At 40.4% G+C, this 144179-nt stretch overlaps 2 protein-coding genes, 1 long non-coding RNA gene and 1 other non-coding gene across 6 annotated transcripts; 2 read left to right on the top strand and 2 right to left on the bottom strand.

Moving 5' to 3' along the window:
* The first annotated feature begins 2168 nt into the window (after positions 1-2168).
* On the top strand, positions 2169-118497 carry LOC146361240 (inactive dipeptidyl peptidase 10-like). 2 transcript variants are annotated; one of them, XM_084922686.1, is made up of 27 exons: positions 2169-2635; positions 54478-54592; positions 54766-54861; positions 76353-76447; positions 81798-81872; positions 86310-86362; positions 86454-86535; positions 87828-87948; positions 89730-89884; positions 91042-91139; positions 91226-91349; positions 93661-93699; positions 94490-94597; positions 97677-97768; positions 98292-98339; positions 98430-98548; positions 100879-100926; positions 104379-104468; positions 104660-104729; positions 105235-105363; positions 105453-105509; positions 106886-106940; positions 108024-108123; positions 108737-108795; positions 113713-113782; positions 114022-114095; positions 115701-118497. In XM_084922686.1, exons 1-27 carry the CDS (start codon positions 2576-2578, stop codon positions 115827-115829), a joined length of 2361 nt encoding a protein of 786 aa, XP_084778812.1. In that variant the 5' UTR covers positions 2169-2575; the 3' UTR covers positions 115830-118497. The 2 variants fall into 2 exon arrangements, with proteins under 2 accessions (XP_084778812.1, XP_084778813.1); XM_084922687.1 differs by lacking the exon at positions 2169-2635 and adding an exon at positions 41881-42013.
* Positions 46563-46635, top strand: trnar-ccu (transfer RNA arginine (anticodon CCU)). The gene has a single exon. It is a non-coding gene; the product is annotated as a tRNA-Arg (tRNA).
* LOC146361242 (uncharacterized) lies at positions 57891-59118 on the bottom strand. Its single transcript, XR_014799533.1, has 2 exons — positions 58971-59118; positions 57891-58888 (listed from the first exon to the last, which is right to left on the bottom strand). It is a non-coding gene; the product is annotated as an uncharacterized LOC146361242 (long non-coding RNA).
* A 5486-nt stretch (positions 118498-123983) lies between the features above and the next one.
* On the bottom strand, positions 123984-138389 carry LOC146361243 (tubulin alpha-1C chain-like). 2 transcript variants are annotated; one of them, XM_084922690.1, is made up of 5 exons: positions 138071-138389; positions 135628-135787; positions 126534-126756; positions 125292-125440; positions 123984-125179 (listed from the first exon to the last, which is right to left on the bottom strand). In XM_084922690.1, the coding sequence occupies exons 2-5, from the start codon at positions 135658-135660 to the stop codon at positions 124205-124207; spliced, it is 1380 nt and encodes a 459-aa protein (XP_084778816.1). In that variant the 5' UTR covers positions 135661-135787; positions 138071-138389; the 3' UTR covers positions 123984-124204. The 2 variants fall into 2 exon arrangements, with proteins under 2 accessions (XP_084778816.1, XP_084778817.1); XM_084922691.1 differs by lacking the exons at positions 135628-135787; positions 138071-138389 and adding an exon at positions 130497-132303.
* Between the last annotated feature and the right edge of the window lie 5790 nt (positions 138390-144179).

The following is a 144179-nucleotide window of genomic DNA, read 5'->3' on the forward strand; positions in this document are numbered from 1 at the left end:
AGTGCTCAGTTACAAAAGAAGAGTGCCATGCAAGTATCACTCCAGCTCTGCTTGAAAGCTTCTACAGCAGTAAATCTTGCTATTTGAGCTCTGTTAGGCATTAGTGACTTCAAAACATCAGAAAGTACAATAAAATTAAAGTGTTCAGATACATCAATATATTTTTACACTTTCCATTATCTTTGTCACAACAAAGAAAGAATAATGGACAAATTCATGGTAGGTGACATTTTTATGGTTAAAAACAACCCCAAACCAGCTGAGGTCATAAATGTCCTAACTCAAGATGACTCTCCTTGTGGCAGGGTCACTTGGCGTGGATAAGATTCGCCATAAGCTCCTGTAGGGCTGTTCTGGTTGACATGCCTCTCCAATGTTACGTGGAGACCTGGGGTGGTGCTTCCGGACTGGCATACTGGGGTCGTGATTTGCGTTTGTTAACCTTAGATTCTGGAGGAAAAATGTGGTTTTCATCCTGGTTGTGGAATACTGGACCAGCTCTTTATCCTCTTGAGGATACTCGACTGTGGGTGGAAGTTTGTGTGTAAAGTATACAAGTGTTTTGATGATCTGGAGACAGCATTCAACTGCATCCCTCAGGACAGCCTGTGGGAGGTGCTTTGGGAGGATGCGGTGTCTGGCCCACATCGATGGGTGTCTGGCTCACTGCTACTGCTACGAGCCATTCGATTCCGGTATGACTGCAATGAGAGCTTGGTCCACATAGTGTTTGAGTTCACCAGGCCTGCCTTTTGTCACCAATTCTGCTCATAATTTCAAGGACAGAATTTCTAGGCAAAGCCAAGTAGAGAAAGGTTTTCACTTTGGTGGCCTCAGAATTTCGTCTATGTTTTTTGCAGACGACATGGTTCTGTTGGCTTCATCAGGTGGTGGCCTCCAGCTCATGCTGGAACAATTCTGAGCCAAGTGTGACAGCTTGAAAAGGGCAGAGTGCCCAGGTATGTAGTATCTGAGGGTCTTGTTCACAAGTGAGGGGAGCAGAGAACAAATTGGACCCACTTTTTTCGGTAATAACCAAAAGAATGAGATTGCTTATTTGGTAGGGACTCAAAGTAGAGACAGTACTTCTCCATATCGAAAGGAGCAAGGTAAGGTGGTTCAGGCTTGTCCTACTGTAAGGAGACCGAGAGTTAGACCCAGGACATGCTGGAGAGATTCAGAGAGACTCAGTGTTCCCCCGGATGATGAAAGGAGGTCTGGGCTTCTTTGCGTACGCTGCTGGCCTGCGTCTGGATTCTGGGAGAGAATAAGTGGGAGAAAATGGATGGAATTCCCATTTTCCTTTTAACTTTTTTATACTAGCTAAGCTAAAGAAAAGTTAACTTTTAAAAGTTTTTTTAATTGCTTTTCAAATGTTAAAGTGAAGTGCTGCTGGGTCTAAGAAGGGAAGTCAATGTTGAAGTGTTTTAAACCAGCATTTTTTCTAATGGCCAGCAGGGGGCGAATCATTTCTGACTGTTTCTAATTCTATGGGAAAATGAGCCTGCTTCTGTCTTGAACTGGTGAGTTTGTCATCCCAATCATTACATTTAAGTTGTAAGATTGTCCCTTTGACTTCTCAGTTAAATCCACCCAGTGGGACATCTCAAGGCCTCAAGATGGGGCTTCACAAACCAATTTGTGACTTCACATTGGCAATGCCCATTTTTTATATACAGTCTGTGGCTCTAATAAAGTCCTAATGCCTCTTAATAAAAAAATGGCTAAACACATTCACCAAAATATGCATATGCATGTAATAAAATGTGGCCTCTGTTTTTTCTTCTCTAACTACCTCCTCACAGACCTCCTATAAATGGCATTTGGGTGGGAGGATTTGTTGAATTATTTTCCATTGTGCTTTTTGTAGATCCATCAAGAGTCTTTCTTTGCGTTGCTTTTAAAGTGAAGTGTATTCTTTTTGTGTGTTCACTGAAAACAAACCGTCACCCAACTTTCAGCTGAAATAAACGCTCAAACAGCGGCGGGTTCTCACTGGGTCAAATCTGAACATGAATTCATCAATGCGAGTCCTCCAAGAAAAGAAAAGAAACACTGAAAGAAGCTTTGATGTGTGAGAAACACTTTAACCAAACGCCTGCAAAATCTTTGCCTGAAGCAAATTTGCATTCTGATGAAGGAACATCTTCGCATGTGGGAGGCACTGGCAAACATCCTGGTTTATGAACTGTCTGTCAGCCGAAGCAGCTCGTAGTTGCCATAGAGGGAAAGAGAAGAAGAAAAAGAAGAAACGAGAGGGAGGGAGGAACTGCTTTCAAATGCACTGAGAGCATTTACTGCCAGAGAGAGAGCAACAAAGGAGGGAAAACAGATTGTGTGCTTAAATGTGTTGTCTCTAGTGGAGCTAGAGACGAGGAAGAGCGTTTCCAACGAAGAAGCTCTGCAGCCTCTTAGTATTTGATATCAGCACCAGATTGGTGGCGTGGTCAGCTCGGAGCTGAGAAGCAGCTGAAGGGGGAGACGAAGGAAACTTGGCCAGGAATTTTATTTAATCTTTTTTTTTGTGATCCTGTTTTTAGATAAAGGAGCATTTGGTGGAATTTGTGGAACAACAATGAACCAAACTGCATCAGTCTCCCATCAGATTGAGTGTCAGCCTGTCAAGGATATCAAGGTAGGGCTGATTTTCCTTTCTTTTCATTGTGTTAAGGTTGTTTCTAATCTTTATCAGCTCTTACTTCTCATCCTCAAAGAGCTTTCACACTTTTAATTACCACTGCACCGCACTAACACCTCTAAAATGCATCTGAACCAGCTTATAAATGAAGCTGCCAGAGTTACTTTTAGCTTTCAGGCTCATCCTAACAACTGCTGCTTATTTATTTATTTTTACAAAGCTTCATAGTAATGCTCCATAATTCTTCAAAATGACAAATCTTAGTTTTTGCTTGCTAAAATGACGCACCCACTCCCTCAGTCTTAAACTTCACTGTGACCCCAACCTTTATACACGTATACACTAACATGAATAAAATATATAAAATAAATAAAAAACAGCAGAAGATAGCCATTTCATTATGAAACACACTCGCCTTGTTGATCTCGACTGTGCTTTTTTTAGTTCTTTACTGACTCGATACTACACTGTTGTCAGGAAACTAAATAAATGAAGTACTCTACACAGAGTGGTTCTTGAATGGTTTATTAGATTTGCTTTGCTTTGTTACATTTAAAAGTATTAGGGCTGTAAATTTAACTGTTGTTGGAACAATCCAGAAGATTTGACCCTGTAATGCCAAGTGTAAAATATTTGATGCATGAGTTTTTGTGAGTTTTTGAGATCACTACATCATCAGTGTCACTTTTTCTCCGCAAAATGCATTTTAAGCATTTTTGAATTGCACAAAATTGCCAAATGTAGCACAAACTATACAAATTAAAACGTATGTATCCGCATTTATAAATAATTATTTTTTTAAAAAGTGTCAGAAGGTTAAATAAACACTGAATTTTCAAAACAAAAAATTAATTTTCTTGCAATTATTTCATGGTTCAGATTTTACAGAGCTGATGCCCCAAAGGCCTAGAGTCCAGCTAGCAACCACTTGGCAACCACCTGTTGCTAGGGATAAAATGTCTTCACTGATCAATTGGCAACTGGTTGCTGGGGGGGTTGCTGTGAAGTTGACTGCTAAAGCCCCAGTCACACAGGCCTAGAGACCGGTTGGTCATTGTCATATGGTAGACACTCATTGATAAGGAACAATGTGTGTTTCCCAAACAGTTGTGAAGCAGTTGCTGGATGCTGGGGGTTGCTAGAAGTTTGCATGGGAGATGCCAACTAGTCTGCAAACACTTGCTAACTACTTGCTGAGTGACAATTTTTTTGTTGATGGTGAAAGGTCTATTCTTCAATGACCAAGCCAGTCACGTGATGTTAACCCAAAAGAGGAGTATTTCAGTTATTAAATAGGAAAGTAAAAGGCAGAGAGACCCACAAACAAGCAGCAACTAAAGGTGTCTGCAGTAAAGACCCAGCAGGGCATGAGCATCAGAGGAGGAAACACTATATGGTGATGTCTGTGGGTTCTTGAATGCAAAGTATTTTCATCCAAGTTTGGAAACGATCCTTTTATTTAAAATTAGTCTTCAGTTGCTGAAAATGGGGCGGTGTGTATAAAAATGACTGTAATTCCTAAAAAGCTACTGCAGAATATTTGTGAAACCCCTGGACACCCTTGATTTAAAGCTGAAAGCCTCCACTTCAATCACATCTTGGTTGCTTGACTTAAAATCCTCTGTAGTGGCAAAACTGCAAAATAAAATTATACAAGAAAATATTGACCAAATACTGGAGATGAGCTGATGGTGTCACACTAAGTAGGAATGTCTGGTCTCTTATCAGTGTTCACACCTTAGTCTTATACAGATATATATGATAGCTAAGTGTAGTTTTGCAGAAAGAAAATTTCTCCTACATGAAAATGCTCACAGATGGAAAGAGACATGTCTGCAGAGTTTTTCAAATGAATTTCTGTGGCACTTTGAGCACTTCAAGCCACCCTTCTTCTTCTTTTTCTTCTGTACAACTCACAGCAAAGCAATTCAAGTATTGTTTGCACTACAGTCCAGAAGGAAAACGCTTTGATTCTGGGGTGAGCTCTCCCTTTAAGTGATCACCCATGTAATTTAAAGGCAGAATTGGAGCATTACTATGACAGCTCCAAGGACATGAAGTGACCCCAGATACATAAAGTCTGAAAAGAGTCACATTCTTTCCTTTATTATTAGAAATGAAAGTAAACAGTCTGGCTCAAAGTCTGTGTGGCTGACTTTATTTGTGGGTTTTTTTTGTTTGGGGCTGACTGACACCTTAAAGACCCCAAAGTGCTGTCAGCCAATAAAAACATGCACTAATATTGGCTCTGGTTGTCAGCAAAGTCTGATACCGTTTTTTTTTTTTTTGTTTTTTTTTAAATCCAAGGTAAAGCGTTGTTGTCATCTTGAGGGACAGAAATCCCCCCCCCTTTTCAGTGTTTGATCTTTTTTCTTATTGTATTTTAACCAGCTAACAAACCGGTTTTATTTCCTTGATATTGTAAGACTGTTTGGCAACCTCACCGATCACTCAAGACCTCAGAGATTATTTTGTTCTATTTCTTTGTTCTAACGTGTGTAACGGTGTATGCATGTAGAGTGGGGATGGATAACACAGATTCACTGGATATCTTACCAATGGGCCTGTCTCCTTCGATCTCAATTACAAGTAGAAATTTACGTAATATATAGTATGCAAAAGTCTGTTCATCAGCTCAAGATAGTATTTTATCTTCTTTTGTCCTTTACTTGTCCTGTTTCCTCAAATGCTGGGGGACACACTGCACACCATGCTGAGATATGCACAATTTTCAGCAAATAGCTCTTTTGGAATTATCTTTTTGGTGCAATAAGACCATTTTATGTCCTTAGAACCGTGTTATCTTTGGTATTTTTCACAGATTCAACTAAATGAGAACAAACAACATGTTTTTGTGACAGGCTACTAATAACATAGTGCCTAAAGATAAAGATAACCAGAAAAGAAACCATACGTGCAGCACGGTCTACCTGACCTTAAAGTTAAGATGCCGCACAAAACAACGCGCTGCACGCTTTTCCGTGAATGAGTTGTATCAAATAAATCTCCATGTGGAGCCAGTAGTAGAAATTTTGTTTTAATATAAAATATAAAATATTTCCCTTTTTACATCTTGGATTCAAGATGGCTGCTAGGGTGCAGACACACAGCTTGGCAGGTCCTGTGCTTTTGCCAAAAAAAAACCCACCTAAAAAAACATCTAAAAATCCCTGGATCTTGACATCAACTTGTCTTTTTGTTTTTATACATTTTTATCTTCTGTGGAGTTCGACAGGTCTAAGAAAGCTGGATAATTATACCATTTTCTCAGCCAAATGGAGTCAACATCTTTTGTTCACAAGATTCTTGGATTTTGGTCATGCTAGACCACCCCCAGGTAAACATGAACAATTAAATACACCACAATTGTCCCTGGAGATTCTGAAACTTGTTCTGATGCTACTTTTGGCTGGTGATATAGAACTAAATCCTGGACCTAATTCAAACATCAGTGATTTGGACTGGCTACAACTAATTAGCCTAGTTAGCCTATGGGCACAGCTATCTCTGCATTGCTTTCCACCTCAACTAACTGTGCTCCAACCACCGTCCCAGTTAGTAAGGCTACATCTACAACTAATAGTGTTTATGCCCCTGTTGTCCGGGCCTCCGCTTCTGCTGTTTGGGTTACCACCTCAGCTGCCTGAGCCTCTGCCTCAGTTGCATGGGTTTCTTCCTCGGCTGCCTGGGACTCCATTTCAGCTGCCTGGGCCGCCATCTCGGCTGCCTGGGTTTCCACCTCAGCTGCCCGGGCCTCCACCTCGGCTGCCTTGGCCCCCACCTGCTGTACCCCAACTACAGTCTCCGGTAAAGGGTTTCTCATCATTAAATGCTCATAGCATTGTCAAGAAAAGGACAAGAAATCCTGCTATTAAAAGTTACAGAGGAACAAAGATCTGCAAGACATTTAATCAGGCTAAAGTAATCTAGGACACTAAAAATAAACCAAAGGGGCTTCTATGTGGACACATTAACATTCGCAGTATGTTACCAAAGCATGAGCAACTGGAACATATTCTAAGCAATTCCATTATTTCTATTTTGGGTATCTCTGAATCTTGGCTCACAAGTTCTTCTCCTGAGTCTGTGGTTGTCTTTCCAGAGTACACAGTATTCAGAAGGGATAGAATTGGAACAAGAGGAGGAGGAATACTTGTGTATGTAAAAAAACACCTGGATTGCTCTTTACTTAGTTCACCAATAGATGTTGAAATAGAACATATTTCTGTTAAAATCACTCTTTCCCCAGAAATGTCATTTACGTTGATCTGTTTATATCGCCCTCCTTCTGCAAAGAATATTTTTTTATGAACAACTACAGATATTACTTAAATATCATACTATAAATAATAAGTCTAATGAAATACTTGTAATGGGAGATTTTAATGTCAACTGGGACTGTTAAAAGGACAGAAAAACACTCAAGGACATAATGGAGACTTTAAACTTTACTCAACACATTGAACAACCCACAAGAATAACGAGACACTCTAGAACTAAAATAGATCTGGTTTTCAGTAATAAGCCCGAGTGAATTATTAAATCTTATAATTTTATCACTGGTATTTCAGACCACAATTTTATATTATTTTCTAGAAAACTTATAAAATCACGGGTTAAGAATCACTTTCATAGTTCATCTAATAGGAGAACCTTTTATGAATTTATACCAAGAAGTCAGCGACAAAATGTAGCAGAAGCATTAGCATCAGCTAACTGGGAGCGTTTATTGTGTAGTGATGATCCACAATTCTGCAGCAGTCACTTCACTGACATTGTCAAGGATGTTATATCAACATACTCCATTAGAGGTCAACAAAAAATAAAGACAACATCTAATTTGCCCTGGTTAAACAAAGAGTGCAAGAATCTAATGAAAACGAGAGATCAATTACTAAAACAGTTCCTGAAAACAGGTCTAACTCTGGATAGACAGAGATTTACTTCAATGCGGAACAAAGTAACAAGAAGTTTGAGACAGGCCAAAGCAAATTTTTTTATAAATATAATTGAAAGAGCCAAAGGTAATGGTAAAATTATCTGGCAACACCTAAATAAATTACTTGGCCGTCATTCAAACAAAAGCAAAAATACAATTGAACTTTATGTAAATAACTCTATTGTTAGAGAGCCTCTATCTATTGCCAGTAACTTAAACACTTTCTTTATTTCATCTGTTAAGGAGATCAGTCAGAGCTTTGACTCAGTCGTATGCTCTGATAATGTGAATGATGCTGGTCAAAATTTGTTTACCATTACTCATATTTCAGACACTGAAGTTGCTAAACTAATTACAGGTTTAAAACAATCTAAAGCACTTGATGTATATGGTATTAACACAAATTTCCTAAAGGAACATATGGATTTGCTTGTACGTCCAACAACTCATGTTTTCAATATGTCTTTCCAACACTCCATTGTTCCAACAGATTGGAAAATTGCTGCAGTTACACCAATTTTCAAAGCAGGTGTGAAGACTGACATGGCTAATTATCGCCGCATACGCATACTCCCGGTCGTATCTAAAATAGCTGAGAAGTGGGTGGTTAAACTCCTCACTGCTCACCTAGAAAACACCCAACCCTCATTACATCCATTGCAGTTTGGCTTTCGGGCACATCACTCCACAGATACTGCCCTGTGTATGTTAGTGGAGAACTTGAAGAGCTTGCTGGACAAGAGTTCCTGTGTTGGAGCTGTATTTTTAGATCTGAAGAAGGCTTTCGACTCTGTAAACCATCAGATATTGTTGTCCAGATTGACTCAGTTTAATATCTCCAGTCAAGCTCTTCAGTGGTTTGCCTCATATCTCTCACACAGGAAACAGTGTGTGGTGTTGGACGGGGTTAAATCTCCATATTTAGACTGTGATACAGGGGTTCCTCAAGGATCTGTTCTTGGGCCCTTATTGTTCTCTCTTTTTATCAATAACTTGCCTGAAGTCTGTCCAAATATATTTACTCAAATGTATGCGGATGATGCAGTTACATATACGCAAGCAAATAGTGTCCAGCAGGTGGCAAAAGATCTTGCAGCTGCTTTAGCATTAATGCATAGCTGGCTGGAGGACTCATGCCTAATGTTGAACACCTCAAAAACTGTCTGTATGTATTTTTCAAAACGCCCCTTAAACTTGAAGCAGTCAAACATATTCCTGGATGAAGTAGAGCTTGAATTAGCTCCAGAATTTAAATATCTTGGGGTCATTCTAGACCCAACATTATCCTTCAAGAGTCACATAAATAAAGTGTCCCAGGTACTTAAATGTAATAATCGAAATTTTAACCATATACGTAATAATTTAAATATGACTGTTGCAAAAACTTATTTTTACTCAATGATCATCTCTCATATGGACTATTGTTTGACGTCCTGGTCACTTGCTTGTCCAACAACACTTAAAACTATTGAAAACATTTATAAAAGAAGTTTAAAACTACTTGACAAAAAACTGACTTCCCACCACCACTGTCATGTGTTAAAAAAAACATAAATTACTGAACTTCAATAACTTAGTGAAACTTAAAAGAGTGTGTTTAATATATAAAGTCTTACACTCCCTTGCTCCACCACCACTAAAGCAGTTCATTAGGCATAAAGAAAGCTCAGACAGGACCACTCGAGCTACAACCCGAGGAGACTTGTTTATACCCCACAGACGGACATCATTTGGGCAGAACGTCCTCTCTGTCCAGGGTGGCCATCTGTGGAACAGTCTTCCTCAATCCATTAGAGAGTGCTCGACATTCAACTTGTTTAAGGCACAGGTTAAAAACTGGTTATGGACAAATCAAGTGTGTGATCATGTATAAGTTGTATAGTTTTAATGTTTTATTTGGGAATAGAATGATGTGTATGTGTGAGTTTGGTGATGGAGTTTTTATTATGAATGAATTTTGAATTTTTTATGAATTATTATGTCTATTTTTTTATGTTTTATGGACAACAGATGGAAATTAGCACTTGGCTATAATCTGGTATGTTTACATTCATGTAATTCTTTTTACATGTATGTTCATTAACATGCACTGTCCTAAATAAATAAATAAATTAAATTAAATACTCCTAAAAAAAGGAAATATTTAAGGTAAAAAGCTTCAAATTGTTACTATAGGCGGATCTACTATAAATCTTGGACGAGTTCAAATCTCAATGACCTGGACCTCAACGTAAGAGTTCAAATTTTCTGAAAGTTGTAGATGTGATAACTTTAGAATGCAGTGATGTAGAATTTTAAAACTGATACCACAGATATTGATGCATGCTAAATCATCCAGGTAAGTAAATCTCCAAAGATTGATTCTGTTCATCTGGACGTAGTGTTTTCAGTGGGAGAAACGGTTCGTCACTCATCCAAGTGACTTCTTCAGTCTCAGCTGACTTCAGGTTCCCCCAATCTTATAAACAGTACATTTGCACAATGACTGAAACTAGCACCACTGAAGGAATAATGGGCTGGGAGGTCAGTTCCTCAATCAAAGCCCCCAGCATCCAACATCACCATGGAGGAGAGGAAGGCACTCACATCACTTAGTAATGACAACAACATTATCATCCTTCCGGCAGACAAGATTAGGTGCACAGTATTGCTAAACCAGAAAGACTATCATGAGAAAATGCTCAGTGATGAAAATACTTATGAGCCCCTGAAACGAGACCCAGGAAGTGGTTACAGGAAGAGGATGATAGACTGTCTGAAGCAGTTAGAACAAGACAATGCTATCGACCGGACCTCATACCACAGGCTGTACCCAGGGGAATCTACACCAAGTATGTATGGTTTACCGAAGACACATAAACAGGGTGCACCTTTAAGACCGATTGTCCGTATGATCAACTCGGTCACCTATAACACCTCCAAGTCTCTGACTTTGATCCTCAACCCGTTGGTAGGCAGCTCTGAGCACCACATCCAGAACACTTTGGATTTTGTTGAGAAGGTGAGAGATGTCATGATGGAGGCAGATGAAACCATGGTCTCGTACGTTGTTACATCTCTCTTCACTTGCATCCCAGTCACGGAAACGTTGGAGGTAGTTCGTAAGAGATTACAGGATGACCCCAACCTCAGCAACAGGACCACTCTCAGCATCGACCAAGTGTGTTTGCTTTTGGAACTGTGTCTTAATTCCACCTATTTCACATACAAAGGCCAGTTCTACAGGCAGAAACATGGGTGTGCCATAGGCTCCCCAGTTTCACCCATCGTAGCCAATTTGTACATGGAAGAAGTGGAAAAGAGGGCTTTGCTATCCTACCCTGGAACACCACCAAGCCATTGGTTCAGATATGTGGATAACACCTGGGTAAAAATCAAATCTCAGGACGTACCACAATTCACGGATCACATTAACTCGGTGGACCAACACATCAAATTCACCAGGGAGGATATGAAAAGTGGCAGGTTAGCCTTCTTAGACTGTGAGATTTCCATCAGTAATGGGGGACATCTAAAAGCTGATGTGTACCGTAAACCTACGCATACGGATCAGTATTTAAGGTTTGACTCTCATCATCCACTGGAGCACAAACTGGGCGTCATCAGGACGCTACAACACAGAGCGAACACCATCCCCACAGACACAGCGGCCAGGGAGGCAGAAGAACGGCACATCAAGAAGGCCCTGAGTAAATGTGGTTATCCCAGCTGGACTTTTGGAAAGGCACCTAAGGAAAGCTCCAGCCCATCCAGGAGAGAAGGACGACCGCTGCCCAAGTGATCAAACTGTAGTGATCCCATATGTGTCAGGAGTATCGGAGCAGTTGAGACGCATTTTTTCCTCTGTGGCTTTTAAACCCAAAAACATGCTGCACCAAAAACTGGTCCACCCCAAGGATCGGGTCCCCCAACACAAACAGAGTAACATAGTGTACGCTGTTAAGTGCCAGGAGGATTGCCAGGATTTATACATCGGGGAAACCAAACAACCTCTGGCGAAGCGGATGGCACTACACAGAAGAGCTAACTCATCAGCATAAATAGGCAGTCTATTTACACCTACAGGCCAGTGGACACTCTTTGAATGATGAGGATGTACACATCTTGGACAGGGAGGAACGCTGGTTTGAGCGCGGAGTCAAGGAGGCCATTTACGTGAAAAGGGAAAGACCATCTCTGAATCGAGGAGGGGGCCTAAGGGTACATCTTTCGCCATCTTACAATGCTGTGATTGCAGCCATTCCCCAACTCTCTGTGAATGGTACTCATGGCCATTGATCAGTGGTCTTTGATCAGTGGGTTTTGGTCAGTGGTTGTCGATCAATGGTCATGAGAATTTGCATAATTATGATTAAGGAACTGACCTCCCAGCCCATTGTTCCTTCAGTGGGATGGTTTGAGTCATTACGCAAATGTACTGTTTATACGATTGGGGAAACCTGCAGTCAGCTGAGACTGAAGAAGTCACTTGGATGAGTGACGAAACATTTCTCCCATTGAAAACGCTACGTCCAGATGAACAGAATCAATTTTTGGTGATACCACAGGTGTGTCTACTAGGAGGCTCAGAGGTAGCACTGACAGTTTCCAGTAATTTTATAAAGTTAAGTTTTTGTTGAGGAGATACTTAGACTTTGTAGTAAAATCTTGACCTGACAGTGGATTTATGCTTCTGCGTAATCCACTGCAAACCCTTCTGAAACCTTAAGCTGTAGCTTGAAATGCACTTCCCTTGAAGTGTAATTACATTTCGCATCAGTGCAGCTTACAGTCACTATGACTGGCCTGCTCAGTACTGATGTTTATTTCCACCCACTTCAGCTTCTGCTGCCATTTTATTGAATCAACTTGAAGAGAATGGATCAAGCTGAAGGGAAAAAATCCACCGCCCCATAATGAGGGCTTCCCATAATGCACTGAGTATTTCTCCTTCACTCACCATGTGTTTATACACCACTCTGCTTTTAATCATTAGTCCCACCCTGAGCCTTGTTCTTCCAGAGGTTTCTTCCTGTTAAAAGGGAGTTTTTCGTTCACACTGTCGCCAAAGCGCTTGCTCATAGGTGCTCATATGATTCTTGGGGTTTTCTCTGTATTATTTTAGCGTCTTTACCTTACGATATAAAGTGCGCTGAGGTGAATGTTGTTGTGATTTGGCACCATATAAATAAAACTGATTTGAATTAAACTGAATGAACTCTCTGGAACTTTGGTAATGATGATGAGCGTTTCTGTAGTCTCTAGATGGAGTCAACAAACAATTAAAATGCAGTAATTGAGAACAGACAGTATATAAGAGACAGATATAGCCACCATGACACTTTAACTGTGAATAATAACATTTCAGGATTTTAATTGCAGCAAGTGCTTAAATAATATATACAAGTTTAAAGTAAAGATTATTGTGCTTTGGTCTGTATTATTTCCACATATACATTCATGTGGTGCTAGTCTTTTACACCTCTGCTTACACCTCTTTTTCCAGTGCTACAACACACAATAAGACACCTACTGTTACTATATAAACATGGGAATTAATTTCTTCACACTATAGAATACATTTTCTGACAAAATAACTTAGATTATGAGGTTAAACATCAGACAAAGCCAGTTTCTGTATTTGTCAGTAATATGAAGTGATCACAGCGGTGATCATTTTTTTGTGACCTCTTTATATTTTTTTCATTAATTTTCTCAGTTAAATGCAGAGACAGAGACACAACACTAAAGAGCTTCATTGTTGCTCGCAGTTTATGCAAAGCACTTCTAGGCTGCTGGCAGATCCCTCAGACAGGCAGAGGAACAGCCAGCCGAAGTATAATCCCGTATTGCTGCAGTCCCACATCAGCAGGATGGGGCTAATCTGGCAGGAGGTAGCTTCGATAAGAGAAGGAACTTATGCAAAGAAATATGTGGAGTGTTTCCTCAGATACATGAGGAAAAAATGGTGGAAAAAGTTCTTCTTGCATCAATATCTCTTTTTCTACCCCTACAACACTCTGCTATGTGGTGCCAAACCTCCCAGAAAAATAAAGGCTTGATGGGTCACGGTAGCTGAAATTGTGGAAGGCAAAACCACAAGTTTAAATGTAGAAACTTTACCCTGCAACGAATAAAAGGCCAAAACTTGGGAATAAAAATTTCTGCTTGATTAACATTGCCACTTCACATCTTTATGTCTCATAAAAGTCTGAAATAACATACAGGTTGTAGTGTGAGTGTGGATTTGTGTCTTTTTTGTATTTTGTAGAAAAAACACCAGAATTGGGCATAAATCTCATTTTAGATCAGAGTAAATGTTATTTTAAGTCAGAAATGGCATGAAATGAAAACCTGCGGTGAAGGTGGGTTGCAAAGTGGAATGCAGATTCAGAACAACCCAAGGCACGCTAATACTACCGTCACACAAGAGAAAACAGTGTTAGTATGAACTGAATTCCTGTGTGCAATGAACTTGTAATATTGTTGGCTTAGAAATGGCTGCTTTGAAGCAAGGGACCAGGTCAGCAGCAACTCGTAGTCAGTTGCCTGATCAGTCAGAAATGCATATTTCTGTAAGAAAAATTCAGACATTTCTCTTCAAATAGTGACGTCACTGCAGAATGACATGTGTTCAGCAACTTTGCTCATAACCTGAATGCAACCAGTTGGAAACCAGTTGAGTGGAGCTGTGCGCATCGGCGCCAAAATGTTGGCAATGAGCCCAGCAGGTAGCATAAGCCAGCGGTCCCCAACCCCCGGGCCTCGGACCGGTACCGGTCCGTGAGTCGTTTGGTACCGGGCCGCGAGAGTTGAGGCTCAGGTGTGAAATGTATAGTTTTCAGGGTTTTTAATCGGTTTTCAGCGTTATTTTGTTATCGTTTTTATCGTTTACTCGGTTTTCCTTGGTCTTTTCACGTGCGTTATGAATAAATCTTCTTTTTTTCGGTACCGGTACTAGTTTTATTTTGTTGTATTTATCCGCGACACCTTAAAGGCCGGTCCATGAAAATATTGTCGGGCATAAACCGGTCCGTGGCGCAAAAAAGGTTGGAGACCGCTGGCATAAGCAACTTAAAAATTAAAATCACACCTTGCTTTATTTATTTTGACTCTAACTTACAACTTAAATGTCACACTGCAATCAATCAGACTTCAACAGTTGTGATCGAGCTCATGAGCTTCTCGTCAGAAAGTGTTTACTGAGGTTGTGGATAGGATTTCCTTTTGCACCCAGGGTTTTCTGCACTGGAAGCTAGGTCCGTGTTTTCAATAAGAACAACAGTACAGTCACTGGTTAGGTTGTGTGTCACACGGGCTCTATTGAGATGTAGTCAACCAAGTCCAACAAAGCAGCTATGGCGACCTTTGATTCATGAGCTGTAGCTAAACAGTTTTACAGCATGGCATTCATTCTGGAGGAGTGAAATGTAAATCACTAAAATCAGGAATATGAGCTCTAGTAGATTAAGCTGTAAACATTAAAGATGCATCATCAACACTGTTAATCAGTGTTACGATCCTTTTCCTGTTTTCCAGCCTTGCCTACCATCTTTCTAATGGCTTTATTGGTACTTTGCCACATAATCAGTATTTCTGAGGAGGTGTAGCTAGCAGATATTTGAAGCAGCTGATTAAAAGGGCTTGCATTGTTGCCATTCACTGGATGTCAGCTTTGACCTGCTTTGAGTTCATATATGGTGTATTTTAGTTGAATCTGATTGGATTTCCAGCTGTGGGATAAATATCCCATAACAAGTTGAAATCAGCATGCACTTACTGTAAATGCCGACTTGCTTTACTCCTGTTCATTATCTCTCCCTCTCTGTTCTCTCATTTTCAGTTGCTGCCATGATCATTCTGGTTGTTGCTAAGTAACTTGTTATTTCAGGACATTTTTATCATATATATATGTATCAGTCAAATCCCATTTGCACGGGGTCAGAAGAGTGGGAGCGCAGTCGTACACTGGTGTTTGCAGTGAGTCAGTTGTAAGAGCAACGAGCATCACTGTAAAAATGACAGGACACTGAAAGTTTTCTTTCATCTAAAAAACGATCGAGCTGGCACCATGAAAATTTGCTGACATCGGAAAGAAAGCTTCTTTTTCTCTTTTTTTATGCTCCTCGTACAGAATTCAATACACCAGAAATGGTCTTTTTAAAAAGCATAACCTTGAAGTCAAAGACTGAATCATAACCAAGCAAACAGACAGAAAGGCTTTGGTGTGTAGGAATTTTCAGATCTGCCACAGGAAAATCTAAAACACTCAGCTTTGTATGCCCGCTTGCTAAAATGCCCTTCAGCAAAATGCTACATTATTACCTGCTTATTCAGCCTTTATTTCACTTCAAAGAGTGGCGTTTACTACAGCAAATGCACATAACAAATTCAGAGTTTGTGAAAATGAAAGCAAAATCACTGGTAGGCCACAGTGTATGGGTTTCTATTATACTAAAGTGGTCGTATAATACCAACTTGTAGCAAAGTAAATGTGACCTACACGTCACCAGACTGTGTTGTTTCAGATTTCTTCCTCAGGACACCAAACAAACCGTCCATGAACTGCTGTTTCTAAGTGCGGAAATAAACGCAGCACACGTTCAGCTGATAGCGTGGCAGCAGACATAGACACAAAAGACATTGCGACGCCTCTAAATGTGATCATTTTATATATAAAAATAGGTGAAATCAGAGTCTAGATGTTGTCGACATACATGTATTTTGATTTTGAGACCTGACACCATAGTTTTGGGATCTAGATTTTAATGGTGCAGAGCAGCCTGAAAATGGCTGACACATAGTTAATCCTCTACGTTTCAGTTACTGTTTCATAAATCGAGTAAATGCAAGAAAATGCAAATTTTTAATGATGATTTCATTTATTAGGGGAATAAAAAAGCTATCCAAACGTACCTGGCACTGTGTGAGAAGTAATTGCCCCATCTTGTGAATCATAAATGAACTGTAATTAAGCACAGTTTTTGGAAGCTGATTTCAGTTTCACTTGTCACACTCAGGCCTGATTACTGTCAGACCTGCTGAATCAATAAACCACATAAACAGACCCTGCCTGACAAAATGAAGCAGGTTAAAAGATCTCACACAGCAACACATCACACAACAATCTAAAGAAACGGCTGAGAAACATCTATCACTCTGGAAAAAGTTACAAAGCCATTTCTGAGTCTTTGGGACTCCAGTGAATCACAGTGAGAGACATTATCCACACATGGAGAAGACTTCCCAGGAGTAACCGGCCTACCAAAATTACTCCAAGATGGCATCGATGGCTCATCCAGGAGGTCACAAAAAAACCAAAACAACATCTAAAGAACTGCAGGCTTCATTTCACTGATTTAACAATATGACAGAGACTGGGCAAAAATGGCATCCATTGGAGAGCTCAAGGAGAAAACCACTGCTGACCAAAAAGATCACAAAGGCTCATCTCACATTTACCAAAAACATCTCGATGATCCCAAAAAAATATTCTGTGGACTGACGAGACAAAAGCTGAACCTTGTGGAAGGTTTGAGTCCCGTTACATCTGACATAAAACTAACAGCATTTCATAAAAAGATCATCACAGCAACAGTCAAACATGGTGGTGGTAGTGTGATGGTCTGGAGTTGCTTTGCTGCTTCAGGACGACATGATGGAACCATGAATTCTGCTCTCTACCAGAAAATCCTGAAGGAGGATTTCCGACCATCAATTCATGCCCTGAAGCTCAAGAGCACTTGGGTTATACAGCAGGACAATGAGCAGAAACACACCAACAAACTGCACCAACCAAAAACGTAATCACTCTTAAAATAATAGGTTATATATAATAAGGTTTTGGAGTGGAATAGTTGGAAGTGTGGACTTAAATCCAACTGAGATGCTTTGACATGACCTTAACCAGTGATGTGGCAACCAGAACTACATCTATGGGTGAATTAACTGCTGCCAATGCAGTTTAGTAAATGAGTTTAGACTCAACAACTTTTACCGAATGAAACACCAAAGACGCTGACTGCCAATGAACAGAACCAAGGTGCCTGTTTCCACTCTGTGTGCTAAGGTTCAAACTGGCCTTCTGCTGATACAAAAGTGGTAAAAAATGAATATATTTTCTAAACTCAGTTTGTTAAAGACTGAAAACAAAGACATTTAGCAAGCTTTATTCTGTTTGAAGCAACCAGCTCAGAACTCCCTGTGAACATGAACAGATTGGCATCATAACAGAGTTTGGCGGCCTGCGCGGTGCCGAATAACAGTCACAATCACTGAATATTAACATTAGTCCCATGCCGTCACTGCCATCTGTTACTTTGGACATGGATGTGAAATAAAGAAGCTCATTTACGTGTAAGCAGTGAAGATGACTAACCCAGTCTCAGCTGCCATCATCATCACCATCACTGGCTTTACTGCTATGAAGACGCTGATAATGTTTGTCTTTGACATACTACAGCAGCTAATTTTAAACCCACCCACTCCCTCACTGGAAGGCTGATCATGATTTTAATGACTCCATTTCATGTACATTAAAGGTGGACGAGGAGGAGGAGGAGGAGGAGCGCCTGCTTGACTAGTTTGATACAAGGATATGAGGATTTGTAGTTTTTAATTCCCAAATGCCGAGCTGAGCTGTTGGCATTTGCACAGCCTACACTGTTATCACGTGGAAGCTGGGACGTGTGAGTCTCACTCAAGTTCCTGACTGTGTGATGCTCAATAATATTAACAGTGCATTAAGGCAGAGTGGCAGAATGGAAATCTGTGAACAGCTCAGAGCACAGAGTTAATATTCACTGTTGCCTGCAAACAGTTCAGTTTTTGATGCACACTCTCAGAGCTGTTTGTACTACTACACAATTGCTGCAGCTGTTACACTTATAGAAGAGGACCACGCACTCATCTGCACTCTTACATTTATTTATTACACCAATTCACCAATCTTCTATGTGACAAATTGGAAATCCTGATATTTTTTAGTTCAAAAGCTGTCAGGATTTATCCAGAGGTAAACCCAAGAAAACTCTTTTTTTAAAAGCCGATAAACCAAAATCCAGTAATGACGTTGCTACAGCTCTGTAGCATTTATAGCAGCACTAAGGGCATAAAGCACCACCCAACAGGTCCCCTACACCAAGAGGTTCAAACTACTTTGGTGGTTCAAGCTGAACTAAACATAGGCAGCTAATCGGTGTCATACAGTTGCTTAATGTGATTCATATATCTATATGTTGGGAACATTATGTAAATATTGTACTGGGGAGCAACACTGTAGCTATGGCTGGACTGAATTAGTTAAAAAAAAAAACCCATAAAGCTCTCTCTTTTGTAAACGACAGGATAGCGGAGACCTGACAGGGTTTGCCTGGATTGACTTCATGCAGGATTAAATCAGTGATTGCATGTCTGTCTTCTGTCAATAGAGGGCAATCTTACACAAGTCTCCTCTACACTATACTGTCACCACTCTGGCTGGATTTATACTGACATCCCGTGAACGTAACGGGATATCAGAGTTGCTGCTGACCTCTAGTCATGTCAAAAACATAAATATACTAACAAAAATGAGAAAATCATCAGGAAAAACAACATACAAAGAGATAAAAATAGTGAATCTTCCCTTGAAATACAGCTTCATGCATAGCATTTCATATAAAAAAGTGGTGCTTAAATGCATCCAAATTAAACTTAGCTCTGAGGAAAATATCCTTGTTGCATGCACCAGTGTTTAGTTTGTGTTTTATTTTTGGGTCACACGGGGCCAAATACCACCTCAGGATTCATCTCAAGTTAGAGCATTTCAAACTATAATTGCCCAAACCAAGGTCACTGCTGCACAGGCAGCAGTACAGAGGCCTCACAGTGCTCGCATCACCAGATTGGATTTCTCTTTTTTCAGCTCACATATGGCCAAACACTACGTCTAGAGACTGTGCAGTGTATAAACTGATAACTCAAGGCCAGAATCGAGCAGCCAGGTCTGCTGCCATTGTCTGCATGCTCAAGTGCATATGTATTGTGAAGTGAGATCTGAGATATCCACTGATAACGTCAACAGAGAATATCTATAAACCTAAGCTCATGTATTTACAGAAAAAGTCCCAATTCATCTTAGAAAAAAAACTGTGAGAGAGCTCAGGGCTTCTTTTGTAGGAAGGTTGAAAATATAATAAATATTTAAAATTCTGGAGCTAATCCCTTTGTTTATCAGCTTGTTATTGTCATTTTGGGCGATTTTGAACTTGTTTTCATCTCCCAGTCTCCCAGGTTAGACTTGTGTTCCACTTCTATGACAGGTGTTGGTTTTTTAAGGAACCTTTGGATATAATCTGATATCTGATATTTTCTGAATTATAAATGTGAGCCTGGCTTCTTAAACAGCTAACTTTGGAAGTGGACATCTTAAGTAATTATCAATCCATACCAAAGCTGCCAATCATTGACTGGAATATTCTTCTCTGCATCAGCAGCTATGATATCTGGAGCTCCACAGGGCTCTATCTTGGGGCTTCTTCTATTTTTCTTTTTTTGTGCATGCTCCCTCTAGGTCAAATTATTTGTAAACATAACATCTCTTTCCATTGCTCTGCAGATCATTTACAACTTAATTTACCTTTTGAATCTTAGAAAAAAAATCTAAGGATTGATGCAATTTAGCGTGTGAACTGTGATTGGAAGAAAATGGATGGATTATTACTTTTTTGTACAAAAACTTTTTTAAGGACCTGATATGTTGAAAGTTCTTATTTTTGTACTGATGTCTTTCAGCCTTGAGTTTCATGTTAATGCAAGCTGTAAAAGTACTCCTTTTACCTAATGCTTTATTTATGAGTTCATGGTCTTTAGTTTAGTTTACTAAATACAGTATAATGCTCATTTTGTAAATTATTGTCCCATTGAGCCACAAAGAAGGGTTTGTTTTCGGGCAGGCCTGTGATTGACAAGCCATTTCTGTAGAATCATGTAATGTCCGTGTAATCATGTAGTGTCCCTCAGTTTCTTAGTAAGAAGGCCACTCTAAAATCACTCAGCTCAAGCCTTCAGAAGAAAACCTCATTAACTGATGGGTGATGTAATGGTGACTGCATCCATCTTTTCTATACAGTCACTGGTAGAAGTGCTCCAGCTATGAGTTATGTAATATTGTTTACAGAAAAAGACAAATGGGACTCTCATTTACAGCTACATAGCAAAACCTTAATGATGGTACTGACCTCTGAAGAAACAGACAGAGACAGCTGGAAGAGAAAAACTCATTATAGTTGATATGCTGATGATGTTGATGTGCCTTAGGGTACACGTTCAAAGATGCCAAACACAATTTACAGTGAATATTATAAATGTAAATCGTGTTTGCTTTTTAACTAGAATTACAGGAGCATACACATTTAACTTGTAGGTTGTGCTGAAAAAGTTATATAGCTTTTTCATCAAGAAAGCAACTTAACAGGGACCAAGGCCTGTAGACATGCTGTAGCACCAGGCAGGTGCTTAAAATCACAAAATGCTTTCTTTTTTACTGTCACCTAAAAGAGGGATCCAACTGGTTAAGATTATAGGTCATTTTAGGGGGACGTTTGAGTAAAACACGACGAGGGTCTGGTCAGCGACCCCTTAGCAACCTGCAGTTGCTGGAATTTGCACACCAAAAAACGTGGGATTGCATTGGTTGCCAGCAGTTTGGGTTTTTTTTGTTTAGTAAGCCACTTAACAGTGGCAAAGAAACAGGGAGAAAAGGCTGAGGTAGGCCAAATTATGCAAGAACTGGACTGAAAGTCAGTGGAAAAGGGTCTGATGGAGTGATGAATCAAAACTTGAAGGTTTTGGTTCAAATCATTGTCAGTATGCACAGGGGAGCTCAGGAGAAAGGCACAGTGATTGTCTACAGCCATCTGTAAAACACGGTGGAGGCTCTGTCGTGGTTTGGGCTGCATTTCAGTCAGTGGTTTTACAGATCTTTGTCAAAATTGATGAATTATGAACACAACAATGGTCCTAAAGACACTGCCCAATGCAGTAAAATCATACCTGGATAGAAAAACACACAGTGGAACTCTATCGATCATGGATTGGCCTCCCCAGAGCCCGGACCTCAACACTATTGAAGCAGTGTGGGATCTTTTCTCTGTCATAGTGTGTGACAGAGAAAAGATCAAAAGCCAGAAAAATCCCAAGAAGAGCTTTGAATGTCCTTCAAGAACCCTGGAGAACTACTCCTGAAGACTACTTAAAGAAATGATGAGAAAGTGTATCTATTGCCATGAGCAATTTGCAGCTATTAAGACAGTACCCATAACCATTAGGAGCACTGTTAGCATTCATCACAGAAAACAGCAGGTACCCTCGGTTTGTGCCACACACCACCTGCTTTAATCACCACAAAATAAACATTATGAGGTGGCTTCAGTTTCCAGTGGTGCTACTAAAAACACCTCATACTGTTCAGTAATGAGGTCCTCTGCCTATGGGTGTCAAAACATCATTTTGGAAAAGTTTTATTTTATGATCCCCCTCATTGTGAGCTCATTTAATCAAAATGTGATATTATTTGTTATATTCAACTCTTTCTGAGTTTTTCTTAAATGCCTTCAATGCTTTTAGCTGTGCTTTTCAGCCTCTGACGCCCAGTTGTCACTATTGTCCAGAATAGAGCTGAGCAAAAGGCGCAGAGAGACCAAGATAAGGAGGCTCTGTAATGCCTCTAACTAATATAAGCTTTTCTCTTAATCGGTGATGAACTCTGTGATCCATGGCTGCTCTCCAGGTGGTAAAATGGGAGTTTAAGGAGTCAAAGAGGAAACGTGTGTGGGGAGAACTTTAACTGAAGTCTTTTTTTTATCTTTAGGTTAAATTAGGCCTGACAGAACAAACCAACCTGGGCACAGTGTCTTAAAGGATTATATTTAGAATATTTAAGAAATGTATAACTCGTTGGCTCTCTCGATTTGAAGATTACTGGCACATATAGCCAGAAAATGTACAACCATAGCCTTTAGCTAATTTTTTTCTGTTTAAAGGTAACATTTAAATGAACAAATACACTGGATTTTCTTAACCATTAAATGGGAAATTTAATTAAGACAAGGATGACTTCTGACTTGTAATACTTCCTCAGTACACCTTGATGTTACTCTGTTGCAGACACAGACAGCTGAGTCCTCATTCCTGTTAGACTTCCTGAGACTCATTCCTGTTAGGCCTATTTCAAGTCCATTTGAAATAGGCCTCAGGAACATGTGTAGTTGGTGCATTGTCATGTAAATTCTCTGCAGACAAATCCACATGGTCACAAAAAAGCAGACAGGCCCAAGGATGTCCGCAAAGACCCTTGCACTTTCTGTCTGATGATAAAATTTGTTCAGGCTGATCCAAGTGAATTTGTGGGTGCAGAAAATACACTAAAATATTCACTCATGTGCCTTCACACACACAAATATGACCTCGTGTGACGTCCTGTTCTTAATCAATAGGGTTTAATATGATATCAGATCACCCTTTGCAGCTATAACAGCTTCAGCTCCTCTGGGAAAGCTTTCCACAGTTTTAGGAGTGTTTGTGGGAATTTCTGACCATTCTTCCAGAAACATATTTATGAGGTGAGACACTGATTTTGAAGTCCTGGCTCACTTTGAACTTTAATTCATCCTGAAGGTGTTTTGTCAGGTTGAGGTCAGGACTCTGCACCGGCCAGTCAAGTCCTTCCACACCAAACTCTCTCCTCCATGTCTTGCTTTGATCTTTGTTCATTGTTGTGCAGTCATGTTGGAACAAGAAGGGTCCATCCCCAAACTGTTCAAACAAAGTTGGAAGGATGGAATTGTCCAAAATGTCTTGGTTCGAACCGTTAAGAGTTCACTGGAAGTAAGGGGACAAGCCCAGCTCCTGAAAACAACCCCACACCATAATTCCCCCTCAACCAAACTTTACACTTGGCACAATGCAGTCAGACAAGTATTGTTGTCCTTGCAACCGCCAAACTCAGACTCATATAGATGGAAAATTATGATTCGTCACTCCAGAGAACATGTCTCCACTGCTCTAGAGTCCAGTGGTGGTGTGCTTTACACCACTGCATCCAACGCTTGTTATTGTGGGTGGTGGCCACTTCAGAAGTGATTGGAACAACTGGATTTGGATGGCAGAGTGAGTACTTTTTTTTTGGTGTCATCAACAATTTTTATTTATTTCATTTTAAACTTCAATAACAGAACTTAAGGATAAATACATTAATAAATACTTTAAAAACAAACAAACAACAACAACAACAAAAAACAAAACAAAAACTAAAACAAAGGGAAGTTATCCTATTCTTTCTTCGCACACCAATCCCCACACCACCACTCTGTCATTACTCCTCTGTTCTTCAAGTTACAGAAAGCCAGCTTGTAAAGGGGGACCAAATACAATCATATTGATGCAATTTGTCTAATAAACCATAAGTCACGTTTTCGTAAGTCGCCAACTTAGCCATTGTCATTAGCCACTCTTCATAGGGGGGGTTCTTTTTCCGCCAATGTCTTAGCAGGACCCGTTTGGCCGTAGTAAGAGGCAAAATAATCCATCTTTTTGTAGCAGAGTGAATACTTTTGACAGTGTAATTGAGGCTTTAGACTCCTGGTTCACAACCCTAGAGACCAGTCAGTAACCTCCTAGCAACCAGCTAGTGAAAAATGTGTATTCTCCTGAGTGCTTGGGAAATCATTGGAGGCTGCCAGCAGTTGCAAGGTGAAATTGATAGCAAATAGGTATATGGTACTGCAAGAAAGACATCCCTGTGATTGCTTTGGTCTCCAGCAGATTGCTGCAGTTACTCGTTGTTTGCTCAGTGGGCAGTTGGCGAGTGTTTGCAGCCTTTCAAGTGACTGCAGCAGTCTGCAGCTGTTTTTTGGTTACAGCAGCTTCTTTGTGACTGATTTCTCCCGGTGACAGCCATCAACTTCCAGCCAACTGACTCAGGAATACACATGTAACAATCACAGAAAGTCAGGTGCTGGTCATTGAGTCTTTATGAGCAGTGAAGAACAGAAAGCAGAAATGTTCCAAAGCCAAAATGGACTGGTTCTTGTATACCGCTTTTCTACTCTTCTGAGCACTCAAAGCGCTTTATACAACTTGTGCATTCACCCATTCACACCCATTCGCACAAGCACATTTTCTAACTAACATTCACACACATTCATACTCTGATGGATGCATCGGAGAGTAATTTGGAGTTAGTATCGTGCCCAAGGATAATTGGCTTGCAGACTAGGGGAAGCCAAGAATCAAACCACCAACCTTCCAATCAGTAGATTACCTGCTCTACCGCCTGAGCTACAGCCACCTCACAAAGGGTGTAAACAAAAATTGGGGTCTCTGCTCACAGAGTAAATGCACGTGTCTGTTTTTGAGTCTTTAATAAGTTTAAATTCAGATGGAGTCTCACTCATCGCCTGGAAGTCGGCAGCATTAGTCAAAGGCAAGTTCAGCGTGTCTCCTCCAGAGCGGCAGCAGCACCTCAGATTTTAATTCCTATAATCTGTATTAGCAGGCCAGCCTGACTGTGAGCTCCTGCTGTGCAGCAGAGTCAGCGTCTGGGATTGAATCCCTCACCACGGATAGAAAAAAGCCCTCCAGGCCTTTCCTCACTTTCTGTCAACTTTTCTTCTCCTTGCCATGGCTTTGATTTACAGATGTCATGAATTTGCAGCTTTTAATCTTCTTACTGGCAGATTTAACAGGAGGATTAGACTGTATCGTAGGTTCGTTTGAAGGGTTTTTTTGAGCAGGAAAGAGAAGTCACCTTCCAGGTTTGATATGACAAACGATATGAGCTCACTCCAGCTTTAGCTGTTCACGGTGTTTTTAAACCCACAGAAATATCAGTTGTTTAAAATATAAACTGGAAATATTTAATGTAAAATATCAATAAACTCCAAGGCACTCTCTTTTCATATGAAATTAAAATATGTTTAGTTTCTTAAGAGTCTTAGGAATTTACTATATATCATTTTATTAACTGTAAAAGCTCATTTATAATTGATGTCAAACTAATTTTCCATTGTGGCCCACATACCGCCCACTCCAGACAAGGGAAATTCCCTTTTCTGTCAGTGTAAAGAAATTTAACTTAACACGTAATCCCTGAGACGTCTTATTACAAGAAAAACAAATGCAGTTTCAATAATAAGTGTCAGTTTTCTATGAGATAAATGTCTAAAATAACAGAAAAGGCACTGATAGCTCATTCCCCAGACTGCCCTGTATTTATAATAATGCTGTCTATTTTTTCTATAGTAGAAAATAGAAAATTAGTAGACAGGTTACTATTTGGTGTAGTATTAATGTCAGTGGGTGGGGAGGTCTTTATTAATTGGAAAAGCTGTAAAACCTGTGAAAAAACAGTTAAAAGTTTGAAATCTGTGGACTTTGTCACATGTTCTAAAACCATTGTCATGATCCCTGGCAATGGTTTATATAAAAATGTTTTTTTTTTTAATTTTGAGAATATTTATGGTTTTTTGATTGTGTCCATCTTAATGGCACTCTGCCCTAATCGTCTCGTGTGTATATATTGTTTGTGTCCCTCTGTTCTTTGTCATCTCCTCCCTCATGGTGCGTGCAGCTCCTCTGAATGTCAGGTTTAACCCTGCCTTACTGTTGTTTTTACTTCCTTGAAATAAAGCTGTCTGCTGAGTCCTGCACACTGGGTCCACACTTTGTTCCCCACATACACCCATTCATCATATCCAGTGTGGCGGACTGGAGACTTTGCTGGGGTGATTCTGGCCCCTGGGCCTTAAGTTTGTCACACCTGTGTTAGTTTCCCAGCTGCATGGGTTTTTACACTGATAGAATTGACCACTTTCCTCTTTTAGCACAATGAGGAAATAGATTAGTCTTAACTAAGGGTAAGATTTTTGATTTATAAATGAAAGGGCTTAAATGAGGATTAGATTCAGATTTTACTTCTTTGTTATGAACCTTATTTGCCTTAGAAGATGCATTTATGTTCTCTGTGATGGTGCTGTGTGCTCTTTGTCTTGTCTGATTTGAACTTGGGTGAATGTTATGGCCTCTTGTCTTGAGCTGTGTGCCGAGTTTTAGGTTAAATATAGCCATGTCATGACAATAAAGGCATTTTAATTTTATATGAAAGGAGATTCTGGAGGATGTTGTATTTTATTGTATTTATTATATTCCTTCCAATGAGCACCTCAAGAAAAAGTGCTTTCTTCTTTAAACAGTTGGAAATATTTACTACCATAACAACAAAGTGGTCTTAAGGATTTTTTCTAAAAAATTGCAAGCACAAAGTAACTGACACAGACACAGGAGAGATACCTCTGTGTTGTTGGAAAAGGGGTGAAAGAGAGTAGGATGGTGGTTTAATAATAATAATAAGTTTTAAGAGCGGCTATAAAGACAGCCAAGGACACTTAACAATAGAATAAAACACATAATAGAACAAAGACAATGAAGAACAATAAAAAATCAAAAGCACAAATGAAATAAACAAACAATAAGTTCACAGTGAATATGCAGATTTGAACAGATGGGTTTTGAGTAGGGATTTAAACTGGGGAAGAGAACCAACGTTTCTTATATCTGGGGGCAGAGAGTTCCACAGCCAGGGAGCAGAGCAACTGAAAGCTCTGCTTCCCATGGTGGTGAGGTGGAAAGAAGGCACAGCAAGCTGGATAGAAGAAGAAGAAGATTGAAGGTTTGTGGCAGCCTGGTGCTGGAGGGTTGGGGCCCATGGCAATGGCAGTAAATTTTGATAGGGATGATTTCCTTTTAACCCCAAATGTATCATATTTGACAGGGGTTTTTTTTAGATTTCTACATCACCACTGTGATTTTCCCCCCAAATATGATATGAATTTAAAACACACATTTATGCAAACTGGTATTTAATTTGCTTATTAAAAAAATAGTCCCATTCACAGTCCTGTTACAAAAAATTTGAATTTTCAGCGTTAAAATATTAGATGGTGTTGGCTTTGGCAGCAGTTGCTGATAGGTCTGTCTAGCACAGGCCTATTGCTGGAACATTTAGAGACTATTCTACTACAATGGCAAAAAGCATTGGACACCAGGCAGAACTCTTTGTGTGATCTTGTGCACGAGGGAGAGAACTGTGACTAGCGCTGCTCCTGACATTCGAACCCCAGTCACTCTCAGTTAAATGGTAAATGGCCTGTATTTGTATAGCGCTTTACTAGTCCCTAAGGACCCCAAAGCGCTTTACACATCCAGTCACCCACCCATTCACACATTCACACACTGGTGATGGCAAGCTACATTGTAGCCACAGCCACCCTGGGGCGCACTGACAGAACTCCCCGGTAGCACTGCTCTTTATTGTGGTTACATGAATATGCATAGGTTCATTAACATATGACATCTTACATAGGCATACATGTGAACAAAGAGTACCGTCTGTGTGTACGTGTAGGTATGTGTGTGTGTGTGTGTGTGTGTGTGTGTGTGTGTGTGTGTGTGTGTGTGTGTCTAGATGTGACCCTGTGAACAACTCCCCAAAGCTGGTGCTAGGAGCCCAGCGGTCCACCTAAACAAATAAAATCAGTAAGAGAAGGTACGACCTCTCTCATGACCTTAGGATGTGTGTGTATATGCCAGAACACTCTGGAAGGCACACAGAGTCTTTGCAGACTGCTAAGGATCAGACATCCTATCAATATACAATTGATTATATACCTCTAAGCATAAATGAGTATATGTTTCTAAGCATAAATGACAATCCAACAATATAAACCTAACAGTTGCACTGTCTGAGAGCCCTCACACATTAAGATGATCACAGCAGGCTCAGAGACATTGGTTTTCCTTGAATGAACAGCTGGTTCTGTGTGATACTCCAAATGCTTGTATCGATATACTACCAAGTAAATACAGGGCCAGCATTGCAGATACCAATACCAATACTTTTAGGGAGAGCAGTGTGTCATGATTTATGCGATGACTCTTTAATAATTTTCAAATTTAAGGTTTATTTCCTAAAAATATATATTATTCAACACAATTCAGTTGTTTAGATACTTCACTTAAAGGACAGACACAAAGTATCGATCCTGTCACGCTACTATTGATCGAATACCGATACCAGCGTTGATATCAGTACTATCAATATTCCCCCCACCTCTAACCTCACAACCGCAGATCTAAGCGTAAAGGCACGACCATCAGTGCACCCTAACGTTAAGATGTGTTTTCTATTTTTCTCCTTGCAGCTTTTTATAAACCTGAACTACAGACTGATTTATGCTATGTGAATTCAGCTCACCGGCCTCCACCGGGCGAATTCCCCCCGAAACAGAATTAGATTATCAGACTAACGATGCCAAGTGAAACTGGGTTGACTGATTTCACTTGTGAATGACACCATTTTTTAAGTGATAAAATCAGAACAGAGGGGTTTTTGTGTGCATGTGTGTGTGCCTGTGCCAGACGTCTGTTTACTCTGAAGAGAAACCCCAGGCAGACACGCTGCTGGCACGAGCAGGAGATCTTCATTTTTTTACTCAGTTGTATTGCAAAGCAGATACTCTTTCTTTTTTCTTTTTTTTTTGCTTTTGTTTTTCAGAGATTGTTTTTATTATTTTGGACAACCTTGCCCAGTTTTGCTTAGCTTCCTGCTTCAAATCTGAGCTTTTTAACTGAAGAACGTCAACACCATGGACCCAGAGCTCAGGTTCGTGGAGGTGAGGTCTCAGTATGCTCTTAATATATAGATGTAGCTGACAGCAGTTCACAGCTAGATCTCTTCAATTGATGCCTGTGTATGCATACATAAGATCAACTCTGTCGTGTGTAATAAGTTGCATAACGCGGCGCGGTGGCAGACCTCCTCTGAAGCTAGTGACGTGTCCTTTATCATGAAGCCCCACGAGAGTCTGCTGCCTCCAGGGAGAGCAGAGACTCTGAGAAACAGAAACACGTCCTCTGGGACTCAAAGTGTGTCAGACTGTTGTTGTAAATGATGGCTGAGCTGCAGAGCATGATTCTGTGACATGTGATGTTGCGGTTATATGGTGCAGACTCCAGTAATGGAAAAACAAGAAACTCTTGCCTCAGCTTGCTTTTGCTCACAGCTGAAAGACACTTTGTTGAGATGGATTTTGAAGTGGACGAATGCAAATGTAGGGCGACAGGTAAAAGAGAAAACATATTTCCCAAAGTCAAATATAATCTGATATCTTCAGATCAGGCCAAAAACCTAACAAGGCAAGGCAAAAATTGAGAAAGCTTGAATACAATGAGCTTATAAAATAGCTGCTACAGGTCTGTTATTTCAGACTACAGGTTTGTCTCATGGTGTCTAATAATGGTCAGATTAACATAAAGGTAAGAAACATAGCAAAAATTAGGACAACTGAGTCTCCAAATATCACATGAAAAGGAAAAGAAAGAACATTCTTGTATATAAGACCTCAGAATGAAAATAAAACTACAAAACTACATTTTTTTCTCCAATCTTCACAGGATCAAAGTTGAAGTTGAAGAATTTGGAGATAGTCCTCCTCCTTTATTATTCCATCCATTTTCTACAATGTACCAGTACTACGAACAGCAAAACAACCCCAGAGCATGATGCTGCCACCACCATGCTTGACAGCTGACACAGTGTTCTTAGGTTTGAAAGCCTCACCTTTACCCTTTTGCATGATCTAACGAACTAAGTCAAATGCTACGGTCAGCAATTAGAGCTAAGAAAAGTGTTTTTACAGGCCTCGACACCAAATTATTACTCTACTATCTGAATGTTGCAGCAGAAATACAAACTCATCAGACCAACCTTTTTCCAATCTTCTACTGTAAGCTTGTGTGAGTTTTAGCTTCATTTTGCTGTTCTTAGCTGACAGGAGGCACCTGTTGTGGTCTCCTGCTGCTGTAGCCTGTCCTCCACAATCAGGCTGCATTCAAAGTCAAGTAATCACCTTTTTTCTGCCAGTGCAATGCTCGGTTTGAACTTCAGCAGGTTGTCCTGACCATAACTGCATAATTAACTGAGTTGTTACAGGAGTCATTCCTTGGTCATTCTATGCAGATTGTATTGTTTAATTACTAAAATCAAGTCAAACACTTTTGTTGATGACTGGTAACAAAGACATCTACAGTCAAGATTCAAGAGTCTCTTCAGAGGATTTATGCCATAAATCCTCAGCTGCTTGGCTGAAGCCCAGCAGACCCTTGGGCTGGTTAATGGGTCGCTCAGGAAATCTTGACCTATTTCTGTTATGTTTTGCACTTGTCTTTCGTTTTTTACATATCTGTGTCTCTTTATTTTACTATCCGTTTGAAATATTTTGAGCAATCACAGTGGTAATGTTACACACTCATTTAAATACACTTCATTTCAAACAGTTCTGTGTTAAATTAAATGCTGCAGTGCGCTTAAGGGCAAACTGTCACTAAGATAAATGTAAAATTATGCAAATACATTTCTGAGGGCACGTTTACATAACTCTTAGTCATGTAAGCTTTTCATAGCTGCTGAGTAAACCGACAAATTTGAGGTTATTTATTCTATAAATTTTACTCTCTCATTTATGCAGCAAAGAGGTGTGGTGTTCTTATGAAATCCCTGTGTGTAGATTAAAATATCCATGTGCATCATCATGGGCATGACTAATATGTTTTTCAGGTACATGGCTTTCATCTGCCAGCAGCACTCCACTCCCACTCACAGTGTACTGCCTTTGTGCCTGGGCATGTTCAAGTTTCAAAGCATTAAACCTCAGTTTTTAAGATCTCTGTCAAAACCAAGAATCCCAACCAGTAAATTAAAATCATTTACAGGTTCCCTGGGGAGGACTACGACTGTTTTTTTTCCTGACATAAATGAGTCTGAGCATAAAAAACTGTAATTAAAATTATAAGGCTTGAACTTTGATTTGATACAAAAATGTCCATGTTATGCTTATTTGCAGGCTTGTCATTTGATTTGTGGGACATACTAGAATAGGTTTGGTTGCTTTCATGTGGAAAAAAGATACAGTATGTTCTGCTCAGTTTTAGCTCCTGTCTCCTTAAAACCCAGTGACTGAGAAGCCCAGTTGACTTTGTATTGGTCAAAAAGGTTTTGCCATCTTGAATTGTTAGCAGTACTTTGGCATTGCAGTTATCAGTGCATAACTGATAAAGGTGGATGGCTCACAGCTGTGAGTGCAGTGCAAAATTTAGCTTTGTCTGTTATGTTTAGAACACAAGACCCATATATTCCTACATAACATGGTCGAGTATTTAAATGACAAAGGGAAGAACTGCAACAATATTAACATGGAGCGTCACAGGGAGAAGGGATATCCTGACATGCGAGGGTGCTTGTTAGACCCAGCAAACTTAATTTTTAGAGTCAGCTGCTGGGTTTGCAGTGTTTCAGGGGTTTAGTTGTATTTCTGCTCAGAGATTGCTCAGAAATCACTCTCACAGTAGAGGTCATTCACTAAGTGCCAGAGCACATTAATAACAGATCGACTTAAATAATAGCTTACTAATGCTAACTAACAGCAGCTAACAGAGGCCAACAGCAGCTAACAACAGCTAACACCGGTTGACAGTGGCTAACAGGAGGCAACAGTCTCTTCAGACTACAGTTTTTGGTACTTCTGCATTAGTTTTATCTTGCAGCCCTGGAGGCTGCTGCTTGGGAAGGACAAGACTACATTATAATTAAATAGTTGAGTTTTCTGAATGAATAATAACTTGAGGCGAGAGTGATATTTTCTGTCTTTTAGTAACCACTATCTTGTGTATGCCACAGAGAGCCAGAGAAGCACTTCTCCTTAGTCTTTCAAAACTTTAAACCTGTTCTTATCAGGAACCTGGCTTTAAACATCCCACTTCCTTATCAAAACACCAAACATTAAACTCGGAGCCCTGCAGGTTTCCATCCTGGCAGCAGGTTAATTACACCTGGTGTCCCAGGTGTTAACCAGTCCCTGATTAGATGGCTGGAGCGAAACATTGAAGGGAATCCGAACTGCTTTGGTCCGTGACCCATTAACGCAAAGTTAACAGGCTTTTTGGTGTTAATCCCAGCACTTTAAAGGTTTGGATTATGAGTTAACGCCCAGTCAAAGTAAAATTGGTGTTAGAAGGTGAAGAAAGGTGAGATAGAGGAGGCCGCGAGGCTCACTCAAAAATCAAGGATAGACATGATAATAAATTCACGCCATTGAAGACAGTTAAAACTGTTTACAGTACACAGCACACAGGAGCACTGTGCAGAAGCACACGCATCCACATGATGCACGCATGCATCGAAGCACCAACCAGCTTCCTGTGCACTGTAGAGAGGATTTCTGCCTCAGGGACATCAGTGAACTTCCGAAACGCCAGCAGAGGTCAGAGAGGTAGGGATAGAGCGAGATCATTTCCATGTGGTCTCTGATCCCGCCTCTTAAATATTTAATAGAGGAGGCAAGAGAGTCCAGTCGAGGCTTTGAGGATCATCCCAGCCGTTTTTCTTTCATCTCCCACCACCCACCATGTCTTCTGTGCTCCACAGCTTCCATCTTCTTCATCCTCGCTCTCTCTTTTTTCTTCCTCCTTTTCAGCCCGCTGCCCTCCTCCTCCCTGCTCGTGACCTCATGCCTTTTTTCTTTGCATTTTCATCTGAGCGCTGCTCATTACATCAAGCTCATTCACACACACACACACGTGTTACTGCACATCTGATCATTGTTACTCACTTTACCGTAGCCCTTGAAGCTGAACTCTGAAGAACATCTCTATTCAAAGATGCATTAGGCTGTGGAAGGCAGCTGAAAGGATGAGGACGGAGAAAAGATGGAGTTATGTACTGAAAACAATGAGCATGCTTACCATATCCATAGCAGGTTTTTATAAATACGCAAATTAACAAATGAAGGTTTAGCTCCTGCTACAAGTGAATCTCTCACATCTGCTTGGCTTTAGGGGCGAATCCTGTTATAAAGACTAGAGATGGACCAATATGATATTACGTATCGGTCAGATACTGACGTAAATTACTGGATCGGATATCGGAGGGAAATAAAAAATGTAATCCGATCCATTAAATATCAAAAAAGCACCTCACAAAACGTAACTCGGCTCATAACCGTAGCACGTCAGAGCAGTGTGCGTCACGTGATAGAGCGGCTGTGTGTATTTGTAGCCTCGCTAGCAATCCGGCATTTCATCTCCGAGGAAGTTATCCCCGAGAGAAGTAAAGCAAGTGTGTAAGTTCATCTCTGAATGTTTGTAAAGCATTCCCGCGTTAAGCTTAACCGATATATGGAGCGACTGCCTCTCTCTCCCTCCCTCTCCTGCTGCTACTTCAATCATGAAACTGATCAATGATCAGCTGATCGGCTTTTCTGTCTCGAGTCCGTCTCTCTTGCTTGTCTATCGCCCACTTCGAGCCAGAAAGAGGAAACCAGCGGCTGAACAACAGCAGCACGTTTAAGTTTGATAAGCTGTTGTTAGAATTTATTTAATATTACTTTCAACACCAGGATCTTTTTCTACATAGCTGACGGCTGGTAACTGTGCAGGGGCGGATCTAGCAAAGTTTAGCCAGGGGGGCCGATAGTGCATGAACAGGGAAAAGGGGGCACAAAGACATACTTTTCTTTCTTATTCTCATTTAAAATGTCTAGCTTTTAATAAATAATTATCCGACTCTTACACCCAAAGTTTTAATATGATGTAAAATGTATAGAAGTCCATTACTGTATATAGTAACTGTTAAGTCTAATATACCCTAGTAAGCTATACTACTTTTTCCTTTGGAAAGATACCATCTGTGCAGTCTGCAATGCATTTTTTTTCACACTGCATCAAATTAAAGTTCATTACGTCGATTAAGCGTCATGAGGTGGGGGGTGGTTCCCTATTTTTTTTTTTGCTGGGAGTTTGCAACCCTATTAGTTAGGTTGCTTACTCTTTAAAATACCAGAATAGGGAGGTTTGAGTAGGTTTAAGTTTATTAGATTCATCAGTTTTGCTGAACTATGAAATATTTTGGGTGCAGTATATTTTTTGCATACAGGTATAACAGAATAGCTTTAGTGTTTTGTTTTGTTTTTTTAACTTGAGTATGAACTTATACAAAAAGCAGCAAGATATTAAAAAAACAGTTTCATTGATTAAAAACACACTATATCGGATTCATATCGGTATCGGCAGATAGCCAAATTTATGATATCGGTATCGGACATAAAAAAGTGGTATCGTGCTGTCTCTAATAAAGACATCTGGTACAAAAGCTGTCCACTAATTAAACCTGAAATACTTTCAAAATAAGAGTTAAAGATTTAACTTTGTAATGCTGTTTGTGAGAACCTGTGTTGCCATAGAGGTTATCAAAAGCTGACTACAAATTGACCCCGATGTGTCTGAATCTGCGTCCATCAGCTGACACATTTGATGTTGTCGCACACTTCCAAATAAAGAGGAGCAAGCTGATGAATCAGAGCGGAGATCCAGCCGAAATATTTCATGACGAGCAAATCAATCATCAAGCTGCATACCGGGAGGGTAAAACTGCTTTGTCATCCGGCCATTTGGCTTCATATTAAAGCTTCTAGGCCTTTATGCTACACGTGCAGGCCTATTTTAAGCTCTGCTCTTATTTCAGTTAACGGTGGCTAAAGCTTTTTCCTGCTCATTTTCCCCCCAGCTCTTATTTTACCCTAGGAATCAACTAAAGCAGCTTTGCTTAATTTCCCAGTTCAGTGTTTGTCTTTCTCTCTGAAACAGATCTTCTTAGCTCCTCTCTCTCTCTCACACACACACACACACATATATATATATATATATATATATATATATATATATATATATATATATATATATATATATATATATATATATATGAGAGAGAGAGAGACTAGACACTAGTGTTGAAGATGAAGGCTGAGGCTTGGATGGAGCTCTGACTGAGGTGTCTGTGAGGTGGAGATGGGGAGGATGTGGGTTGCACAAATGAGAGTCTGAAAGGGGGAATGATGGAAGAGCGCTGAGAGCTAAACTGCGCAGAGTGGAGGCTGATTGGCTCAAAGAAGACAGGAAAGAAGATGATTGGACTAGAGTAATGATCTATTTATCTATAGCAAACTGACATGAGCTCATAGAAAAGCATCTGAAACCTGAGCTTGTGGGTCACAGAGGTTTCTGTTACACACAGTTACAACATTATGTGAGTTTCAAATGTAGTTGGGAAAAGCCCTACGACCAACTACTGTGCACAGCCAGCTGAGCAGCTTTAGATTAGAAAGTCCGCCTTACTCCACTGCAGACATGGATGTGGACAGTGTAGTTTGCATGGGAAACACTGACTTGTCTGCGCAACACTGGTCTGCGAACACTGGCCAACTATTAACCGAGCTGCAGTGAAACTGAAAAGTGCGACAAACCTGAAATGGAGCACACTCACCTTCAAAGTAAAAGTTGCACCTTGAGTAGTGCTGGTTGCAGTTGTTGCACCCTGTTCTCTATTTGTTTGCAGGCCAATCTGCACTGCACCATTTCACTGATTTTTTTTTTTTTCCTCATTTCAGAATTTTTCAAACCGGAAATTCCTATAAAGTTGGTGAACTGAAGGCAACCAATTTGAGAGCAACAGCTTAGTGTTAGAAGAAAAAGATAGAAATCATCAGAGTTTACTGATTTCAGGGGAGGGGGGTGAAACACACCCTGCACCTGGGATTGTTTCCTACACTCTTCTCAAGCTGGAGAGCAAGTGCCAAAATGAATTAATTGTGTCATTAATTAATTAATATTAGAAATTAATAATGTAGTAATTGTATTAGAGTATATGAATTGATATTTAATTAATTCCCATTTTAATCAATAATGACACATGTAATTAATTATTTGATGATGTGTTTATTTACTTCATCTTGGCACTTGTGGGCCACCACAGTCAGTTCCACCAGACCAAAAAATAGCGATTATGTTATTTATTTATTTTATATTACATTTATTGTTATTTTAATTAGGTCATTACTTATTTTAATCGTTATTAGCACTGAGAACTAAGTAAGTGGCTCTTGTTCTCCCATGTTTTCTGTGAATGACAATCAAAGCTCCCTTAATCCTTGATATGATCTGACTTTTCGAACCACTGGACCGCACATCAAAAGCAACATTTCTAGACTCTTTGACATTTAAGTTTTTATTGATTTTGCAGCATATACTTAAACCTGTATAAGAGGGAGGAAAAAAAAACACACACACACACGCAAGAAAACTGCTGGTGTGCACCCCTGCCCTTACAAGTCTAAAAGAAAGAAAGGAGAAACTAACTAACAGTGGGTTCCAAGAGAAGAAACACAGAAATGGGCAAATAAAAATGACGGTAAAGTAACATTTGGACCGGTGGTCACAGTTAATAATCCTTCAGATTATGATAATATGGTCATGATTTCCTGTTTGCTTCAGATAGCTCCAAAAATAGTCCCAATGTTCATATTTGACTTCTGTATCATTTTTAAGTTTATTCAGCATGGACTCATAGGAAGCAGTCTCTGCCATTGCTCTGATCCAGTCTTTTAGCTCAGAACATGCTGTAGTCTTCCAGTGCCTAAGGATAATCCTTGATGCAGTTACCAGTCCAACCATAACAACCGTAAAAATATTATTATGAATTCTTGGAATATGAGAACGGTCTCCTAACAAGCACAATTCAGGAGTTAAGGGCACTTCTAATCCTGACCAACCTTTTAAAAGTGTGACGACTTTCTTCCAAAAAGGAGCTATAAGGGAACATTCCCAAAAACAATGTAGGAAAGTCCCCGCCCCAATTTTACATTTCCAACAGAGATTGTCAGGCATAAGCTTCATACAGTGTAATCTTGTTGGAGTATGATAATATCTATGCAGAATTTTATATTGTACTCCTCGCCTCCTTAACATAAATCCCATTTTCTGCCAAAATGACCATCCATTTTTCGTTTGAAATTGGTGCATTTAAATCTTTCTGCCACAAAGTTTTAATGTTCGAACATTCCCCACTTCTGTTATCATTTACCAATCTATAAAAACATGATGCTGTGTGGTGCTCCTGAGGCATATTTATAAAATTTAGAACAAGATTTTCATGTCCCCTTCTGAACTTCGAAGTTACAGAGTGTCTAATTTGCAAATATCTCCAGAAATTTTCCTTCCCTTCCAATTTGTATGTTTGAACAGGGTCTCTATAGGACATAAATTCCCCATCTTTAAATAAGTCGCTAGTAACATTTATGCCATGAGACTGCCACAGTTTCCAAAACACAATTTTTTTCCCTATACGAATAGCTGGATTGTTCCAAAGAGATCAGTAAAACTGCACATGAGGTGATATTTTAAGAATTCTATGTATATTGAGCCAAACCTGGCTAGAGTGAAGCAAAATTGGGTTCGTTGAAGTGCAGCTTTGAGACAGCATACCTTTTGGATCAAAAGGAGTATAAATCTCAGACTCTATACTTAGCCATTCCTGTCCTGCTTGATTTTTTTCCCCAGTAATTAACCAATTTTGCCACCTCGAATGAGACTGAATATAATCTTGGATTGGGTAAACTTAATCCACCCTTCTCTCTAGGAGCATATAATTTACTTAGCTTGATTCTTTCCCTTTTCCCATTCCACAGAAACTGCTTAATTAAGTCTTCATACTGTTTAAAGAGACCGGGCGGTATCGCAATTGGTAACATCATTGCTACATAGTTAAATTGGGGAGCTATAATCATTTTTACAATATTTATTTTGCCCCACAGTGAGATTTTTAATTTGCCCCATTTTTCTATATTTGTTTTTATTTTTAGAAGGACGGTCAAAATTAAGTTTGGGTAGGTCCTCCATATCTTGGTTTAGTCTAATCCCGAGATACTTCATCCCTCTAGGTACCGATTTAAAATTGAATTTTTCTACCATGTATGGATAGCATAGTGGGGATAGTGGCATTACTTCAGACTTTCCCCAGTTAATAGTATAACCTGACAGCTCAGAGAACGCCTTTATGGTGTCCATTAAATGCGGCACTGATAAGAGTGGGTCTGTTATAATGGCAAGAATATCATCAGCATAGAGGAGGAGTTTGTGTTCCTGCTACCCACCTATGACGCCTTTAATCTCCTTGTTTGATCTGATACTCACTGCCAATGTTTCTATAAAAATTAAGAACAAAAGGGGGCTTAAAGAACAGCCCTGACGAGCTCCACGTGACAAACTAAAGAAGGGTGAAACCATACCATTTGATATTACCGCCGCCTTTGGTTCTTTGTATAGCACTTTAACCCAGTTTAGAAAGTGTGGACCAAACCCGAACCGCAACAAGGTTGAAAAAAAAAGCTCCATTCAACTTTGACAAAAGCCTTCTCTGGAGGAGAAAGCTGCTATCTTTAGACTGGCTCAACTACATTAAAAGGAGTAGCTTTCGAATGTCATCTGAGGAAGAGCGTGTTTTCATAAATCCAGTCTGATTTGGATGTATGATGACACCCAGAACCCTAGACTCTTTGACTGTTTGAAGCTGCATTTTTGTGGTCAGCGGGTTTTTGAGCTGTAACACTATCACAGAGTTAAAGGTGCCTATAAGAGATTAAAGGCGAGTTTTCTGCAAAACTGCTTTGGTTAGTGTATGATGGTATTCATGGTTCCATGTTAGCTCCATAATATTTTGTCTTTATAGAAGCTGTTTAATAAAAACATGGTTAGACGAGCCTTGGAAGCACTTATTAAATGCATGGAAGACTCACTGGCCAGGCCTCCTGATCTAAGCCTTTTTAACCCCCACATATGGAAGTCGGAAACTGATCTGTGTCTTCTTCCTGTCCTTAGACGTACACACACACACACACACACATTAGGGCAGAGAGACACCTTCAGGCTGGTTTGCCTCTCATCATCGGCTCCTCCAACTTCATTTTTTTTCCCATTTCCCCCTCCAGCTGTACTCATTACTCTGTAGATGGGATGGGGGGGCCACAGATTGCATGAGTGAGTGTGGGTTGTGTCTTCAGGGCTTTCTCTCTGACACCTATCTGTTTGCATTCAGACATTTGGCAGTGGTGAAGGGCCAGCTGTCTACCGATCTCCTCGATTGTCTCGTCTTGCTCTCGTCTGAGGGGATTTCAGATGAAGCGTTGGTCCGATTTGTTCTCCGATGACACGCTGAGCTATAATCCCGTAATGTATTTCCGAGGGATGCTGAAACACTAGATATTGCAGAAGGCCTCTTAGTCCCTGAAGTGATACTGTAGGAATAGTGGCATGACATCATCGCAGGTAAAAATACCACAAAGTGCTACACTGTAAGCCTCTATGGGAATATTACTATAAGTATGGCTGCAGTTATCAGGTTTAAATGTGCAGCCAGACTGAGTGAGAGATAAACTCTTGTGGAGAGCTTAGAGGGGATCATTTCATAGCGAAACTGATGGGCTGTGTTTAATTTGACTTACAACGTGACTTTAGGTCAATATTCAACATAATATACAGGTTTATTTGGGGGGAAAGGCGTTCTCTGTTCCAAGGAAGTTGTCACCCATATTATGTGTGTTAGTGAAGGAGGATGATTATTACACAAAACTTCTAGATACACATTAACTAACACTTTCTGGACTTCATGGGGTTGGACTCTCATGAATACAGGGGGCTCTATGCCCAACTGTTCACTCAGTTGTTGGCTAGTGGGGTGGAGGTAAGCTTGGCAGTTTTCTTGAAGAGTTCTGAGTTCTGTTGGTTCATGATTTATGATCAAGTCCCAGGCAGTTAGTTCTTTTAATTTTAATATTATATCCTAGTCTTTTGAGCTTATCTTTGATTCTAGTCCTTGGTTCCTGTGTTGAGTATGTTTTTTCTGCATCTTTGACTCCATTCCTGTCTTGGGGTTTTTTTTCCAGTAAAAAAGTTGAGATTTTGGAGTTAAGGTCTGTTTCTGTGTCTTACATTTGGGTCCACACAGCATATCATGACAAGAGCTTGCAGTAAAGTACAGCCACACAGATGTTCCCTTTGCCCACAGCGTAAAGTATTCTGCTACCCTCATGAATCGCATGCATAAAAAAACAAGTAATTTTCCTTCCTCAACCTTGATATTTAAATTTTGTGCTGAGAGCTTATGTAGCAAGCTAGACTTTACAGGATGTCTTCATGTGTGATGTGATTGGTTGTCTTGAAAAAAATCTTTTTCATTCACATTTACCTGTTACTACAGGCTACAGTATGACTTCCCTTTTATGATAATCCTGTAGGTGTGTGTTGTCTGCTTGCACCTGTTTGTATAATCTGATTACTTTTTTCTTTTTGTCATTAACAAAACCTTGAGTTCAACTAAAGTAGTTAATGTAGCTGAATATGAATAAGCATGAGCTGGTAAAAGCAAACATCATCTTTTTGTGTTTACAGTAAAAAAATAAAATAAACTTGAGCTTTCTTGTAAACGTGGTGTCCTGACTGAAGGCTTAAAAGAAAAAGAAAAAGAAAATAAATATTACAAATAATAAAATTATCTTTGTTTCTAATGAGCAGTGACAGGAAAAAGGGTAACAGTTAAAGCTTGCTGCTGCCTATTTTAAGCTAAAGTCTCAGCTATTGTGGATTTCAGCACCATGGACAGCTCTGCTTAAACTGACACTTGATGTTTGCATTATTATTTTAATATTTATTAAATGTTTTTGGAAAAAAAACTTTATCACCATGCACTGAATCTGAAAACTCTTCAAACTGTGTTTTGGATTTATTCTCTTCACTCAGTATATCTCCACATACTCTTATTTCCACACTGGTATATGCCCAAAAAAAAACATGAAACAAAATGAAACAACTCAGAGTCAGAGTAATATAAATTTTGGCTTAGTCCAGCTTATGAGTAGCAGTACACTCTTCATTTACGAAAGTCTTTATGCTATATAAGTAATTCTTATTATTTATCTTCAGTTCACTTTAGTTTCTGTCATTTTAGAGCACAGATTTGTTTGTTTTAGTTGCCTTTCTATTTATTCATCTTAAGTTTATTTATGTTAGGCTCTGTTTAGTTTTTATTAGTTTCAGGGCCAGTTTCAGTTTTTAAAAAAATCATTTTAATATTTGTGGTGTTTTTAAACTATTAATATACATTAATTGATAGTTTCAGTAATTGCTATTGTTTAATGACTGTTATTAATTAGTTAAATAATTATTAGAAATGTTCACATAAAGCTTTTAGCATGTAAAGCAAAAATGAATTAAACAAGCAAAATTAAGAAGAATAAAAAATGAATTTAACACAAAAAGTAGCGACAGTTATTGACGAAAAATGTGTTTCCTGTGGAAGGACTTTTATTTTGAAGCTGTTGCCGGAACCTCGCGTTGATTGTTAGCAGCTTTGTGGCTCGCGCAGCTAAAATCGTCGCGCGGCAGGTTTGTGATGTTATTACCGGGCAGAGACAGACCGAGACTCCGAGACGATGACGGCCGCCAGCAAGAAGAAGCCCAAAGAGTCTCAGCAGGATGAGGTGGGATGACTCGCTAAAACCACACAGCGACACAGACAGACATCTTTATTTTTAATTTAATTTTTTATTTCTAGCTATAATGAGATAACGTCCAGGCGCGTGCGGTCAGCGCGATAGCTACAGTGGACAGGGACCCCGCGCTCTATTTTAAATCAAATTTTAATGAAATTATTTATTTTTTACTTTTACTTGTAAAAATCAAATCTGTAGAAGTTTTCCTTTCCCTTCAAGGAGCTTTCCTTTTCTTCCTTCCTCTCAGTAATTTCACACTTTTCCAACTTCAGCCTGAATCCGCGGAGCTCAGGCAGGGCTGCAGCGGCACAGCGAGCCATCAGAGCCGGCTGACAGGGATGCAATGTCCGCGGTGTAACTCCAACAGGTTGTCGAAGATCATGTAAATAATCCAGGGCGCGTTTGTGGGAAAAACAGGCCGGGAGCTCCGTTTGTGGCGACACTCTGGTGACTTTGAGTCCTGTTTTTGTAGATGCTTTGGCTTCGCAGTTCTTTAAGTTTCCTCGGGTTTGTTTTTGCGTCTTTCTGATCAAATTGTCTCGTTTTTGGTTGTTTGTTTGTTTTTTTGTTTTTAGATTCTTTCGTGTGTTAATCTGCTCAGTTTGCGCATAATTGTTGTGTTTCCATCACATGCACAGACAATAATAACAGGTACAGCATATTTATGGTTGAGTGGTGCAAAGATGTTGGAATAGATTAGGAATGGATAACTCGTTGCTGCATATACAGTATATATTGACTATTAATAAGTATATAAGTGGTTTACAAACATGTACAGCAGAATAAAATATTCCCATTTCTGTTCATTTGTGCTCATTCTCAGTGTTTGTGTTTCGTTTTGTGTCTCTTCATTGTCATCTTTTTGATGTTTTGGTGATTTTGTGTCTTTTTTGTTGTTGTTGCTTTGAGTCTTTTTGTGCTCTTACTGTTTCTTATTTTAAATGTCTTCCTGTTCATCTTCTTTCTTACTTCTTGTGTTTGATTCCCTTTTTGTCTCTCTTTGGTGGTTTTGTGTCTCAGTTTTTGCATCTAGTTTTTTCATTATTTTCAGTCTTGTTGTGGTAGATCTGGCAGTTTTTTGAGTTTAAATGTTGTGTGTCTTGTTCTTTATCTCTTCATTGTCATCTCTTTTGATTTTTGTTTCTCATCTTTTTGTGGGAGTTTCTGCCTGTGCTCTTACTGTTTATTTTAAATCCTTTGTGTCTCGCTTTTGCATTTTTCTATTTCTTCCTGCTCAACTTATTATTTCTTAATTTACTCAGTAAATGTGTCACATTTTGACTCTCTGTGTGCTAGTTGTGTCTAAATCCTGTCTCCATTTGCTTGTTTTTCATCATTGTGGTAGATCGTGGTGTTTTCTAGTTTAAATGTTATTTGTCTCATTTAGTGTCTTCATCGGGTCATTTTATTTTGCTTTTTGTTCATCTTTATTCTCATTACTGTCACGTGTTTGTGGTAGCTTGGCATTTATGAAGCCTTGTGTCTAATTTGTCGTCTCTTTGTGTTTGATTGTCATTGTAGCTCCTGTTTTAGTAGCTTCGTGGGTTTTTTTGTCTTTCTTTTGCTCATTTTCAGTGTTTTGTGTGTCACTTGGAATCAAATTGTGCACATTTGTTGCTAGTTTTTTGGTTGTTTTGGATCTTTGAGGAGCTTTGTGCCTCCTTCGGTCGGTCTGTTTTGCACATGGATGTAACCAGGGTTTAGAAATTAGTGTGGTACAGTAACGTTTTTGCCGTTACGCTTTGCTCTTTTGCAGGAGTGACTATGTCTGTAGAAACATGTAAGATGAAATAACAAAAGTAGAGAATTATGGCTTCATTTAAAATGAAAACAGCACAAGGGAGGAAGTTACTTACTCGATGGCTCCTGTCCTGCTGTGCCTCTGATTCACTCCTCCTGTCTAAACCAACCAGTTATCATTTCTCATGAGTCATCGGCCTAAACGCGGCCCAATCAGGAGCGGTGTAGGGTGGGCCATAATGCTGTAGAACTGAAGTCTTTTCAAAGTAAAAGCCACCTATAGCATCTCGTCTCTCCTAAAACATCTGAATCTGATATCCCGAGCCTCTTTGTGGTAATTTTGCATATCTGTGGTCATCGTTGTTTACATTCGTGTACCAAATTTTGTATTTACACTTGTTTATGCCCCATTTTACTCATTTCTGACCTACTTATGGTAGTTTTGCACATATTTGTGGTAAAACTGTTTCTCATTTTGTATTTCTGTGGTCACGTTTCAGTTGGTCATTTTGCATCACATTTTGGTAATTGTAATTATCTTTTTGTTTGTGTTACACCTTATTTTGTGTCATTGGCTCGCAGAGATGTTATCTTTGTTGTCTTATCTGTTATCTGTTGTTTACTATCTTTGGAGTAATTTGTTGTTGCGCTTTTATCTCATTTAAGTAATTTTGTATTTGTTTCTGGATGTGTTTCATGGACGCTCTGCATTCTTTTTTCCCCACCAAACAATAATCTTGATTTTATTTTGGGTCTAAAAGTTGATTTTTATTTATTCTCTGTGAGTTTGAAGTCTGTTTTGCAAGAGAAATAAAAATGCAAAAAGAATGCAGCTAAGAGTTTTCTGCATAAGAACGGATTCTTTTGTCTTTAAAACACCAGGAAATGATAAGTCTCAAAACATTTACTACCATGCAAGAGAAGGATGAGCCGAAAATGATCAATTTGAGAACATTTTGGGCATTTTTAGCTTGAAGAAAGACTCAAATGTCAAATCAGTTGACACGACTTGAATTGATTTGGTTTACTGATTAAATCACTAAGCGCCTGCTCTACAAAAATCTAGCACACAACAGGAAAAAGTAACTGTACAAAAACATTTAAGTTTTTACAGATACTTAATTTACTTGGAAATAATCCCTCCTTATTGTTTTTTCAGTCTTGGCCTTTGTCTTTGCATTTTTTTTGTCTGTTTTTGGTGTCTGTTTGCTAAAAGTGACTGGATAATACTCCTGGTAATAATGTCTTGGGTTTTTATTTCGTGGCATAAAATGTGTCCTTGCCTTTTTATCTCCGAGGTCGATCTAAGAGGCTGGAAATTTTAGCCTTGAATTCGTGTTCAGTCTCAGCGTGACCCAGTGAAAGTCTTTGTGTGGAAAGCCATCGCCTTGGCTTTCAGCAGGTTCGGTTTGTCGATGTGTGTCTTTGCGTCTGTCCCTTTAACTCTCTTCAGTGTATCCTCAGCACACAAACACCGACACACATGCTTTGATTTGCTTGCCTGCCTTACTTCCCACTGAAGGGAGTTTGATCAGCAGACTGTTGCAGTGAACTGTGTCTGCTGAAGCACACTCACACTCTGAGCGTATGGTGAATTAGCTCCGAGATGTTGAACCGAACTCAGAGAGGAGTCGATGGCCCAGTGGTGTGCAAAGGAAGCTCTACCCACTGCTGAGCGTGTCTGAGGTTTTCCTGCTTCGGTAATTGAACAGTTTCACCTCTCACAGCAGTGGATGTGACATAGATTGTTCTGGACACATTTGTGCCTTTTATACTAAGCGTCACACAGATTTATTCAAAGTGGGTTTGTCACAATAATCCTTCAATAACACTAAAGTCGGCATCCCGCAGCAGCGTGCAGCGATATGAACAGAAGATGAAAGTGTTGTTCATCACAGAAGATCTCAAAAAGATCTAAAAAAAAAAAAAGGTTTACTTAGTTTACTTAAACCGGCGAATCTGTATCCTACCAGAATGAAAGCGCTGCTAGTGCTTTCTCGTTGAGGCACAAACTGTTTTTACAAGTCTTAGGTCGGTTTAGCTTCACACAGCACAAAATCAAACCCTTTCTACATCACTCGATTAATATCACAGCCTTTTTTCAGTCTTAAACAGTTGTGTGCTTGACTGGCAGCTGCTGACAATAGATTTAAGACTTTGTATATAAACTTACCAGCCACTTTATTAGGTATAACTTGCTAGTACTGGGTTGGACCCCCTATTTGCCTTCAGAACAATAGATTCAACAAGGTGCTGGAAACATTCCTCTGAGTTTTTGATCCATATTGACACGATAGCATCACACAGTTAGTTGTGTAGTTGTGCTCTCATGTGTATGTGTGGGTGGTCATATTTAGAAAGGTTGTGGCTGTATTTTGTTAGATTTATACAAGAATTGTGTAAAATGAGAAAACTGGGTGTATACTGTGAAAATGCATTGGTTACGTTTGTTACCTTTCAGACTGAATCTACACTCACCAGACATTTTATTAGGTACACCTTGCTAGTAAAGGGTTGGGACCCCTTTTACCTTCAGAGCTGTCTTAAGTCTTCATAACAGAAATTCAACAAGACTCTTTAAAGACTTAATGTAACTAGAGCCAGTGATCCAGATCTTAGTTACTCTTTGGTCCTTGTGTGGTTTCATGAGTCTCCACAAACAACAGAAACAACATCCAAACAAAGTGGAGCTCAGAGCAAAGCTCATCAGGAACTCATTTTCTCCATTCTGCTGCAGGTCACAATGGATCAGCTGTACACTGAACATTATGCAGCATGTTTGGGGTTCCCTTGTGCAGCCCCAGTGGCCTAATGGATAAGGCACTGGCCTCCTAAGCCAGGGATTATGGGTTTGAGTCCCATCTGGGGTGATTTTCAGTGCAGTGGTGCAGTGGAAGCAATATGCAGTACAACCATGATACTGGTATTGTAACATAAGAACTACACATCTCAGCTTACTTGGCATTATTCTTCAAGTTTTCTGGACTTCCATAACCATAAGTAGTTTCAGCCATAATAATCAAATAGTTTCTTGCTTTTGTTATTTGACAGCTTGTGTTTTGAATATAAAAAACATGCAAGATTTGAATATGTTGTAAATCTACACAGGTATCCATGTTTTCTTTCTGTGTGTGTGTGAGCTGTTAGGTGGCAAAGTCTGAGGTTGTAATGGTTCTGTTGATGTGTGGGCTCAAGCTGGCAGAGACAGGGGTAGAAAGGTGTTTTTGGTCGATTGTTAAGGCCTTTGCCTTAATCCCTTAAGCCCTCGGCTATTTTCTGAAATTTCCACCTGGAAAACAAAAACCTCCCAAATTTAGTCAGTAACACGTCCACAGCTGTGAGGCCAAAATGAACAGCCCTGGGCTCTATTGATCAGAGGCACTTGTGAGAATTTAGAATTCAGTAAGTCGCCAGACGAGAATAGGATTTGACAAACTAGTAAAGTATACTTAGTGTACAACTTCCAAATGGTCAAGACTGTAAATTAGAAACTAAAGCCAGTGTTGGACTCAGTTGGGAGAGTCAACTGAGGTTTTGACATGCAGCACACAGCACAAAACTGTTACTGCTATAATGAAATAGCCCAGAGAGAGCGAGGTTGCACTACAACACCAATTTTGCCTTTCTGTAGCAACCTGAAAAACCTGCAGGATATGAAATGTGCAAGAGGTAAGAATTCTGAATCAGGTTGTCGATTTAACAGTATGCGTTTCACTCCAGTTGGCATCTTCAGCGATTCTTGAGGTAAGAGCCATATTTTCTGCATTTCTGTTTTTAATAATCTGCAATAACAAGAGTTAACCCAACAAATATCTAAAGATTGCAATGGTGAACCTGCTGAATGAATAACCATGTAAACAGGGTAACATTTGGGTAAAATCCTGTATATTTAACTTTTGATCAGATTCTGAATTGATGATCTTTGATGTCCAGCTCTCCCACACTATCCTGCACTCACAATGTGCTCAACGATCGGGCTTGAGTACACATCTGTTTGCCTCAGCATCTTGGCCTCTCTCTCACGCTTGGTTCCTTCCTCGTACACAGGCTCTTTTGAAGCCTTTCAACAGAACACACCCATATGGAAAAAAAATGTGTTATTTCAAAACATGCATCTCTCATTCATGAAGAAGAAAGCTTTGAGGGGTGTGCTGTTTCCACAACACTGCTTTCCTTCTGAGGTCCCCAGAGCCGTTGAAAGGAATGACTTTAAGACTGGAGGTCCCTATAGATGCACGTAAACTTGTGTCAGAAAGTTCACTAAACTCTGATACACACAGAATCTTTTTGTTCATCATGTGGTTTAACTTAGTGTGGCTCTAGGTTTCTATTGGTCGCATGAAGGTACATCACAGTGCACAGCGGTCAAAGTTCAACCGGGTTGAACTCAACTTTGACTGTGCAAAGCACAGCGGGGAACCGCTATTGCCCAGTGCAAGCAATAGAAAGGAGAGCGGTTCAGAGCGCAGCGATGCGTGAGCTACATCCTATGTGAAAAGGCTTTAAGGCTCTGCTGAATCTGTGTAGAGCCTATTGTGTACCCTGCAGAAGTAGCCAACTCGGTTGCCAGTATTTATGTTGCATTCCAGTTATGTTTAATGTTGGAAGTCTACAGTGATGTCAGCCCTGAGTTAGTCTGTTCCAGTAGGAAAGTCAGAAAAGCAATGAAAAACAAGATTTGTTGAGCTTCTTAGCAGGGCAGAGCCATTCATGCATCACTAGCAATGCAGAATAATACTTGTGTTTTTAATGGTAAAAAAACTGCTGCAACATATTCATGGATAGAGCCTGTGTATCGTTTATTTAGCAAGTCACAAATACTCAGCAGTGGCGGTATAGATTCGAAGTTTTTCTGTTTTATTGCCGTTTATGTTCACTGTCGCCATCGTGGATTGTTAACTTGGGGTTGGTGGGGCTACTTTGACTTTCTAAAATCAGAGTTGAGGGCACATTGGGGATGAAAATTATAACTCTGGACTTCCAACTTATTCTGCAACCCAACAATATACAACGCAGTTTACTAACATACTAGTTGTCGTTGGAGTTGCGCTTATTGAGCAGTCCAGTCTCTTCAAGTTGATGTGAAAAATGATGAGAAAAGAGGAGGAAGAGGAAATAATGGTACTGAATTGTGATGACATGTAGTTGTGCTTTTATGATGGTGCACATCAGGCTTCAATGTAGCGTTTCAGCATTAAAATATATGCTCTAGATTTAATACAGACATATAAATCCCACTTACCTAAATTTTTTCATTGATGCTGAATGATGCTTTCACAGGCTCTATGCAACCATGTGAAAAACGAACTACCCTGTTACTGCTTCCATATGAATGAATAAACTCGATTAACTGTTTATCAGTAAGTGTGACTACCTTATGAAAACAGAACATTTAGTGGTTTGCAGGTCTGAAGCTTTCAGGTGTGTGTTAACACAATGCCAGCGAATTTACCCCAAGCTCAGAGCACACAACGCTCAGAGAAACTGCAAAATCCAAGAGCTACTTCTCAGACTCTACAGGCATCAGTTAGCTTGTTACATGTTAATGTTCATGACAGCACAGCACTTCTAGAACAATGTGCTTTGAACAGACAAGACCAAAGTGAAGATGTTTGACCATAATGCACAAAACCAAACTCAGCATTTTGGCTTGTTTTGTAGACCCAGGACCTGGACAGGTTTTCTATACTGAAGTATTCTAGTAAAATCTGAGGACATCTGTCTGACTGCTACAGACCAAACTTGGTCATGGGAGGCTAATCTGGTTTGTCTGTTTTGTGTATTATTGTAGGGTCTTTACATTACAAAAGAAAGCACCTCGAGACAGCTGTTGTGATTTGGCACAATATAAATCAAATTGAATTGAATTTATTACATTTTGCCTTTATTTTTGAGAAATTCCTGATGAGAAATTTCAGTCCACTTTGAACGTTTAAGAGACTTCAACCTGTGCCTTCCAGATTTTAAAGTGGAATACCTGTTGAATGTTTAAACAGTCTAGCCAGTCAGTAAACATTAGAGAATTGGTGATCTTTGATGCCCACCTACGAAACTCCTTCAGGTTTTAGGTCAGATACTTTAAAACTCACAGCAAGAGTCCTTTTAAGCTTCCAAATTTGAACATGTTTTCCATCTTCTGCCTGTCGGAGATAATTAGACACCAAACAGCTGACCAAATGAAGATTGTCAGGATACTTAACAAGTCAAAAGAAACACAAGTTTTTAGCTCATCTCTATGGCTCTACCGAGGGCAGACAGACTGCTGGAAAACATGCAGTTTGATGTGTTTGATGTACGAACAAGGCTTCATGCTGTCTTCCCTTTATGCTTCTCCCTCTCAAGCTCAGAAGAAAGGCCACTTAGTCAGCATGTGACAGCTTCCTATTACAGTCCCCTGCAGTGTCGCTGCTGGAAACATCCGAGTGCTCGTCCGCAGCCGTCTCCTGGCCCCTTGCGAGGTTAAACTAAAAACCCTGCTTGCATCATTTCTTTCTCATCTTTTCTCTCACTTGTCAATGTCTTGGCTGCGGGTTCAACTTTCATCATCGGAGGCTGGAGTGAGGAATGATGTAAGCTGGTAGCTTCTTGAGAAGCTACGGTTCATTGGATGTCTTGGAATCCTTAAGCAAACTTTCAGCCTAAGAGCACAACGTGTGAAAGCTCAGATCAGATTTTCCACTTTAGCTCGGAGGATAATCACCGCTCTGTCTAGACGACGGGAGTGTTATATGACCGTAGAAGTCAAAATTCAATCCTGACTGATGCTGGAGATGAACGCCAGCGAGTCTGCTCTATTTTTATATCTCGCTTCCATTAAAAATAGTGAATTCCTTCTAATGTTTTCTAAATGCACTTCAAACAATAGGAGGAAATAAAGGGACTGTTCTTCCCACATCATCATTTTACAGACTGATCCATGTTGTGTGCTGGCTGACCTGCATTTTTCTTTCTTTTTTATTCAGTCATTTCATTTTACAAAGAAGTGATTCACACACAAATCCGTATTAAAACAGCTGGATACCAATTATCCAAGTTATATTAGTTTTTATAATGTATTCATTTGCAGTATGCTGGAAGCTTCTCATCCATACACACACACACCGACACAGTAAGCTTGTGTATTTACTCGTGTATCTTCCTTCAGGTGTTAGAGTAGCAGGAGTCGGTGAGCCGATGCGCTTATCCTCTTTTTTTCCTCATTATTGCGCTACTTCTTTCTTTGTTACACAATATGTACATTTATGTCGATAATGATAATAAATAAAGCAATAACAATCACATTAAAAGAATAAGACTAACAAGAGGAGCTCCTCCTGGCAAAGCAAACATGTTTGGCACAGGTTCAGACTCTGTTGTACAGGACACAGATTATGAAACAGTGGTTCATAAGTACATGCAGATATGATTTCTGTTTGCTTTGTGTCTCTGACTCTGTAGCCTGCTGATATTTTACCTGATTTTGTATCACTCTGCATGTTTTTTCCCCTGTTTAGTTTTAAATCTCGTTGTGTGATTGTGTGACACAGTTTTGTTTTTGTTGCATCTTTGCTTGTGTTTTATATCTCATTTTAGTTTTTGAACATTTTTGTTTTTGTAGATATTCTCTGTATCTTTTTGTTTCTTATTGCAGTAGTTTTTGTCTCCGTTTGACACATTTTGCGTCTCTTCTGCTTATTGCATGTTTCAATTTCCTTTTAGCCAGTAGTTCAAGCCTTTCTTGACCAACGGTTACATGTAAAATATGTATAAAAATAAAAATATGATCACCTGTCCTCAGTAACTCACTGTACTATGTGACTTTTTGTTTGTGTGCCCTGTCATGAGGAAAACAATGGAGCTGATGAAGAGCAGGTGCCTCTCAGCATTGAGTGTGCACCAACAGGTGTTCATTATCACACTTGACCTGACTGTATCTAGTTCTGCATTATTAGGGAAGTGTTAAACATAACAGTGTGTAACCTAACCTCTCCACAGATTTTCTGTGGCCTCTGAAGCCAATGTGTTGAATGGAATGATTTACTCAAGGGCTCTGGAGGTCCATATGCACGTAAACTTGTGTCATAAAGTTCCTTGTGTGGTTGAGCTTAGCCCGGCTGTACGCCTTGTTTCTATTGGTCGCGTGAAGGTAGGTCACAGAGTGGGCAGCATGCGCGAGTACTCTTTGCTGGTGTGGTTGTGGACAAGCAGGGGGACCTTATGGTACTGCAAGATTTTAGTCCATTACAGCGTAGTTTGTTACCAGCGCTGTTCTTAGGTCCTGTGGTTTCAGCTGCCTTCAGATCATTAACAAGCTCCTCCCATGTAGTTTTGGGCTGATCCACCACCTCACCTTCTTGCTGATGGCCTTGTAGCCCACTAGAGGCTTGTGCGGGTCTACAGTCTTGTCCCTGATGTCCTTTGACAGCTCTTCATGGAAGAAACTGATTCTGTGCTTTATGCAATTGTTTGGCATTGGCAAAGAAGTTTTTCATGGTTCAGCCCACATTACATTTTCCTTATAAATGTGGCACAACTTAAGGGGAAAGAAACAGGCTTTCCAACTGTACAAAAAGACAGGTAGTATTGTTACAACAAAGGAATAATCAACCAAATGTCTTTGATAAAAAAAAGAATATCAAAGTTCGTCTTCCAGGATTTTTCTCATTTATAAAAAAGTTCAGTTACCTAGCTGGAAGTTCTTAAATTGACCTCTCCCCTTAGAGGTCGCCACAGCAGATCATCTGGTGCCATCTGATCTTATCTCACCTCTGCCACACCACCTCTGCATGTCCTGCTTCACTAGAGCCATCAAACTCCTCTGCCTGGCATCTCCGTCTTAAGGATCCCTTTCCCAGTATATCCACTATCCTTCCTCTGCCCTTTGCCGCCGTCTGCAAATCGTACATTAGATCTCAGAAGATCTCAAACACACAGTCACAAAAGTCACAGAATCAGTGAATGTGCAAATGATTTTCATTTTCAAGTCTCCACTACAGGATATCAGAGGTGCCCTGCATCACGCGTCACACTGGTGTTAGTCACAGTGCAGCTGTATAAAGGACGAAGCTTTGATAGATTTGGTGGAGTTGCAGGTGATGAATTTTTCAGAACCATGAGCGCTCAGTGGACTTTTACAAATCTCACTCTGGCCCTGTGATGAAGACAAGGAAACTTATTGTATTTCTAAGTTCTCCCAGGTGTCTCAGATCCATAGAGCCTGAGGCTGTTCATTAAGGCCTCAAAGTTGTGGAGCTCTTACTGACTGAACTTATATATTTTTTCCTGGTTAAAATCAAAAAGTGGGAAATGCTCAGGGGGCTAAGCTTCACTTTCAAAAAACTTAAAAAAAAAAAAGAAGAAGAATCTGAAAACTGGCTGCTAGTACCAAGCTCAAAGGTAGCAAAACAAGGAGTTAGCCATTAAATCAGCTTCAGTGCTCTGGAAATTTTGTGTTAACTTCACAAATTCATATTAAATTAAAATGTAATTGAAACCTGGAGATGTATTGTTAATGCTCTACAGCAAGTATCACACAGTAATCTGGACCCAGGGGCTCAGTTCATACATGATTTTTAAGCCTATGCAGTCTCTCTCTGCTATGTTTGATCTTTTTATGATGGTGGTTGGAGCACGCTCAAGCATCTCAGTCCCAAACGTCCTGTAGATGTTCAGTGTGAAGGCCACAGCATCAAAGTCAGTGAGCCTTTATTTCCTCTCTCATTTTGAAAGAGACCACAGATTACAGCAGAGCCACAATTTTCTGTCCATCATTTAGTTAGAGTGAAATGGCCAAGGTTTCTTTGTCCTGTCTTCCTTTCCTCACCCCCCACCAGTGGCAGATGGCTGTACCTCCCTGAGCCTGGCTCTGCCGGAGGTTTCTTCCTGTTAAAAGGGAGTTTTTCCTTCCCACTGTCACCAAAGAGCTTGCTGATAGGGGCTCGTCTGATTGGTGGGGTTTCTCTATTTTCTCTGTATTATTGTAGAGTCTTCACCTTACGATATAAAGCACCTTGAGCTAACTGTTGTTGTAATGTGTCGCTATATAAATAAAATGTAATTAAAATGAAGCATCAAACTTTATTTTGCTGGAGAAAGGTACAATTTTTGTAGTTTTCCTTCTGTACACCAACACAGCAGAGTTTAAAACACTCAAGATGTGACTGACGTGGAAACCTTCAGCTTTAATTTAAGTGGTTTAACGACACTTTTGAATTAACTGTTTAGGAATTACAGCCATTTTTATACAAAGTATCCCATTTTTCAGAATGATCAAAAGTAACTGTATTAAGTTAAGAGTTGTGTGTGTGGTTGAGGCTTGTGGGGAGCTTCAGGGCAAATCCCTAACTGGTCCACAGCACCTCCAACTCACAGTGAGCTGCCAGCTGGTGCCAGATGTCATAAGACACCTTCACAGGTCTTGCAGAGCCCATTTCTTTATAGGTCAGTACTGGGATGATATTTTATTGTCAGCGCCATGTAAAAAAAGTTTTCCTAGTTTGGTCTGGAAGAAGTTACACATAAATTCAAACTCAGCCACATGCAACACCTCTGGGATGAAGTGCAAGCTGGACCACATTAAACAGCATCACTTCTGACTGAATGAGAGCAAAATCCCACAGCGAGCGTAGAGGCTGTTAGGACTGCAGATGAATTCTCGCAGTGTTCGAGTGACTCACACGCGGAGGCACAGTTTCTGATGATCAGTGTTTGTTTCTGACTTTCTGTGTTTGCAGGAGTATGTGGACGTCAGCCCTCCGCAGAGGAACTGGAAGGGCATTGCAATCTCTTTGCTGGTGATCGTGGTGGTCTGCTCGCTCATCACCATGTCTGTGGTCGTCCTCACACCCGGTATGTCAGCCTGTGGAGAGAGACAGGATGATGTGTCTAGCTTTCTAAACCATGCAAATATGTGTTTGTCAGAAGTACATGAATATGCTTTATAAGACACTTATAATCTGCAGCTCTTCGTTGGATGAATCTCTCACTGTAACCTGGAGTTCACCCATTTATTTGTTTTCCAGTTGAACTTCCCGGCAGCAGCAAGTCCAGGCTGACTGTGGCAGATCTTTACAAACCAGAGTACAGCATTCACGACCCCGAGGCCAAGTGGATTAGCGGTGAGTGTTTACATGAAAAAAAAAAACACACACACAAAAATCCTCACACAAACAAACATGTGTGTTGCTGAATATTTCGAGTCTGAGGTTTTAATCCTGCACAGAGTAGCAGCGTTTAAGTCTCCTTTTACAGAAAGAGAAGGAAAGGTAAAACTCACATTGTATATAAAAGATGGACTGTATATAAAAGATGGACTTAATGTGCTGCCTAGGGCTGGGCGATATGACCCAAAATTCATATCTCGATATTTTTTAGCTGGATGGCGATATAAGATATATATCTTGATATTTTTTTTAAAGCCATAAAGTAAGAACAAAAAGAGTTCTTAGTCAAAGCTGTGTCCCAGATGTCACACGGGCACTTTTATTAACATACAGCGTAGATGTACATGAAAAAAACTACTCAAAAATAAATTATCAGCATTTATTAAATAATAATGCTCCATAAATAAAAGAAAACTATGTTGTTTTTGTGCATAACAAAGAGCTCACAATTGTGCAGTCAAAATGTAAACTAACAGACGCTGAGCATAATAACAAGAAGACAGATTTCACAGCTGCTCTGTTCTCAAGTTCTACTGCGTGACTGACAGCCTGGAGTTTGAAATCCTCTTTGTAACCGTGTCTTTTAACAGGTGCCATTTATGGTCCTTATACACACACAATACGGTAATATTACGTTGAAGCACAGTACGTATCACTCCGCGAGGCTCCTCGGTAGCCGTAATGCTCCGACAATCCATCAAGCAGTGCAGCTCCGTAGCTTACCAAAGTCAAACTAAAACATTTATTGACAGATTGCTGAGCGCCGTGTACCACATAAAATCGGTTCGCGGTCATCAAGCACAACCAGAATTCATACATAAGGCGCGCTGTCAACTTTTGAGAAAATGAAAGGATTTTAGGCTGTGCATGGCGTTAGCGTGGTTAGCTCGTTAGCATGGTTAGCTCGTTAACACGTTTACGCCGTCCAGCCCCACGCACGGGGCGATGCGCAGTAACTCGTTAACGGAGATTTGCCGTGTCCATCTTGTCGCTGCCTGCAGGTGAAGCGATGGAGGAGGGGGAGCTGTGTTCAGTGAAGGAGAGGCGAGGCCGAGTAACGTTGCATAGAGACAAAAGTGGACGAAAGCGAGGCAAACTTGTGGCTCCACAACTATAATTATAACGATATATAAAAGATATTGTCACATCTTATATCTCGTATAAAAATATAATCGATATTTTTAAAAAACTCGATATATAGCCCAGCCCTAGTGCTGCCACTCATTTGACATTTCTTCCATCATGTTTGTTTTTTTGTTTGTTTGTTTTTTTGTTTGGAGACAAAAGTGACCAAACTCCAAAGGACATTAAGGTAAATAAGGTAAATGCTGTTCTTCAGAGTGGGAAGGTCATGAAATGTGAAATCTCACTTCCTGATGTGTTTTTGGATCAGTCTGGAAGCCCTAAATATTTGTACCTAACAAGCAAAAGGAGCAAAGGTAAATCAGAGTTACTTCTAGCTGTAATTAAGTAACAATAGTACATTTACTAGATTGTGCTTTTTTCAAGCTCTGGCCATTTTTTTCTGTATATCAAAAGTGAAATTGAATTCTATAGCTCCTACTGACCAAGAAAGGTGACAATTAACTTCCCCTCCTTGTCTGATGGATGGATGGATAATATCAGGAGAGAATAACACCTGATGTATGTTATAGACAGAGCAACACAGTTTACTCGTGGTTCAGTCTGACAAGAGTGAAAACAGGATGACAGCCTGTTGAATGACAACTTGAGAGAAAGACCAAAAAATAGTGTTCACATTCATTTATTTCCTTTTTCGCAACTGATTGCAAGTACTTGTGCCAACCAGCTGGTTGCCTAGCGGTTGAGCATGCAGCATGTGACATCCTCAAGCTCTGGGTGATAACTCTAAATTGTCTGAGGGGAGGCAACCTGTCTCCGAACCATCATGGTCTCTCTTGGACTGACTGTAATCACTCAGACTGGTGAAGGTTTGCAAACAATTGCTGTTTAACTTGTAAGTGTAGGCAAACGTCAACGTGTTGCAGTCAATCCGAGTCAGTCTGTGCGTAGATAAGCGCAACTCATCTACGTCTCGTCTCTTTGCGAAAGAGGACTCCACTGGTTTTCTGCTTTTAATCCTACATCAAAGTAAGGTTGCAGTCAAACTGCTGTCCTGCAGCAACTATGTCACAGTTTCAGATCTTTGAGTTTCTTCCAGGACTCAGAATGTAAACAATTGATGTGAATTTTTGTGTATGCAGATGGAACCAAATTTGTGATTTTTGCCAATTTATCGCTGTTTATCACCATATTATCACAAAGAACTGCATGTAGTTGTCAACTTGATGCCATTTAATCACAAACTGACAGGGGCTGATAAGTCGTGGTGTTTTACCACCAACCTGAGGCACCAAAGTCGCTTTAAAGATGGCACCTACAGTAACTAGAAGTGGTCGCAGACCTGCTCCGTCCTGATCCCAGCCATTTCAAAGGGATTCAGTCCTCTGTGCACGCTAACCACTGTGCCGCCTGACTTTTTATCTACTGATTTATCCTGATTTATCATGTGTTTTACTCTAGATTAGTTGGACCGTAAACTCATCAGTAAAGTGGAAAGTAGAGTTATTTTCTTATTTGACTTCCTTATAACCTGAGGAGGAAGAGTCACTTCACGTTGGCTGTCAGGAAGAATGGCCTTTGGTTTCATATTTCAGACCTGGAGGTTACATCTTGTTAGTTTTGATGTAGTCTTAGTCCAAGAACACATACTACTCCATAAGCTAATACTGAAGCCTTGTGCAAATAGACAACTGATTTTTGTTAGCTGCCTCCTCATGTTTGTTTACCAACACTTTAAATTATTTTCATCTAGATCTCCTTTCACTGGAATCATAGACCTTTGTGACCATCGATTTCCATTGCAACAACTAACTTTCATATGTTAAGAAATAAAAATGAAACATTTGCATGCATTATTTAGGTACACTTTGTTTTGAAATAAACACATATCTCCAAACATCCGCCATGATGGATTTTTAATCAGTTTTATGTAATGGGATAATGGAGCAATCCTAGCTACAATAGCACTAACTTTTTATGTGCCTTTATTTTTGGAAAGAAAAACAAAAGTATTGCTGCCAATATCTGGCTTTGATGCAGAGGAGTATAGTTACATTTTAATTGTGACCCAAGGTCACGAGTCGTGGCCCCTGCAGAGTGAGGTGAAGATGATGTAGCTCAGGATGGAGGAGGTGCGGACAATGTGTGAGGAAAGCAACATGTGATGCAGTGCAGGCGAATAAAACTGTGCAAACAGCACAGAGGTGAAGTCTGTGTGTCAGTTCGAGAGGCCCGATGAGAGGTGTCGTTTGGTATTTTTATCTTTTGAAAGAAAAAAAAAATCAGTTCTTCAGTTTTAAGAACAGCTGCTCGTGTAGAAAACTTTACACAGTTTTAGTTGGTGCACAATTTCCCGTCTGTCACTGAGACAAAGATCATCTTTAAAGGTAAATGTTTTAAAGCTGGGTGTCTGGAATATTAAAAGACTTCATTTAGATTTCATTTTAATTGAAGATAGAATTAAATGTTGGAAGCACAGGTTAGTTCTAGAAAACATTATTTATATTTCCCGTTTATTCCTCATGTGTTCCTTTATTTAAAAAAAAATCAAAAAAATCAAAAAGTTTAATAATTTAAACATCCATCCTGTTACGCTTAACCAGTTCAGGGTTGCTGTGGCATGAAGTTTATCCCCGCGGTCACTGCTGTCACGGCTAATGGACGGTATGAACTCAGGCGCGGAGCTCTGGGTTGAAGCAGACAGTGCGTTTATTTACAGTGCTTGAAATATAGTCTTTAAACAGCGAGATATCCAACAATGTCCTTTCTCTCAATTTCCAAAAAGTGGTGAAGGTGAGTTTCCCCGTGAGGTCAGTGTGCACTCCTTCCGTGTGAATTCCTTCTCCCGAAAACACCAGTGAATCCTCTTTCTCCACTCCTCCGTCCCGTACTTCTCCACCTGAGAGACGAGCAAACACAACAGCGGATAAGAAGGCTTGCCTTGCTATGCGGGTTACAAGATCACGAGCACACTTAGCTACCGAGCTCCAAGTACAATCCAGCGTCGACTGCCGTCTGGACACACCGTTAAATACCTCCGTTTAGTGAGGAATGATTAGCGGCAGCTGGAGCTGAAGATTACACTTCCGGGTCAGAGGTCGGCCTTTCTCACTCTCTCGGAGACGCCGCTCCTAGGCATAGCCCGACCCGCAGAATAGGGAGGGAGAGAGAAAGAGAGGAAGGCGCACACACATCACAAATAAACAAGCAGGTCGTCCGGGGAGGACCGTCCGACCGTGACAACTGCTCGCCGTGCTGCAACCACTAATTAAAATTCAATTTAAAAAATTAATTAAAACTACTCTTAATTAATATGACTTCTTATATGACTGTTAAATATTACATTAAAAGATTAAACGACTAAATCAATAAACAGCTGATTTAAAATAAATACAAATACACGATAATGATATTTAATTTAAAATAACATTTATACTTGCATTGGGTAAAAGAGTTTGCACAGCCACGATATGTTTTCCTAAATATGTTTTGTAGGGAAATGTAAATGCTGCTGTAGCTTTGTCCTGGGTACTCTACACTTCATCTATTTTTGGTCCCCACCAGCTTTTGAGGGAAATATGTTGATGTGTAACTGCTGACCAGCTAGTCCACCACTGTGCTCATCAGCTCGTCTCTAACTGGGTCTGCTTGCTGTTTTGTACTGAGCAGGTAACATACAGGTGAGTTTCTTTAGGTTTTTCTATGAGCACAAACTCCACCTGCAGTCAATATAATGTGTTGCTGTAGCTGGTTGTGAATAAAGAAAACAAACCAGACCACCTTCATTTATATTCATAAAATACTCAGCTTAAAACAACATTACGCTATTATGCTTTTCCTCATTTATTGTCATATAAATACTGATGTATGTATATATTTACTGAATCTTCACAGCAATTATAGTGTAAACATGTACAATTGCTGCGAGCCAAAAGCTTAGGTGTCAGACATCTTTAAAGTCCATTTTTTCTACTCTTAGCGGAGTATGATGTCATTGAGAGCAGATATCCCTTAGCTCCACCCAACTACTTGTTTCTAAGGTGCAGCCAATCACAAGAACCTTGGCTTAAAGGGAGGTTAGACAGCTGCAATTGTTTATTTGAGACACAAACCAAACTTGAGATGTGGCACCAGGGCCCAATGCAAGATAAATAAAGATTATTTTGGACTTTGATTCATGCAAAGCTACTCTGGCAGAGCCCAGGAATTAATAGATGGGGATGGAAATGAGTCAGATAGGCCTGCTTGAAGGCTAGAGAAATATAATGGTTAATTAATAAACTTTCCTGTTTTTATCTAACCAAGACAATTACATTTTTCTAAACTTGAAATCCAAAGCAAACTTCTGTTCTTCTCTTCAGAGCTGGTTAGAGTGGATTGGTGAGCTGATGAGCATTTAATAAAGTATTTTCCAGATAAATTCAGCTAACCACAGGATGGACACTTTCCTCCCACTGGGGGAGAAAAACCGCATTGAGAGAGCCGTGGGTAAAAAGTTCAGAGCACTGTGGGAAGTGCATTAGCTGGAAATGAGAATCTCTCCACCTGAGGTTTCATTACAGACTCCAAACATTTGTCAGTGAGCAGAGGGGGTCTGTTATTGTTTCATAAAAACACTTACTCACTTTTCATGATAATTAGTTTAGTTTTAATACTTTTTGCCTCTCTGTTTGACAAACCTCTGGTTCATTTATTGACATCAAACTGCCTCAAGCGTCTCTAACTTTCACCATTTTCATACTTTGTGAATCACTTTTTAGAGCCAAAGGTTGTTTTTTTTTGTTTTGTTTTTATTGAGTCCCTGATTTATTTTATTTTTTTTATATGTCTGTCACTGTATAAACACATAAGCTAGCTAGAGTGACACCTGCTGACCTGCATATTCAAATGCAGATGGCTTCTCTGTGTTAGAGCTCAACAGCCTGCAGTGACTCAACATAAACATCCACAACCCCTGTGACAAACTATGGTTGAGGAATAATAACGACTGTAACTGTAAAAAAGCCAGAAAAAGTCACAGAAGGTAATCACTGTTCATGAACACATGATGTTAAAAATACAGATATTTTACACGTCTAGGAATCAGATATTTTGCGTGTACAAGAGGAATTTAAATGGCCTTATTTCCTGATCTTCATGATGAGGTCATCAAAGTGTAGCAGGGTGACATCGTCACCATAAGGAATCAAATACGAATAAACCTCAAGACAGTTTTGACTTTTACTAATTGTAAAACTGGTACTAAGAGTTGTTGAAAGAACTTTTCTGTCTGTAAGGTCTTTGGCTTCTATTGCTGTTAGCCTGTGTTAGCTGGTGTTAATGTCTGTTAGCTCTTCTTAGCCTCTGTTAGCTCATATTAGCTGCTGTTAGCCACGTTTGTGAAACTGTCTTTTAAATGGATGAAACATTGTTGAGCTTAGACACTTAGAGAAGTAACTCTCATATGATGTGATAATGTAACCAAACTGTTTATCTGAGGGAAAGTTTGACTTTTAGGACACTTGAGCATAACTTTTGTTGACATAAGGTTAGCTGATAACCAACTGTTGTTGTTTGTTTTTTTCAGCGGCTTGGTCTTAGTGTTAGGAACAAATAAGTAAGTAAGTAAAGTTTATTTATATAGCACCTTTCACAGACATGTGTCACAAAGTGCTTTACAAGAAAGGCAAGAAAACACAATACAGTTATAAATACATCATAAAACCCCCGGTCTAATTAAAAGCTTTTTGAAATATGTCCCTGTAATGCTCTAAAAGTTAAAACTAGAATTTTAAAATGGATCCTAAATCCAATTGGGCTCCCTTGATCAGGCGGGTCAGTAGCCTCGCTGCAGAGTTTTGAACAACCTGTAGACGAGCCAGCCCTTTCTTGTTTAGACAAGTAAACAGGCCGTCACAGTAGTCGAGTCTTGTAGAGACAAAAGCATGTATTATCATCTCGAGTTCACTTGTTGACATGATGGATCTGAGTTTTGAAATGTTCCTCAAGTGAAAAAAGCAGGTTCTTACTATCTGATTTAAATGTCCCTCCAAAGAAAAAGCTTCATCAAAAATAATGCCTAGGTTTCTAAGGTTATGTTTCTGTGAGGAACCTAAATCATCCAGTCGATGTTTAATAACAGGTATTTTAAGTTTCTGTTTTGGCCAGGTTTAGCTGTAAGCAATTATTGTTCAACCATTGTTTAATGTTGGTTAAACAGTCAATCAGATTGGAGAGCTTATGAACTTCAGAAGGCTTAAATGAATAGTATAGCCGAATATTGTCAACTAAAAGATGATAAGATACTTCAGGAAACTGCTGTATTATCTGGCTTAAAGGAAGAATGTATATTAAGAACAGAATAGGTCCCAGCACGGAGCCCTGAGGAACTCCACACAGCAACTCTGTAGATTCCGACATGATCTGGTTTGCAGACACACTAAAACTCCTTTCAGATATACAGGGAGTGCAGAATTATTAGGCAAATGAGTATTTTGTCCACATCATCCTCTTCATGCATGTTGTCTTACTCCAAGCTGTATAGGCTCGAAAGCCTACTACCAATTAAGCATATTAGGTGATGTGCATCTCTGTAATGAGAAGGGGTGTGGTCTAATGACATCAACACCCTATATCAGGTGTGCATAATTATTAGGCAACGTCCTTTCCTTTGGCAAAATGGGTCAAAAGAAGGACTTGACAGGCTCAGAAAGGTCAAAAATAGTGTGATATCTTGCAGAGGGATGCAGCAGTCTCAAAATTGCAAAGCTTCTGAAGCGTGATCATCGAACAATCAAGCGTTTCATTCAAAATAGTCAACAGGGTCGCAAGAAGCGTGTGGAAAAACCAAGGCGCAAAATAACTGCCCATGAACTGAGAAAAGTCAAGCGTGCAGCTGCCAAGATGCCACTTGCCACCAGTTTGGCCATATTTCAGAGCTGCAACATCACTGGAGTGCCCAAAAGCACAAGGTGTGCAATACTCAGAGACATGGCCAAGGTAAGAAAGGCTGAAAGACGACCACCACTGAACAAGACACACAAGCTGAAACGTCAAGACTGGGCCAAGAAATATCTCAAGACTGGTTTTTCTAAGGTTTTATGGACTGATGAAATGAGAGTGAGTCTTGATGGGCCAGATGGATGGGCCCGTGGCTGGATTGGTAAAGGGCAGAGAGCTCCAGTCCGACTCAGACGCCAGCAAGGTGGAGGTGGAGTACTGGTTTGGGCTGGTATCATCAAAGATGAGCTTGTGGGGCCTTTTCGGGTTGAGGATGGAGTCAAGCTCAACTCCCAGTCCTACTGCCAGTTTCTGGAAGACACCTTCTTCAAGCAGTGGTACAGGAAGAAGTCTGCATCCTTCAAGAAAAACATGATTTTCATGCAGGACAATGCTCCATCACACGCGTCCAAGTACTCCACAGCGTGGCTGGCAAGAAAGGGTATAAAAGAAGAAAAACTAATGACATGGCCTCCTTGTTCACCTGATCTGAACCCCATTGAGAACCTGTGGTCCATCATCAAATGTGAGATTTACAAGGAGGGAAAACAGTACACCTCTCTGAACAGTGTCTGGGAGGCTGTGGTTGCTGCTGCACGCAATGTTGATGGTGAACAGATCAAAACACTGACAGAATCCATGGATGGCAGGCTTTTGAGTGTCCTTGCAAAGAAAGGTGGCTATATTGGTCGCTGATTTGTTTTTGTTTTGTTTTTGAATGTCAGAAATGTATATTTGTGAATGTGGAGATGTTATATTGGTTTCACTGGTAAAAATAAATAATTGAAATGGGTATATATTTGTTTTTTGTTAAGTTGCCTAATAATTATGCACAGTAATAGTCACCTGCACACACAGATATCCCCCTAAAATAGCTAAAACTAAAAACAAACTAAAAACTACTTCCAAAAACATTCAGCTTTGATATTAATGAGTTTTTTGGGTTCATTGAGAACATGGTTGTTGTTCAATAATAAAATTATTCCTCAAAAATACAACTTGCCTAATAATTCTGCACTCCCTGTATAAGATGAAAAACAGTCTAGAACATAGCCAGACATCCCAACCAGGTCTCTCAATCTGTTTATAAGGATTGTATGATTAACTGTATCAAAGGCTGAGGTAAGGTCTAACAAGACTAGGACTGTGTATTCTCCGGAGTCTGCTGACATCATAATATCATTAGTGACTTTTAGTAGCAGTGTCTCAGTGGAATGCAATTTACGAAAACCAGATTGGAAACTGCCTTCTCAAAGAGTTTTGACATAAATGGGAGTTTGGAGATAGGTCTAAAATGTTGAAGTAGTGTTGGATCCAGGTTGGGTTTTTTAAACCTTGGTTCCACAATGGCATATGTATGCCCGTTTTTGCATGTTAGAGCCCTGACCTTCAGTTCAGAAAAGATGAGGTTAGAAGAAAGAGATGATGAAAATATACATGTACCAATGTTAAATGGTCATAGCTCTCTCTCGTTCTCTCTCTGCTCCTGTGTGTTTTTAATGGATTAAAGTTTATGAGAACGTATCAGTTTGTTGGAAGATGTAATTACACATTAATCAATGTAAACTGACGAGTACAGCATTCTTGTTTTCTATTAAATACTTAAACAATGACTTACTTTACCTTTAAATAACCAAGAACATATTTCTTTAAAATTAAAAGTAATATTGTTTGTTTAACAAAAACAAAATAGAGATGATGAATAGCAAAGGTGGAGTGGTGAACTTGAGCATTTTACTTGTAAGTTTTAATAAATTTGTCAAAGAAAGCATGAGTAAACCTTATTTTTTGCCCCAGTTACACAACAAATGGACACTGCGATGCGAAAAGAGTTTTCACACGACGGTGTAGAGTCCTGTGAAAACTTTCTTTTTCATATGACTCTGTATCTGTGATCTGTGACACACTGTGGTGGCCAAATGACATGAAGGCATATAAAGAGTGTGGTAAAATGACTTGAGTGAAATGCTTTATAGTCATGCTTTTGGTAAATATCAGCATGGCAGCAGATAGTCGAATGGAGTCAAAGTGACACAGACAAATAGACAATAGGGTTCAAATCCGGCTGATTGTTGTTTTGTGTTTTGTGGGGGTTTTTTGTCGCAGCTGCAGCTCAGCTGGTCTGTTACTAATTGTGACATTTGTGTTAAAGTGTCCTTGAGTCAAACTCTCAGTGTGTGTATGTGGGAGAAAAATATCTGTCACTGAGGATAATAAAAGCCAATTCACAGCTCTCAAACATTGCATCACCCCCACCACCTGAGTTCACTGACTCTTCTCCTCTTCAATCTTTCCCCGGGCCACGTCGCCACCGCCTCCTCATTACATTTTTCACCCGTGTTGCATAAGACTCGGCCCGCGCTACAGCACAACCTTGATCTGCGGTCGAGGGCTGTGTTGTGTCATTACATCCCTCCACATCCTTGAGCTCCTGTTCAAGTCTAAATGTGGACAATCTCAAAGGCTTGCGTTGTTTAACTGGCTCCGTGACAGAGTGACAGATTGTGTTTGTATCCAGGCTTGGAGAATGAAAAAAAAGAAAAACCAAAGAAGAAGCAGAATGTAAATAGCAGCTATAGATGGCAGAGCTGAAGAGGAGGGACTCTGGCAATGTGATAGCTAAATTATTGCATTTGTGGTAAATTAGATAACTAAATAAACTCATAACACCTTTCCGGAGACTTGCTGAGAGTGACAGAAGGTGAGAGGAAGAAAGACAGACAGAAGGACAGAGGTGGAGGGGGACGGTGAGAGACGGTCCTCTTGCTCTGGCTGTGAAACACAGATTCACCTCCTGCTGTGTCCTTCCCTTCCACAGAGAGATAATACTAATGGCTAGTCTTGTGGCCTGTGGCTTCTCATAATGGGCTGTGGATGTTTAGTCCTCTACCACACACACATACACACACGTTGATGTATGTGTAGAAGCAAGCAAGAAGCTGGTGTACGGCTAACTGCTGTTGTTTTTTCGGGTAATTATTGTAATTTTATTAAGTTAATTCAATGATACACCTACTTGAGAACCAATTTTAGTAAATAAATCATTGTTACAATATAATTTATAGTGTGTGTTATGGGAAGTGGCAGTGCAAAGAATGTCAGCGACTGCAAATGACACATCTTTAGTAGTTGCTGATTGGTGCTGAAATGAGATCATCAGTCATGTTTAAGGTCTTTTATAGCCTTTGGTATCACTACCTGCTAATGTAGAGGCTGCAAACAGAAGCATCCTTCACCTGATCTGTAATTTTAGGTCCAGTATTCCAGTACTGTCAGTGCGCCCCAGGGTGGCTGTGGCTACATTGTAGCTTGCCATCACCAGTGTGTGAATGTGTGTGTGAATGGGTGGATGATTGCGTATAGTGTAAAGCGCTTTGGGGTCCTTAGGACCAAGTAAAGCGCTATACAAATACAGACCATTTACCATTTTACCATTTTACTGGAAAACCAAAATAATCCTAGTTTGTGACTTTAAAAAGAAATGTTTTCACCCAGTTGGGCTCTTCCATTAGTACCGTCACTGAAAATAGGATTTGTGGAGTGAAGATTCGCTTACTGTATGTTGCAAATATACCAGCAATCGTCAGCTGTTGGACAAAAAAAATGACCATATCACCAAAGTCTTTTGGAGAGAACTTTGATCTAAATGTTATTTTGGTGTCATGACTATACAGTTGTGGTGAGAAGTTTATATCTGTTTATTATGGGCATGAATGAAATGATATTTTTTTAATGATTTCTTTGAACTTCTCTTTTTCCAGAGTGGAATGATTGCACAGCATGCAATTTAATAACAAGAAGCAGGTGCATAACTTTGAATTTATTTTGGATTTTCTGTAATCCACACCGATCAAATTTATACACTCAGCCACACTAATGTTTGGTGAAATGTCCCTTAGCACGTTGACCCTCAACCAGAAACCTTATGTAGCCATCAACAAGCTTCCGGCATAATTCTGGCTGAAATTTGGCTGCTCTTCTTGGCACAATTGGTAGAGTTCATTTTAACTGGATGGTTTCCTGACACAGACGGACTCTTACATTTTCCTGACTTTTAAGTGTAGTCCACAAATTTTCAACAGGGTTGAGTTCAGGGTTTTGGGAAGGCCATTCCAGAAGCTTAATGTAAGCCCGCTTTATTGATTCAAAACTAGTTTTGATGTATGTTTGGTATCATTCTCCTGTTGTGTCCAAGTTTCAACTGTGAAGTTGAAGAATTTGCAGGTAGTCCTCCTCTATTATTTCATCCACTTTGTGCAATGTACCAGTACCACTGGCAGCAACACAGCCCAAGAGCATGATGCTACCAACATCATGCTTAACAGCTGGCACAGGTTAGGTTTTAAAGCCTCATCTTTACTTTTTCAAACATACCTCTTGTCAATTTGGCCAAAGAGCTCAATCTTTGTCTTGTCTGAACATAAAACTTCTCTGCACAAGACATTTGGCTCTACTCTGAGCCCCTACTGGATGAGAGCCCTTAGAGTCTTCTGAGGAATCTAATTTCTGTCACTCGTATCCGTCATCTTTTTCTGTCAGTCACTACCCGGGGGTCGTAAAGCAGGAGAGGAACATAGATCAACCCAGAGTGGTCACTCCATCCATTTCCAGCTTATTCTATGATATTTATAGTTTTATTTATTGAATCACTTTGAATATTTTCTCCCCTTTATGGATAGATAAAATGTTTCTTCTTCTTCTTTAGATTTAGACATATGTCAGCATGCAGACAGTATGCGTATGTAACATGAGGATTTAGGTGTGGTAGTCTTGTTTTGGGAACAATACTCTTGATCTTTTCAGCAGTTTGAACTTAAAAAAATTAGTTATTTGCATCCATCCTTCCTGTGTTTGCTCTGGGGGTACGTGCTCTAAGCAATCAGGAAGAAGATTTGGATGTGTTTGTTTTGCTCTGGTTTCCTGATGAGGCTGAGATTACATATTATTTTAATGATATTCAGAACTTGTTTGGCAGCAACTGAACTCAAGAAGCTGCAATCTCACAGCTTAATTTTTTTTTCTGTTATTATTATTGTTGAAGTGTTTGCTTTATTTTCACTCAATTTGTCAACCGTGTCTCGAACTGCTTTTATTAGTGTCCTTCATGCTGTTAAATTAGGGCCGAGCAGCTACTGAAGCCTAACAAAGTTATAAGAGGAGAGAAAAGGAAATAAGTCAGAGGTTGTCAAGGAAGCAATTTCCATCATGTGTGAATTACACCCACAACATCTCCAGGAGCCGCGGCAGTAAATTCAAGCCCAGACCTCGCTCGTCTGCGCTGTCTCTGGGCTCTCATCGTACCTGATCGACATTAGATTTACACCACGCTGCATGTCAGGCAGCAATTTCCCAAATTCATCATCAATCTCAACAAAGCAGCTAATGGGGCAGGCGACTCTGTAGGTCTGAAAAATTAATTACCACCAAAAACCCACAGTGCAGCGTTTGCCAGAGTGAACAGTTAACTGCTAACTTTATAAACGTGTTCATTATTTTACACCACTACCATCTATACGTCCTCCTCCTCACTAAACCTGCTCTGTCGGTTTGAATGTGCACCTGTTTATCTGCATTTGTGGTGTATTATTGTAATGTATGGACAACGTATATGTTTTTGAGCTGAGGATGAAGAAAACATCCAGCTGCTTATGCAACAGAGCGATAACGTGTGTGTGTGTGTGTGTGTGTGTGTGTGTGTGTGTGTGTGTGTGTGTGTGTGTGTGTGCGTGTGTGTGTGTGCGCAATCACTTATGGGTGAGTGCTGCTCAGCTTGTCATACATGATTGCTAATGAGGTTTGGACAAACGAGACTACATCCTTAGTAGAGACTCACATGAGTAAAACATGATTACATAACATAAATAATGTGAGAACAATACTGCACATCCTCTATAAGAGTTCAGGTCGATCGCTGTTACTGGAGCACAGAGACTTCCAGTGGATAAGGGGGCTTCAAGACATGGGCAAAATGGGTATGTGGACACCTCAGCATTAAACTTTTATTCTATATCATGTTGAAAATAGATGCAAAAGCTGCAGTTCCTCCAGTGTCCACTTGAGGGTGCCTTGAAAAGTCTATGGCAGGGGTGTCAAACTCAAATACACAGTGGGCCAAAATTCAAAACTGGAACAAAGTCGCGGGCTAACGTTAATATTTATTGAAATATATTTATTCCTCCAGATATAAGAATGAATCTTTTCTTATGGACTCAAACACGTTTTGCTGAAAAACTGAATATGGAACAAGCAAAGCTTAATACTAAACAATATATATATTAGCTGTATAATACCAGTAGGCCAGCTCTAATAGTAATTTGGTATGGCTTCGCAGGCCAAATGTAATTAGGCTGCGGGCCAAATTTGGCCCGCGGGCCAGAGTTTGACACTTATGTGGGTCTATGGGGACTATGTTTACAGTCAAAAAAAGGTTTTGATCTCTGTTAGATAATTTCCTTATTTAAATGTATGTGATTAATTTTTATTCCATGTTTCACTTCAAAAAGTTACAGTAAGTATTTTTTTAGGTTATTTAATATTAAAAAAAACATTGTACTCATAAATATACACTGATGAGTATTTCATTGCATCTTCTGGCAAACTGATTCATTCTCATAAACTCAGAATTAATCCATTCAAAATATGTAGGTTTGTGGAGATGAACATCGCCATTTTCTGCTAATCACACTTTATATATGTGGCTAGAAACCAGACACATATATGTAGTACACCTTATCAGCATTACAAAGTGTTTCCCACACACTTTTAAGTTTTCAATTTGAAATGGAATGGTTAATAAAATACACCTTTTGAATGCACACTGCAATTTGCTGTCATCTAGTGGTGAGATATTACACAGTGTACCCTTTAAAGCAGGGGTCCCCAATCCCAGTCCACGAGGGCCGGTGTCCCTGCAGGTTTTAGATCTCACCCTGGGTCAACACACCTGAATCACATGATTAGTTCATTACCAGGCCTCTGGAGAACTTCAAGACATGTTGAGAAGATAATTTATCCATTTAAATCAGCTGTGATGGATCAAGGACACATCTAAAACCTGCAGGGACACCGGCCCTCGTGGACTGGGATTGGGGATCCCTGCTTTAAAGTTTAAATTTATGCAAAATTACAGGCATCACCACAAGGTAGCTCTGTTTGTTTTGTTCAGGTAGATTTTATTTGTACTTGTATTTGTATTTGTACTGTACTTATTTGAACTTCTGGGGCAGCTGGGGGTGGATTCCAACTGTTGGTAGCTTCCAGCCAAGTCTTATTTGCTTCCTCATATTTAGATGTTGGCCAGTATGGTGGTGGAGTGGTGATCACGATTACTTCACAGCAATAAGGTCCTGGGCTCCAATCTACTCACCAACTGGAGCCTGTCTACATCGAGTGTGCATGGGAATTTTCTGGGTCCTCTGGCTTCCTCCCACGCTCCAAAAATGTACATGTTAGGTTAACTGGAGATTCTAAATTGGCTGAGAACATGAATGGTTTTTATCTCTCTGTTTTAGCCCTGTGACAGACAGGTTATTTGTCCACAGTGTACCCTGTCCATGACAGCTGGGATAGGCTCCAGCCCCCTTGCAGTCCTGAATTGTATAAGCAGTTTAAAAAGTGGATGGCTGTTAAGATGGTTTCTTTTGGAAATTAGAGTCTAGGCAGACCTTTGACGTTATCGCTGCTGGGTTTTTGTGACGCAGGAAACTAGCCTCTAATTCAATATGGAGAACAGTCGTAATGAGGGGTTGTTCTCAAAGCTCTTCTTCTTGAATATATACGAACTCCTGCCATTTTCTTCTTTCTCTAAAATTTAAAAGGACAAGGGGAAGGTCAGTGATGACCAGTGACTGCTAGCTTGCACTGTTGGTATATATTTTTTTTAAACGATAAGCTCTAAAATATCTTTATGAATTACTTTTTAGTCATTATCAGGTGAAACATGCCATGCAAGTTGTATATACAATACATATCAGACCATTTAAATACAGAATTTGACTTCATGGGGAAAATATCTGGTTGTTTGCATGCTAAATGCTACTGAGTGATCCACAGCAAGTTGTTAAAAGTGTGTTTTTTTTGTCATAAGTGTTTTCAGGCCCATCTTTGCCCACTATTAGTAACAAAGAGGTAACAAAAGTTACAGTAAGTTTCCAGCACCAAAATGAAGAGGTGAGCAGCGGGGGCTCAGTAAATAGAGCAGATCATCAACTAATCAGAAAGTCAGTGGTTGAAAAAATGATCCAGCTCCTCTAGTCTGTATGTTAAAGGTGAGTTCAATGTAGCTGCACGGTGTGTTCATTTTCCAGCTTTGGCATTTTTCTTTTCAAAAAACAGAGATAATTGTAGCCACTTGCAGTTGGATCAAACCAGCAATATTACGTATTTATGCTAAAAATGGTTGCATCTATTCATGTGTTTGTCTTCTCTAACAATGTGAATGCACATTAGCTTTTTTACGCTGCATTAGAGCACATTCAGCTGGAAAGCTGCCTCTGCTCGTATAGCAGTGAGTGAGTGATTGCTGCTCCTGCAATCAGCCACAAATTCACTCTAAATGAGTTTCAGGAGCTTGTGAAGAGGGAAGGCGAGGGAGGCACAGCTGCTTCTGGTTCAGTGTGGTTACCATGTGAGTGATTTTTCAAGAAATTCAAATCAGAAGTTTACACCATTTTTATTCTGACTGAAACAGACTAAAGAAACTTTGAGTAAGAGCTTTTTTTAATTCTTTATTAATTCAGGCTGTCATCAGTTCACTTCATCTCTCCATAAAAGTAAAACACGGTTATCATCATTTAAACTTATGACTTGTCAAAACTCAAATGAACGATTAAAGTAAATTTTAAATTAAATTTTATTCCAGATGTAGAAGATAGGGACCAGGTCAGCTACCACTCAGGGGCAGTTCCTGTCTTGATATAATTACTTTGGTGCCTGAAGATGGGAAGTTAAGTTGGTCAAGTTGGGAATTACATGCAATTCTTGAAAACTGTCAGTACTGTTTGTGGCACTACAACTATTAATTGTAATAAACTGGGGACATTTGCAAATCTGCTACTGTCTACATAGACAGAAGATCAACCAGAATCTCATACACTCAAAATAATATGCCCCAAATTGCTGACTTGAACTAATTTAATTACATGTAATATTTTTGTGTGATTTTGTCACAGAAGTCCAAAGTAAAATGTTAAAATTAATGGAATCTGATCAAGGGAAATTTACGTGATTGTTATATATGTAGTTATATGTAGTGCAGAGTTGCACTCAGACTGATTGCAACATGTTGGCAGTCTGTGCTTATAGGTTAGATAGTTATTTACAAACCTTCACCGGTGCGTCTGAGAGGGATTGCAAGCAGTCGTTGCAGTCAGAGTTGAATGACGATTGTTTGGAGACAGGTTGCCTCTCACAAAGTGAAGTATGCAACTATTCAGAAGGTGAATGTGTTGCACACTCTCAGACAACCACTAGTTTTGTTTTCCTAGTTTCGAAGAGGTTGCCGTCCTGTTTTGACTCCATGGTCATCTCAGCCACAGAACACAGAATCCACTTTAAGGGCACAAAATCATCATCAACCAGCAAACTTCTGAGGGCAACTTTGTCTTTAATGCATTTTGAATGAAGCGCTGGTTCTTTACAGAGTAATGAATACATGGAAAATGTACATTTTAGTCCTCTGTACACTAACGATCCAAGAAAGTCTGCAAGACTAGAAGTTCAGTCAACGTTTTTTTTCACTGAACATCTTCTCATACTCCTTCCCGATGCCGTCAGCTGGGACAGCCACATTTATAAAAACTGCCTTTTTTTTCTCCCGTGTCTGACGTATCTTTCTTTGGCTGGTTGGCCAGCAGCGGCTTATCTGTCTGGAACTTGAGGTCCCACAGGACTTGAGCGCTGGAGTGGAGTGTCCCAGTGGGACTCGTGAGCTTTTAACGAGCACAAATGTTCCTGTACACTCAAAGGAGCTTGCAAAGAAAAGCGTCTGGACTTCTTTAAGTTTACTTGAAGACGTTTCACCTCTCATCCGAGAAGCTTCTTCAGTTCTAAGGTCAAATGGTGGAGAGTCCCAGATATAAACCTAGTGGGAGTATCCCCCCACAGAGGGACAAAAGGACCCCCTGATGATCCTCTAATCGCCTGAGCCAAGGTGTGAAACTGGGTGTGGGTCCCAATCAGCCAGAGTTTTGGGTGTGTTCATTGTGAAACCTGGCCCCACCTTATCATGCGAATTCCTGAGGTCAGATGGCCCAGGATGTGAGTGGGCGTTAAGGCGTCTGGGAAGGGATCTCAAAACTGGATTATAGATGGCAGAGAGTTGGTGTCGTAAACCCCCGCCTCTGTTCAAAGATGGTCGCTCACAGTGGACATAGATGGCCTCTTTCACTCCTCTTTCAAACCATCTGTCCTCTCTGTCCAAAATGTGAACATTGGCATCCTCGAAAGAGTGTCCTTTATCCTTAAGATGCAGATGGACTGCTGAGTCTTGTCCTGTGGAGGTGGCTCTTCTGTGTTGTGCCATGCGCTTGTGAAGTGGCTGTTTGGTCTCTCCAATGTAGAGGTCTGGGCATTCCTCGCTGCACTGTACAGCATACACCACATTGTTAAGTCTGTGTTTTGGCGTTTTGTCTTTCGGGTGAACCAGTTTTTGTCTGAGCGTGTTGCTGGGTCTGAAATGCACCGGGATGTCATGCTTGGAGAAAACTCTCCTAAGTTTTTCTGATACACCGGCTACATAGGGGATGACAATGTTGTTGCGTCTGTCCTTCTTATCCTCCCTCGTTGGTGTCTGGTCTTCTTTTCTGTGCCTCTTTGCTGACTTTAAGAACGCCCATTTAGGATAGCCGCACGTTTTGAGTGCTTCCTTTACATGTGTGTGTTCCTTCTTTTTTCCTTCAGGCTTAGAGGGAACATGTTCTGCCCGGTGGTGTAGGGTCCTAATTACTCCAAGTTTGTGTTCCAAAGGGTGATGGGAGTCAAAGAGGAGGTACTGGTCCATGTGTGTGGGCTTCCGGTAAACTTCGATGTTGAGTTTGCCGTTCTCTTCAAAATTATTGACCGCCTTACATATCACCGCCTTTACCCAGGGGATGCCATACCCTGCATCTACGGACTTCCTAAAATCCACAAGGAAGCTGTCCCACTCAGACCCATAGTCAGTAGCATAAACTCAGCCACTTATAACATTGCTAAACACCTTGCTACCATCCTTGCTCCTCTTGTGGGGAACACCCCACACCACATCAAGAACTCCACCGACTTCACCGACAAGGTCCAGAAACTTACCCTGGATCCAGATGAAACCATGGTGTCCTTTGATGTAGTCTCTCTCTTCACTTGCATACCCACCACGGAGGCCGTGGAGACTGTCAGAAAACGACTACAAGAAGACAGCTCCTTGGAGGACAGGACCAACTTCACACCCGATCAGATTTGCACACTGTTAGACCTCTGCCTCACCACTACATATTTCAAATACAACGAAGGCTTTTACAGACAAAAACATGGCTGTGCCATGGGCTCCCCCGTGTCACCTATTGTAGCCAACCTTTACATGGAGGAAGTGGAAAGGAAGGCTCTTGGCTCTTTCAAAGGAAGAGTACCCAGCCACTGGTACAGATATGTGGACGACACCTGGGTCAAAATCAAGACACAAGAAGTGGAATCCTTCACTGCGCACATTAACGCTGTGGATAAAAACATCAAGTTCACCAGGGAAGACACAAAGGACAACTGTTTGCCTTTCCTGGACTGCGCTGTGCACATTGAAGAGAACGGCAAACTCAACATCGAAGTTTACCGGAAGCCCACACACACGGACCAGTACCTCCTCTTTGACTCCCATCACCCTTTGGAACACAAACTTGGAGTAATTAGGACCCTACACCACCGGGCAGAACATGTTCCCTCTAAGCCTGAAGGAAAAAAGAAGGAACACACACATGTAAAGGAAGCACTCAAAACGTGCGGCTATCCTAAATGGGCGTTCTTAAAGTCAGCAAAGAGGCACAGAAAAGAAGACCAGACACCAACGAGGGAGGATAAGAAGGACAGACGCAACAACATTGTCATCCCCTATGTAGCCGGTGTATCAGAAAAACTTAGGAGAGTTTTCTCCAAGCATGACATCCCGGTGCATTTCAGACCCAGCAACACGCTCAGACAAAAACTGGTTCACCCGAAAGACAAAACGCCAAAACACAGACTTAACAATGTGGTGTATGCTGTACAGTGCAGCGAGGAATGCCCAGACCTCTACATTGGAGAGACCAAACAGCCACTTCACAAGCGCATGGCACAACACAGAAGAGCCACCTCCACAGGACAAGACTCAGCAGTCCATCTGCATCTTAAGGATAAAGGACACTCTTTCGAGGATGCCAATGTTCACATTTTGGACAGAGAGGACAGATGGTTTGAAAGAGGAGTGAAAGAGGCCATCTATGTCCACTGTGAGCGACCATCTTTGAACAGAGGCGGGGGTTTACGACACCAACTCTCTGCCATCTATAATCCAGTTTTGAGATCCCTTCCCAGACGCCTTAACGCCCACTCACATCCTGGGCCATCTGACCTCAGGAATTCGCATGATAAGGTGGGGCCAGGTTTCACAATGAACACACCCAAAACTCTGGCTGATTGGGACCCACACCCAGTTTCACACCTTGGCTCAGGCGATTAGAGGATCATCAGGGGGTCCTTTTGTCCCTCTGTGGGGGGATACTCCCACTAGGTTTATATCTGGGACTCTCCACCATTTGACCTTAGAACTGAAGAAGCTTCTCGGATGAGAGGTGAAACGTCTTCAAGTAAACTTAAAGAAGTCCAGACGCTTTTCTTTGCAAGCTCCTTTGACTACGATGACCTGGATGACTGAGAACCTTCACAGACGTTCCTGTACACTATTACACAATTACTGTCATGAGGAGCTGGACTGTCCCAGAGCTTCTTTGCACACGTGCACCTTCAGTGCTGCCTCTGTGACACTTACTGTGCTCAGGGCATGAGTTTGCAGCCATGGTCAGAACACTTGCCTTTTCTTGCCACTGGTAGGACTTCTTGAAGTCAGCCTCATCCTTTATCTGTTGATGGTACATGAAGAGGTTTGGTCTTCGTGGTGTTACCACTTACCCCTCATCACTTGTCTTCTTGTCCACATGTTCTTGTTGTCTTGGTTCTGCACTTTGTCTGGAAGCCTCCACATATTGAGTCTAAAATTTTTATGGTAATTTTAATTTTTTTTAGCAAGATAACAATCACATGAACTGAACTTGGGCTTTATTGTGGTATCTTGTGGTCTGTATCTAATTCTGAGAGTACTGTTTTTTTAAAAACATGTTTTCCTGGCTCTTTTATGTCTTACGTATTTTTCTCTCCATTATCAGATTCACAGGTGGTTTACAGGAACCGAGATGGAGATGTCATCAAGTTTGACTTCGTCCTGAATGACACACACGTTCTCCTCAGCAACAGCATATTTGTGAGTGTTTTTACACTTTCTTTATTTAAACATATTAAATATTCCAATACACGCCCATGCGCCTGAGCTGTTATATTCTATGAATGCCATTTTACTTCACTGTTAGGTGATTGCCAAGGAATGTGATGTGTGAATATGCATACTAGTGCAGGGGTCAGCAACCTTTAACACCCAAAGAGCCATTTGGACCCGGGTTCCACGCAAAGGAAAACACTGGGAGCCGCAAATACTTTTTGACATCTAAAATGAAGATAACACTGTATATATTGTTTTTTACCTGTATGCTTTGTGTGAACAACTAAGGTGTGTTGCTTATGAAATCCATGAAGTGCTACAGAGAAAATTACATTTTATTCATGTAATTAACACATTTTGAACTCTTAAAGAAATATAACAAAAGGAAAGACACCCAGCTGAACTAAAATGATCCAGCAAACAAAAACTGTTGTGAGCCGCCACCCTTATATCGCCTTTGGGCTTTTGGAGCCTTGACCTGACTTTTAAAAAATAATTGGAAAAAAAGCACTATGCTGCTAAAAGATGAAAAATAGATATTTGCAAAATTCTGCCTAAATATGTATTTTACCTGGTTAATGTCTGTGGTGGGGCGTGGTCTGCAGCGCCGCTGCAGGGGAGGCGGACGCACCTGAGCGGCACCCGCAATCACGCCTCGCCACCTTAACGTCTGTGCTCTCTATGCTGTTGTGTTGGTATGTGTCGGGCTGTGAGCTGCAAAGCTACAGCCGGCTGTATACGTACAGCAACCGTATGTGAAAAGTGGTCAATAAAGAGATGCTGAAAAGCATTTTCATGCAAACATCGTCAGGTCTGCCGTGATATGTTTACAATGGGACTTCTACTCCTGATCCTCTGCGCACAGCGTCTGCAGATCGGGGCTGTACGAAGTCACTTTCATCTTTTTACGCAGGACTGTAAGCTGTCATCTGTGAGGCATGACCGGTGTTTGTTTTTAGTTCACGGAGGAGAATAGCTGCTGACATAATGTGGATCCGAAGATCTATAATTGGCCTACCAGGGGTTGAAAGTCTCGATAAATGCACAGCGTTTCGGCGGGTATACTGGCTTCCGCGAGTGTGACGCTTATTTTGAGCGATGAAAAAATAATAGAATATAATTTTATTTTTATATTTCAATATCACAATAATCTTCCAATTTAGAACTACAAGCTAAAAAATGAACTAACACAAAAAATACACTTCAGCTAAATACTTCTAAGTTATTTTCCCAAACCACGCAGAGCCGCAGTATAAGGACTAAAGAGCCGCATGCAGCTCCGGAGCCGCAGGTTGCCGACCCCTGTACTAATGTATAGAGCAGGTCGATATGACCAAAAATATTTATTACGATATACATTTGAAAATTTGCGATAACGATAAAACTGACGATATAATTGACACTAGACAAAATACTTTACAACTCCTCAACTTTATTAGTGCAAAAAAAAACCATCAATGTATTTTCACTTAAACAAGCAGCTGTTTTTTATGTGCATTAAGTTATATAAAAAATTAACAGTGCAAATGCAAATTCCTTGCTGACACTTTAACCAAAAGGCATTTCCAGTGGAAACTGGCTGACATATCCTCAGCATAACCATGTATAATATCCACAAAACTTAAAAAGAGGTTATACACACACAACACAGTAATATTATGTTGAAGCACAGTACGTATCACTCCGCGAGGCTCCTGACTACGATAGCCGTAATGCTCCGACAATCCATCAAGCGGTGCGGTTTCGTAGATTAGCAAAGTCGTACTAAAACATTTGACAGATTTTCGAGCGCCGTGTACCACATAAAATAGTTTCGAGGTCAGTAAACACAACCAGAATTCATACATAAGGCACACGGGATTATAAGGGACACTGTCGATTTTCTTTGACAGGTAACATGATGACATATCATGCAGGTTTTGTGGATATAATTGAGATAATATCATGAACTTTAAATGATGTGACACTTTTAGAAGGTGTCATAGGTGCATAAAGGAAATAAAGGGTAGGTGGTTGCTAGGGAACATGATTATATTATAAGATTTGATATAGATAAGGACCCAATAGTAGGTCTGCTCGATTATGGCAAAAATGATAATCACGATTATTTTCACTGAAATTGAGATCTCGATTATTTGACGATATTTATTTAACAATAACAATGTGTTGAATAATGGCTTTAAAGATTGTCAAAAAATAATATAAAATAATGTGCAAATACTGATAACAGTGCAAATGTTTGCAATATAAAAAATAAATGAAAAATGTAAACATTAATGTTTAGTGAACTTCAAAATACTGCATAATATTTATGCATACAAATCAAGGCAAGCTGTGTAGCCACACAATGCACAATTGCATCAAACTGACATTGAGGTATGTCAACTAAAGTTGCTGCTCCTTCATTCTTTGATCGTATGTCACTTTGTGAGCGGTCTTCAAATGTTTGAATAAATTTGTAGTGTTGCTCTGTGGTGCAGCTACGACACCGTAGCAAAGTTTACACACTATGTCTACTTGATCCACGTCTGACTCCGCGAACCCATAATGTTTCCACACCACTGAAGTTATTTTACCTCTCTTTTCAACCAACGGCATTCTTTCTTCAGCAGCCATTATCCTCTGCTCCCCAAATAACTTCTGCTTAGCTTTCCGAGCTTCCCTCGGGTCCTCTTAATTGTTGTGACGCGTGTTCGAATCGCAGAGAGGTGCGCTCGTTTTACCACATAGAGCAGCGCGAGAGTAAAGCACGAGGGAGGTGCTAATAATTGGCTCAGTCATTTTTAATGATCGTTGAAAGCCCAGATCGTAATTTAGATTAAAATTCGATTAATTGAGCAGCCCTACCCAATAGTTAAGTTTTGTGGACATAAAGGAGATCATTTCATTAATTTGAAATGATATAATGGTTTTAGAAGGTGTTCTAGATGTGTAAAAGCTACAAAAGGGTAATTTTAGTATTTTGGTAGGGTTAGTAATATCTGATTTAGATAAGGACCTAATATTCAAGTTTTGGGGATATAAATTAGATGTTAATGTTATAAAATTAAAACGATATAATGGTTTTTAAAAGACTATAAATGGCACATTTTAGCCTAATGCTAGGTGGTTGCTTTGCAGAATGATACCATCTTAATATCAGATGTAGATGAAAGCCTTCAGGGGTCAAAGATGTACCTCTATACAAAGTTTGATTACTCAACCTCTGATCATGCACATGTTAAAACACAAATATCATCTTTTAGGACTTAAAGAAAACAGAATTACAGAACTGGCACAGTAAATTGGACACTGGCCTTGCGATCTTACTTCTGTCTAGTCCTCATCACAAAGCTTTCTCTTCTACTGTCTGGCTGCTGGGTCCCCAGAGGCTGCAGGAAACAAGTCTCATCCCTGCTTTATCTGCACAATAAAAATACAGTAGCGTCCTGGTGAAGACGCTGGTTGCCCGGCTGTCTGCATTGCGAACAAACTCTAGCTTTAAGGTTGATCCTCACCTCAACTTACCTGGAAAAGAGGATTTGACGTGTGAATTATAATTTTAGATAATTCTCTAAAACCTGATGCGAGCACACAAATGAACATTCATCATGAGTTGTCACACATGTATTACTTCCAGGAATTTTAAATTATTCCAGTGCAGGGCTAAATTGGCTGCTTTCTAATTGCATCATTATAATCCTGTTGGTGCTCCATCATCACAATCATAAACCATTTATTCTCAGCCGCGCTGTCACCGGGAAGCATGTTTCTACATCAACATGCTTAAACGAGTAGCTCCATGATGAAATCAAAAGGCAGAGGTGGCCTCGGTGATGAGAAGTCATAGTCTTGACCCATGCTCGATAGCTGCGTAGACAAACGGCTTCAGCATCTAAACCGAGCACTGGCCTGTCTGGCTGCACAGCTTCCCTCGGTCAGCTGTGCACCTCATGTTTTGCAAATAATTGCAAAAACGACACATAAGGCAAAATGTGGCACTAGAAGTGATGGATGCTGTTTCATTTTTAAGCCTGCCTAATTATTCAGACTCTGCACAATTTTGAAATGCTGTCTATAAAATGTTGGTCTACCACTTCGTATACCAGAAATGTCACAACCTGCTGAGGTTCCCGTGTGGTTTTGTGACCTTTATCTGCCACATTAGCTTCTGCCTGCTGCATTAGTTTTCTTTTCTTTTTTTTCATCATTGTCCTGGGGCAAAACCTGGAAAAAAGCTGGGGTGAAAATAGGACAGCAACCTCCAGATTTTACCTCAACTAGGAAAAATCTGAATCAGAATTTGACGCTTGACCATAACACCCAACACCCTCCTGTTGGTGGCTCAGCACTCAGCAACTTAATTCTTCCAGCCCTTCTCCTCCCTTTGATACCAGCAAGAGGCTCTTTCTGCTGCTTCCCTAATCCTGCACACAGCTGTCTTCAATTCATTCCCTTTTTACCCCACTTCTACAGAAAACAGCTGTACTTGCCACCCTCTCTGTCTGCACTCTTTGATGATGTCTTGGTATTTATTTATTTTAGGGTTTCCTTTCCTGAGCCTCATCACAGCCTTCTTCCAGTGGCACAGTAAAGTCCATAAAGATGACCTTCTTAACCTGGTCTGATCGTGCTGGCAGAGGTCTGAAAACAGCTGTGTGTTTGGCTGATAGAGTTTGGGAGGTTGAGCAAACAAGAATGGGAGAAACTTCCCAAAAATAGGTGTTCCAAGCTTGTAGCCTCAAAAGTCTTGAATACCTATATACATATTTTGTTTTGTTTTTTTTATTTTGAATGAAGTTGCAAAAAATTTCAAGCTAACTTTTGTGACTTTGTCATCATGGGTTATTGTGATTGGAATTTTGAGGTACAAAATGAATTGAATCCATTTTGGAATACAGCTGTAACATGACAAAATGGGAAAGAGGTGAAGCGTTGTAGACTTCAGTGAAGCACCCAACATTGGTAGGAAGTAGGACAGCAGCCTGGCAGTTGTGGAGATGAAGCAAGTGGAGAGTTGGGTCAAATGGTGAAATATATATCTGCCCTATGGAACTTATGTTTAAGCTAAAAAAACAAATACAGAACTTAATCGATTTAGGAGGAAGTTTATCTATTAACACTTGGTAACTAACCTTATCAGGATGCAATATTGCCACACAATACCAGTGCTCAATCAATTTTTGTCGCCCCACTCCTACCAGTTGTCCACTCCTGCCTCCTGAGTGCTTGAGCTCTCTGTTATCTTTTTTTTTTTGTTATTGTTTGCTTGCTTGTTATAAATGTGGACTGAGCAAAAAAACATAAAAAAAACCCTTCTCCTCTTCATCTATTTCTTTTTTTTTTTTTCAATCAGGTTTCTTTCAAGGTGGCAAAGTACTCCCTGTCTGCAGATCTAAAGTATGCGCTCTTTGCCTATGACGTCAAACGGGTGAGTTTTACATTAAAATGCATCCACAACCCACTATGATAAATCAAAATCCCCTGAACATCACATAAAAAAAGAGCAAACAGAACAGATGGTGCATTTTTTATTTGCTTCCTCGTGAGCACACACCCTGCGGCAGGAGTTCATCCTCACTGTCACAAACCTTTTGTTTCATTTCCAGCCAGGACGGTACTGACACTGCTGTGAAATACCGAGGCTGCTTTCATTCACTTATATGCACGCAGCAACCTGATGTTTTTATTCCTAATCATGCTGTTTTGTTCTCAGACAAACTGTTTTTCAAACCCATAAAAAAATGGAAGCGACATAAATTAAAAGCATTCACTTTAGACTGAGCATACACCAGCTGATTGCAAAACACAATACTTACCGCGCTGCACATACCCACCGTTTCTCTGTGAATATAAAGAGCAGCACCTGTGCTGAGCAGGTGTGTGTTTATTTGCTGTGAGGCTGTGTGCCTCTGCCCTTCCTGTACATTTTCACTCTGTCTCTCAGTATTTTTTGTGTTTTTCTGTTTGTTAGCGGTCAGTCATCCACCACGAGGCTCTCCTCCCCTCACAGGTTTTCTATTGATTTTTAGATTTGTTTGCAAACCGATGCATCCAGGCTTTAGAACGTCTGCAGCAACTGAAAAACTCTGAGGTGGATGTTTGTACATCCTGCACTGGGGTCTGCAACACCAGTTTAAGGGCCTCTCAGCAGGATGGATCGGTGTTTGTTACCATAAAAAAAAAGCACACCTTGGAACATCTTCTGTTTATATAGAAACATGTAAACAGCTTTATTTTCAATGAGCTTTACGTTTTTAATATACCCTCCACTTATCGCACCCCTGTTTACCATCTACTGCAACATGATATCCCCTTAAGTACAATTAAAGCCTCTTCCTGAGGTTTTTAGTTGCACTCAGTTGAATTTCTTCCAGTTCAAGTTTGTTTTATTCCTTAGTTAATATTCCAATATTTATATTAAGCTTGGATTACATAGTGAGGGCAGTGGTATCTAAAATGTTGTAACAAAGAGTGAAAAAACATTTAGTACTTTCCTTGTTCAAGTTGTCAAATTTGCATTTTTATGTGTTTTTGTGACAATTTCATGCCCCCAACTTTGTGGCAACAGTTTAGGGTTGGCCCCTTCTTTTTGCAGCATGCACACCAGTGCACAAATCAAGGTCCATAAAGACATGGACTGATGTCACAAATGTGCTTCTGGAAGAACCGGTCAAAAATTCCCAGAAGAGCAGAAGCTGTTATAGCTGCAAATGGTGGACTGACCTATCAAACCCTATGGATTAAGAATGGGGCGCCACTCATGTTCATACATGTTTGAAGACAAACAAACTAATACTTTTGGCTGTATAGTTTAAGTCCATTCTCACTGCTTCCAGTGTAATTAAGTGGGTAAATAGCACCCTGGTGCTGCCAATCAAATGGACTTGATTAGTTAATGATCAGCAAGTATGAGCACCTCTATAAAAGCAGAACTTTTGGCATTTTGCATACTCAGAAAAACTGCCAAAAACCCAAGAACTACACCTCAGACTCTACAGGCCTTAATTAGCATGTTAAATGTTAAATTTCACGAGAGTACAATTAAAAAAGACTGAACAAGTATGGCTTGTTTGGGAGGATTGCCTGAAAAAAACCCTCCTCTCTATAAAAAGAACATGGCAACACAGCTTAGGTCTGCAAAGCTACATCTGAACAAACCACAAGACTTCCATAACAATGTCCTTTGGACAGATGATATCAAAGTGGAGTTGTTTGATGATAATGCACAAAACTAGACCCAACATCAGCACAAATACCTCATACCATCTGTCAGCACATGGTGGTGGGGTGTTGATTTGGGCTTGTTTTGCAGCCACAGGACCTGGACAGCTTGCAGTCATTGAGTCGACCCTGAACAACACGTAAAGTATGCTAGAGTCAGATGTGGGGCAAGTTGAACAGCTAAAGCTTGGACCAAACTGAGTCATGCAACAGGACAATGATCCCAAGCACAGCGACAAAAAGCAATGGGTGGAAAAAAAATTCAATATGCTGCAGTGACCAGTTGAACTTCAGACTTCAACCTGATTGAAATCCTTTGATCTGATATCCTTAAGAGAGCTGTGCATAAATGAAACCTTGCAAACTTCATTGAACCGAAGCAACATTATAAAGATGAATGGACCAAAATTCCTCCACAACATTGTAGAGATTGATAAAGTTAGGCAGAAAACAATTACTTCAAATTTTTGCTGCTAAAGGTGGTTCTACACTTTTCACACTTGCCTAGTTTATTTCACCACATTCATTTGTTGGGTGGGTGGAATCGATGGATCGGGTAACATTATTCTTAACTTAAAATTGTTGAACAAAGCCTACAGTAAGAGCCAGTACCCCCAGTGCTTCTGATAAAATACAGTATACCCAAATTTGCATGATTCGTTTCCCATTGACTTGAAGTGAACCTGGGGGCCATGAATATGCAGATGTTCTGTAAATAGCTTTTAAAAATCCTGCTCGAGGACAAGAGGGGAATCTGGGCTGTAAGGAGAGATTGATGAAGATAGATTGAGACAGCTTTTGCTGAGCAAAATGTCAGTATGATCAATATTTGTAAGAAAAAGCAAAACACAAGACAAATAGTGCAATAACACAAGATATTTAAGCCAGAATGGATGACCTGTCAGTTCATAGCATCATTGGGTCGATAAAGATGACTTTACTGAAGCATTTGTAAACATACATCATTTTAAGCATCATAGCGAAGGTCAGTCAGTCAGTCGCAATCTGTGGAAAGCAGATTAATCTGTAAAGCACAACTCGTCCAGTTTCCTTGGTATCGTTTGATAAAAATGTGCTACACCTATTCCACACGTCAAGATTGTTTTTGTCATTATGACCACATGAACACATGCCATGTGTGTTAGCACGTAAAAAAGAGCCTGCTTTTATTTTGACCGCTGTGTCCTGAAATCCTCCTATTTAATAGAAGTTAAGTACAAATCCTTGGAGTGTATTATAACCCTCAAGTTTTACACTTGCATATTTTGCCAGCAAGCTAGGTTTTGTTAAGTGTGTTATTAGAAAAAGAGCCAAGTGCAAAAAGAAGAATTTTAAGCTGCTTAATGAGAGAAAAATCAAAACAACTAACACTGAAAAAGACTGTTATAACCTGTTTCTACCAGAAACACACAAAAAACATGATGTCCGTTACTCAAATTTTTGGGTTAGCAATTTAAAATTAGAATGAAACACAATGGGAATACAAAAGGAATAAACAAGCGCTTGGGTGTGGCTGTGGCTCAGGTGGTAGAGCAGTTCAGCTACTGGTTGGAAGGTTGGTGGTTCAATTCTTGCCTTCCCCAGTCTGCATGCCAAATATCCTTGGGCAAGATACTAACCCCAAGTTGCCCTCCGATGCGTTCATTGGAGTGTGAATGTAGTTTAGTTTGCACTTGTGTTTAGAAGTGCTTGTATGAGTGGGTGCGAATGGGTGAATGAGGCATGTTGTATACAGCTTTGAGTACTCTGGGAGAGTAGAAAAGCGCTTTATAAGAATCAGTCCATTTACCATTTACAAACCTATCAAGAAAAGCAAGTGGAGAACAAAAGCCAATATAGAAAACAGAACCAAAAAATACAAAACAAAAAAACCACCAAACATCCCCAAAATGACTCAAGAACTCAAACATTAACCATACTCAAAACAAGAACAACCACGAGCTCCTAAAATAAGAACACAAGCAGAGAACAGAATTTACCAAAATAAAACAGGAAGTGACAGCAACGGAAACATCGATAAAACCATCAAAGACATACACCCCAACCGGTCGCAGCAGATGGCCGCCCCTCCCTGAGCCTGGTTCTGCCGGAGGTTTCTTCCTGTTAAAAGGGAGTTTTTCCTTCCCACTGTCGCCAAAGTGCTTGCTCATAGGGGGTCATATGATTGTTGGGTTTTTCTCTGTATCTATGAAGCGCCTTGAGGCGACTTTTGTTGTGATTTGGCGCTATATAAATAAAATTGAATTGAATTGAATTGAATTGAATACACATATTCTGCTACATGGATTTATTATGCCAATGCAAGAAGCAGAACAATAACAGAACACTCAGGTTTGCCAGGGTTTAAACTACATATGTACTGTCAGATTTGATTTAGGAACTCATTCAGCAGTCACATAATTATTAAAGGTATCAAACAAAACCTCATGTCACAAACAGCCAGCTAAAAAAGCCAAAACTACCAGATTAGTTGGAGTATTGCAATCAAACAGGAAGCAGAATAACGAGATGTTTGCAGACAACTGTGACTTCAGCACGTATATCAAAGTTTTCCCGCTGCAGTTGGTTTGTCTTTGCTCAGCAAGGCTGGTATCAGTGATGGATCGGTGTTTGCATTATGTGATGGCTTGCTCTCTCATTTCAGATGTACAGATATTCATACACCGCATCTTATATCTTGTACAACATCTACACGAGGTAAGCCGATTTAGACTTTTCATCATCACCTGCTCTCTGCACGTGACGGCATTCAGGTTGTTTTATTTCTGTGTGTGTGTGTGTTCAACAGGGAGGTAAGGGAGCTGAATCCTCCCGAGGTCCATAATGCTGTGCTCCAGCACGCAGCCTGGGGACGACAAGGACAGCAGCTGGTAAGGCTGAGCGTGTCTGTTTTTAAAGTGTGATGCTTTCTCTCATTTCCTTTCTTCTGTCCTCGGCGGCTTTTTATAAATTCACGCTGCCCAGCCGCTCCAGGGGGATCTGCTCCACAGGATAGGTTGTGTTTACACGTTCTCTGTTTTCGTCTGTAGTTAATTTCACATTTTTACATTATGTTACACTCGGGGTGCTTCTTCAGACTTATTAGTAGAGTGAGGAAGTCTCTGGGCCACCTGTTTTCATTTTAGCGCTGTGCTGTAGAAATAAATTCAGCACTGTAAAGCAAGCAGCAGCTTTCAGCACAACCTTGAATGTCTGCTGATGTAGTGCAGTGCCTTTTATCAGTAGTTGGAAAGCAATATAAAAGAATAACATATATGTTTTTTATAAATATCTTTTATAAAAACTTTGAGGGTTTTTTTTTTAGTCTTCAAACTTGGAGCACAAGTCCAGAGCTCATTCTCACTTCTGAAGGTTAACACAGCCAGATTATTTCATCGTTCTTAGCTAGAGACCAGATTAATTCTCTTTTACTTAAAGTTTTGCATTTTTGCTTGACGAGACATGTAAGAATCTGTCCTTTTGTGTCATTTTTAAGCACCGTGAGTTGAGGGCAACTTTAATCATTTCTTTGCAAGTTCTTTTAGATGTTTCTATGGTGGCTCTAAAAGGTCAAATGCACTGCAACTTACAAAAAACAGGAAATATAAAAATGCACATAAGAAATCGACAGAACAAAAGAAGTCGAATAAAACACAATGAAATGGAAAAATGTTTCACAAAAAAGATCTCATGACACTGATGAACCCTCCACCTCTTGTTCCATTTTTCCTAAGTTGGTGTCAGTGTTGTAACATTTGTACAGCTATTAAAACAACAGCTGCATTAGGTGTATGTAAGGCTTACACGTGGTCAAGGTGCAGTTTAGCCAGAGGAGCTGCCATGAAGCTAATGACATTTGACAAGAGAGCAGTGGAAATGAAGCAAATGCAGCGGGAAATGACGGGAAATGACGGGAAGATTCAGGATATTGGTGAAGATGCAGGATCCTGTTTGTACCTTCAAATGCAAATATTAAAACACTGATGAAATATGGTGAACAAACACTGCACACTGGGTTTTAATATATATAAAAAAGAGATGTCATCAGAGAGGAAATCAAAAAGAAAAACAAATCAAGTGGACGAGCAAAAAGCAGCTTCACACGAGGGTGAGAAACGGCAGAGAGGAAAAACAAACTAAATTTGCGTGTTTGTGTCTGCTGTCACTTCGTCTTCCTCTCCAGATCTACATCTTTGAGAATAACATCTACTACCAGTCAGACGTGAGGAGCAACTCTCTGAGAATCACCTCCTCTGGGATGGAGGGAGTCATTTTCAACGGGCTCACTGACTGGCTATACGAAGGTGTGTACCGCAGAGTGTATCGACTCTGAACGTTGAGTCCTTTGCATCTTTTATGAGCCCTTTAATCACTACAAGTGCAACTTTTATGTATAAACTGCACTTTGGGCTGATGCACCATAAATGCCAGCTCTGACTTAATGTGAATAACTGTGAAATGAAATCTTGCACAGACACTGAATGTAAATGAGTTATAAACACGTGTGAACTTTACTTATGACTAAATTCCTCATGACATCAGTCTCAGTTGTGGTTTCACATATAGATACACACATTAGCCAACATGAGCTCCTCTGTATGCCAAAGTATTCTAGAGTTCAATGTGAGGACATCTGTCTGACAGATAAAGCATGCAACAGGACAATGAACACAAGCATACAAGCAGAAAGCAAATCTCCAACACAGTGCCTGAAAAAGAAAAGAATCAAGGTGGTGCAATGATCCGGTCAAAGTCCAGACTTCAACCTGACTGCTGTGGGCTGCTGTAAGTTGTTCTACAAGTCACTGAATCGCTGGATGGACGTTGTTTTACAGGACTGGTAATGTTAGCATGCAAACCTCTCCGCTGGTAAATATGACAACAAATAACTTTATATACAGTCTATGATTATAACAAATAAATAACGAACAATGCAATAAAAATGTAAAACATTTACTAAAATTCACACATATTGCAATGGGTCAGATATCATTATCTTACAGTGTTAAATGTTTATATGTTATTCATAAACAATGAGCCATTCTAGTGTCTTACCTTTAGGATATTACACTTATACTGGAGGCTGGAGTATGGCTACAGCGGCTGTGGTTTTACTAGATTTGTAACGTCACTACAATTTTTCAGCATGAGATCTTTTCCTTTTACTCATTTTGACATATTCCACTAATAAAGAGAGAAAAAGCACATCTATGGACACAGAAACAGCCATTTATGAAAGGTGGCATTGCTCCCATTAGCAGTGCGCTTGTAAATTGCATTTGGCTCACTGCTCTTTTTGTTACTCTCTGACTTTCTCTTAGTAAAATGCTCATTTAAGACCTTCAGAAAGTCAGTTATAAAAACTTTGTGACATTAATAACTGCTAAGTTTAAATCGAGGTGGTTTGAATTTTTGCCATTCTCTCTTTAAATGCCAGGAGGCGAAACAGGAGAGTCGCTGTGAACTCGTTGGTGGAGGAAACAGTTTCAGGGTGCACTGTGGATTGTCGGATTTTCAAAGATTTGTCTTTGGCATTAAAAATGCAGCAGAGCAGACTAGACAAACTCAGCAGAGTGGCAATGAAAAATCAACAACAAGCCTCTACGATCCATTAAGTCTCTGTGTAAACAAATTCAGTAATGTGGTGATCGTGTGTGCAGTGTGTGCAGTTTGCACAGAGAGCAGCACAAACGCTGTCTGAGAGAGATGGGGAATATTACAGAATAATTTTTGTTTGTAGATTTACTGAAAGCTGTGCATTTTCACTGTTTCATTTGCTTTTACTTCAGATTGCAGCCATTTGGCTGATATGTTCTCACAGCAGACAACTCCATCAAATAGTGTGCTTTTGACCAGTTTTTGGATTACATTTTAAATAACGTAAAGTGACCTAGAAAAGGCAAAAATGAAAGAATAAAAGAATAGGAGTGCAGGTGGGGAAAACCAGCAGGTTCATAAGATCTATCAATTATCTGTCTTAATGTATGTAAGTAGATCCTCAGGTTACTTTAAATACAGAATGAGAGGAAAAAAATCCAAGTAAAGCTGTTTTACAGATGGTTTTGTGTGTTTTATTCCTGATCAGAGGAGATTCTACATTCATATTTGGCTCACTGGTGGTCTCCTGATGGAGAACGACTGGCCTACCTCACCATCAACGACACACTGGTACCCAACATGGTTCTTCCCCAGTTCACCGGCAGCACGTACCCCCGAGGCCTACAGTACCCATATCCAATGGTGAGGCTGGGCTCTGAGGAATAGACAGTCGCTTTCTTTAAGGCTCTTTGCAGTATTTTCATCCTTCAACTAATACACAGCTAAATCTAAATATACCAGAGGGAAAAGGCAATGCCACATCAATAACCTTAGCTTAGCAGAGTAGCAGTAAGTCACTGCTCTGCACATCTGGCTCAGGTGGAATCATTTTAAATTATTTTACTGTAAGTAATTACCTTAAAGTGCAGTTTTTCGATGACAGAATCATGCCTGTTGTTAACTCAGTGCTGCCCGAGGGCCCGAAGATCACAGGCATCCGTGTTGATTTTGGGCCTTGTCCTTGCACACAGAGATTTCTCCAGATTTTTCTGAATATTTCAATGATATTATGCACCGTAGATGATGAGATATTCAAAGTCACATTTATGTAGAGGAACATTATTCTGAAATCTTTCCACAGGTTGAAGATGCAGGGTTTTTTCAGATTTGTTAAACTCTACCTCTTAAAGATGCTCTTTTTATACCCAATCATGTCACTGACGTGATGCCAATGAACCTAATGAGCTGGCAAAAGTTACTATTTTAGTACTGCAATCAGTGTGTTCTGTTTTTGTTCACGTTTGACACAGCATCCAAACCTTTTTGAAATTGGTGTTGTCATTCCCATCGTGATATCTTGAATTTATACTGAACGCATCAATACTTATGGACACGTTTGCACTCAACCCACAAGCGTTAAACTCGGAAGTTGGCTGAACATTCATACAAACAAATTATCTCCCTGTTTTTTAGATGATATGTTGATTGTTGTTTTGTCTTTTTGGGAATTAATTTCTCACTGTACATGTGATACCAGCAATTCCCCAACCAATGTTATGTCTGACCGTTTAAATGATCCTATGACCTGAAGACCACAGCTGTAGTTATTGTACAACTGAGGATGCAAAAATCTGCTATGTGGAAGAGTAGAATTTGTGGAAATAAGTCATGAACAGTTATTTATTTGGTGTTAGCTTACATATTCTCTCTGTGATCTATAGCATTGTCTTTTCATTTTAAATGAATTATTCAGACTTTTTCTCTGCTTTTATGTATAGATGTCAACACCACGGTCTCGTCTTATGTACATAAAATTAAAAAGCTGATTTTAGGGGATGTTTCTGTGTCCGTCCCATCAGGCCGGTCACGTCAATCCTACAGTCAAGCTGTCGGTGGTCAGCCTGGTTGGTGCGACGCACACTCAGGAGATGCAGCCTCCCGATCAGCTCGCGCTCAGGTGACGACACACAAACATAAGCTCGGGCTGGCACAGAAAGGTGTAAAATCAGCAATTCGAGTCTCCTCTCTGTATCTTCTCTGCAGGGATTTCTATATCACCATGGTGAAGTGGATCAGTAATACTCACCTCGCCGTGCGGTGGCTCAATCGGCCCCAGAACGCTTCTCTGCTTACTGTGTGTGACACAACAATAGGAGTCTGTCTTCAGGTTAGTGCTTTTGATTTAAACCTCAGGAAGGAAACTTAGTTCAGAGTTTCATTGTCCGCATACAGAGCAGATTACTCAAGTGTACCCCAAAGCACTGCTGTGAGTTGAGAAGAATCGGACTCATTAATGTTGTACTGTTATTTTACTCTCTTAGGGCCAGCTGTTCTGCTTTTCTTTATTTGCAGTCAGATATATACAGTCAGCGAGTCCCAGTCTTTTGTGACACTGAGGCATGTAGGCCACTCTGATACAGAGTAAATTGTAAAGTGGCAGAAGCTCTTTGCTGCAGTCTTGACTATAAGAAGATCAAAGCTGCCACTTTACAAGCCTGTGACCCTTTGCCAGGACTTATAGGCAGATGGTGCTGTGCTTGTAATGGTGCACACTTCAATCAGTGCAAGTCAGTGCGAGCTGCTGCTAGGTGAGGACTGTGTGCCTGAAAGCACTGGAACTTCTCTAAGTGTCGACTTTGCATCAGGCCGCCACATGGCCGATGAGTCCACTGATACACCAAAGTAGCTTTAAGCATGCCTGCTCCCACTTGCGCTCTCTGTGAATAAAGAACACTGGCATTCCTTTGTCAAGACCCAAGATGGAGAAACTGTCATAAATGTGGTCATTTGGTTCTAAAACTGAAATCATAGGTATCTGACATTCACCTCCACACATCCAAAACTGGATGGACTGATAAAAATGGAGTGGTTTTCAGACGGGTTTAAGGATGGTGAAAAGCGGTCATGATCTGCGGATTTTGGTTTGGCAGCTTGGCAGATGGTTTGGAAGAAGGACCAATCTCTGTGACATAAAGTTCAGTTTATCAGACACGGAGAAGTCCAGTTTGGCATAGAAACAGTCCTTGGTCTTCCCTGCCTTCTAAGGCTGATGGCAGGGGTGGACTGCACTGATGGGCATAGCCTAACCACTCTTTTCAGACCTACTGGTAAGTTCCTTTAGCTTCTCAAAGCCGTTGTTACAGTCTGTGGTAGGGATGGGAAAAAATCAATCAATCAAAACACTTGATTGATTGACTGCAAGCTAATAGCTTAGTCGCACAAGTAAAAATAGGACAGCAACCTCCTCACATCTCCAAGAAGATCAGTGGCTGCCTGCCGATTGTATTGAATTGGTGATTGAACTGTTGGTAACATCATTGGTGGCTGCCAGCAGTTTGCATTCTGGTAATGTTCCTACAGAACAGGAAGGCTGCTGAGCACAAATGTGATAGTTAGATATTCATTTCTTTCCATGTACACAGCAACAGATATGTGATGTGCAATGATTTATCAGAGTTAATTGCTGATAATTATGCTGTTAATTATGCTGTTATTATCATAAACAGATTGCATATAACTGCCAACTTGACCCCATTTAGTACCACAGTGATTGTAGACTGACTCTCTCATGGCAACATTTATGGCAGGTTTCAGTTACCACGTTGGTGTGCTTCACAGTCTCGGTACCTGAAGTGAGATAACTTTATCTTACAGAATAAAACAGATACTGACTAAATCTAATTTAGAGGATGTAATTTGCTGTTTAATAAAAGGTGATAAATCGCTGTACGTGTTATTACTATACTCACAATAATAGTTAATGAGTGAAGTACTGTAATAATATTATATTATTAATAATATAATAATATGATATTGTTATTTCTACCTGAAGTATATTAAGTGATTTTGATGCCTAGTGGGGGGGAGGGGGGGTATGAAACATGGCTTATTTAACATAACTTGAGAATAAATGTAGTACTTATAAGAGTATGACCCACTTTTACTAACTTGTGTTTGTACTTATGTGTTTATTGTAGTTTGGCGTCCTTTGTTTTGTTGCTCCCCTCATCTACTAGCCCCTTTTTGCAGCCGTAACAGTGTGTAGCTGTGACAGGTACATGACATGCTAATGCTAGCTTTACCAGATGACATTTTAAAAGCTTCATTTTTATTTTTCAGTTGTTTCACACTTTTTTGAACGTTGTCGTCACCTTTAACTTTCCGTGTTTCTGCTTTCTGTATAGTAACATCCAGTGTGGCCGCACTGGTGCGTCGCTGTTCTTCTTCTTTTATTATTATTAAGTGACATTGAAGCGCATTACTCCCACCCTCTGGTGAGATTGGTGCATTACATCCTAACAAGTGTCAATAAAAAAACAAGTGAAGGACAAGAAATAGTTGCATAAATTATTATACTTTTAAGTAATTATAGGAATATTCAGAAATCATAACCATACCTAACCTTACAGAGACGTTTAATGGACACATGAATCAAGCTGTGTCAAACCTTGGATTTTATTTCCTGCTCTTTCATGCAGAGACATGAGGAGTCTTCAGAGACGTGGCTTTCCAGACAGGTAAGTCTGAATGCACACATTTATCACAGTGTCCCAAATGTGGAATCAAACCGTGAATACCACACAAGTGATAAGTCTTAGCTTTAACTTGCAAACATTCATGCCAGCATTAGAAAGGACCAGATTTCAAGGTTACAAAACTAACCGGACAGGCTTCTGCACTCAGACCTTGTCCAGAGCTGTCTGTATTACACAATTAGACATGTTTGTAGGACAAATCATCAGTGTGGTTCAGGGGAGGGAGCATCTCTGGACAAGAGGCAGGTCACATGACGCCCGTTCACACCTGACAATCACAAGGACATTGTAGCAGAGACATCGGAGGTTAAAGACCATTTAAAGTATGAGCTGACCGTGTTTGACATCTGTGTTCTCACATGCTCCTCATTTATATGATGTCTAGAAAAGTCCAGGGTTCCTGTGGATGTGTGAAAATGGCGTAACTTATTTTTGAGGTGTTACTGGCATTCTTTTTAATGCTTGAATAAGTGCATTATAGCGTAAAAGCCTGCAAGAATAATGAATAAAGATAGATTTTCAAGGTTTGTGTATACAGGAGCATCCCCTGTGCTTGGATAAGGGGTTTAACTCATGGGGTGGGTTAGTTTTCACTGTAGGCGAGATGTGAAGGTTAAATCTCCTGCACAGCTGCCTCCTTTAATGTCGTATCCATCGATAAAAATATGCGTAGCTTATTTTTGGACTGTGTTGTATTGCTGAGTCAGCATGCAGCAGGATGCGTCCATGCGTGAAGAATGTGACCTCTGAAGTCTTGAGTTTCTCTCTGCAGGGACAGGATCCACTGTTCTCCAAGGACAGGAGCCGGTTTTTCCTCACGCTGCCTGTGAAGCAGGGAGGTCACGGAGACTTCCACCACATCACGATGTTCACCAAGAAGGTGATTTACAGACGACACTCTGCTCTTTTCACCACGTCCTCGCCACAAGTGGTGTTGCCAGGACCGGATAAGAGTAGGACGACTGTTTCATCAGTTACTTGGCTTTGATTTTAATCCCAACCACAGTTTTTATTTAATCAGAATCAGAATACTTTATTAATCCCTAAGGAAATTATGTAATTAATCACAAGTAATTTAAATTTAATCCCATCTGGAACCCTTTAAACCTTTTATGTTGCAGAGGTTTTCTGAACTATATTTAATTAAATATTTTATTGAAATGTTATATTTAAGATTAAACGGTTTTTGGTTATCCTGAGAGGAAACTATTTTTTCATAATGAAATAAAATGTTCAGAAGAGCTTTAAAAAAAATTCCCTTTCATGTACACATTAAACTCGAATTTACTAGTAATTAAAGTGGACCATTTATGCCTTCTCCTTATTTTCTGGATATATACTCACTGGCCACTTCATTAGGTACACCTTGCAGCTGTCAGGTTGTATGCTCTTCTTGCCTTCAGAGTTGCTTTAATTCTTCAAGTCACAGATTCAACAAGGTGCTTGGTGCATGTTGACAGCATCAGACGGTTGTTGCAGATTTGTCAGCTGCACACCCGAAAGGTGCTCTGCTGGATTGAAATCTTGTAAATATGGAGGCCCTTTGAGTACAGCCCCACACCATTACACTACCTGAAGCCTGAATCACTGATATAGGGCAGGATGGCTCCATGCTTTCATGTAGTTTAGATCAAATCCTGACCCTACCATCTGGATGTTACAGCAGAAATACAGACTCATCAGACCAGGCAATGTTTTTTGAATATTTTGTTGTCTAATTTTGATGAGCCCATGTGAATTGTAGTCTCAGTTTCCTGGTCTTAGCTGACAGGAGTGGCACTTATGTGGTCTTCTGCTGCTGTAGAGATGCTCTTCTGCATACCTTGGTGGTAATGAGTGGTTATTTGAGTTACTGTTGCCTTTCTATTAGCTGAAAGCAGTCTGGCCCTTCTCATCTGACCTCTGATATCAACAAAGCATTTTCACACAGCGAACTGAACATTTTCTCTTTTTCTCTGTTCTTTTTGAAATACTTAGATCAACAACTGTGTCATGCTCAAAGTCAACGTTCTTCCATTCTGATGTTCAGGTTGAACCTCATTAAGTCGTCTTGATCATGTCTGCATGCCTAAATGCACTGGGTTCCTGCAGTGTGATTAGATTAGTGTATGATAATAATGTCATCCTCTAATCGCTCAGTTTAAGACCATCTTTTCAACCCAGCTGCTGTTTAGACACTTTATTTATTTATTAATGGCTACAAATCAGAAGAAAGCTTGCCTTAAAGTGAGGTCATCACCAAGGTCCACAGAATGATTATGTAGATCTTTGAATGATGTAAAAATACGCTGCTAGAGTCACACAATATAAACCTGGAAATGAGCATAGTAGGGCCACTTTAAAATAAAAATACAATCTGGATTTTTATGAATTAATGTTAAGAACATTATAACTGTGTAATTCCACATGATGTATAAGATGCAATGAAACAAACTGCATTCGCAGGTCACTGAACTTCAATTATCAGCTCAGTTTTATATGAAACTTTAGGACTTTTAAAAAAAATTAGGTCATTTAATACACAGAAGCTTAAAAATTGATCTAATTTACTTCAGGTTCGTCAATTGTTTTGAGTTCTTTTTCCTTGTTGGCATCGCTGAAGGTTGTAGTATACAGACGGCTGTCACTGTGCTGCTTTACTAATAAAGAAAAAGTCAGGGATACAGATGGGTTGGACCTAAAAAGGAAACCAATCTCACAATAAAACACATATTTGCAACTGTCAAGAAAGAGGAGGCACAGAATCGGGGCTGGCACCAAATGTTTAATTGGAGAGAGACAGAATATCAACCAAAAATCCAGAAACACCATTATATAAAAGTTATAAATTGATCTGCATGTTATTGATTTAAGTAATGATTTGAAATCAGTTGGTAACGCCGTTGGTGACACACTACGCTGTAACTGACTGAAATCTGAAGACTCAAAGAGCACCATCCCCACAGTCAGGCACAGACGTGGAAACATGCTAACTGTACAATACGACTTCATGAGATCCTGCTTCCCTCAGCCAGGATGCTGAAAATGAGTCACGGATGGCTCTTCAAGCAAGACATTGACCCAAAACATATCACCAAAGCACCAAAGGATGGGCTAAAGAAGAAGAACACTGTGATAAAAGAGTAGTCTAACCAGACTTCAGACTATATAGAGCTGAAGCTGCTGAGCTTTAACCAAAAAACCCAAAGGATTTAGAGAGTTTCTGTAATGTGGAGTGGACCAAAAAACCCTTCCTGGGATGTGTGCAAACCTGGTAACCAACTACAGGAAACAGCTTACCACATGACTCTTGTTTTGATTGGGGATCAAATACTTATTTATTCAGTGACATGCAAATCAGTTTTTAACTTTTATGTAATGTGGATTTCTTTTTCTGGATTTTTTTTAATCACAGTAGTGGGAGAGAAACAAGTCGGGAATTACTCTTGCATCGAAACGAAGATCAGCAAAGATCAAGAAAGAAAGACAGTTTAGCACCGTGGAGGAAGGGGCAGTGTGGCGAAGAACAGCAGTCACAGCCGAGCCTGAATACACAACCCCCAGATTTAATTTTTTTATTTAACCTTCTTTTCATAAGGAAAAAATAATCTTAAGATTAAAAGTCTCTTTTGTCATGAGTGTACTTGCAAACAAGGACAGCAGTACAATCATAGGCTACACAAAACAATATGAAGCACACACATCCAAATCCATACACCAGTTAAATATGGGCAAAGGATGAACATTAACAAAAAAATTTCTAAACTTCACTGTCAATAAAAATGATTATCTTTGTCAAAATAGTAGTCGAATGCCAGAAACAAAGATAATAATATTCAGACAGCATGAAGTAACTTCATCAAAGTCGTTTAAAAGTGCATTTTCTAACTAACCAGTCTGGGATGAGAGACTCCAAGTCTTATCAGTTCTTCACTTTGTTTTCACTTCAGCATGTTTCCATCAAACTGTTTGTCTTTCAGCTGCGAAGCGACCAGGACGAAGTTCGCAACTTGACGTCGGGAAACTGGGAGGTGACAAAAATTGTGGCGTACGACGAAAACAACCAGACTGTGTAAGACTCAAACAAAATCATAACCCGTGTTGTCTCAGCAAAAACTGATTGATATTTGAGAGGAAGATGTTAACACGCTTCTCATACAGCCACGAAAATGAATGTTTTAACACAGACTGTGTGGCTTTTCGTTGCCAGGCTGTAATTATAACGCTGGACTCAGAAAGCAGTGGCTCAGATGTAAAGTAGACGATGAGAGAAAGGAAAAACACTCCTGCTAAAAGCCTCATTTTTATCTAGATGAAAGCCTTTTTTTTTCATTTTCCAACCAAGAAACAGAATAAAAACTCTTCTGTCTGTCTTATTTATTTTTTCCCATTATCACTGCTAATAATAATAATTCAGCTTCATTGAGGAGGAGGAGATAAACGTGAGAAAACAACAAGTGCTTTGTGAGCTGCCAGTTTCATGACAGCACAGATCTTTACTTACGGTTGAGCGGACACAGAGACGGAGTGCAGGCGGATGGATAATGGATGTGTGACCTTGTCCTACTTTAGCTGCTCTGCTTTCCTTCACACAGATACTTCCTGAGCACAAAGGACGCTGCAGAACACAGACACCTATACAGGTGAAACACACACTTAAAGCCTTATTCCCCCAGCCTTTGTGTGTGTGCGTGTGAGGCTCGGTAAACATTTTGTCCCCTTTCCTCTGACAGTGTGTCGACTCTCAGCTCGTTTCCATGGCGATGCCTCACCTGTGGACTGCAAGAGGGGTGCACCTTCTTCGATGCCAACGTCAGCCCGGACGCACAGCACGCCATCGTGCACTGTCAAGGTCAGAGAGGGTCGATGCACATCCCGCTCGGGGAAGCATCACACACAAATTATGAGGTCTCGTGTGAGCAAGATTTGGCATTTTAATGACAGAGTGTTAATGAGCACTCTTTCTGAGCTTATGAGTTCTGACGGGCAGAGGCTCACCCTGTAACACACGGTGAGACTTTACGCCATGAAAGACAACGTTTGAATAGAGAAATATTAAGAGTTATGTGTGAAGAGGGAAGTCCTCTTTCAGTTTTAAAACTCTATATATGGGGGCTTAATGAGAAACCATCTGGTCCTCAGATGAGAAACAATATGATTTATTGCACAGTGTCATTGTTTATTTAACAGAAACTGAGCCAAAATGCAGAAACGGTGTGTAAAACAACCATGGATCACCTCACTGGTTTCACAGGAATGAAAGTGTTTCTGCTTTCTATCAGGCCTCAGTTAGCATGTTAAATATTAAAATTCATGACAGTCAAAGTAGAAAAGGATGGGACAGGTATGGCTTCTTTGGAAGGTTTAGCAGGAGAAAGCCTCCTCTCTCTAAAAAGAGCAGGTTTGTAAAGCTGCATCTGAACAAACCACAAGACTTCGGCAACAATGTGTTTTCGACAGACGAGACCAAAGTAGAGATGTTTGGTCAGGATGCACAAAACCAAAGACCTCATACTAGTTGTCAGCACGGTGGTGGAGGGGTCATGATCTGGGCACCTTGCGGTCATTGAGTCAACCGTGGACTCAGGACAATGATCCCAACCATAGCAGCAGATCTACAACAGAATGACTTGTAAAGAAAACATCGAGGTGCTGCAATGATTCAGTCAAACGTCTCAGCTCAGCCTGACTGTAATGCTCTGGTGGGATCTTAAGAGAGCTGTCCATGAACCTCAATCAACTGGGATAATTGGAGATAAATTATCTGAATTTCAGGAGCGAGACCACGCTCCTTCTGGGTATTATCTATTTATGGAGCCCATCCCCATCAGTTTTTTTGTTTCCTGTTCTCATGCTGTCCTCCCAGGAGCCCAGCATGAGTAGAGGATATCTTTTTTTCCTCTTGTACTTTCCCATTGTAGTGTATATTTCAGTGTTTTTTTTTCTGTAACGCTACCAATCTCCGACCTGTATCCCCATGTGATGTCTGTGTTGTGTGTGTAAGGTCGGGGGAGTCCTATTTCACTGCAGGGCAACCTGCACGTGGCGAATAAAGCCTTGATTGATTGATTGATTGATTGATTGATTGATTGAATGGACCAAGTGTCCTTCACAGTGATGCTGCTGAAGATGCTTCTGCAGGCTGCTGAATCCTGAGGTGTGCTTAGGTTCAGCATTTTGGTTCTTGTTAAATAATGACACAGTGTAACATGTCGTGCTGTTGTTCATCTGAGGTTTTATTTAAGTAACTTTAGAACCTGGTGAGGAACACATGACTGTATTATGTCCCCATATGTAAAATCTTATAATTGAATTAGATTTTCCAGTGTAAATGAAAAACACTTGTTTTTATTTTACATTTTTAACAGATGTCATACAGTAGGACTAATCTGGGTACCTGGAGCAGAGGTTGTTTGGCTCACTGTGTTGTTTATAAAACTATAAAGCCCTGTTTGCATTTTTGAATCAGTGATCCAGACGTCTGTTAAACCTCCAGTAGTTTCCAAACTTTCTGCACCTAAAGCTCGCCACGATACACTGCATGCTTGCTTTTATAGCAACAGGAAGCAGCCTTATTCTGGTTCTTCTTTTTGATCGTGTTGTGAAATGAAGCCACTTTCAGTCATAATGCCTACAGTTTTCTTTGGTTCAGGTCAGGAGCAACATGTGGTGCTGCAGCCTATCACAACAGTCAATCACATGCCAACAAGCTTCACTAGCTCATAAAATCTGCTCATTCTTGCTGCCTCTGTTTCCCTCTGAAGGCGTGTTTGGTTTCTGGTTGCCTTTTTGGCTTTGGCTCCATGTTAGCCATGCTAGTTTATTTCTCCAGACAAATAACGCACTCAATCTAAAGCCAGACAACACCATCTATCGACAACATTGTTCACTTTTACTTTCTAATATGGCAAATGCAAAGGAAAGCTGCATTTAGAGCTTGGCTGAGAGAATTAAACCTGATTGAAATCTCCAGTTTTACTCTTTTTGCTTTAATCGCATAACAACTGCAGAAATAAAAATAAAAATACTCCTGATGTTCAGAATAAGTTGTTCTTTTTTGCTTTTGCATGACTGATAATTGGTCAAAACACAACCTAAAGCAGGCTGCATCAGCATGGAGCTTTTTATTCACAAGCACACAGTCATCTCTCTCCCTCTCTCTCTCTCTGTCTCCCGTCGCAGGTCCCGGAGTTCCAGCTGTGCTGCTCGTCAGTCTCGCCGACGTGGACTGTGAGTGGAGTCTTTACTCCGCCTGACGGTGTTTGTGCGATGTTTGTGTGGGCGGGAAGATGTGCTTTTTTTCTCATTTCTGCTCTGAAATGGAAAATAGTTTTCTGCAATTAGGCGACATCATCTCATTTGTGTTGAAACATGAGCAGCTGCTGGATTTGGTGCCAGACCGCGCTGATAATTTCTGCATTTTGGAGGCGTTTAACGTCTTTGTATCACAGTTTAAACGGGCGGGTGTCATCGCTTAGTGTTTTAGAAGAGCTAATCATCAGCGGGACTGCAAGGGGAATTCATTAAAAGATTGTGAAAGAGTGGATTTGGATACCATCTGTGTAAGTTAGTGGTGCACTGATAGAATGCCAGAAAGAGGACACCTACACTACATTTCCAAAAGTATTCACTCAGCCATGGTGTTCCAGTCACCTTCATGGCCACAGGTGGATGAAATCAAGCAGCTAGCTGTGCAGACTGCTTCTACAAACATAGTGAAAGAAGAGGTCACCAACTTCATGCACAGTCGAGGTTATAATCGCGGCAGTGACACCTTTGCTTTGCCGTGTGCTTGTGCTTCTTCAAATGCACATGAGCTGCAGAATTTTCCGTTACACAAAAGCAGGAATTAAAAGCTGAATTAAAGTACAGTAACAGTTTCCATGTGTCTGTTTTTAGGAGAAATCACCTCAAAATGCTACAGGGCAGCCTCGTCGTGTCGAGCCACATTGTGTTGTGTTAAAGTCAGGCTGAAGTAACAAACGTAGTTATGTTTTCTGGGGTTCCTTTTGTGAGAAATTCTTCCAAATGCTGAAGTTTTCAGGATAACAAACCAGATGCTTGTCGTGAGAGGATCAACTTTCTCCAAAAAACGTGCTTGTTTAAAAAACATCACCAAGCTCACTGTTGCTTCTCAGTGAGTGTATTACTGCCACTTGCTGTGGCACTTGGAGACTATGGGGGCAGACAAGAACCCACTGAAGGTCCAGGGCTGAAAAATAAATCCACAGCTGAAGTACCAAAAACTGTAGTTCTTCTAATGCCTGTTTGAGGTGGACTCTGTCAGAGGGCTGATTGGAGTACAAGGCAGAGGCAGGGCAGACACTCGAGGATGGAGAGGAAAGGAGCAAATTCACCTTTTATATACAATCAACCAAGTTTCCTTATGCAAGTTTTCCTTAGAAATAAGATTGGGGGGGGGGGAGGCGGTATGAGAAATCAGATATAGTTTATCAGAGAACACCACCATGACTGGTCTGCAATATGGATTATTTATGTTGCTTATCAGCAAATGCTTTCAGCCTGTTCATACAGTGGATTTATAGCCAGTTTACCCAGCAGCCTTTGCTGAAGCCTGGTGCGTTTTGCAGCCACATAGAAAATAGATGAATTACGACTGAAGGTCTCCCAGTGCATTTGCTGCATAAATGAAGCAGAGAGAAAGTAAACAGCCAAGAGTGACAGCTGTCAAGTTAAGTCTGTGTTTTTTATAGTCCAGTATTACAAACGGCAAATCTTTCTCACGGGGGTTTCACAATCTGCACCAGCTGCACTCAGACTGATTTGAAAAAGGTGAAAACACGCTCAAAAAACATTTTGTATTAAGTAATTTGGGAAGAGTGACTAATGAAGCATCCCTCTGATAAGACCCTGCTTTGCAGTAATAGCATCTTGGGAAACTTCCTCAAATAATGAGTGTAAAGGGTTTCCTATAAAAGGACATTTTCCTTAAATAACAGGTAGAAGGTGAGTGGTCATATTCTAAGCAGGGTCATGTTATATTGAGGCCTATGTGGTGTTTTAGGAGAGAACTGCAGGTGTGGTGGGTGTTTTTCTCCTCAAAGGTGATTTTGATGTGTTGCCAAGCCAGAAAATATTTACTGGTTGGTCTGGTTCATGGTGATCAGTAAACCAGTCTTACACTGCAGGTTTTTCCCTGTAATCCATACAGTAATGAACTTTCTGAACTCTTCTAGCTGATCAATCATACATTAGAGGCAAAGCTCAAATGAGAAACTGTGAGCATGTTAATAAAACTGCAAGTTAGACCTTTTGCTATTAATCAATGAGGACCTGATGGAAAAACACCAACACAATTAGCTGCTCATTACAAACTCGCATATGAGTGTCGTGTACCTTTTAATAAACACCTCCTGTATGAGGCATCTATGTATGACACTGTTTAGTCTTTCTAGCCATGATATCAGCTGTGTTGTAGTTGGATAAACATTAGCAAGTTTTACATTTTACTCAAGCAGGCTCAAAATCCATGCTACATGCAGCGGCCTCGGTCTGCAGACCCTCAACTGAGATCAGTAAAAACACCATGCAGATCTACTGTTCTGATCTCTAAACACAGCTGTTTGAAGGTAGGGGTCATCCTCTATCAGGGTCAATATTTGGTGAGAACAGAGAGTCATGTGCTGGGTTTTTCCACCCACAGGAGGTAACAGTGAAAACTACCATACTATACCAACTTTATTTGTAAAGCACTTTACAAACAACCACAATGAACCAAAGGAGAAGATGCAGGTTTTAACCCTCTCAAGGCAGGCGTTGCCGATTTGCAACAGTTAAAAACTAACAACCTGATTACCCCACATACATATTTTATGAATGTTTTTTACTCAGAAGTACCACTGCAGGACTTGGTTGTGCATTAGCAACAAAAAGTTTAATTTGAGCCTTATAGGGTTAACAAGAGATTTAAAAATGGACAGAGAAGAGAAATTGTTCCACATTTTAGGAGCTGCAACAGTGAAGCCACGGTCCCCTCTGAGCTGAGTAGAACGAAACTGTAACGAAAAATAATTTCTCCTAGGGATCAATAAAGTATTCTGATTCTGATTCTGATTAGAAAACTAATTATGCCCCATGATTCAGTAGTTTGTGAATACACCTCTAACAGCAATAACTTGAAGTAATCTTTAGCTTTAGCCGTTAGACTGATGGACTCAGGGACTGCAGGGTGTCCTGTGGCTGTAAAGCAAGCCTAAATCATGACTCCTCCACCACTGTGCTGACAGCTGGTATCAGATGTTTGATTTTGTGCTTTCTGACCAAACATCTCGATTTTGGTCTCTTCTTTCCAAAGGACATTGTTCCAGAAGTCATGAACTTGAGCGTTTATCATGCTAACTGAGACCTGTAGAGTCTGAGATATAGCTCGTGAATAGCAACGTCAAGTCATGACTTCTTTTTACTGTGCCAGCTAATCCTGAGGTGAGATTTTGTGATGTTTTTGTATGTGAAAAAAACCCTGTTTCAGTCCATAATAATATTTACATAAAAAAATAACAGTGGCGTAGTAACCAGCAGTCGATGAAGACTTGATAGAAAAACACTCAAAGAATTAACTGCTCCGCTCCGAGCATCCTGGACCTCTTAGCACCTTTTAATGATTTTTCTCGTCTTAATAACAGCTTTGTTGCACTCTGATAAACATGATTTCTTCTTCACAGCGTATTTCGTCTTGGAGAACAACCTCCCCCTGCGCTCGGCGCTGGAGACTAAAAGGATGATTCGGACGGAGATCACTAACACAACCTTTGGTACAAATTATCTGCACTTAACAGCTGTGCTAGTGTGTGAGCTTCATGAGATAATTGAGCCACTCCGAGGGTAAATGACACGAGCGTGTTTGAGTCTGTGCACCTGTCGTCATGTTTGTGTGTCTGTGCGCGCATTTTTTTTTTTATCCCCGCCTCGTCTCCAGCTAATATTTCTGCATGTCTTCTCACAGGGCTGCCTCTGAAGCTCATCTATCCTCCTGACTTCTCTGACTCCTACATCTACGGCCTTCTTCTTATTGTGTAAGCCTTTTCCACTTTATTACATTTGCCTTTTTTATTTTATTTTATCGCAGCACTGTGAGCTTCAAAGGCCAGACTCTGTGAGGACAGCTAAAAATGAAACTGCAGTGTAGCTGCAGGCTGTCGGACACATTTGTGGAGATGAAAATGGATGTTTGAGAAAAATGTAAATGTCATAGCTAAAATCAACCTGCAGTTTTATATACATGCGGACTGGTTTCAGAAAGACGTGGTTATACAGAAGTCTAAACGACCTTCAGTTCCCTTCATTTATCTCCTTAGTTAACATTTTTCTCAGGGTTTATGCCCTCGGTGGCTAGTTTTAAGTCTTTCTCAGTACAGCATGATGCTCATTTTGTAAATTATGGTGACCATTAGAGCAAAAATGGGTCAGGGCCAAGGGTCAAAGTGCTTCAGTGAAGCGCCACTCTCACACTGTAAACTACAAATATGTCCTGATCTAAGAGTCAGTACATTAATGTGAGTAAAACAACCTTCCCGACAGCGACAGCTCTCCAGGCACCCAGACGGTGACGGAGGAGTTCAGGCTGGAGTGGGACTCGGTGCTGGCAGGATTGGAGCAGGTCATCGTGGCGCGGATTGATGGCAGGGGGTCAGGGTTCAGAGGTCAAAGGTAACAGTTTTTGTTTTTTTTAGTAACAGAAGTTGTTTCAGTCCTTCCTGACCTCACAGGTCGTCTCTTTGTCTTTTGTCCTCTGGCAGTTTTTCACAGCAGAGGCTCGGCATAGCGGACATGGAGGACTACATAGCAGCTCTGAAGTACGTAACGCTGGTCTGCACGCCTTCATCCACCGTGGAGTACCATTTCTCTCTTAGACAGAGAAATCGTCAGAGCTTTGCAGATGACTCTGTGGTATTCTTGGGCGGGAAAACATAAACAAGATGCATACGAAGGACAGTTTGTTTATAACTAAAGTATTCAAAACAGTTAAAAAGCAAAGCAAAACGCTTAAATGATCTATAACAAGAAGCTTCTGAGTGCTGCTTTGTATTTTGTATATATTCATTTTGTTTTCTTTGTTATTTTTAAAATTATTTTAAGAAGTTTGAAGTTTGTAGTGCCATAAAACCCAAGGTCAGAGTGAAGTTAGAGGTCAGATGTGACACGATATTTGTAGGATATTCATAATTCTTTCCTAAATGTTGCTGATACAAACAAAGAAAGTTTGACCTTAATAAACTTGTCAGAGTTCCAAAGTAACGTAATATATTTAAAATCCTCCTGTTTGTCGTTCCCTACATGTCTATATGCTGTCAATACACGATATGGCAGTAAGAAACATTAATGATCACTTTGACTTTCAGCTCAATCTGTTGACCTTGAAGAAGAGGTCAGAGGTCAAATGTGATTTGAGATTTAAACCTTTATATTACTTTCTGTATTGACGACACACCAAACTTGTGAGAATCATAGTTTCTGGGTTCTAAGGCTTTTTGTCATTTTTCGACCAGTAAGTTGACCTTGAAGACCTCGATGGATGTAAGGCTAATTTTAATGACTTGTTAACATGAGTGCACCTTACTCGCCTACAGAGTTTTATCAAAATTCATTTAAACCTTAAGAGCTTTCATGTTTACAGACAGAATGAAGCACACTTGTAAATGCTACCGAAAACATAACTCCTTGGCCCGAAGCAACTAATTGAGTTTGTGAACAGAAGAAAATCAATCGAATCTCTGTTTCCAGTTTTCTGGATATAAAGGTGCTTGTTTTATGAGCTCTAAACATCTTTGAAATGGACATTTTAGAGCTTGTCACTGTTTCTTAAAGAAAATAAAACATTTAAATGGTCATTTTTACAACTGTTATACCTTTTATTGACCATATTATGGGAATACTGGAGGCCACACTGCTTGATGAGATGATTAGAATGAGGTCTGGTGTAAGTGATCTTTGTTCAAAACTTTGGGAGATGTAAAGGAAAAATTTATTTCTTTATGAATAGTAATATTTCTGGAAAACATATAATTTTGTATTCAAAAACTTCTCTCACGGCTTTGACCTTTGACCTTCCTTCTGGAGCTTCAGCCGAGTGTGTGATGTATGAAATGAAATATAAAGTTATAATTACCTCTCTTGCTTTCTGATACCCACTTCCTCTCCACTCGTTAAAAATAGCCGCTGTGTTTTTCAGTTTCCTGGCGGAGCGGCCGTTCATCGATCGCACTCGTGTTGGAGTCTTCGGCGAGGTTCGTCTCTCACGCCCTGACCTAACCCTGAATACACGTGTGATCGGTACAGTAACTGTAGTGGCTGCCCAGTCAAAACTCTGATTTCTGTTTCCTCCTCATCCAGTGAATTAATCCCACAAAAAAGAGGAAATGAGATTTTACAAAGAAAACATGGTGAAAATGTACTCTGCCATCATTAATTATAACAACTCAGTGAAGCTTCAGTCTGCCTATTTAAGAAGTAGAAACCACTGTGAATCCATTTCAGCCGCTTTGGTACAAAAAAAAAAGAGGTGCACTGGAGTATGGAGGGCTGTGGTGCCAAAATGAATTTATTTGATGTACTGAGGTAATTAAATTCCTCATTAAATTATAATTGAATCTAATAATAATTAATTAAAATAATAAATGCTGTATTAACTGTTTTAAATGAAATTACTTAATATTAATTATTTGTATATTTAAAAAATTTTTCATTTACAAATGTAATTATTTATTAATGACACCTTAAATGAATGATTTAATGATGTACTCAGTTAATTCATTTTGGCCCTTGTGGCCCTTCATTAGGAGGCAACATTTGTCATCGTGCATTTGTCATCCAGGAACTACTTACAGGTTCTGGCCATAGGAGACTTGTTTATGACCTGTACCAGGAGGAACAGGAGTTTCTCTTGGTCTGAGTAGTCTGGGTACCGCTGGCTAGCACATGAACGTCTGTGTGACCCTCCAAGGATACGCCTCCCCAAACCATCACTGCCAAACGGGCCACACTGGATGATGTTGAGCAGTGTATTTACTCTTTGAGCTACTTGTAATATAATGCTCCTGTTTTTAAACCCAGAACAGCCCACTAATACCACAAAAACCCAATTAAATTACACATTATTCCCTAAAATTTAGTTTTGTCTTTCTTTATTAGTTTGTTAAAGATATTTCAACAGTTCTTGCTGCCAGCTGCTCTTGCTGGAGACCATATATAAATGTAATGAAGTACAGATCCATGCAGAGACTGCCATTTTTTGATGCTGTGTAAACACGATAGAAACGTCCTGCTATTTTCTCGGTGCAAGTGACGCTCCTCTAATGTCTCCCCTGCAGGGCTACGGTGGCTACCTTGCGCTGATGATGCTGAAGTCGACAGAGAAGCTGATCAGCTGTGCAGCTGTTCGCGCTCCCATCACCGACTGGAGCATGTACGGTGAGCAGGAATTTGAATCCTCTTTAATACAACGCTCCAGAGACGCGGAAATATTTATTACTTCTGCTGCTGCTGCTGAACCCGTCTAGTCATTTCTCAGAACACAACATCTTTATCCCGCACAATCTTTTTCATGTGCACTGCCGGGTTAATGTCACTTTAATTATCCTTTGCGTTCGCTTTTGGGAATTCAGGGTTATTACATTTAAAGATGAAAAAGTTCTCGTCAGTTCTGGGAGGGAATGCTGGGCGTTAGCACTCCTGTACAGCTCAGGACTTCCTGCTGGCTGTGAGTAGAGTTTAATAGACTGAAGTGTTGCTGCAAAGCCTCTGCTTCAAAGAAAGCGTCTCTCTCTGTCTGTCTTCACTCGTAAAAAGCAGACTGTTCTTCCAGCATGAGTCAAAGAAGACTTTAACTTGTTTTTTGCCAATATGCTCGAATAATAAACTTCAAATGTGTCCTCTAACATAATGTGTGGCTTCTAGCTTATTCCAGTGCCACTGATCTGTCAGATCCTCCAGAAGATCCATGCAGCACTTATTGGTTTTATGTAAAGTTCTCAGGTTGTTGGTGACGTCATGTAACCTCTTTGATTTCCCTTTTCCCCTTCAGCCTCAGCCTTCTCAGAGAGATACTTCGGCTCACCTTCAACTGACGAGAGCAGATACCAAGTGAGCGTCTTCTGTCTTTTACCCACCTGCTTCTTTATTAACGGATGACTTAGATTCATTTCATTTTAGTCATAGTTTAAGCATTTAAACTCTTTTATTTTTATTCAACTAATTGTTGTAGCGTGAGCGTTCCTCCACACGGCATCTTATTTTCCTTTCCATCAAATGTGAAATGTGTCCATATGTCCGCTCGTCTCTTCCTCCCAAGCGTTTTCAAGAGAAACTGCAAGCACGTGAGGTGGTTGAGTCGTTTCCCGGCAGCTCAAATGTGTATGTCTGATTACTTCTGATTGGATTACTTCCAAACTCGTCCCGCCTTGCTCACAACTTCATAAGTTCTGATTGGATCTCGTCTCTCCAAAGTGTCCATCAGTTTTTGTTTAGTTATCATTTCTTAGTTAATAAAATTAACACTGCTAAGAAATTCAGCTAAATGCAACTGGATCTGGGAAGTTGGATGTCCCTCATCAGATATCGTGTCACGTTTGACCTCTGACCTCACATCTATGTTTCACATCTGCCTTTTTTAGGGGAAGTCAGAAAGTATTACATGCTTAAAGAAAGTAGAGTAAGCTGCATATACTGTAGTGTAGAGAGTGAAGTAAATATCTATCATGCTACCAGTATCTGATTTTTTACTGCACTACAAGCTGCTTAAAGTACTTTTAAAAATAACAAAGAAAACAAAATGAATGTATACAAAATACAGTACTGTTCCCTTAAAAGTAAATATTGCCCAGAGAGTGAGCCGGCTTGGCGGAGGTTTGTGCTCTCTGAGTGCTTCTTGTTATCATTAAATCCTTTATTTAAACAGGCAGTCTTATTGAGATCAACATCTCTTTTTGAAAAGACAGACCTGTGTACAAAAAACATATACAGAAATTGAGACACATTATACACACAAAAAAAGAAAAAGGTGTGCTGGGGTTGTTGCAGGGAGACAAAGACGACCCTTTAAAACGCTCCAGCGAAATCAGAGAATAGTTTTTTTTGTAGCTTGTTCCATTTATAGACAGCAATGTGTTTAAACAAGAAGCACAGCTGATGATAAAATGTCCTGTGACCTGACACCTTTATCTTTCTATCTTTACTGTGTTTAAACCGAGGCGTGGAGGTAAGCTGGCAGCCGTACAGGCTGCTTCATGCAGCTCAAATCTCTGAAACCAAGGAGAGTGCAAATTTAGAGCCACTTTAATGGGAAATGCAGCTGGCTGATGATGCAGGTGGCTGGGTGGGTTTCACATTTACCTGTTTGATTCCCAATCATTTCTAAAATTTTACAATATAGCAGAGGTTAGACAGCCAACACAAATTATACAGCTCCCATTTTTTAAAAGTAAAGAACAACCAGTAAAGAAGAAGAAAACATTTAGGAACAGAGAAATGCCATCCTAAAAAAAAAAACAAAATCACCCAGCTGTCCTCCAAGTGAAGGTTGCAGTCAGAGAGTGTTTTTCTTCCTAAGTGGGTTGCCTGTAACTGGGCCAGAGAGCTCTATTTTTGTGACTCTCGCAGCAGGAGGGGTGGTCTGCTTCAAAAGTCACCCAGAGAAGGAAATGTGGCACGATCTGATCAGACAATAATTAGCAGGGCATCATCACTCACCCAGTCCTCCGAGATGCAGAAACAGACGGGTGAGAAAACATGCCGTGGTTGATGGCTGGCTGCGGGTTTGAATTCCAGCTGGGAACAAAATGAATGACAGCAGTGAGACTGAGACATCCTGTAATATTAAAGCTTCGCCCTCCCAGAGCGATCGCTATCAGTCTGGCATCTTCGTTTAAAAAAATGTTTTTTGCTTAGTTTTTAAATATCTTAATCCAAAAAAAGCAAATCAAACAGCATGAAGGACAACAGACGGGATCATCACACTTAAAGTGGCTCACGTTACATCATGTGAGTCCAGCGCCTTTATTTCAGTGACTTTAATTCAAGCAGACTACATATATAACTCTAAGGTCGAGTTTTTCCAGGCTAAATAAATATAAGAAATGACCTCAGATGGAAACACGAGCACTCAGAGAGCTCAAGTCACCCTGAAGGACAAGGGCTACACTGAAACTTTTATTTTTATTATTACAGCATGCCGACGTCAATGTGTTACGCTGTCATTGTGCTGCTAACAGTGATATCAACATCAAATGTTTTTACTCAACCAAGGTACTCGTGTCCCCCAAGTCCTGGTATATTGTTGTGAAGTTTGAAGACGATACATAAAAAGTTGTGGATAATCTAAAGTTTTTACTGATATTCACATTCGGTGTGACCCTGACCTGATTTTCACTAAAATTAAATCAGCTTGAGCTGTTATTGGTAACTACCATCACACAACAATATCCTGAAAACTGTGGACGCTGGACTGCTAACAAACAGACAAACAAGGGGAGCTGATTGCATATTTCCTCGCTTCAGGGGGTGAAAAATACTGATGGCTGCCGGTTCTACCCCTCAGCCTCCTATTAGATTAAAAAGGCACCTGCAGCACAAATGCAGTGTAAAGGTCCAGTTTAGTGACTCTGATTAGCCAAGGTGAGGTCTTGCAGGCTTAACCTTCCTGTTACCGCATGTTTGGGCTCCAAGCCAGACTACAAACCAGTACTACTAGTTTCAGTCCCAAGACTGAATGAAAGAAGAAGGTTGTGTCAGGAAGGGATTCCAGTGTAAAATATGCACCTAATCAATAATGTGAACCATGGAATGACGTGGAAACTGTGCTACTGCTGGCTGAAGAGGGGAGGGGAAGGCATGTTCAGAGTAGGGATGGCACGATACCACTTTTTTATGTCCAATACCGATACCAATATCATAAATTTGGATATCTGCCGATACCGATATGAATCCGATACAGTGTGTTTTTTAATCAATAAAACAGTTTTTTAAATATCTTGCTGCATTTTGTATAAGTTTATACTCAAGTTTAAATAAACAACAACACTAAAGCTATTCTGTTATACCTGTATGTAAAAAATACACTGCACCCAAAATATTTCATAGTTCAGCAACACTGATCAATCTAATAAACTTAAACCTACTCCACCCTTCCTATTCTGGTATTTTAAAGAGTACTTAGCAGAAATGTTAAGCAACCTAACTAATAGGGTTGCAAAATTCCAGAAAAAAAAATAGGGAACCACCCACCCTCCACCTCATGATGCTTAATCGACGTAATGAACTTTAATTTGATGCAGGGTGGAAAAAAAATGCACAGAAATAAATTATTTTTCAAGAATAATTAAATAGATTCAACATCTTTCTTCAACAGAACTGCAGACTGCACAGATGGTACCTTCCCAAAGGAAAAAGTACTACAGCTTACTAGGGTATATTAGACTTAACAGTTACTATATACAGTAATGGACTTCTATACATTTTACATCAGATTAACACTTTGGGTGTAAGAGTCAGATAATTATTTATTAAAAGCTAGACATTTTAAATGAGAATAAGAAAGAAAAGTATGTCTTTGTGCCCCCTTTTCCCTGTTCATGCCCTATCGGCCCCCCTGGCTAAACTTTGCTAGATCCGCCCCTGCACAGTTACCAGCCGTCAGCTATATAGAAAAGGATCCTGGTGTTGAAAGTAATATTAAATAAATTCTAACAACAGCTTATCAAGGTTAAACGTGCTGTTGTTCAGCCGCTGGTTTCCTCTTTCTGGTGCAAAGTGGGCCAAAAACAAAGAAGAGAGACGGACTCGCGACAGAAAAGCAGATCAGCTAATCATTAAGCAGTTTCATGATTGAAGTAGCAACAGGAGAGGGAGAGAGAAGAGGCAGTCGCTCCATATATCGGTTGTTAAGCTTAACATGGGAATGCTTTACAAACATTCAGAGATGAACTTACACACTTGCTTTACTTCTCTCTGGGATAACTTCCTCGGAGATGAAATGCTGCTCCGCTCTATCATGTGATGCACACTGCTCCGATGTGCTACGGTTATGAGCCGAGTTACGCCGTGTCGCAAGTTTTGTGAGGTGCTTTTTTGATATTTAATGGATCGATTACATTTTTTATTTCTCTCCGATATCCGATCCAGTAATTTACATCAGTATCGGACCGATACCGATACGTAATATCGGCTCGGTCCATCTCTAGTTCAGAGGCAGTTAAAGAGAAGGAAAAGCAGGAGCGCCGGAGTGAGAGGAAGACCTCAGAGGAGGTTCTTATAGTGAAGGATGGGCTGGTGTGACAGAGGAGGATGCCAGGCATAGCGTGAGATAGATGATCCAAAGTGGCGACCCCTTGAAGGAGCAGCTCAAAGAAGAAGTATGAGACTGAGAAGTTATTAAAAGAAAAAAAGAGACAAATAACCCATCATGCAGTTGTCATGCAGGGGGAAACAGGGCAGTTTGTCGCCTATAAACGTGCTTTTTATTACTGTAAAGGTAAACATTTAAAAAAGTTGAATGGAGATGGATGCGCTTACTAGAGGAATGACAGGTTTGGCACGTCTACGTTCGTATAATTTTTCATCAAGAAGATGGTTACTTGCTTTAATAATGTAGTGATTTACTGGAAATATACTGGAAATCTAGTGATTTCCAGTATATTTAGCTTAAAGCTTCTGTTTACTGCTTAACTAATTCAGAGTCACGAGGGATCTGGAGCAGGGTAGACCCCAGATAGATGGACAGAGAAACATCTCACTCTCACATCCTCACCTAGAATCACCAATTAATCTAACATGCCTTTAGACTGTGAGATGAAGCCAAGCTTGCACAGGGAGAGCATCAGCCAACAAGAAAAAAATTAGCTTCTTATATATTTTTTCCTGTTAATGATCTTACAATCCGCCTCCTCAAGTGGAAACTTCACGATTAACTTTTCTTACACTTTTGACACTTCAATCAAATGATGCTTGTAATGTTATGACCTGATGTTAATGCGACAAATAATTTGATTTGTGTCCAATCTTCAGGCTTCCAAAGTGCTGTCCGGCATGAAAAATCTGGGAGGAACTCTATTCCTGGTCCACGGCACTGCTGACGGTATGCACATTTCCTTCATCCTCCTCACAGAACAGCAGAAACGGAGGATGTAATTTGACTTCATTTCACAATAACATTGTAGTAATGTGGGCTACTGAAGGTAGGCGTGAGTCTCACGAGCCTCTCTGCTATGCTGAGCTTTAAAACTTGACCTTGGCGAGTGCGGCACCTTTTATCCAGCGGTGGAATTAACCTCTCCGACACTTATTTGCATGCCCTGTTTTTTTGTGTCTCGGCAGCCAATGTTCACTTCCAGCACTCGGCCGAGCTCATCAAGCACTTAATAAAGATAGGAGCCAACTACACTATGCAGGTAAACACTCGGCTCTTACAAAGAGTCTTTGCAAACAGCAGCTGTGGCTTTTAATTAAAATGGGTCATTCTCCATTATGTATCAGTGCACTGTTATGCAGAGTCTTTATTTACTCCAGTGTGGCACAGGAGATTTGCAGTCCTGTACTTGAGTTCTAAACTTCATTGTAAAAGTGTGACTTTTAGGAATTTTTTTAATATTTAAAAACTCACTTTACCCCACTTTAAAGGTACTTATGAAGAGCCATCATTCAATAAATAGCTTTAGTTTTGCTGATTACCTTATCACAGCTTAGCATAGCATGGTCACAGCTGGTCCATTTTTCACTTAAACATGTTTTAAAAACCTCTCTGTGCCAAACTTCACTGAAAAAAATGTGTTTTGTGACAATACTCTAAAACGGTTAAGTTTTGGAAAATATGCTAACAAACCTGTAAACATGTTGCTTTTATGCTTATAGTAAAAAATATATATAATTAAAAACGTAACTAATGAGTAAACTTTAGAGATGCTGCTAGGTGGGTATTGCTGCCATTTGACTGACATTTGCTTCTGTTTCCAGTGTTTGAATTAAGCTAAGGTAAGATAGCATATAAGCTAGCAAAGGTAGCATATTTCTTAAACAGTGATGCATATCATCTGTTAACAAGCAATTCAATCATATTTACCTAAGTACAGCTGCAAATACTGTAAACCATCTCTTCCACAGTCTTACAGTGTCAGTAAAAATCCACCTTTGCTTTGGTTGCTGGAAAATTGCGACCTGTCGTCTGTAGTTTTTCGCATTAGCAAATTCTTGCCAGCTATTCGCTGAGCAGTTGTCAAACCAAAGAGTAAACGCTGCACTTTCTGTGACATAGTGTGGTGATGTGGTAAAACAAACTTTTACTTGGACATTCTCCATTTCCAGTTTGCGTTACACTCTTCAGTTTGACAGTCAGTGAATAGTTGAGGAGTGCAGTAATTTCCCAGCAACCAAAGCAATCACAAGGAGGTTTTGGTGCAGCAACTTCTTTGTAACCAGTTTCATCTGGTGATAGCCAGCAATCACTCTAAAAGCCCAGACTCAAATCTAAGTATCTCCCCAGAAAGTAGAGGAACCTGATTTTCTCTGATACACAGATTTGCTCCTAGTTTTTCCACAGACAGATAAACAGATAAAAGCTTCTCACATATCTTGTTTCAAAGTGAGCTACGAGATAGGAGTAGGCAGATTGATCCAGATGTTGACAGTATTGATACTAAAGCTGGTATTGGTATCGGATACTAGCACGATTGGATTGATGCTCTCGTTTCTTTGTCTCGTCTAAATTCCGCGCTTTGCTCCTGTTCATCAAGAAAGCAGCAACACTTTAAGCTGTTAAATTCTGAGCACTCAGAGGATTTATTTGTTGGATATCTGCAGTCCAGTCACTATAAAGCAAGGAGACTCAAGGACAGACATTTCTATTGTGGTCAAAACCTTGAGCACATTCGAGTAAAGTGAACCTTGAGTGAAGAAAGTGAAGAATAAAACTTAAAGCTCACTACAAGAATTTTTCCAGAGGTTGCTCAGATGTTTCATTCGGACAGAGTGTTTTAAATTCTCTCCTCTTTCTGGGCCAGATCTTCCCAGATGAAGGCCACTTCCTGTCAAGACGCAGCCAGATTCAGCTGACTCACTCCCTAATTGGATATTTCAGAGGATGTCTCCTCGATGCGTCATCGTTACTCAACCAACGGGAGGACGAGTGAGAGGGAACGGGCTCACTACTGTTTCTGAGCGTGTGTGTGTGTGTGTTTTATACCTGTAGCACAATGTTTGACAGACAGGAAAAGCTTCTTATTGACATATCAGAATAGTCTGTGTCACCTCAGTAGAAATAAGTTTTCACCTGCTGTCAGAGGTTGTCGGTGACTGTCCCTGGATTTATCACCTCTTTCTTTTTTTTTGTCCTGGTGGCACAAACAAGCCTGTGAAAGAAGCATTTAGAACTGTTCAAGCTTCAAACTGTGAGAAAACTGTGAGATCTTGTTGGAGTTGTTAATTGGAGTTCAAATATAATTGAGAAATTGCATTTTTTTTTAACCTTTAAGGTTTAGATTAGTTTAAAATCTGTGAATCCTTGTTGCCTAGAGTTTAACGGCTGATTCAGAAACCTGTTGTTCAAGGTGTGATTGAGACGTTCCTCCGTCAAAACAACTTAAACGGTCCATGTATTCAAATATCACCAACCAACACAAAAACCAACTCCTTTTTCCAGTTTATTCCTGATCATTAGTAGAGGAGGAGCTGTTTGAGGCAGTGTCCCAGTGAGGTAGATGTGTTAAAATACAGCTAATGCTACAGTCACACCAGGGAAAACAACAGCAACAAGTGGACGTCCAATCTTGTTGCCTTTTAAATTATTGCTTTAACTTCGGTGCGTCGAGGCAGTGATGAAACTGTAAGGTGTTTATCTTACGGTTTAAGGCGCCTTGAGGCAACTATTGTTGTCATTTGGCGCTATATAAATAAACCTGAATTAAATGGCAGTGTGATGGAGTCGATCTGCTTTCAGTCTGATTAATTGGGGTCATGTTGACAGTTTGAATTTGTGAGAATACAGCCGTAAAGGCTGATAAATCAGATAAAATCAAAGATCTTTTGCCAACTACATGCACAGAAACTCACACCAGTTACAACATCACAGATTTGAAACAGAAATTCCTCCACAGATAGTAACATAGGGGCTTTTTTATTTTTAAACAATACAACCAGTTGAGTTGAGCCTCTTGTTGCAAAGCATCTCAGCGTTGTACCAGGACTTACTGCAACTTGTTGGCAATCAATCTGAGAGCGATTGCAGTCGGTCAAAAGGCAGCCTGCAAGTGTTTGGAGACAATCATCACAGTTTGTGCTTTGGTGTCATGGAATCATTACACTTTTTATTAGCAGTGTTGGTGGATATGAAACTCATTTTTACGAAACGAAGGGACTCGAACCCTCAATTTCCTGATCCGAAGTTTGACACCTTATCCATTAGGAAAGTGGTCACACACTGAAGCACAGACTTACTTCTGGTATGGTTTGTAAAGACGGGACTCTTGGCTCACACCTTGCATCAACTGTTGTGTCTTTCTCAAAATATTAAAGCATAATGATACCAACGATACCAACCTGACCCAGAGGTCAAGAATCTTCCAGAGCTGAGAGGATAAAAAAGTAGAAAAACATCAGTTTTATAGATAAAGCCATGATTAAAAACCCGACTTCAAGGGCGTTTTCAGGTCATGTTGTTACCTTCTTTTTCCTTTTGATGCACGTCTCATTTCCCCGGGTGTTTGTGATGCTATCCTGTGGATTATTTATGTGGGGGCAGCTTACAAAGTTTGACTCATCAAGCTTATAGACAGCAATAGTGCTAAACAGATGTACGACAGTTACAAGATCTTTTTTTAAGCACGCTATGTTTCCTTGTCCTTACTGAAACAGAGAGTTATTTATTTATTTATTACATCTAAGAGTAGATATTTACCATTTCACACCAGTTTTTTTGGTGTTGTGCAGGTGTGGAGGAGCTTAATAGCTACTCATAGTTTGGCCTGGACTACATTTCAGGACAGCCTACTTTGGTTTAATTTTTCTCATGGGTATTTGAGCAGCTCTGTTGCAGGTTAAATTGTGACATTTGGCTTATAATGTATATTTTATGCTGTAATTTCTTTTTTTTTTTAGGTAGCTGCAGGCCGTTCTGTTTTTGTATATTTAAGTATGTGGTCCAAAACTTGGTTTAGAATCACCTTTGACTGATTAGGTGCCAGAAGTTTTCACTGTATTTGGTTCTGTTGTTCTCCAACTTCAGTTTATGCATTTCCAGCTGCTTCAAGTCTTTTCTTAAGTAAATACATCGTGGTTGTAGTGTTATCCAGAAAACACTGCAATAAAAGCATAATAAATGTTATGCCAATACGACGCCCGAGAGCGCTCCTCGCTGTGATTACGGCTCTGAGAGCGATTCCCACAATTACCGCTCGGCCGCTCACAAGTGGCATCAATCACAGAGACGAGCATCCTCGGCGAGGTTCATCTCCACGCGAGGATAAAAACCATTGCAGGAGTTGGCGTGCGTCGGGGGTGAAAAATCCCCCCAGTGCTTGGCTTGCAGGTAGTTGCCATGACAACTGTTTTGGTAGCCCAGGATACGGCCACTCTCATAATTCATTCAGAGATGAGCGCTTTGCATCGCGGAGCGAGCGGCTGCTGATGCAACATACTCAAAGCCATATGTATCTGTGCTTTGTAACATGGAGTCCGTGAGGGGATGGATTTTGTTCTGGGGAGGGTGGGAGGGAGGGGGGCAATGTGGATGTGGGATGAGTGATGAGAAGCTTATTGTAAATTTTTTTGCTGTTTTAATATTAAAGAATGATGAAGAAGTCATGTTTGAGCTGTGAGAGTTTCTTTGTTAAACACAGGAACACCTCGGATCTCAGTTAGGCTCATAAGCATGGACTGTATACGAAAGATGCAAGGCAACAAGTTAAATCAACACAAAAAGTGTCCAAAAGTTGATTCTGTTCATCTGGACGTAACGTTTTGTGGGAGAACTGTACAGTACAATGTACTGTTTATAAGATTGGGGAAACCTGCAGTCATCTGAGACTGAAGAAGTCACTTGGATGAGTGACGAAACATTTCACCCACAAAATGCTACGTCCAGATAAACAGAATCAACTTTTGGAGATTTACTTACCTGGATGATTGAGCATGCATCAAGACGAACACAAAAAGTGGTTAAGCCTGAATTCTCGCTAATGTCCAGCAGGGGGTGCCTGGCTGGATAAAAGCCTAAGATCTCAGCCACAAGGTGTAGAGGCTGCTTAACAACCTTCAGTCGCTAGGGAAAGATGTACAGTATATTTGCAAGAAGCTGCTGCAGTTTGCTGACAGTTGCCAGGATATCAGCTGCAGAGAGATGCAGTTTGCACTCGACATTCACTCTGAGCTGTAGTGAAACTTGAAAACCAACTTTCCAATTGGTAGATGACCTTTACACGTGTGAAACTAAAGTCTCGCAAGTTTAACGTCTTACTGAATACAACATGATACTCAGTAAATTATTTAAATTATCTGTTCTGGTTCAGAAGGAAATAGGAAGTACATGCTCATTGGCTAACACAAGTTAGTCAATGAGGAGTGAGCAGTGTTGCTCTGTCAGATCTCCTCCATGCTTATGATATCTTGAATTAAAGTAAGCACCCACAGCTGGAGCTCACTGATAAATCACTGGCCAAGGCCATCTTTTATATACACTCTCTGATAATTAGGCCTTTATAAGTCTTACAAGATGGTTATTTTTATATTTGTGTTTAACTGCGGTACCTTACATTTTGTGGTATTCCTTTACTAAGCTTTTATTGTTCTAACTACCGTATCTAAAGTAAGACCAATGTCTTACTAAGGTCTATAAATATATTATTATTGAGTTAAGAATAGTGTTCATAGCTCTCTCCTCCAGAGCAGAGATTGTTTTCATATGCATCAGGGGACACTCGGCGTCTTCAGTAGCATCATACACATAATTCCTGCTGTCATTTCAGAGTCATTCATGAACATGTCCGCAGTGTTTCCCAGCCTCATCGTCTCCTGTCCTCCATCCTCTAACCCACATTCCTCAAGCAACAAGTAGGTTCTCGTATTTTCTGTGTAAAGTGTCTGTTTGGCATTAAAGTTACAACAGCTGTCTTAACTTTCAGCATGAGTTGATATTTTAAATGTAGACACAGGTAAAAACAGCAGACTTGTTGTCCACAGGCATCAGTTTTCCACCAGTGTGTAGTTAAATCAAGCTTTCCTTTGTTAACTTCTTGGGCCTTTGTACCTGAATAATTTCCTCCCTTCATTTGCAGCCAAAGTAGTGTACAGTCAGCATTTTTTCGGTAGAAATGATTAGTGGCTGTTGTGCACAAATCAGCAGCATTTCCCTATAGACCACTTCAGGTCTCGGCTCAGTAGCAGAGCCTGAAGATTAGTCAGGAACTCGATGTGAAGCCTCCACCCATCGGTCACTGCTATGACTGAAAATGGTGCCACATTTGGCTTTACAACCTAGAGAAGTGCACCTCTTATAAAAATTCAGACATGAGCTGTGGGGGGGTGAAAAAGCTTTGTGAACATAATAAATTAGCAACAACATAGTTGCCTTTAAATTTTCATTTTTTTTCTTATAAAAATGACACAAAGCAACTGTGAACTTCACATATAGAGTATAACTTATGCAAAATGTGGTTAGTTTGCACTAATGAGACTGGGCTTTACATATGTGCTACTTTCTCTGGATATATTTGTTGCACAGCAAGGTAAATTTGGCACATTTTATATTTACATGACCTTGCTGGCGTTGGCCTGTTGATGTGGCACTAAACCTATTTCCAACAGCTGTTTGTCCAGCTGCTGCCTCCTGAAATCCAGTCATTTTCTTAAGCTGGGTGCACACAGGACAGCTGATTCTCAGACTTGAAGGATGGACAGCATTGTCTTTAGATGTTTGACATCACAGAGTTGGCTGCTGCAATGGACTCTGGACACAGTTTGTGGACAAATTTAAATGTAGACAGTGTCACGAGGACCATCTCACAGTGTGACTGCTGCTACAATCTGTTGGTCCTTGCCCAGTAAGAGAGGTTCATAGTTGGTGAACAAAGATAACCTGGGGAGAAAAAAAAGTCCATCAAGCAGTGATCCAGCTTGAAATGGCAACTTAATACTGGCAAAACAAAGTTGAACAGATTAGAAAGAGTGGAACCCCCTGCTCTTATACACTGTTGCGATTTAGGAATGTTGGTAACAAGAAACAATTGTATTGATATATTTGATAATGCTGCCAAAATGGTGATCTGTCACTGAGTAAAAGAGACCTTGCTGTAAAGTAACAGAGCTACCACTGCACCACCAGTTCATCATCCATATTCTGCTTCTTATCTGGGTCCAAGTCATGGCGGCTGCAGCCTAAGCAGAGATGGACCAGGCTTCCCTTTCTCCAGCCACGTACTCCAACTCACCTGGAGGAACATCGAGGAGTTGCCAGGCAAGCTAAGAGACATAAATGAGCCCTGGTTCTGCCCCTGGGTTTCTGTCCTGTAGAGAACACATCATCTAGGAGGCGACCTAGTCAGATGCCCAGATGCTCCTTTTCAATTTGGAGGAGCAGTGGCAGTACCCTGAGTCTGAATGACTGAACTTTTTACCCTATCTCTAAAGGAGAACTCTGTTCTGCCGCTTCTATCTGCTGTCTCCAATATCACGACCATAGGTGAGGGTAGGGATGTAGATCGACCCCAATTTATCAGTCTCTCGCTCCCCTCTCCTTTCAGTCATGAACAAGACCCCAAGATACTTAAACTTCTCCAGTTGAACCAGCAACTCGTCCCTCACCCAGAGTGGACTCTCCACCTTGTTCCAGTGTTCTACCAAAAAACTGATATCCGGTATTAAAACATATTGAATGGCTTGTTGCCCTTGAATATATCAAACACGTGCCAAACATGTTTCTCATGAATGATATCAAGTCATTTTGAGCCAAAAAGAACAATCCTGTTACAAAGTAGGAGGTGCAATCAGTTTTTGCCAAAGAGTCTTATAGGTATCCTTTATTTATGCAGGTAAAAGTGTAATTGATGTTAAAAATGATCTGACCAAGAGGGCAACAGAAATTGCAACTAATATAACAGTTCTGTACATATATTGTAATTTTTCCACATATATATATATATAACCCTTTGTAATTCCTGTTATCTACTGTCATTTATTAATATAAGCAAGGAATTAATTCAGTTCAATTCAGTTGCATTTATGTTGTATAGTAAAGAGCCTACAATAATAATAGGAACAATTTCACATAGAAACATTGGAAAACACCTTCTGACCACCACCAGCTGAGAGCAATGGCCTCAAACTCAAGCCAACAGAATCACATCCTCTGCAAAAAACCGAAGATGAGGTCCTGAGGCCATGGACACATTCCTCCACTTGGTTCTGCCTAGCAATTGTACCCATAACCAATTCTTCCCTTGTCAGAAATTTAGAGGACCATCTCAGAAGTGCTGATCAATAACATACCAAACTGAACAGATGGAATTAAAACATAAAAAATTTGGGGTTTTTAGTTAAACAGGGAGAGCATCTAGTTGAGCATTGGCAGAGGAAACTCGTTTGAAAGACGTGTCCTCCAACTTAATCAGAGAAGGGCTTATTGAAACAAATCACAGTTATGTTTGTGCAGTCTGCATGCATCAAACCATAATATCCATAAATTGCTCACATCACAGCATGTATGCACTCTTACAGGTGTTGAAGGCCACTATTGTAAACTCTATTGTATTTCCACCAGCTCCAAAAAAGGTTGTAGAAGGTTGATTTCAGTGTCCTGATTGTCCTTATTTAAGTATTTTTGAGCTGCTGAAACCTAACCTATCAAATATCATCTTGCAGTTCTCTCTTCTGTTCAAACTTGCTATAATCTGTCCTCATTTGACACTCGCAGCAGCAAACGTCAATACTTTATCCATCTGTGCACGACCAGGCTGCAGCCTGTCCCGACCCTGCTGTGATTATTTATTGATATCAGCACCTTGTAATTTCCTTTTTTTGCCATATTGAGCAGGTGTGTTTGTGTGGCAGCCTGAAACCCTGACAGATGTGATTTAGGGCCTCGCGGCCACGTCGAGAAAGAGCGAGTAACAGTAAAAGTTGGTGGACTGTGGCAGCAGACTTATGAAATCCAGGAGAAAAGAACATTTATCTTTCTCTCTCAGCCCTCTGTGACCTTTATAAATCCCCCGTCCGCGCTGTGCCTACACTCCACTCAAATTGAGCCTTAATTACATTAAAGCAATTACAGAGCGCCTCATCCACTGAGGAAGGGAGGAGAAGCTGCAGCGGAAACTTCAGAAGATGTAAGTTAAGTTCGTCTCTGGTGGTTCAGCAGAAAATTTATAAAGACCAAAAGACAAAACACTTTGTACTGCAAGAAATGAGGAATTGAGCCTTGCTTTGACAGTTTTAGAGTACAAAATCTGCAGAGGGGTGACCGCAGAGGTCACATGTCTGTACAGTGTAAAACCACATGAGCAAATTTAGACCTGTGAAAACAAACAGACATGTTTCAGTTTGCTTTAAATGTTAAATGGTTACTTTGAGGTAATAGTAGCTCACTAATATAAAATGCTGCTTTTGATTAATCCATCCTGATTAAATGCATACATTTAAAAATAAAGTACGGTGCAAAAGTCTGTTCTGCGTAAAGTCACCCCACACTGACATCTAGTGGTGGACCACCCACATTATAACCCAGAAGCCAAATACAGCCATTGAAAGGTTTAGTGAAAATTTTAGTGTTGTTATCTTACGGTTAGTTATGTAGTTACAGGAAATTAACAAAATATTCATTTCTATTGGTAGAATAGAAAATGTTTAAAATTTATGGATCTGAATGGGATTTTTTTTAACCTTTCCATTGTTTGCTCTTTCCTACACCTCTTATCAAACTCTCTTTTTATCTTTGCGTCACTTATACTTTGAACTTGATCTTTTTCTTTTTTTTTTTAAAGAATGACATATTATTCTATAAAATAAATACCATCTTCAGGTGTCATTTGATCTAAAAATGTGTAATAGGATCCCGATTATTGTACAGCCTGTTCAAAAGCCATTTTATTGGACCAGAAAGTTTCAACATTTCCTAAGAAGGGTTTTTTATTGGTCTATTAAACCAGTACTGTAATAATTAATCTGCATATGAACATATACTATTAGGCACACATTATGGTTTTATAACTTCCTTTTCCTTTTTTTTTAGTGCCTGGCTTCTAAACCTTTATTATAGATCTGCATCATAGAGTTTTAATAAAGTGTTGATGAGGACAAGCTTGATAGGTGCGAAGAGTTTTATTAGAAAAAGAAGATACAGACACCGTCTCTCTCAGTGGAGAGTCGTTCTTCAATAAAACCAAACACCGTGGGATTGAGCTCAGACAAACTGCTGCTCTGCAGTCTTTATTAGTGGTCTACAGTCATTAAACTGCTTCTGCGTGAGACTGATAACAATGACATGAAAAAAGCTCTTTTTTTAAATAAACACCTCCTGTTTTTAATACTCCTCCCCCTCTTCATCTTCTTCGAACGAGTCGATGCCGACCTCCTCGTAATCCTTCTCCAGGGCAGCCATGTCCTCTCTGGCCTCTGAGAACTCTCCCTCCTCCATTCCCTCTCCCACATACCAGTGGACGAAGGCCCTCTTGGCGTACATCAGATCGAACTTGTGGTCGAGTCGAGCCCAGGCCTCTGCGATGGCGGTGGTGTTGCTCAGCATGCACACGGCTCTCTGCACTTTGGCCAGGTCTCCTCCAGGAACCACGGTGGGGGGCTGGTAGTTGATGCCCACCTTGAAGCCTGTAGGACACCAGTCCACAAACTGGATGGATCGCTTTGTCTTGATATTGCCGATAGCGACATTGACATCTTTGGGCACCACGTCACCACGGTACAGGAGGCAGCAAGCCATGTACTTTCCATGGCGAGGGTCACACTTCACCATCTGATTGGCTGGCTCGAAGCAAGAGTTGGTGATCTCAGCCACGGTGAGCTGCTCGTGATAGGCCTTCTCTGCTGAGATAACAGGGGCATAGGTGGCCAGAGGGAAGTGGATGCGAGGGTAGGGCACCAGGTTGGTCTGGAACTCTGTCAGGTCCACATTCAAGGCTCCATCGAAGCGAAGGGAGGCGGTGATGGAGGAGACAATCTGGCTGATGAGGCGATTCAAGTTGGTGTAAGATGGGCGCTCGATGTCCAGATTCCTTCGGCAGATGTCATAGATGGCCTCATTGTCCACCATGAAGGCACAGTCGGAGTGCTCCAGGGTGGTGTGGGTGGTCAGGATGGAGTTGTAGGGCTCCACCACAGCTGTGGACACCTGAGGAGCTGGATAGATGGCAAACTCCAGCTTGGACTTCTTGCCAAAGTCTACAGAGAGACGCTCCATGAGCAGAGAGGTGAAACCAGAGCCGGTTCCTCCACCAAAGGAGTGAAAGACGAGGAAACCCTGGAGACCTGTGCACTGGTCAGACTGACCGAAAAAGGCACATATTAAAATTTAAGAATCAAAAACAACATTCAAAGCCCATTTATTTCAGCAGCCCCACACTCAAAATCTCTCCAGGTTTCTGCTCTTCTCTCACCAGTTTGCGGATCCTGTCAAGAACAGAGTCGATGTGCTCCTTTCCCACAGTGTAGTGGCCGCGGGCGTAGTTGTTTGCAGCATCCTCCTTCCCGGAGATCAGCTGCTCAGGGTGGAAGAGCTGGCGGTACGTTCCTGTACGGACCTCATCTGAAGGAGAGCAAGAGAGAGCGAGCAATGCTTTGACTGTTCATGCTGAGTGAGAAAATTTGCTCTTAAAAATCGAACCACACTATTAAAATGGATGCCAAAACATTAAAAGTCCCCCTGAAGGTAATTTGGGTCCAGTTTGTAGTTTCTGTTAATGGCGTTTGGAAGAACAGAAACTTTACAAAGGCTCTTTTTTGCTTTTGTGGGTGTAAGTAAACAATAAAAAGGAGCCAACATGCAATAAATATTAACACACTTAATGCAGCTCTAAGTCTGTATTAATTCCATCTGTAGTTGCAAAGGCATAATGAAAATATTGAGTGAAAGAAGAAGAGTGGATCTGACTGGCTGATTTAAACTCAAGTGGGCTGGGCTACAGAGAAACCCAGCCTACTTGAATGATTTGAAATGAACTTCGGCCAGGAGATAAATTCATAAAAGTGACTGTTACAACATCAACATTGTCTTGGAACCACCTGCTACCGATAACAGAAAATGACTAACTAGTTTTAACTTCATAGCTTTGGACATTTTTATAGCTCAGTTTACACACACATTATGAGTTTTTTGGCCACTTGGGGGCAGCAGAAACAAATATTTGCCCACTACATAAGAATCAGCTCCACTTAGAGCGGAGCTCACGTCCTCTTGATAAACAGAAGTTGAGATTCCCTCTTTTTAGCTCCTGACGAAAAACATGTCGGGCTCTTCGACTACTAAATGCTCCACTATGTTCACCAGCTGGACTTTAACCGGGTCCCTCTGCGGCCAAATGCTGAGCATTGAAAGTATGTAAAATTTCAGGGTGAGGCTTATCTTAGTTCATTGTGTCTGCAATCTAGTCTATTTATAAAAGAGTGCGATGACAAACCACTGTATGACAGCTTTGTGATACTTCAGTTTGCCCGTGTCTGCAGACTGTAGCAAAAACTCAGACAAAAAGCATGAAAGAAGTCTTTCAGGTTTTTTAAAAACTGATTGAAAAAGTTAATCACTTTAAACTCTAAATGACAAATAAAATAACAGCTCCCACCAACCTTTCGACGCCCCAAACCCTTAAGTCTTAAAAACCCGCTCAGAGTAAAACCCTCACCGATAACAGTGGGCTCCAGGTCCACAAAGATGGCTCTGGGGACGTATTTCCCAGTGCCGGTCTCACTGAAGAAGGTGGTGAAGGAGTCGTCATAGCCTCCGGTGGGCTTGTCGCTGGGCATGTGGCCATCTGGCTGGATGCCGTGCTCCAGGCAGTACAGCTCCCAGCAGGTGTTGCCCATCTGGACACCGGCCTGGCCAACATGGATGGAGATACACTCACGCTGTAGAAGAAGAAAACAAAAAAGACATTTTAGTTATTAATATTCTTCTAATTTTTGTTCTAATATACAGCTGTTGTCAAAAGTTTACATCCACTAATCATTGGCATAAATTTCATGGTAATTTGGGACTTTTAATGATTTTATTTAAACTCCCCTTTTTACATGGTGGAATGATTGTACAGCATACATCTTTAACCCCTTTTTTTAAAAAAAAAAAAAAAAAAAAAAGAGAGAAGAAAAGGGGCCACAAGTTTGAATGTATTTTGGGATTTCTCTAATCCACACAGGGTCAACAGTATAGATACAGACTCAAATAAGAAACGAACACTCCGACTAATATTTGGTCTAATTTCCCTTAACAAGTTGAACCTCAACCAGACACTTTTGGTCGTCATCAAAAATCTAGTTCATGGCATGCTTGAGCTTGATGATTCCTGATTTGTCCCTAAACATCATAACCAATTTCCTCTCATCTGAGGGTGACAACTTCAAACGTCAGCAATGTGGTGACAGATCTGAATAACTCGTACTTAAATACAGTTGTTTGAATTGATGATCTTGGAATATGCAGTTGTTTAGAAATTACTCCAAAAGGCCTTTCCAACTAGATTAAATCTACAGTTCTCCTTCTTGGATCTTCACTCAGTTCCTTGGACTTTCCCATTGTTTTGAGTATTGATCAGTCGGTGAGTGAGTTCTGTTAAATAAATCGTTTTAAAGCTGCAAAAAGAAACTACCAGTTGGAGTCAGTCATGATCACTAACAAGATAGGCCTCATATAGAACATCATAGAATCTTCAGTACCACTTATTAAAAGATTTAAGTGTGTTTATGTATATATTTGAGGCAGTATGTATATGTTTGACCCTGTGTGGATTAGAGAAAATCCAAAATAAATTCAAACTTGTTTTTTTAAAAAGAAAAGTTAAAAGCCCAAAATTAATATGGCATCATACCCATGATAAATAGTGGTGTATCAAAAATCACATAAAAATATATATTTTTTAAGGCTAAATTGTTTTAACTGGATACCTTACTGCCAATATTTCTGCCTTTAAGCCTGTCATGACCTGCTTTATAAGACAGTTGAGCTGGGTGGAGTCGATTTGCTCTACAACCCGATTTCCATGTGTTCAAATTGCCTGGATCTGCAATCTTATAGGAGCTCTCAGGCATCACTGCCTTAGACCAGCGGTCCCCAACCCCACGGACCAGTTTGTGCCCGACAATATTTTCACAGACCGGCCTTTAAGGTGTCGCGGATAAATACAACAAAATGAAACTAGTACTGGTACCGAAAAAAAGAAGATTTATTCATAACACACGTGAAAAGACCCAGGAAAACCAAGTTAATGAAAAAAACGATAACAAAATAAAGCTAAAAACTGATAAAAACCCTGAAAACCATACATGTCACACCCGAGACTCAACTCTCGCGGCCCAGTACCAAACGACTCACGGACCGGTACCAGTCCGTGGCCCGGGGGTTTGGGACCGCGTCCTTAGACTAACAAGCAGTGGTGATTAACACAGTCTTGTCAGAGTGTGTGTAAGGTCCAAAGTGCTTCCACTCCCTGCTCAAGTATTTTTTAGCTGCTTATAAAAGATGTGGGTGAGAGTGAAAACGTGTTTGGTCTCATCGTGCAGAAGCGGCCTGAGGGAAAGTAGGATGCAACATCAGCCGACCAGTTTAGGCTGTCAAAAAGCAACATGGATATGAAATTAGCCTCGTTCATGAATTATTAACCCGAGTCATATTTATCTCTGCAGATGATTTTGTTCCACACTGTTTGCATTGTCCCAGCAATTTCCCTGTCAACAGATGACCATCTGTCCATGAAAAAACGAGAGCACATGCGTCATGTGTTGCTCATACCTGCTAAGACAAGACTTCAGGTATTCATACCCTGATGTATTGATGGATAAGAAACAGCTTCATGTTTACAAGGTGTCTCAGCGGGAAAGCGGATCTCAAATTCTTAAAGCCAAACATGCCTGTTTAAACCTATGGCTAAGCCTACAAACACATTTAAAGAAACCCTAACAATGCCGCCAGGCATGTTCGTTATATAAGATACGATTAAGCTGATAATCAGTCTCGAGGCATGTTTTACATTTGAGGAGATAAAGGGATTTCAGTGGAGAGATATTTCAGGAATTGTCTGAATGCAAGAGACCAAAAGTTAGGATTAGTCACCACAAACCAAGCTCAGACACTCAATAAGCATGATTTAAAACTATTTATCAGCTCAGCTTTGGGCTTCTTGTGAATTATGATCCCTTCACCCACCACCGTCCCCCTCCTTGTAAAAGGCTCGTGATCAGGGGCGGAGGAGGGGAGGATAGGGTCACCATGACAGAGCTGCTAAGTATGGCGATGGTAGACAGCTATTTTGAGTGTCATTCAGACGACCCTCAGAGAGCAGCGGCTACACTTTTACCCCGCTAATCTGCAAACAATCTGACGCTTCCAGCCTCTCTGCAAACATTACATTACACTGCAAACATATATGAAGCTAATTCAGCAAGAGCTGTTGTGACATCTGTTGGCTGAATGTGAGGAAGGTGGGCGTGACGGCCTGTTTGCTTGCTGGTGTTGCAATATGCCTCGCAGCCTTGAAATACCCACTTCCAGGAAAACATGGGGGCTGAGGGGGGTGTCTAGAGTGAAACTGTGCTTCCTGTATCTCGTCCCCTGACTGAAACCACGTCATGTTTGACGTCCGGGTCTCCATGCTGGAAAGCTAACACAGTAGAGAGCTTTGTGCTGCAAGAGTGCGCGCTCAAACAAAAATGCAGAAGTGGCTATGAATCATTAAAGATTTTGGAGTTTCCTGGTTTCCTCGGATGAAAGTGAAGTGGATTGTTGTTGTTCGTGTGTATTTTGGTGAAAGAAGGAACCGGGTGGACAAATCAGAAGCCGTCCAGACCAGACGATGCCAAGTATTCACTTAAAGCTCACTCTTTAAGGTGGAACTGAGTCTCTGAGCTCTCTGCACTTCCCCCTCCTCAGTAGGAAGTGTCACAAGAAACCGTTTTCTTGCGTTCAATCACTTCTGTCTGCCTGCAATTTCCAAATGACCTGCAAATGTTACACCACTAACTGCTGCAAAGGGAGCAAAAGTCGGGGGGGGAGGTCAGAGTCCTGAAGTTTATGCACAGTTTCTGCTGATTTCCCTTATCTTTAACATTTCAAGCAACTTTGCTCGAAATGTTGTGCACTCCAAAGACCCCGGAGGTTGGAGTTTCTGCAGCTTGTGAGCACGCTGCTGAACAAAAATAAATGCAAAATACACAAGCGGCCTGCTGGAAGCCACATCAGCATTCCCAACCGGCCGGGCAAACAAGCACGCCCCTCCTGACAGACACACAGTCCTCCAGGCCTCATATGGAAAAAGTTAACCTTCCCCTGAGCCGGAGCTGAAGCCAGCTACCCGGTAGCTTGTTTCCACTGACTGACTTTATGTTTTAAACATACATTTGTTTTCCGTGGCTGAGGTAGGAGGTATTTCCTGCATCAGCACCAAAAAAACAAATGTGTTTTGAGAAGCAGCCTGGGGCCAGTAGAGTAGAAACAGTAGACTGAAGCTCGGGTTTGAGAAGAAAGTGTGAAGATATAAGAGGAAACCTTAAATTATGAAGAAAATTCAAGTCTAATATGTTGCATTTTTGGGTAATTATGGCTGAATAGAAGCAGTTCTGTACTAATAACAGTAAATAATGTCTGGATTGATACTCACCATTGTGCTGTTTTAATTGTTTTCCAAGGAGAAGAAGTAGTTCAAATCTGCAGGTTCTCACAGTGCACCTATAATGAGATCTCTGTGAGGGAAGTCTCATCAGTGTGTGACACGCACACTTTTATAGCTACTACAGGAGGTGGAGGAAAAGGGAGGAGGAGAGGTGGAGCCACCCAACAGCTGAAACTTTGTTCTTTTTTTAAGGGCAAGAGAAGTCTTCCTCTGTGTCCTTGTCATAATAAAAGTCCACAGGAAGTACTCAGATGATGTAATCTTCTGATAGTGATCGCTGTTTTTAGTTCCACAGGTGTGAAGTACATGTATTTAAAAACTCTCATTATAGGTTTGTTCCACTATGTCAAAATAAATTTGTGTTACCTAATTTTCTGTAATATAGATCTCCTGTTCCAGTACTGGATCCTCATATTAAACATTAAACATTAAGTGAAGTTTCAGATATGTGCAATACCAATGACTCAACAGCTCTAAATGCTCAGTTTCAGGCAGTTGTTTTTCTAGCCTTGGCTCTGTATGATGTCATAAAGAGCAGATTTCTTCCTAATATGGTCGTCTCTTAAATTTCGTTGTCATGTTGTTATTTTTTTTTTAGAAGTGTGCTGTTGTTAAACTTCCTTTTCCCCCCCCGGGCCAGCACCGTTACATAATAATCTGCTCTTCATCACATGCCTGGTTAAATAAAGGTTATGCTGGCTCACTGCACCATCTTGTGACAAAGTTGTAAAAAGTCTATTCAGATCCTTGTTAAGTAAATAAAAGATTTCTGACCCTCATCAACCCTGTTTTTAGGAGCACACTCCTCTGAGAGTGCTCTTTAAAAGGTCTATAATGATCTGAATGACTTTGATGCACGGCATTGTTCTGTGCTCACTATGCTAGTCCTGAGTACTGCCTTTGATCACAAAATTTTACTTAATGATCTTAAAATAATACTTTGGCTGGTGTCTCTGACTCTGTGTTAGACTGTTGCCAAATTATCCTCTAACCCTGCTTCTCCAACCTGTGGTGTTCCTCAAGGCTCAATCCTGGGCCTGTTATTTTTTTCTGCATTCTTCTTTCAGCTGCCATCATCGGACATCATTTCTATGCTAATGACATTCAGCTGTATATGTCTTAAACCCCACCGGCTTATCCCAGATTAGTGACCCTAACAATGACCTTTCCAGTAACACTAAGGCCCCTGTACTTCCTCCTGAAATACATTAAAGAATCAGTTAAATACTTGCTTCCTAGATAACTCGTCTAGATAACTTGTAATGCCGCGTTTACCAGCTTAGAAAAATCCTCTTTTTCACAGCTGGTTATATGCTTCTTTTTTTTAATTCTGATTTTTTTTAGTTATGTTTTTTTAACAGCTAATTAATGTGTTTAAATTTAACGTTATAATTAATTATGATTATTCCTAGACTTTATTTTATTGCACAGCACTCTAAATTTAAAAAAAAAACTTCACTTACTTAACAACTTGTGGTAAACTAAATAAATAAATAAACTGGGATTACACAGAAGTACAGCCCAGTCCTACTTAAATTTCAGCTGATATCTCCTAAACAGAATACAAAGATGTTTAGGACATTCTGTTGAGATTCACTATATAGCGCAGTATTTAACAAAAAAGTGCCCTTAACCTCCTAAGACCCGAACTCTTTCACAGCATGCATTTTTAATTTCTCTTTGATATTTGGGCATATTGGGGCCCAATGAATGTAAAAACAAAGAATTACCAGATTTTTTTTTTTTTACCTTATTTTTGTTTTTATGAGGATATTCGTTTAAAATTTTGATAGAACAGTAGCAGTATAATGTCCTCGTAAATGGATATCAGGCCCTTGAAGAGCAAAATTTAGTATTTTGGTCTAAATAACCCAAAATGTGTTGTCCACATATGTGGACGCCAGGTCCTAGGAGGTTAAGGAAGAGGCTCTGAAACAACGTACTTTAGAGGTTGGAACTGAAAGGCTGCACGAGGTACAAGAGAAATAAAGGTTATTTTGAACTGTGCTTGATGCAAAGAGGCTCTAGTGAAGCCCAAGAATAAAGATACGAAAGTGGAAATGAGCAGAATAGGTCTGTGTTAAGACAGTCAGCTTAATAAATTAAATATGATTAATATTTAATGCAAATGAAATGATCTGTAAGTATATAAAGCAATTCAAATAAACAAAAAGGCACATTTCAATTTTTCTTTCAATTTACTTACATTAGCAGAATTATAGTGACTCATTTCTGTATATCTGAAAACATGCTGAGTTTAAATTTTGTGTGTTATTTCTTATATCTCAAAAACACCAAATGCCCTATTTTTGTTTCAGTCATTTTTAACTTTAGGTTTTGTCACATAACTTAGCAAATGTGTTATTTTATCTTTTCTGTTGGGGTTAAATATGATTTCAGTATAAGCCTCACAGAAACTTGAGCTTCTTTCCTCATGAAATATTATCACACAGAAGAGCTTCACCATCAGTCCTCCTGCTATAATGAATAGATGTGGTAACACTAAGGCTGAACCTCTGTGGTTAAACTGTTTATAGTGTTACTGACAGTGACATACTGCATAGATGCCTTTTCAATAACAGATCGACAGTGCTCTCTTCAGGTCAAATGACGCAACTGCATGTCTGCAGCTTAAGGTACAGTTGTGTTCAAAATAATGACAGTCCAACAGGACTAACCAGGTCAATCAGTATTTTGGTACAAATCATATTATTACAAAGCAAATAATTTATCAGTCGGTGTAGTAGAGTCAGAGAAACCAACCAACCCAACACTCATGATATGAATGCACCTGAGTCTGCGTAATTGAATTAAGTGAAACGGGCGTGTTCAATATGATAGTATAGTATGATGTTATGTAAAAAAAAACAAAAAAACAAGGATACAATTTGCCAAAGAACATATCAACTGGCCTAAAGAGAAATGGAGAAACATTTTGTGGACTGATGAAAGTAAGATTGTTCTTTTTGGGTCCAAGGGCCGCAGACAGTTTGTCAGGTGACCCCCAAACACTGAATTCAAGCCACAGTACACTCTGAAGACCATGAAGCATGGTGGTGTAAGCATCATGATATGGGGCTGTTTCTCTTACTATGGTGTTAGGCCTATTTATCGCATAGCAGGGATCATGGATCAATTTGCTTATATCAAAAGGCCATGCTGCCTTATGCTGAAGAGGAAATGCCCTTGAAATGGGTGTTTCAACAAGACTACGGCCGCAAACACACCAGTAAGCGAGCGGCATCTTGGCTCCAGACCAACAAAATTCAAGTTATGGAGTGGCCAGCCCAATCCCCGGACCTTAATCCAGTAGAAAACTTGTGGGGTGACATCAGAAATGCTATTTCTGAAGCAAAACCAAGAAATGCAGAGGAATTGTGGAAGGTTGTCAAATCATCCTGGGCTGGCATAACTGTTTACAGGTGCCAGAAGTTGGTCGACTCCATGCAGCACAGATGTGAAGCAGTTCTCAAAAACAGTGGTTATACAACTAAATATTAGCTTAGTGATTCACAGGAATGCTAAATCTTAATGTTTTTTTCAGTTTATTAAGTAAATATTTGAGTTTGTAATGAAAAATGCAGACACTGCTATTTTTTGAACAGCCCAGTTTCATGTTTTGCTTCATTTTCTGTAAAGTAATTGAAATATTGATACTTTGTTCTTCATGTTTCGATGTAAAATATAATGTGCAGTGTTCCCAATGAATGGAAATAAAAATATTATACGGATTTTGAGCTTTACTCACGTTTTAAAAAACACTGCTATTATTTTGAACACAACTGTACACTACACTCACTGGCCACCTTTGTTAGGTACATCAGCTACTACTTAATGCAAATATCTAATCGGCCAATGACATGTCAGCAACACAGTGTATTTTAGGTAGACATGATTGAGACAACCTGCTGAAGTTCAAACTGAGCATCAGAATATGAGAGAAAGGTGATTTAAGTGAGTTTGAACATGGCATGGTTGTTGGTCTGAGTATTTCAGAAACTGCTGATCTACTGGGATTTTCCCACATAACCAGTAGTGTTTATAGAGAATGGTCTCAGGTCAGAGGAGGATGCTCAGGCTGCTTTAAGCTGCCAGGAAGCCAACAGTAACACCAAAAAACAAAAAACCACTTGTTACGACTGAGGTATGCAGAAGAGCATCTTGGCAGCAGCAGAAGAGCACACCGGATGCTGCCCCTATCAGCCAAGGTCAAAGAATGAGGCTACAATTTGCAGGGGCTCACCAAAATTGGACATGCTAGCATGTTAATATCAACCAGAATCTGAGGAATGTTTCCAGCACCTTGTTGAATCTATGTCATAACAAATTAAAGCAGTTCTGAAGGCAGAAGGAAGTCCAATCCAGTACTAGCAAGTTGTATCTAATAAAGTGGCAGATGAAAAGGCAATGAGTCTTTTTAAAAATAACCAAACATCCATTTTAAAGCATTAACATCTCTTTCACAGAGCTCCCGTCACAACAATCAGAAAATTTTAGAATGAATGAAAATGGCAACAAAATATTTAAATGAAGTTGTTTTTTTAATCAATTTTCAGATTTATAATCAGCAACAAAGAAAAAAGCCCACCGCTCACTTTGAACAACAGAAAACCCCACAAACAATAATCACCAACATCTGGCTCCCTATCAAACAACTCCTCAGAAGTGGGCTTCACTCTGAACCTTCATCAACACATTTTCCCCCCAAATACCTCGCACACTTTTTCTGTATCGCCTCTACCTTTGCTGCTCTTTGAGCTAACAGCATGCTCATTTTCTTCCCAGTCTTGGCTCTCATCTATGGCAGAGCTGTCTTTGGCTCTGGTTCACTGTTAGGGATGTTCAGCCCACAGAGACCTGGTTTAGTTCTTTCCCTCAGTAACCTACCAGGTTTTCCAGGACCTTGTGTGAATCAGGATCCAAACTGGAATAAATCAACATATGAAAACAACAAAAATGGAAGAGAAACATGTTGCCCGGTGATCTGAAGAAACTCAACTTTTAGTGTCAATATGGACATGTGCTGAAGGCTTCACTGGGAACGTAAATGTGTGAAGAATGCGCAGTCAGAACCAAACAGCCCTTTGATTACTCCCCCCGTAGATAAGTAAGGAGTCACCATAAAGTTATTAGCCTCCTGCTTGTCCCTCATGCCAGGTGCAGGTTTTCTCCTCGTCCTCTTTAATCCATGACCTCTGAGTCCTTCTGGTCCACACTGGAGTTCTGCTCCTGGTTGGAAACCTCCAACTTCTTCTTAAAAGCTTGATTGTGTGGGTCATCTGGAGGGAGACACACACAGAGACACAAAAAGTGACGAGAGTGATGAGCGGACAACACAAAACAAATATATTATAGTAACAGCAGAGGTCTGATGGCAGAGATGGTAATCATTTGTTTGGGGCATTCTGTTCTTAACTTTCACAGAGAGTTTTCAGATGTAACCGAGGGAGGTGGAGGGTTTGTAGGGTTTGGTGGAGTCATCGTTCTGGCCTCACTGAACATTGGCCTGCAGGTTGCACTGGGGCTGTTTCCAGTATTAGCACCTCCGAGTCTGAGGAAGACGCTTGACTTGGTGCCTCGGGGAGGAGTTCAAGCATCTCAGGAAGGAGCGGCACTCATCCACATTGAAAGGAGACAGTCGGGTTGGTTCAAGCATCTGATTAGGAGGAGATTCCAGCTTAATCCTCAAACAAACTGAAGATATTCTATTCCCTAGAAGAGTTGGAGGAGGTGGCGTGGAAGAGTTAGAGCTGTGCTCTTCAGCTGAGACTGTGGCACTGTGTCCTGGGCTTGCATAAGCGACAAAAAATGGATGGCGGGATGGACAAAAATCCCACCAGAAACAAAGACTGATTGTCAGTGACTAGAACACAGATAGGTTTTTGTTCCCATATTTCCAGGAGTAAGAGGAATATCGTATGTAACCTGGAGTGGGTCCGATAATGCCGTTTTTAAGAAACTTTAAAGGCAGAAATCTGCACATAAAATCCCTGAGCACAATCCTGTTACCAGCCACAAACATCCCCGCAGATATTCCCAAAAAGGGGAAGGCAAAGAAACTTTTTTTAAGATTGGGGGTGTTTTTTTCCAAAGTTTTTCTGTTGCAACATCTCCCTCTGTATAATCTGTGGCTCTGAGCTTCTGTGTAGACAGATCATTAAAACGGCAGTAACTCGTGGCTTCAGCCCAGCTGGGAGGTTATAAAGACAGACGTGAATAACCGTGGGAAACAACACCAAAGAGAGGCTTGCACTAACTGTGAGGGTGAGAATAGTTTCTATAATGTTCCCCTCAGCAACATGTAACATGCTTACATCCGCTCATCACTGAATATGCCTGAAGCCCAGTCTGCTCTCGGATCTCCCAGAATAAGCTCTAAATCATGAGACGAGTGGATGACCTTTGATCCTGCTAACAAGATGTTGTGAGCATTAAGTCAAAGCAGCTGTTTCTGATTAAAAACCTACCAAAAACAACCAAACACAAGAACCTTTAAAGGCACAAAACCTTCAGAGGAAACAAATATTTTACTGCTTTTCACTACCTAAAATTACCTTTTTAAATTTTCCATGTGTAGCAGCATAGTTTATAGAAAGTAACTCTCTGGACGGTGTGCAAGCGATCAGTCTGCAATCTACACCAGTAAAAGAATTGTTTTACTTTTAAGTTCTGTCGTGTCATGATTGGTCAGTACAGAAACCAATCCAAACGCACCCAATCCAAGTATCGATAGCAACGCTGGTATTGGTATCAGGCCAATACTAGTGCAACAGAATTGACGCTTTGGGTTGTTTGTCTTCCGTAAGTTCCCTACATTGTTCACGTGAGTTTCTGCGGCCTATAGGTAATGTTATATTTTTATATTTGAACCATTTTTGTGGTAAAATAAGCATTTTCTAGCCTAAAAAAACATAACAATATAAATATCGTCTTACCGCTGAACACCACATTGATGATCCAGCCTATAGAGCAAGGTGTTTTTTTCCGTGCATTTAAGGCGTCTTATATACGAAACGCCCTGCACCAATGCCCTGCTGAATACATACAGATGTGTCTCAAAAGTGTCTTTAAAAGTGTCAGGAGGGTTTTTATGGCTTTAAATTGATGAAAATAATAAAATAAACACATGGTTTCTGATTCGCAGATTTTCCACGTCCTGGGTCATAAACCCTGTGTTAATCCAGGGGATGCTGTATTTGGTGGGGTTGTATTTTCACACACAATATTGTAATACGATATTGTAGTGGTCCCACCCACTACTGCATAGCCCAGCCGGATTGGACTCTTTAGCGTGCCACTTCTGGGTCCCCAGGCCATATGTTTGACACCCCTGCACTCTACCCTTTCCTCTCTGTTTTTTAATAATGGGGTCTGGGTGCAGCAGACTGTCTCTGCCTGCAGCTTTATAGCTTTTTGTTGGTGACCTCCTCAGCAGACTCTGATCGCCACCCTGTCCTGTTCCTCACCAACACCCTCGTTGTGACCGTCCTCGCCCCTTCTTGTCAACACAGCGCAGTCACATCGAGTGTGGTTAAATCAGGACCTTTCACAGCCGTACACACCTATTCTGTATAACTTTACTTCGGGTTTCCAGATGACATCCAGCATTTTCCGTTGCTGCTCGATCTGCGCCTCGTACCGGACGGTGGTTTCCTCCAGCGCCGAGCACAGCTCATCGCCCACAGCCGACATCCGCTGCCTGAGGCGCTCTCTGAAAGACCCAACCGAGGACATCTTCACTCCCACCGACGGCTGGGTTTAGTGCGAGCACACAACAAAGAGGTCCTCCAGCCGAAAAACACCGAGATAATGCCGGTAGCGCCTTCTTCGTCTTCAGCTGGGCAGCGGTGGCGCAATGCTGCCCTCTGCCGTTCACTTGTGAAATCCACATGGAAAAACATGCAGGACACTAACGCTTTTTCCTGTCTGTTAAATTTGATCTGTTTTGTGCTGATGTCACTGATACTGAGAGAGGGGTAGAGAGAAATCGTAACACATTTGGATTTTGTGACACTTGGAGAAGACATAAAGTTGATTTGGTTGCATTTTGAACCCTGAATTGTTTTGGATTTCTTCTCCTGTACTTCTGAAGCAAACTTGGACGACAAATACGACAAATACTACTTCAAGGGCTCGTAGGATATTAGCAGTGTGGGGAACATTGCATGCTTCCTTTTAATATGTCCACTGTGTGAGCCTCCATGTTACTCACCAAGGAGATCTGGGGTGTCAAACACAATATTTATGCACTTACCTGTCCTTTGCGCACAGAGATCTCTCTATATTTTGTGAACCTTTTAATGATATTATGCACTGTAAATGATGAGATATTCAAAATCTCTCCCAGTTTTACGTTGATGATTACTCTGAAACTGTTCCACAATTTGTAGGTGCAGTTTTTTGCTGATTGGTGAACCTCTGCCCATCATTACCTCTGAGAAACTCTGCCTCTCTATGATTTTAGAGGACGCTTTTTATACACCAAGTCACATTAATGACCTGCTGCCAATTAACCTAAGTAGTTCCCAAAAGTTCCTCCAGCTGTTTCTTTATAACACCACTCACTTTAAATTCATTATTAGCTCATATTTTTCTTAAATTTTCTAAGTTTTAACATTTTGTATGTTTTCCGTGTTTTAAATTAGAAAAAAGGTCCATGAGATTTGCAAATCGGTGCATTCTCGTTATTTTAAAAGCTATGCAATACTTAAAATCACTTACAGTACACTTATTTCTTTGTTTCCTGTAAGGACCTGATTTGTTACACTCATTAAGCAATTGTAAGTAAATATAATTACATTGTAATTTCTAATAAAATACATTGTAATCCCATTTAATCACAGGTTAATTATGCCCCTAGTTGCAGGTCATATTTCAAAGTGTTGGCTTGATTTACAATCCTGACTGTGAGGAAATGACACTGTAACACTGTGTAACATTAAAGCAGTGGCTTCTTTATGCAAACCCAGACTGAGCCCAGGGTGAGGACTCTGTGTGCACCAACACTCTGGGTGAACTGAAACCAAACCAAAAAGAGAAACACTGTTTTTTCCCCCCCTTGTGGTGTTCACATCAAATCATTTCTCATTAGCAGTGTGCCTTTGTCATGGATGCATGCACGTGGTCAGCGTGTATGAGGAATGAGGAGTCTTGGTGAACTTTAGCTGTCCATCACTCTTCACAGGAACGCAGAACTGATCCAGGAGCTTTCACAGGCCTGAGCCCATCGCACCAGGCCACCACCTCTGAATGTGAACGTCCTCATAATCCTCAAAGTCCTCCAGAGCCTATAGCTCCTTCATTCCTTCCTTCAAACAGTCCCCTAAGCATCTTTTTTTTTCTTTTTTTGGAAAGGTGCGAGACTTTGCGATAGTGGAGATCTTTTTCATGTCGTGTGTTTTGTCCTCCTCCCCCTCGGAGGTCCACAGATGCTCTTCTGTTACATCTCTCTCACTTTTTCTGCACCCGGTCCTCTCATGACTGCTTGAGTTAGAACGTGACAAGAACGCCAAATCTCAGGTTAAAGTCTTTTAGACAAGTCACTTTATTTATAAGAAGAAGCAACACCTGTATAAAAAGGAGATACAAGCTGGAATCAATGATAACAATTACAGAAAAAAAAACTTTCAGCTTAGGAAACAGTTATGCAGCAGTAAGACGTTAGATTGGAGGTGATTGTACTGAACCCACATTATTACACTGTGTGCATTCACAGGGAAGCAAACTGTTTAAAGTCAGCTCATTTACAGAAAATAGAACTTTTCTGTGGTTATACTTCACCTGCATCTGGTTTCCCGCATAGTGAATCTAACACAGCAAAGCAGTGCAAACAAAACTACTGCTGAGAACATGCCACAGACATGAAACGAGTCGTGCACACTTAAAGTACATCAGAAATTCAACGACTTTCCACTTTAATGAAAACAGTTTGCAGTACCAGCATAGAGGAGGAAGAGGGGGCTGGTATTTCAGAGTAAAGTGGAGCTCATAGTGGGCTCAAAGAAGTGAAGAACTCCCACATTTATTATTATTATCATATACATTAACAGTGATCATGCCGCAAGTCCCAGCAGAAGGTTTTAAAGCCACATATTCCCGTCAGATTCAGATCTAGGCTTTGGTTAGCAAAGCAATCAGTGGATTTGGAATATTTTGCCATCATGAAGAGCGCACTCAGCAACTCTATCTCTAAATCTTGTGTCACCGAGACAACAGGTAATAATTGGAAGGGATTAGAGTGCTTTATTTCTGAGGGGTAAACCCCTCAGGGAGCTCCTCACAGTTTACAACTGAAATTAGCATTGTCTGCTAACAGGACAAGGACTGAACACTTGAATCACCCGACTGGATTACTTCAGCCCAGAGGTAAAGGACAGAATACACACAGAAGAGCCCAAGTGATGCATCAAGAACCTGATTTATCCCGATTCGACTTTTAACCTCCAATCCGGAGCCGATTCATAAACAGCAATTTAGTTTCTTCTGGGAGTTTGTGCAAAATTTCATAATGAGGCAAGAAGGTAAGACTGAAAAAATGGAATTATATCCTATTAGTTTAGAAATGAAATCATTTGGCCTAGTATTAGAGTCACAGCTTGTATTTGTTTTGTGCAAACCTAACAGCCCTTTGGTGGAGCTGCCAATAAGGCCCTGGTGATAAAATTTAAGAGTTTACTGATCAACATTTTTATAGTCTGGCTTATTGGACAAACTCTTATTATGAAGAAAGCCAATGTATTTCTTTCTTATTAGAAACAGCATGCATTTGGTTTTGTCTAGACGTTATACACACTCACTGGCCCTCAATGTTGCTATTACAGGATTAGTCCCGTTTTGGACATAGTCACCAATCTTATGTTGTCCAATTTTCTGTTTTGGTTCAAAGGTTCCTCTCCTAGGCTAACAGGAGTAGTACCTGCTGTGGTCTTCTCCTTCTTCTGTTGTTGAAGAGTGAGATGCTCTTCTGCATACCCTGGTTGCAATGAGTGGTAACTAGAATTGAATTGCTGTTGCCTTCCTATCAGCTTAAAGCAGTCTGGCCGTTCTCCTCTGCTCACTCAGTATTTTCTCTTTTTTGCCTGATGATTCTCTGGAAAGTCTGGAGATGGTTGTGTGGGAAAATATCACGAGATCAGCAGTTTCTGAAGTACAGTCACTTAAATCATCTTTCTTCCTCTTTCTGATGCTCACACTGAATTTCAGCAGAATGTCATGACCATGTCTACATGCTTAAATGCTGCCATGTGATTAGCTTATTATACATTATTGTACATAACCTTGGCTTTTCTATAAAGTCCAACATGCTCAAGTGACACCCAGAAGACAGCATTATTTCTCAGACATCAGCTTAGCTTAGTTTTCATTTTGTAACTATTTTCAAAAATGTTTGCTGGGTATTTTAAATGTTATGCACACAGAAAGGTAAGAACTTAGAAGAACAGGGGTTTAGCCTCAGTTTGCCTTTCTCAGCTGTTTTTATGTGTGTCCTCAGTAAAAACTATTTATTACAATTTAGAGTAAAAAAAAAAACTATTTAGAGTAAAATAGATGACAAAGCAGGATAGTTTTATTCTGCATGTTTACCCATTTGTTTTCTCAGTCAGATCAAACCCTCACCTGTCACATCTGGTCTCTAAGCACCAAGAAGGCAAGGTTTTACATCAGGACTGCCCTACCATTGGGTTACATTATGGGCCATCTTTTATATACAAACTGACAACATCTTCCCAGGTTTTTGGCTTCAGTCCTCAACCATTTTCCAAGCACAACATTCAGAACACTTTGGATATTTGTGGAGAAGTAAGAGACATTATGGAGGAAGATAAAAACAATGGTCTCGTTTGACGTTGAATCTCTCTCACTTGCATTCCAGTTACTGGAGTAGTGGAGGTAGTTCATAAGACATTAAAGGGTGACCCTACCCTTCACATCAGGACCAGTCCTCTGTCTACATTTCACACACAAGTGCCATTACTACAGGCAGAAACATGGTTGCACCAGTTTTACCCAATGTAGGTAAAAGAGGGCTCCAATATTCTATCCTGAAACACCACCAAGCCATTGAGTTTGTTAGACTGTGGAACTAGTACTGAAAAGCTGATGTGTACCATAGGCCAATGCATATGGATACATTAAGGCATGAATCTCATCATCCACTGGAGCACAAATTAGTTGTCATCAGGATGCTACAGCACAGCGTGAACATCATCCCCACAGATACAGAAGCCAGCAAAGCAGAAGAACATCATATCAAGAAGGCCCTGAGTAAATGTTGTCATCCCAGCTGGACATTTGTCAGAGCTGGGAAGATAACCCAAGAATGCTCCAGGCGATCCAGGAAAGAGTATGGACAGCCACCGCCTAAGTGAAAACCACTGGTGAGCCCTTATGTGTCAGGAGTTTCGGAACAGCTGAGACTCAATTTCTCAAACCCAAAAAACACGCTATGCTAAAAACGATCTACCCCAAGGAAAACAGAGTAACAGGAAACAAAGTAATATCGTGTACATGGTGAAGTGCCCAGAGGATTACTGTGAATTATAAATTGTGAAAACCAAGCAAGCTCTGGCCAACAGGATGGGAAAACACAGAAGAGCTACCTCATCAGGCCAGGACTCTGCAGTCTTATTATGCCTACAAGCTAGTGACCACTCCTTCAGTGATTGGCTGTAGCTCAGGAGGTCGAGCATGTCATGTACTAATCCAAAAGTTTGTGGTTTGATCCCATGGCTGCTCAAGTCTGCATGCCAAATATCCTTGGCAAGATACTGACCTGACGTTTTGTGAATGTTAGACAGAAAGCACTTAAGCACTGAAAAAAGTGCTTGGGTGAATGAGGCATGTTGCATAAAGTGCTTTGAGTGCTGTATGAGAACCAGTCTATTTACCAGTAAGTGATGAGGATGTGCACATCCTGGTAGGAGTCAAGGAAGCCATTTGTGTGAAAAGAGAATGACCATCTCTGAACCGAGGAGGGGGCCTAAGGGTGCCAGGTCTTTGTATTTATACAACATTTTAATCATTATTTATTATTAATCTCCGTGTCTTTTTGACAGTGTGTGTTTTGTCCTCCTATGACTCCCAACTCGATGCCTAGTTCTGCCAGAGGTTTCTTCCTGTTAAAAGGGAGTTTTTCTTTCTCACTGTTGCTAGGTGCTTACTCATACACAATACAATATAAAGCTCTTTGAGGCAACTGTTGTGATTTGGCACTGTATTGCAAGCATTCCCCATCTCTGTGTGAATGGTACTCGTAGCCATTGATCAGTGGTCATGACATTTTGCATATTAGCAATTATCAAATTGAGCCGGTGCTAGTCTCAGTCTTTCTTTAATAGCACGTTTTTTAAGATCAGGGAAACCTGATCTTGAAACCTGCAGTCAGCTGAGACTCATGTAGTCAGTTGGATTAGTGATGAAATGTTTGTTCAGATTGACAGAATCTACTTCTTCTGATTACTGAGCATCCATTAAGACATACAGTCCATAATGAAACCAAACTTTATTTTAAACTGCGCTCCAAGCACTGTAAGAGCCAAACAGCAAGAGAGAACAAATACAATGTATGCATTAGAGAGGTTGAGTTTAATCCTCATCCTTTCCAGATATAGTTACAGTATGTTACAGTAACTCCGGCCTGAAAACACCAACTCAGCTTTGTGTTTATCTGCA

This window comes from Perissodus microlepis, chromosome 23 (genome assembly GCF_051167445.1).
Source record: "Perissodus microlepis isolate ML-2025 ecotype Zambia chromosome 23, ASM5116744v1, whole genome shotgun sequence".
Taxonomy (NCBI): domain Eukaryota; kingdom Metazoa; phylum Chordata; class Actinopteri; order Cichliformes; family Cichlidae; genus Perissodus; species Perissodus microlepis.

Coding starts and splice junctions, on each gene's coding strand:
- LOC146361240 (XM_084922686.1), top strand. CDS start 2,576: ATGAACCAAACTGCATCAGTCTCCCATCAGATTGAGTGTCAGCCTGTC. Junction 86,536..87,827: donor GACGACAAGGACAGCAGCTG/GTAAGGCTGAGC, acceptor CTTCCTCTCCAG/ATCTACATCTTTGAGAATAA. Junction 114,096..115,700: donor GAGCCAACTACACTATGCAG/GTAAACACTCGG, acceptor TTTCTGGGCCAG/ATCTTCCCAGATGAAGGCCA.
- LOC146361243 (XM_084922690.1), bottom strand. CDS start 135,660: ATGAGGGACAAGCAGGAGGCTAATAACTTTATG. Junction 126,757..135,627: donor AGGAGGCTAATAACTTTATG/GTGACTCCTTAC, acceptor CTTCTTCTACAG/CGTGAGTGTATCTCCATCCA. Junction 125,441..126,533: donor CCTGGAGCCCACTGTTATCG/GTGAGGGTTTTA, acceptor GCTCTCCTTCAG/ATGAGGTCCGTACAGGAACG.